Genomic DNA, 118,414 nt, shown 5'->3' with positions numbered 1-118,414 from the left:
CTTCCGCGGGCGCCGGGGCCGGGGCCGTCCGGGGGATGTTTGCGGGATGAGTAACATCCGCCGGCGGGGCGCAGCCGGCGCTGGGAGCGGGCGGCGGGCACCGGGAGGCTCGGCCCCTGCGCCCGCCTCCCCCAGCGGGGGGGCGCCGGGAGGGGGGCGCGGCGGGGCCCGGGGCGCCCCGGGGCAGGCGGGGCCCGGCGGGCGAGCGGGGTCCGCCGGTGCCAGGGCGAGGGGCGGCGGATGCTGCGTGGCAGGGCGGGAGCAGCCGGGAGGCACGGGGCGGGGGGGGGCGGCCCGGGGCCCCCTCCGGAGCGGGGCTGGCAGCCAGCGCCGGGCCGAGCGGTGCCAGAAGCAGCTTGTTTTGGCCAGGAGGCGGCTTGGCTGAGCGCTGGGTGCGTGGGGCTGCTGAGGCCGGGGAACAGGACGGCTCTTGGAGAGCAGGTCCCAGCCACACGGGCCAGCGCTGCTTGGCTGCGGCAGAATCTGCCCCAGCACGGCCGGGAGTGGATCCCTAACCCCTGAGTCACCCACCGCGAAGGGGCTCGGGCACCGCCGGCACAAGCTGGCACAAAAAGGCCCAAGGGCACAACTCACCCCGAGCGCCTGGGATCCACCCAGCCGGATGCACATAGCTCTCCCCCTGGGATCCACCAAGCGGGATGCACGTGAGCACCTGGGATCCACCGAGCAGGATGCACTAGCTCGCCCCCTGAGATCCACCAAACAGGATGCACATGAGCACCTGGGATCCACCAAGCAGGATGCACATAGCTCTCCCCCTGAGATCCACCAAACAGGATGCACATGAGCACCTGGGATCCACCAAGCGGGATGCACGTAGCTCTCCCCCTGAGATCCACCAAGAGGGATGCACGCAGCTCTCCCCCTGGGATCCACCAAGCGGGATGCACGCAGCTCTCCCCAGCTCAGACTCGCGGGCTTGGTACAGCCTCAAGCCTCCAATGGGGAAAGCAAGGCACACAAGCTGTGGGGGGCACCTTACCCCCCACTAGACCCTGCCCCACCCCACCCCCCACTCCCCCCACCTCAGCTCCCGAGAGCAGCACCAGCCCAGCCCAGATCCTCCCAGTGCTCAGACCGGGGGACCTGAGGCAGTCCCTCGGAGGCAGCGGGGTCCGGCCTGGAGCTGGAGCAGCACGCCATGGTGTTCAGCCATGACTGAGGCTGGCGAAGGCAGGAGGGATTGCAGACATTGCAGCAGCAACTGGGCCTGCTTCTCTTTCCCCAGTGCCTTGCTGGTGGCCTCAGGGCCAGCATCCCCCATCCTTCCAGCGAGGGGCTGGGGCACAACACATGGGGCAGGGGCTGACAGCGGCTCGTAGCCCCTCGCTGCATCCAGGTTGCCCACAGCTTGGCATGTCAGGAGTTTGGTCAGGTCTCAGCCCCCGTCGGGCACAGGGACACAGCTGGGAAGAGGCAGGCAGCTCAGCCACCCGGGGAAGGAGCAGCCCAGCTCCCGTCGCAAGCCAGGCTGCCCTGCCCTTTGGAGCCGCACACACTGCAGCATTGTCGCCCAGCTGGTTTTTCCAGAGATGCATCCAAGGGGTGAAATCAGATCTCAGGGGAAAGGAGCAGGCACGTTCCTGGCTGTACAGAGGAGCTGTCGAGGCAATGCCAGGAACTGGGGCAGCTGCTGGGCACCGCAGCCCAGCCGGAGGAAAACCAAGCAGATGAGCTCTGGAACCTGGGCTGTGCCTCGCTGCCCCCCACTCCAGGAGCTGCTGCTCCTTTACAGACCTTTGTTTGCAGACCCCGCGGCAGAGATGCCCTGGCGCTTCCCACCAGCTTTGGTTTACACTATCAACCCTCCCTGGAGGGCTGGGACTGGGGGAAGGACCCTGCTGGGGACCAGGGAAGGGCTTGAGCGAGGAAAACTCAACGGAAAACAGAAAACCAGCGTGTGGCGAGGGAGTTGCCTCCACATAGGGAAGGTATTTTTGCTCAGGGCTTGTCTAGACTGGAGTCAGCCACGCTGCATAAGCACATTGACACCACGCAGCAAGCCCAGGGCACGCAGGGTGCCTGCTGCTGCCAGCCCAGACAGACCAGGCTGCGCTGACCGAGGGCAGGCAGGGGGGGTCTGGGGGCAGAGCCCACCCCAGGACTGGCCATCCCAGCCCCGAGGGACCAGGGTGACCATGGGAGCTCCTGTCCCGGAGAACCAGGACGTGCCCAGGTGGAGGGAGCTTACAAGCAGCCAAGACTCCAAGTGCAGCCAGCACTTTCGGTGCCACACTGGCAGCTCTGCCCACCACAGCAAACTTAAGGCAGGAGCCAGTGGTGGTGGCCCTCAGCGCCACTGGCAGAACTGGGATGTCCCCATCTTGACCCAGACCCTAGAACCAGGCAGGGCTGTTGCTGACACCACAGGCAACAACACAGTGGAGCCAACGCAGCCCCAGCTGACCCTTGAGCCCGGCCCTTCCAGGGCACCCCCAGGGTGCCCCCCCCCGTGCCCCCCCCATGGCCACTGCCCCCCCGCCACCTGTCCCCACACAGCCCTGCCCGCAGCGAGAGGGACACCGGGCAGCTGTGCCAAGGCACTCGCACTGCCCTGCCTTCCCTCGGCTCGGGCTGCCAGAGCAGCCAAGGGAGCTGCAGGCACAAAACGTCATTTTTTCCGAGAGCTTCTCTCCGCCTTCCCTTCCCCCTCGCAGAGGCCAGCCACGGTGCTGGGGAACGCAAGAGGCTGCTGGGGTCAGGGCGAAGGCAGTGCCAGGATGGGACCCAGCTGGGAACGGGTCTCTGAGCCCTGCGCCAGTCACGGCTCTTCTCGCCTCTCACAGGGCTGGCCAGTCAAAGAACAACCCTCCCAAAGGTGGCTTCACAGGCAGTGGGAGCAGCCCTGGTCGAGCACAGCTTTCCCAGTGCAAACGGGAGAGGGGCTCGGCCGCCCTAACAGCTCCCCCACCCCCCCAGCAAACCTCCCAGCTAGCGAGGCACTTCAGACCCCTTTACTTGGAAAAGGAAACCCTAAACACTTAAGCCTATCCACTCTGAGGCCAGGAGCATCCACGGAGTAAGAGAACAGGCCTGACACAGACATTCTTTAAGGATGATCTAATTTAAAAAACACATTTTTATAAAAACACATCATAACGAAAATGCATGTAGTTTAAGAAGAGGCCCACAGTGCTCCAGCGCTGGAGTTAGCTGCGCGTCGGCAATGGGACTGCTCCGTGGCCCATTCCCCAGTTTCCCAGGGCATCTGGAGTCCCATGTCCAGCTCCACATCCCCATTTATTTTCCTTTACCACAGAAAGCTTCTCCCCTTCCCCCTACACCCCACACCCCCTTAAAGCATCAGCTGAAGCTGCAGGAGAGACAAAGGCATGAGCATCCCCCAAGCCGGGTGCAAAGCAGGCAGGGTGCAAGAAGCCCTTGCTTCCAGCACTGCGGCGTCGGGCACCACCAGAGCAAAGCCTGGCAGCCAGGATTGCTTTTAAAGGTAATCAGGGAACAGAGAAGAACTCTGGATCGTTTTAATCCTTTCCAGAAGAGTATTGCTAGCCCAGCAGCTGTCCTCCTCCCCCTGTGCTAGTGAGGATTTGTATTCATAAGGCTGGATAATTTGACAGGGATAACACACACCCAGCACAGGCAACCTCAGGCTTCCCAACGAGTTTACTCTTCGCTCGACACAGTTTGCCAGCCCGATAAATCCACCCCCACGTGCCACCCTCCCTTCACGCAGAGGGCTGGGACAGCAGCCTTGGAGCATGACTCAGACCCACAGGGGACCAAGAACCTCCCCTTCCCACAGGCAGGGTGCTGGGATCGCTGGGCACCAGCAAGCACAGAGGTACTGCAGGCACAGGGAGCCAGGAGCTGCGGTGCTGAGGGAGCAGAGATGGGCAGGATCATCCCGCAGGTACCTGCGGCAGCGAGAGGCACCGGAGCCATGGAGCCAACGGTTAATACAGAGCCAGGGTCCTTGTCCCCTGCGCCAGGAGCAGTGCGGAGCGCAGCGAGGGGCAGGTCTGCAGTCCGGTATGCGTGGCCCACGTGTGGCTCACGGGGCACCCCGGTAGCTGTAGTGATTGCGGTCGGGGTCGCTCATGGTGAGCGGCAGGCTGGGCTTGCGCTCTGGGTCCTTTTCATCGCACTGCCGTGGGGGACGGTGCTTGAAGAAGTCAGAGACGTAGCGGACCTGGAAAAGACCGACAGGGAAGACGGTTTGGGGACCCCTGTGGCAGGCTGAGCTGCTGCCAGCAGCGACCTGGCACAGCATCAGGTCACGCATGGGGCACTCACGATGAGGACGGCAATGAGAGCCCCTTGGAGCAGCCCCGCCAGCACATCACTCCAGTGGTGCTTGTAGTCGGACACCCTGGTGTAGCCCACGTAGATGGCAAAGGCGATGAGGAAGAACTGGATGGTGGGGCGCAGCAGCCGGGCCCACTTCCCCACCAGCCGGGCTTGCACATAGAGCTGGGCAAGGAAGGGGGGGAGCAATCACCCAGTGCAGGGGGCACCAACCAGTCTGAAGACAAGGGTGCTCGGAGCACTGGTCCACCTGAGGGGACAGGACCTGGGGGGGGGTGGGCTCGCTGCCTTCCCACAGCATGGTGTGCCCACCGCATGGCACTTACCGCCAGGAACATCATGCAGTACATCCCAAAGGAGGAGTGCCCAGAATAGAAGGACAGTCTGCAGGGCAAAAGGGAAGGTCAGGCCATGACAGCGAGCCCCCAGTGCCCAGCTGGCCCCCCGCAAGCCCCCACGTACCCGGTGGGCTCTACCCTGCAGCAGGAGAGCATCAATATCCCTCTGGGGCTGCCACAGACCGTAGGAGCCCAGAAGGGATGTGTCCTGGGGCCCCACGGCTCACCTGGACTCGGTGACGTTCCTGCTCTCCCCCTGGCAAACATTCTCCAGCTGCACGTAGATGGAGCAGTTCACCTTGGACCAGTCAGGATTGCAGACGGCCAGGAAGTTTGGCCTGAGACGGCCGATCATGTACTTGGCCAGGTCAGTCAGGGACTGGCTGATGGCCCCCCCAAAGAGGAAGGTCCCCACCACCTTGTAGAGGGCGGCCAGGTAGTTGTTGAACTCTGACTTGGAGTAGAGGCGCTCTGTGTAGACCAGGTATGCCTCCCCCGATGAGATCTGCAAACGCCAAAGGGTGAGGGGCTACTGAGCAGCTCCCCAGCACCGGGATGCTCGGGGGTCTGTGGCACAGGAGACCCTGGCACCTGCCAGCCACAGGAGCTCATAGGGCTTCTCTCAACCCCCCTGCAAGGAACCAGCCCCATAGGATGTGGGTCTCACCACCCCAGAGGGAGCTCCTGACTCCCAGCAGGGCAGGGTTCGACCCCAGGGTCCTGTTGCCCTGCCAGCACCCTGGGGGTGGGCTGTGGCAGGACCCCTGCGTACAATGTGCCAGGATGTCCCTGCCCCAGAGGGAAGGGGATGGCGCTTCCTTACAATGACAACAGTGCAGGTGATGGTGACACCAGCCATGAGGCCATGGGTGATGGTGTCTGCCTTGTAGGGGTAGCGGATGGAATCATCGTTGCAGTAGAAGCCACGCTTGTACGGGGAGTTCACCAGCGTCAGGATGACGAAGGGCAGAGACGCTGCAAGGCAGAGAGAAGGTGAGGACTGGGGACACCCACCCGCAGGCTCCACACAGGCACCCAGCACCGCGCAGTCTCCCCATCCCTCCTCCTTGGGTCTCTGCTTCCCGATGCTGGGGAGGGACCCCCTCGGGGGACGCAGCCCCGAGCCACCTGCACCCCCAGGGCAGGAGGACTTGCACCCGCCAGCGCACTGGCCCCACTGCTGATAGGGCCCTATCGGGGCTCACAGCTGCCTGCGGCGCCCCGATACCACACGAGAGGGCTGCGACCGACCGGGCACCCGCCGAGCCCCCACGGCTGCCCCACTCCTCCCCAGGCACAGCAGCCCTGGGGCCTGATCTTGCACCCTCTCCTCACACTCCCCAGGGTCTTTCGGGCTAGAAGGATGGAGCTCATTAAAATTAATGAGCACGGGCATCTCACAAACCTGTTTTACAGCAGGGAAGGGCCCTAGGTCCCAGCAGGACCCTCACACTGGCTCCAGGAGAGGCAGTGCCTGGTGATGCTGGTGGGCGATCCAGCCCAGGTGGACCCCAGCCTCACCCTCCCGCAGCCGGTGCCCCTGCCAGCCCCTTGTCCCCCCTGGCTCCTGGCAGGGCTCTGGAGAGATGCTGCAGCTGCCTGGTCCAGGCCAGCCCCAGAGGCTTTTCCACCCCAGCTCTGGCCACAAGCATCTCGGAGCTCACCCCTGGATGGGATCACCCCCGAGACCAAAAGGGCTTTTTGGTGGGGGGTCTCTGCCCCGTGCAGCAGCCATGGAGCCCCCCTGCTGAAAGAGGACCCCCAGCCCCTGCAGCCGCCCAGCCCCTGCCCAAGGAAGAAGCCAGGGCAGGGTCTAGTCCGAAGGACGGGGGGCACCGGCCCCGGGGTGCTCCCCGCGGGGCGGGAGGGGGAGTCCGAAAGCGCGGTGCTCCCAAGGCCCACGGTCCACCTTAAGCCCGGGCTCCTCTCCCGGTTCCGCCTTTCCCGGCGGTTTCCGCCCCCCCCCCCCCCTCCCAGTTCCACCGTCTCCCGGGAACACGCACCTTTGTCCCCCCCCGCCCCCTCCCCGGGCCGCAGCCGGGGGGTCCCGCCGCTCCTGCGCCCACCGAGCGAGCGGGGAAGACGATAATAAAACGGGGGGGTGTTGCCCCCCTGCCCCCCCCCCCTCCCCCCGGGCGGAGGCAGCAGCAGCCAGAAGCGCTGCCGGGGGGCTGGGAACAAGCCCCCCGCCCTTCCCCAGCCGCCCCCCACCCCCCCCGGTCGCCCGGCGCAGGGCGTCTGCAGCCGCCTCCCTGTGCACCTAAAACGTTAATTTGCAGCTCAAATTAGACACCCTTTTTTTTTTTTTCCGGGATAATTTCATCTTTCAAAAAAGCTCCCCCTAAAAATAAAAGGCACCGGACCACGAGGGACCCAAACCCATCGGGAGCCCGCCCCGGCCCACCGGTGCCCGGAGCCCACGCCAGCAGCTCCCGGCCGGGAGGTGCAGCCCCAAATTACGACCTAGGCCTTTATTTTTAGTCCGTCTTAATTAGGTGCTTGTCCGCGTCAGTTTTGGAAACTGGCGTCTCCCTGCCCCGGGGGCGGGGGGGGGCACGGGAAAGGCCCCCCCCCCCCCGCCCGAGGCCGCGGAGCCCCCCCCGGACCCTCTCGGGCGGGCGGGGGGCAGCCAGGGCGGCGGCAGAGGGAAAGTCCCGACCGGCGGGGGGGGGGCCCGGCCCGGGACCGACGACAGTCCCCGCCCCCCCCCCGGGGAGGCCAACGCACCCGCCCCGAGGCCCCCCGGCTCCCGCTCGGCAACGCGCCGGGCGCGACCCCAGCACAGCCCCCCCCCCCCCCCGCCCGCACGTCCCCACGCCTCACATCCCCCCTCCGGGGGAACCGGGACCCCCGACAGGACCTGGTAGCTCCGGAGCGGGAGCCCGGCCCCGAGGGCGAAGCAGCCCCGGTGGGGTCCCCGCGGGGGCCCGGGGCAGGGGCGAGCAGGTGCCTCTCGGGCCGGCCCCGCAGCACCGGCAACGGGTGGACCCCGGAGCCCCGGTACCTGCCGCGGAGCCGGCCCCGGCACACGGCACAGCCCCACCGGGGGTCGGGGGCCGCTCCGGAGCCGCCCGGGCCGGAGGCTCCGCGGCCGCGTCGGTACCGAGCCCTCACCGACCGCCAAGCAGAGCACGTCGAGCACCACGAAGACCTTCCTGCGCTCCATCCCGCTGCCGGTGGCGGCCCCGCGGCCCGGCCCCGCGGCTCACATGGCCCGGAACGGCGCGGGCCCGGCCGGGAGGTAAAGTCCGGGCGGACGGGACGGGGCGGGGCGGGACGGGGCGGCTCCGGCAGCCGGTGCCCCCGCCCGCGGGCGGGGCGGGAGCGGGCCGGGGGCGGGCCGGGGGCCGGGGCAGGTGTGGGGCGCGGCGGGGGGCAGCGGGTCCCCGGAGCCCCCCCGGCCCCGGCCGTTGCCCTGGGCCCTGCTCCGGATCCCCGCTCCGCCTGGCCGGGCTCCCCGCGCCGGCTTGGCTCCCCCCCGTCGATGCCGCAAGGGGGAGAGGGAGAGAGGAGCATGGCTGCTGTGCCCTGCCACCGGGGGCTGCTTCCCCCCCCAAAAAAAGGGCAAAAAGCAGAACCCCAGAGTGGGAGAGTACGGCCACAGCCGTGCGCTGGCTGCAGCGGCTGCTCGGTGCTGCGCAGATACGGGGCTGACTCGGTGCTGGTGCCCGGTGTTGGGGTCACCGGGGGTTCCCCGGGAGCCCTGGCACACGGCGGGGAGCAGTAGTGTGTTCCCTGGTCTCAGGCGCTGCCGGAGGAGGACAGGCCCCGGTGGTGCCCGCTGAGGCTGAGGACCTGCTGAGCCGGTGGCACCCAGAGCAGGGACGGGAGCGAAGGGTCGAGCACGGGGCCCTGCAGCAGGTCGGTGGGAACGGGGCCGACCGCAGCCCAGCTCCTTGCTCCAGGCCCGACTCTTGGTCAGGAGTGGAAGGAAATAAATATAAATAATACAGAAACCACCCAAATGATGGTTACTGGGCTGGTTTATTGAAGTGCAGCATGAGCAGCTGGTGGAAAACGTCAAGGCTGTTGTGGGAAGCCAGTGGAGCTGGAATCACTCTCAGGATGCCCTGGGATTTAAGGAGAGGGACAGAGCCACGTGCCGGCTTTCCTCTGCTCCGATCCGCCCCGATCTGCCCTGGTGCCTCCTGCCCTCGCTGCCACGGGGCCTGGGCACTGCTGCTGGGGCAGGATTTGCCCCCACGTGCTGCCTGCAGGCCCCGAATCTTGGTGGTGGGTGGGTGAAAGCCCCGAGGCTGGGGTGCTGGGGGGATGCTGGAGGTTGGCCAGCACCTGCAGGATGCCCAGACCAGCACCCATGGGATGCCCAAACTGGTACCTGTGGTATGCCCAGACCAGCACCCGTGGGATGCCCAGACCGTCGAGGATGGGATGCAGGGTTTACCACCATCTCTCCCACCGCTGATCAATCTCCCCTTCCCATCACTGCAGCCCTTGGCTGTGCTGAGCCACCCTCGCAGCTGGCACAGAAGCACTCCAGGCTGGGCCATCGTGGGGGCACAGATGTGGCATGTGGGGCTCAGCAGGGACAGGATAGAGCCCGGTGGGGACACACTGACCCACGCTGTGGGCGTGCGGCTCTGCGCTGGAGCAGGGCAGAGGGGTGTGAGCTGAGGCAGTGCCACCTCGCAGAGCAGGTGCCAGGCAGGACTTTGCCCCACATGGTGCTGGGGCTGTCTGACGGTGCCAGGCAGGGCCCAGCCCAGGCGGACCCTCGGGCTGGTGCTCGGGGGTGTCGTGGGGATGGGGAAGCTGCCCCTGCGCTCGGCTCAGCCCACGGTTCACCCAGCCTGCACGGTGCTGGGCAGGGGGCTCAGCCTGCACGGTGCTGGGTGGGGGCCTTGGCCCATGGTTCGTCCAGCCTGTGTGGTGCTGGGAGGGGGGCTTAGCCTGTGTGGTGCTGGGAGGGGGGCTTAGCCTCCCTGGCTCGATGTAAGGCCCCGGGTGACAAAGGGCCTTGCAGGGCTGTGTGGGGCCAGTGATGGGGGGTCATGGGGGGTCCTGGGCGCATTCGGGCCCTGTTAGGTTTCCTCTCTTCACTTGGGCTTTCCGTGGAGTCCTGCGGGACACTGGTCCCGGCCCCTCCCAGCCCCAGGGTGAGCGCTGGGACCCCCCCCGGGGCTCTGCTGATGCTCCACTCCCCGGGGGGGGACAACGGGACCCCCTCCCCGCGGCCGCTGTTCTGGCCCGTCTCTGCTGCACGAAGGCTGGGGGGAGGGAGGCAGCGGGGGGGGGGGGGGGGGGGGGCCGATCCCCCTCCCCGGGTGGCCGCAGCTGCAGGGGGCTGAGATCCGGCACCCCTGAGCGCTGGGATCCCGTGGCGCAGGGGGGGGTGGGGGGTGGGGGTGGGGAGCGGGTCCCTGGCGCGGGGCTGCGGCCCCCTCTGCCGTCGATGCGCCGCGGCTGCAGCGGCCCCGGGGCCGGGGGGGGGGGGCGGGGGGAGGGGGGCGAGCCGGAGGGCCGTCGGGGGGCGAGGGGTTGGCCCTGCTGGTTTTACACCCCTCGACGGCAGCCCCACGGGCGGCCAAGCCACAGGGCCAGCGGGCAGGGAGCATCGCGCCGGGCGAAGAGCCCCGTTGTGGGGACAGCGCAGTCACACGGGGCCCAAAATAGCATTTGAAAGGATGCGAAGAGCCGAGGGACAGCAATCCCACCCGGGGGCTTCGAGCGCACCCACCCTTCCCTCGCTCCTCAGGGCCTCGCAGGACGCAGGAATCCGCTGCCGTCCCTTGTCCCTCACCCGCTGTTGGACCTGGCTGCCACATGGCTGGAGCCCCACGTGGCGGCAGCTGATGGCCACCCTCTCCTGAGGATGCCGGAGCCAAGCCCGGCCCCGCTCCAGGCCCAGCAGCCAGAGGACTCATCCTGCTCCCACCCGCACCACAGCACCGCAGCCAGACCCTCTGCCCGCTCCCGGCTGAGCGGGGCCTCCGCAGTGCGGCCAAGCTGCTAGGAGAAGTGCAGAGCTCCCGGAGGGGTGGGTTGTCCCTTTCCTGCTGCTTTTCCTGGTGGCGTTTTCCAGCTGGGAGCAAGGGAGATGGGAGCCCCCGTCCCCCCCCAAGGCCGTGGGACAGAAGGCAAGAGCCGGAGAACAGAATTTACGGAGCATCTGACAAAACAGAGGGGCTTTGTGGTGAGGAACGAGCCTTCTCATGGAAACACGCAGCGCAGTTGCAGCAGGAACGTTGCTCTCGCCTCCAGGATGTTATTTCTGGCTGCAGCCAGTGAGACATGGAGTGCCCCCCCCCCCCCAGTCACCACCGGCTCTCTGGAGGCTGCCAGGGTTTCAGAGGACTTGGGGCACCTGTGGGAGCGATGAAGGTGGTGTGGGAGGGAAAATGCAGCCAAAGAAGCTGGGCATCCTCCCAGGTGGTGATGGCAGCCCCGGTGCAGGGCACGGGAAGGCGGGCAGGGGCCAGGAGGGACCAAACCGGCCCCAGACCCCTGGGTCAGGAGGTGCAGCCCCAGGCGCGGCTCACGCAGTTTCGGGCCATGGGGAACACCAGCACGGCTCTGGCGGGAGGCAGGAGCTTGTCATGATCCCGGGATGAAGCTCCTCATCGAGCAGAAGCAGCAGCAGGTCAGGTTCAGCTCCTGCACCAGGCTCTCAGCACCATTCCGACAGGCACACGTAGCACCTGAGGTGGGAGGACACAATCCTGCAGGGGTGCAGGGTCAGCATCCGGCTCAGCACCTCCTTAAGGATGAACCCCAGGCTGGCGTCAGCCACACACCCTGCCCTGGACGTCCTCCCTCTCCGGGACCACGAATGCTCCTGGGCATCGCGCCCCTGCCCCCCGCTAGTGATGCAGAAGGCTCACTGGGGGGGACAGAGTCAGACAGGAGGGGCGAGGACCCCTTTCCTTGCTTCTCCAAAACCAAGACAGGCTTCTGGCTCACTTTCAAATTAGGTTTTTAATTAAATAAATAACGGTGAGGGGTCTTCAAGGCAGTATCACTTCACAGTGTAGGGCTTGGGGGAGGGGAAGGGGGAGGGGGGAAAAAAAAAATCCAGCATTGGGAGCGGCTCAAAGTGAATGTGCTTTGTAAGAAGGAAAAAGAAAACCCCAGCAAAAAACCAAAAACCAAGCCTCCTCCCCAAGTGACTCCCCCTCCCTGTCCCAGCCCTTTTCATCCCTCTCCCGTAAAGTTACATGGAAAAAGCGCCGCGCTCATGTTGAAAGACCCCATGCGAATCTGTAAACAACACTGAAGAACATAAATAAGAGAGATTTCTGCCTCCCCCGGCCTCCCCTCTCCTTTCGTTAGGGCTTGAAACAAACCAAAGGGGGGAAAAAAAAAAGAAAAAAAAAAAAAGATGGTTTCAGGAAAACTAAGAATGTTCTTGGCTGATGGAAAGGAGATGCCAAGGCCTGGCCCTCCCTGGGAGGGCTGCCTGTGCTCTCACCCTGCCTCCTCTTCCCCTTTCAGCCAAGGAGCTTCCTCTCCCCCAGAAAAGGGGAATCACAGCCTGGGCAGTTCCACTATGGACCAGGCACTCATATTTGCTTTCCGTTTCCAGCACCTGGGAGCAACTGGAGGGGAGATCTCCGGCTACCGCGTCTGGATGCCAAAGCAATGCCTGGCCAAGGCAGCCGCGCGTGGCTGGAGCTCAGCACCTCTCAGCAGAGCTGGCCAGGGACCGAAACAACCCCCTGCTAATGCATGCAAAAGCCAGGTCTGGGGCTTTGAAGATGAGAGACGAGGTCTGATCCTGTCATCCCGTGAAGCTGCCCGACGCTGTCTCTGTGCTCCTGCTGCAGGGCTGAGCACAACTTCATAGGGCTGGGGAAAGAGGAGGACGCGGGCTAATGGTTTTATTTCCAAATCCACTGGCAGCAGAACCAACTGCAGGATCACAGCCCGGAGGCCTCTACCAAAACAAGCAAAATACCTCAACCCAAACCCCTTCCCAAATGCAGAAAATGGCTGGAGGAAGGGAACATCTGCATCAGAGCCTTGCCCAGCAAGTCAGCAGACAGCATGCCCTGCACGGAAAAAAGGGGAATGAGAACATGCGGATTTAAGCCAGTGGCAAACCCCAGACCTGGAACACACCCGGGAAGCGAAGCAGCTCCGGACTCCAGCACACCCACACACATGCCACTGTGGCGCTCTGCAGAGCAGCTGGCCACCTCGCTGCCATGGAAGCCACCCTTGTCACCTCCTTGAACGTTGCTAATGGCAGTAAAGACACATTTTCCTCTCAGAAAACAGAGAGCTTTTTCTGTGATGCAGAAAGGGGCAGGGATGCCCAGGGACTGGCGTGCTCCCCTGCCTGGGGCTCCATGCTAGCCCTGGTGTCCTGGCCTTGGTGCCCTGGCAGCCGAGCAACCTCCTCCCACAGCTGACAAATTGTCTGAACAAGCTGTGGAGCGGCAGACATTTTCATCTGCGTTTTACCCTCCTGTACTGCTGCAGTCAGCAAGGCTCAAGTCGTTCACTGCCAGCAACAGAAGCGGCAGCACTGCACCACTGGGGCCAACATCACCGTGGGTCTAGAAACTCCCTTTCCTCCCCATGCTCCACAGCCCAGCACTACAAGGGAAGGCGAGGAGGACCTGAGTGCACCCAGTGCCGCTGCACCACGCAGAATCCCTTCCCCAAGACCTGCCTCTTCTGCCAAAGGGCTGGACCAGGCCACATCCCACCTGCAGCTGGTGGGAGAGCAGGCAGGTAGACATGTAGAGCAGCAAGAGGTTTGAAAACCGCAGTGTGCGTGCCTGTCACGGCCCACACCTCAGGAGTGCCCGGTAGCTGTTGGGAGGGGAACGGGGAGAACCACCTCTGTTGCAACACACTATCTGTGGGTGAAGTGCCAAGACTCCTCATCTTCCTTTGGCATCACCATGCCCATCTCTGCAGTTCAACTGCCCCTCAGCCTCCATGGACGGTGCTCCCTGTGGGTTTCCTAAGCTCTTGGACCTCCAGACTGCATCCTCAGTCCCAGCCCCCAAAGCGCCAGTGATACATCCCTGCTGTTCTCCAAGCATCTCTGCACTCAGACTGTCCCACTGGGGCCAAGGGATGTCTCTCCCGTCCTGAGGCAGGGACTATTTAAACAGCCTGGCATTACCTGGGGTGACATGTGGTCAACAAAACAGGGGGTGATGAACCGCTCCCCCCCCCCCCCCCCCCCCCCACTAAAGCCAGCCACCAGCTTTGCGTGATTGTGTCAGAACACACTGGAGCAGAAAGGTGTTTGGTTTCACTGCAGCCTTGGATCAAGGAGGATGGAAAGACAGATTCTGACCAACAGCTCCAAACTGTCCCTACGGAACAGCGGAAGTTCCAGGATTTGACTCAGTCAGGTCAAAGTCCTTGCTGGGTCTGTGACAAGTTTGTGACTGGAAATTCTCACTGTGACAAAGGCTCTGACCGAGCCACAGGTGCTGGGCAAGCCTGATGAGCAGTCAGAAAACTATTTACATCTCCAATGCCAATGAGGCCAAAATCTGTGACCGATAAGGACACTTGCGCAGGGGCCACCACTGCCTCTGGGTCTCTGTCCAAATCCACAGGGCCAGCAATTAAAGGCAAACCCTCATTAATGTCTGCAGGGAGAGTGAAGTCCATGGTTATCGTCTCACCAGAGCTCTGCAACGTCTCCTGCTTCTCTGCTAGTGCTGGTCCTGCCAGCGGCAAAGCGTAGAGCCCCGACTCCGAGGGGTTGACAGCATGTTGCGTGCAGGAAGCTGAGATGGCGCCTGAGGACGTCTCCTCCGTGGGGTCGAAGGAGCAATTTGTCTCGGAAGGAGTACTGCACTCATAGCCCTGCCCCGATTCACTCATGCTGCCCAGGCTGCAGACTGTGCTCTCCACGCTCAGGGGCTCTGCACACCGCGAAGGAGGGAAAGGTGGGAGATGGACAGACAGGGAAGAAGAAAGGGTAGGGGACAGCAAAGGAAAGAAAGCTCGAGTGAGTCCGTTGTGTACAAAACCAACCCAGCAGCCAGTTCAGTCTCACCCGATTACAACAGCATTTGTTTGATGGCACAAATGTTTCTTTATTATAGCAACCAAGATCCCTGCCAGCATGTACCAAAGAAAGGCAAGATGCAGACAGCAGATGGAAGGCCATCAGTGTTTCTATGGAAATCCAAGGAAATCTCACAGAGACACTCCAGGATAAGCCAAATCCCAAAACCTACCCCCTCATGCCAACAGCCCCTGGGAGATGCCTACACAAAGCCCTCATCTGCCGTAGGATGGTGAGGGAATGGAACCATTTCAGGCTCCCTGGGAGCCTTCTCACAGCCAGCTCTCTGCAGGCAGTTGGCAGGTACGGCCTGACTTCTGATGCCTTAAACCAGCCTCCAGAGGAGCTGCCTGTGTCTGCTGTGTCTGTGTGCGTTAGCGCATCGGAAGTGCCTAACTCAGGTGCCCGAAGTTAGCGCAAATCCTTTTGCTTTGGGAATGACTTAGGCCACCCCTCCAAACCCGAAGCAGGAACAACTGGTTTTAAGTCACTACTGGTCAATGTAAAGACAGACAAATCTCCTTTACTCACACCAAAATCTGCCCAGGGCTGGTTATTTGTCACAGGGCAGAGTGAGCACACTGGCAAGGTGCGGGGAGAAGAGCAACAGCAGGATAATGCCAACAGGAGAGAGGCAAAGGAGGGTCTGTGCCGCTGAGTAAGGGAGACCAGTTACCCCTGGGGCAAACAGAAGAAAGGCAGTTACCTGTGCTCTCTATTGCTATCTGATCTTGACCAAAGCGAGGATCCAGGCAGCCAGTTGCCGAGGGAATTGGCGGGGAGCTCCGAGAACGACTGGTGTTTTCTACTTCACCCCCATCCAAGTCATTGTCGGTGTAATCCCTGTGGGAAAAGACAGATAACACTGCCACCACCTGTTAAGCAGAGAGATGCAGGCAGAGAAAACTGACTGGGATTAAAACCCAGCAACAAATAAAGCAACAGGACTGTAGAGACCTCACTAGCACGAGCATCCATCCCTTCTCGCTCTGCAGAGCGCAATCTGGAGTCTGCTCGGAGGCGATCGCGGTTAACTCAGCGTGGCTAAAACCAGCCCATGATAAACCAGAATGGGCTCTGCAGCTTTCCAAAACAAAGAGCTCTAGCCCCCAGCTCTCTATGAGCCTCAGCCCCTTCCAAAGTGAAATAAATGGTCAAATGTTCTCCCCAGGGAACAGCCAGCTTCACAGAACGACTGCAGTGGGCTGTGGCAATGTTAGTATGCCAGCACAGAGCAAGCGATGAAGAAAAATATCTTCCTGCCCTGGGGGGATTGGAGATTTCAGGTATTTCCCTGTCTTGCAAAAAAAAAAATCTAAGATTCCATCTAATGTTTTTAATTGATTCAACTTAAATAATTCATTTTGACCTTTTAAAACATTCCAGTTTCAGCCTTTTCGAAAAGTATTTTCTGTAATTAGCACACATTTCAAGATGAAGAATTTGCCTCAAAGGGTGGCAGCAGGGCAATCAATTAATTCAGGTTCCAAACCACCAGAAATAAGTGTATTTTTGAACTTAAAAAGCTCCCTTCCCAAAACCTCCTTGAACTGAGTTACTTCTCCAGGTCAGCCCTGAATCCCTGAGAATGCATTTGTCTGAAACAAAACCGTATTTTCTGACACAAGGTAGTCCACATACGAGCAAATAATTGCTTTATCTTCCCTCCCCACACCGACAGTGTTTATGTTCTCAGAATATCCAGTGCACCCCTCCACGCTCCCACCCAAGAAACCTTCTAGAGCAGCAAGTGCAGTCTTTTAAGCGGAGGTGCTCTGCAGCAGGAATCTTCACTGGGAGGTTAATATTACTAATTTTAGTGTGAGAATATTCCACGCACGTGGCTCCAGGGTGGAGGACGTACTTCTTCCTTCCTAAACGAGTCTGCTGAGTGAAGTAGTCATAGCGCTCTGATTTTTTCCACATGTAGTAATACTCCACACACTCGCCCACTGACCGGGTACGGACCTGAGGAGAAACATCAGTCAGAATGCCACGCGCCCAGGATGGAGCTCACGGAGCAAGGACTATTCTCCCATTTAATCAGCACAGAAAATTAAGTGCATTACAGAAATTTACATTGCTATGGACACATCTACACTGCGGAACAGAAGCACATACTGAGATTTCCAAGGTGGTAATCGGCCAGAGAAAGAACTCCCCATAGTGCACAGCTGTTCTTGCAGACCCCAGTGCAGGTTCACACACGGTGCGTTCGTGCAGGACCTTCCTGCGCTTCCAGTAGCACACTTAACATCAAGAGAGCAAACCTGCATCGGTTTTCACTGGCCAGCATCAACATGCCCACAATTAATCAGCGGTAGAACTGGACTCTCTGGTTCGGACAACTCCCAGCACAGCAGCATATGTCCTGGGGCTCAGCTCTCCCTACAACAGCACCTTTCACTCTAGAGGACCCCAGGGGACTTTACAAAACATCCACATGCTCAACTCACTCATTCACAGAAGTACTGCAAGGGCTGAGAGTTTGGAAAGAACTTTTGAGACTCCAGAAAGGGCTAATCAGTAATTAACTGACATCACTCATGCAGGTCAGTGTTGTTTGTGACTTCTCTCACCTGGAAAATAAGGCAGAGCAGGGCAGTGAACAGCCCATCACCTGCGAGCATGAGTCAACACAAAGCCTGGGATTGGAACTCAACAGTCCTGAACTTCCTGCATTAGCCGAGGCTCAAAACATACCTCCAGTGCAAATGCACGTGCCTCCTTCCCCTTCTCTTAGTGGGATGCAGGGGTGAGTGTTCTTACCTTGTTTGCTTGGATAAGATGAAAGTTTTTCCCATGGACCCTGAAGCCATGTTCAAAATTTCTACATTCTTCCTCACTCCAGGCACAAAGCTCATCTATAGCAGAAAGAAACAAGAGTTGTAGGAGACGTACAGCATCGAAAAAGAGTTACGTGTGCCTTAATGTTTGGGGGAGAACCCAAATAAGGGGGAGGGGGTGTGTGTCTCACCTCTGATGACCTTCACATTGAACCGTAACCTCCGCAGTGCCTCTTCTGCATTGAAGTTGCATTTAACCAGTTCATACAAAGCCTAGGAAGCAGAAGAAAATTACTCACAGCACGTATCTGAGCGACACACCGCCAACCAACCCGCTCATGACTCATGTTTGTCTCTTAAAACTTATTTTTCCCAGGAGCCACTCCGCCACTAACCCCAGCTTGACTACGGGCATAGATTATTCCACTTTTCAAGGCACTGGGGATTACAAACCCTGGCCGTGAGAAGACGCAGCTCTACCAGCAGCTCTGCAGATTACAGGCGCGCCTCTGCGTTCCTGCAGACTTACTGCGAGAATCTCGCCTGGCTAGCTCAAAGGAAACATGACTGCTCTGAAGTTCCTTAGCCAAATGTCTGATCTCTGCTGGCTTCGGAGAGGAATTAAGACAACGCTACAGAGGACAGATCCAAAAGGATGGTCCTGCTGCAAGCTCTGGCTCAGAGTCTGGGATATAGTACCTGTTCTCCACTTACCCACTCTGTTACACGCTTTCTGCAAACATCTGTTACCGTGTTGGAAGAAGCTAGACAGGCCTATGGTCCGATCCACCACAGCCTTTTCCAGTCTTCCCAACAGGAAAGAAGCCTCCCCTGCCTACCTGCTCGTTGTCCTTCACCACCTCTCCTTCTGGCAGGCTGCTGCTAGACAGCTCATCCCATCGCCGCTTCACTGCGCGGTAGAGGAACTCTTCAACCTCTCTTTCGGGGAGTATGTTTGGGTCCCAAAGCAGCTGATCTTCATTCTCATAGGCTAACAGAAAAAGCACTGAAATAAGATAATCAAACAGAGAATTCTGCTGCTTTTGAGAAATGGTCTGCGTATACGGTGCATGGGAGAGACAGGAGGAGGGAGGGAATCTTTGCTTGGTACTCCAGCCTGGCACTAGAGATGATGCTGTGAAGGTACTGCGTTTTCCCTCTTCGTTTTACAAGCAGATAAGCTTAATACTCTTTATATCTCTTAGAGCCCTAAGCACAGGCTCAGCTTGCTTCCACTTCTTCAGAAGGGTTGGTTGACAACATTTTTGTTACCACGTTCTCTAAGATTGTTGCTTCGATTCATTAATCCTGGCAACTAAAAAGCCCTTGGTTCTGCGGTGTCTTTTCTAGCACACAGTAAATAAAAAGAAGGGGGAGGCGAAGACAGCTTTGAGCTACAACCCCCACCGAGGCTCAAGACCCTCTTCCTCCCTATTCTAGACACAAAACTAAGCAGCAGCAAGGCTGTCCCTCCCCTGTAATGCTCCTCCACGAGCTGCTCCACCCACCAGAACAGTAGGAGCACACTACATCACTAAGTGATTTTTGTCCCTTTCAGCTTTCAGGGCTCTTACTCCGGCACACAACAATGCAGGGAGATGTTTAATAACAACACAGAAGAAAGCAAGATGACTCCACAGTAGAGAATAATCAGAAACGTTGATATGTCTCTATTTGGATAAAAATGTTGGCACCCTCTGTAGTTAACTTGTTTCTACAGGCAAGGGAACCAACTCTTCTGCCCTGTAGAATCACTAAAATCAGGTCAGAGGCACTACAGACATGGCATGAAAGACCCCCACCGGGATCTGCTGTCACTTTCCTCTCATTTCACGTTGATGCAAACATACAGGTTATCGAAATCGTGCGCTAAATCTGTGGCCTTCAGTACAGAAAGCTGACAGCACTGACGAAAGGTTGACAGCGAAAAGTTCTGAGAACTATATTGGGTAAACCTGAAACAGCACCTGCAAAACTAGTCACTTTTATCTCCTTTAACTAATTTGTTCAGTCTGTTAGGATAGAAGAACTAGGGAGGAAGCAAGTAATTTCTAAAGAAGGGGCTTTCTGTTAGCCACCTTCTTCAGAAACTCAACAAGCCGGTGTAGTCTTGCACTAGTTATTAGATGCAATCTGCAATCTCCATCTACTCTGCAGACATCCCATCAAATTGGAAACTGATCCGCTCCAGGGAGTACCGAATGAAAATAACTCCGGCTACTTCAGGGAGATGTCAGAGAAAAATAAATCAGAGTATCTCCAGAAGGTTATTCCTTCTCTCTGGCTCCAGTTGAGACCCTCTCCTCCAAACCTGTCACGCCAACCCAGTTTCCACGAAGTTTCTTAGCTTCGGTGGCTGCATTACTAGCCCTTTTCAAACAGGCTACTTGAAAGCTAGCTCAGGTGTAGCGGTAAATCTTGGTGTTGGCACTGAGAGGTGCCGATCCTTAAGATACAGAGCAGAACTGATGAACCAGGGCTCCATCAAATGCCCAGGCTAGCAGCCTTACATCCAAACAAGATGGGTAAACCAGGTTGCCTTACCTTTTTCACCGTGCCTGTTTAAGTGGAGGATGGGAACAGTGGCTTGGTACTGAGGTCCAACCATGATCTCCTGAAATATCACCACAGAGAAGTGGGTAAATTGAAATGGAAAATGCTCCACGCAGGCACTGCGGTGTACTTCGTGATTTACTGACTACAACACCACGAGGCTGATTTATGTAGCGATAGTCCCCACCGTCACTATTGCTTCTAGGGAGCCCTGACTATTTTATAGGGTAACTAAGAAGATTTACTACCAACCAGATGATACTTCGGGGACCTTAGGCATTTACATAGTTTTAATGTTAAAGATATACGGCAAGCAGCTAAGGCTGGAGATAAAGAAATGCAGAAGCTCTCCAGCAACCTTCACAACCAGGATGAATTCGGAAGTCTGCTCCTCTCTTTTCTAAGATGGTTCGCCCTCAGTAAATCCTGCTGGGAATATTGCACAGCATTTCACCTTTACAGGGCTACAGGCTGCAGTTTTAATTTACCAAGGTACAACAGCATTTTCCATATCTGAAGCAGAAAATACTTTCAGACACAGATTTCAAGATCGTATTAAAAAAACCCCTTTTTTAACCCACATCTGCCACCACCTTCCACAAAACACAAGGCGCTGAGCAAAAGAAAATAAAGAAAATTTCTTAGGGAAATATCACAGTGCTTTGGTGTTATGCTTTCCTCAGACTCGGGCACATTGCATTAGCTGCCCTTCCCAACACACTCAGATCATTTACCTTCTTACACTCGTTAGACGGGATGGAATCCTCCTCTGAATCCTCAGCCATGGAGGAAGCACATGGAGATGAACAGGGCTCTTTGTCTTCATCGGCAAGGAAGTTGTTTGCTTTGTGGGAAAGGAAGAGATATGGAGTTATGATATGGGGTTTTTTCTATTGCTCCATGTTCCCTCTCCTTCCCTTCCTTTTCTCTCCTAAAGTTACTTTCAGCATGGTCCGTAGTGACAACTTACCCATATTTTAATTCTCTCCTTTTGCACAAAAGGATTTGCACACTTGCCACACAGGTGGTGTGGTCCAGCCTGGGGAGTTCAGGCTCCTTCATTTTGCAGGACAACAGAAGGAATAAGATCACTTCGTGCCAAGTCTTTCTCACGCACTTTGGCTTCCCGCATACCCCAGTATTTAGAAACTGCCACAATATCTCACACCACTAGTACTACTCAATTTATTCACTTCTAGAGATATCAGATCAGGTACTGATCTTTCTGGCTGCAATTATAGCAGGTAGCAAAACAATTCTTGCTTTCTCAACGTTATGAGTTACAGCTACAGACAACTCTCCCCCCATCCCACTGCTCATCTATGCTCTATCATGTCCAACCAACGCTTGTTAACACCACTGGTACCCAGGCTTCTTTGCAGCCCCCAGAAGGAAAGTGGCAAACCTGATGTCAGGAAACTAAGTGACAAAATGAAGAAAAACATTCTTGCCCTATCCTGCATACCGCATCTAAGTAAAAACCAGTTACTTAGAAATTAGTGACACATACAGCCAGGCTGGTTTGGGAAGAGGTCCGATGCATCGTGGGATGTGACGGATGGAGTCAGATCATCAGCTGAGGACTGTGTCTCCTCCTCTTCTTCCCCTGAAAGCAAATCCTTCGCTATTTGTTCCTTTTAACAACAACAAGAAAGTGAAAAATATTTTTAAATTAAAAAAAAAATATGAGGGGGGTGAGGCCTAGAGTAAAACATTTCTGGCCAAGGATGGTCACATCCACAGATCTCCTCACCCTCCCATAGTTTGTCCAAAGACAGATTCTCTCTTACATTCCCCACCACCCCTACATTATTTTCCCTAGAAGCCCTTCTACAAGTGTCAAAAGCAGCTTCTTATGGAAGCCAGAGAGAGGACAGGCAAGTGGCTGTTTCTGCAAAGCTCCACGTAGAGCAAGTATCTCAGAGATCCTGGAAGAAAAAAAAAAAAAGCTTTCTAGACTTCAGCTAGAACAGGAGGAGCCATAGCTTCACCTGGGAAGATACAAACCCTCCCTGACTCTCCAAAGATCCACACCTACGTGCAAAGACTTGTAACCCAAGTTCCAGAAAGAGTTTTTACAGTGCTCTTTTTAAAGCAGTTACCCTTTCTCCAGTCTCCTCTAAACTCTCTCCATTCACATTTCTGCACCTGGTGTTCCTCCCCTGGACACCAGAACTAGGCAAGCCCCTTCCCTAGTCAGAACTAGTCAAACCCCACCTGAAAAGAGCTACTAGATGCCTTGAGCTCTAAGACAGCACAGTAACCTACAGCGCAGGCTAAGAGCGTACACCCAAGCAGACAGCTGCTCTTACCTTGTCCAGAGTCATATCTGGGAGATTTGGAGCAATATCATTGCTCTCGCTGTCCTGTTCCGAGATGGGATCAGATGCCTCATAGCCATAAAGTGCAAGCAGCTCCTCAAATGGCATTTCACTGCTCTGAGCGAGAGGAGGACAAAGCTTCATCAGGAACAGAACAGTCACCAAGTACAGCGAACACAGAGGTATGCAGGGGCAGTCAAGGCATCTCTGCTCTTCTGGGGGCTCTGAACTGCCTCGGGTAATGCTGCATCATGAAGGAGGCATGGTCTGTCAGGACCTACCATAACCTGTTCTTCTCAAAGGTATGGAGAAGCCAGGAACTTTCACTCCAAAGCAATACAGTCAAGGGAATTTAAAAAATACATTTATTTTTTTACACTAGATTTCATGCTGGTGAAGAGACGCCAGACACAGACAAAGAAGCAAATCCCTACGTTAGTCTTGTGCCTGACCTGAAGAGACAGTCTCTGTCACCAAGAACACGCTTTGTGTTCCACCAAGGTCTCCATGGGACCACGCACGAGAGGACCCTATCACCTCATCTTTGCGGTTCCTCCAACTGTGAAACAGAGGCTGAACATACACCCAACAGCTGCTGGCTCTGCAGCAAGGTGAGTGAAGACCACCTCGTTAGAGTGGCTACTTGGCAGAGGAAGACTCCAAAATCTACTGCTGTCACCTGCTGTCAAAACCATTCCTTCCTACCCAAATGCAAACCTAAGGCTCGTCACCAGCTCAGCAAGTCGGAGCTGCTCACAAAGATCTTTGGTACCAGTACTGTAAAAGCAAACAAGAAAATCCAGCAGGTCATTTCCCTTCCCCTCCCTCGCTGCCTTTACCTGAGAGGCACTGAGACTCTTCTCCAGCTCTTCTAAAGACTTCTGCTTCTCCTGAGTATCATCATCTTCTTCCCTTTCTTCCCGCACACCATAGTTCTGTGAAAGGATCTCTGCTAGGTTCAGTCGGTGATCAGCTGAGCCCATTGACACAACTGCAGGGATTAGAAGAAGTTGCATACTAGCACCACGCCAGACGAAATCTTCAGCTGCAACAAAGCTTGGGACGATCCCTTCTTGTGTGTGTGCAGTCACGATAAGCCAGAGGAAGAGATTAGGTGGGAAAGGAGTGAGAGGGGCTGGGGAACACAACTGAAAGAAGTCACTCAGTGAGCGCTAAATTGCAAAGCCTGGTTCTCTGCACATTCGAGTCCCACAGCTGACTGAAAGCTGAATCTGGAGGTTTTCTGAGCATTTGTGTGTCATAACACGTGAATGCACACTGCAGCCTTTCCTTCACCCGAGGCGTTTTTAGGATAATTACCCCTTGTTGCAAGAATGGGCAAACGGACACTTGTAGGAGCTTTGGCATCCTTAAGACTTTCCTCCTCTATCAAATGGCATGGGAATCCACCAACAGGTTTGGCAGATGTCAGAAGGAGAAGGGAACAGACAGGCTGATCCCAGGAGCCTTGTTTCCTCTGGAAACCAGACCAAGAAACGGAGGCATACTTAAACTGTGGCTACCTGCTGCACTCTGAAGGCCAGGCTCTCCGGGACATAGACTGCGGGCTGGGTATGGCACCACCCTCGGACTCTGCCTGCCAACCGAGGCCTTCAAGAAAAGAGAAAAATATGGCTGAGACAACTCTTCTTAAAAATGTAACATGCCTCCAGCCGCTTAACCCCACCAGCAAATGCAGTTAACTTCATTTCAAAGCAAAAGTTAACAAAACCCACAGAAGGCAGCATGAGAAAGTGTGCTGTGCAAAACCAGCTCTAGTCAAGCGTCTTTAACAACTCCTTCCTCCGGATTCATCGCCTTCCTCTCAGTCTCTAACTGCACACGGCGGCGTGTCCATTGTATCTATTTGATCTTCAAACACTCCACTAATTATTTATCCTCTCACCAGTTTAAGACCTCAGATTTTTACAGCTTACACCTTCACTTAAAAGAAGGACCTTGACCCTAAGCCATTACTCTAAATACACACATCACGCTCGCTGGAGGACAGCATTTTTATGAACTGACCCACCCTCTGGAGAGGCAATCAGAAGAAGCTGGCTTCTCCCAGGCTCAGAGGGTGAAACAAAGAAATTCAGAGCCGAGCAGGCAGTGAAGGAGGCTGGTAGGACTGCGAGCGGTACAGGCGAGGTGGGGAAGGGTGAGACAGGTAGACACTGAGAACAGGCACCTGCTTTCTGGCATTCAGTGCTTGGTCAGAAGTTCAGGCAGCAGTATGGGCTGAGGCTTGGAAAATAACCCAGAACATCTGCTGCTCCTTGGGCTGCTGTACATGGAAATGCTGTTCATCAAGTTCAGTCTAGGTAGGGAGCAAGCAGGTAATTAATGATTGCCTTTGGGTGACTGAAAGCATCCAACTGCAGAAGAAAATCATACTGTCAGTCCCCCTGTCACCAACAACGTCTTTTTACGATCCTCAGCCATGCACCATCACTCCTCACCCGCTCAGCGGGAGCCAGGACATCTACAGTGCCTCAGTATGAGGCTCTTACAACTTCTTTAAGAAAACAGCTTCACATCACGATTTATCCTCTTAACAATAAAGCCAGCCCAGATTTTGGGTTCTAAGTTAGCACCTTCAGGTATTAACACATATATTGCAAAATCTGTAACGACTAGGGAGGCGGCTATTTTCTAGGTATAATTACCACAAAGATAATGGCTGGCCTGGAAGGCAGCAGAAGGTATTGCCATACAACAGAAGGACTGACAGGGAAGAAGGGGAAGGATCTGTGCAACAGCTGTGGAATTCTTGCTGCTTCCTCTACCAGGACCAGTGAAAAGAGGATGCCTCTAGTCCAACCAGCACACACGCTGCAATTCACCATCCCCGAGCGTCTGTTTATTAGCAGCAAGATAACCCCACTAGAGACCACTTTGTCTGGCTGCAGACAGAGCCCAGTGACCGTGCACATTAAAAGAAAAGGGAGGAGTTTACGGGACAACGAAAGAAGGGGATGAAAAGGATTTGGACAGCCTCCATTTTGAGGATGGTCATACTGGGAAACGGCTTCACAGCCTGGGGAAGTGTCAGTGCCCTTTTGCTGGGCTTTGCTGGAATGTGACCAAGTATAAAACTCTCTTGGGTAAATCCTTCCAAGCAAACAATCCCGGTTTCATGAAAAAAATACAGGTGTGGTCTACACTCACTCCCTCCAGTCTTGAGTGACCTGCAGAACTCTCTTTCCCAAGACAATGATCTATAAAGTGATTGTGCCTCCTTCACACAGGGATCAATAAGGAGCTGCACGTAAAAGATTTTGAAAACGAAGACTGAAACTGTTAGCAGTGGATGGGCTGGCTTGAAAAGATGTCAAGAATACTTCAGGAATGATGAGATCTTATATTAATGACCAGGTGCTAAAATGAAGAGTAATAGTCAGCACAACAGGGTGACAATTCAGTAACTAAAGCACGAGTTTTATTTCCCTGAAGCAGTAATATAGCACTAGAGCAAGTGGGAACTGTTGTGAGCTGGAGTCACCACAAAATAACTAGCGCCCAGAAAGCTGGGCTGAGAAAAGAAGAAACAAGTGACTGACAAAGCAAACGGCTCATTTCACACCCAGATTTAAACATGTGTGAAACTAAACAATCCATCAAATTATTTACAAAGCCAGACAACCACAGGAACAAGAGTCGAAGTCAAAGGAGCAGGGGAGTAAGGCAGGTCTAGCTTAAAAATGTAAATGATGACAGAGAGAATATTCCTGATTACACTGCCTGCTGATGCCACATGATGTGAAGTTATTTGTTTGAAGGTGAGGTAGCTGCAGTCTGCCACTTCAAATCCAAATATCACACAGGACGCGGAAAATGCAACAGCATCACATGCCTCAGGACGCTTAAGGCACTACCAGACACCTCCAGATCAAGAATGGTTCCTGGCCAAGGTGTAGATGCTCTTATTGCTGGTGACAGTTTTGATCACCATGAAAGGTCACAGTGGTGAACTCCATTTATTTTGACAGTGCACCACAATGCTGGAAAATGGCTCCTATATCCATGGGCCATCTGAGCTTAATCTTGGGGTGCTGGGCATGGGGAACAGATTAAATTCCCAACAGTTTCCCAACAGCTGCTTTCCTTCCATTAGTCTCTGCTTCTCAGGGAAACGAGAATGAGCTATCTCTGAAAGATGAGAACAACCTTCCTCTCAAAAGTCACACAGAGGTTGACCAATTACTTTCACATTTGGATTTCTGGATGACTCCAGCACTCCCTCAAGTCAAGTTTTTGAGCACGTGGAACAAAGCAACGGCCACGTTTTAGAAAACACAGGCAGAGGAGGAGCCTGAGCCTCCTGTACCGACAAAGCTGTTTGCCAGCGCAAGGCAGACTGTGCTTGTCCAGAGAAAACCCTTCAGGCTGAAACCACTCTGGCAAGAAAGCAAGGAAAAAGAGAGGTTTCCCTTTCCACTGTTACTGCTTTGATAACTAACGTGGTTTCCTGAGCTAGTTTAACACGTATTTCAGACTCGGCAAGAGAAGCGCTCCTTTGCCTTGTCCATATTACTTGACGTGGGTCTGTTTTCTACGAACTCCAGCTGTAGCCAGAGGGAAGTGGTATGGATGGGAGCAGGATGACAAGACACACAGGTCATCTCCCGCACTGCTCAGGAAAATCAGGGCCCCAATCACACGCTGTTGCAATGTCACAGCGGAGATACTTCCCATCTGCAAGGCAGTGATGGCTCCCAGATCCCCCCAGGATGAAGAGACCTGTGTAAGCAATGGCAACATGGTGCAGCGTGCCACAGCAGCACCTCAGTGCCTCATGTCAGCCCAACAACGTGCTGAGATAACGCTTCTTTACCGCGGCACAGACAAATGCAGCGTCCTCAGTGCTCCAGCAAAGGTAGAAGCAAAGACCAAATCTTTCTGCATGGGAGGACAGGCAGCTGGATGGCATTCTTCTCATGTAAAATGCTTAAGTACCCGGTGAAATACCCTGAAAACAAAGCTGTGACCTCAAACAAGTTGTCTCAGCTAGCGGTATTCCAAGGTCCTGCCTCTGTCAATGTCTTCCCAGTGTCCTTTTTCCGCATCGTGGTCATCACAAGGATATCGTGATAGAAACAAACCTCCGATGTGCCACGACAACCGTTACGGCAGGACGGGGATATTTTGAAGATGCGGCAAGACATGATAGGGAATGGCATCACCAACCATAAGTGTGGTGGAGCAACGGCAGCAACATTTGGGCACAATACGCCAGGACAAACACAGCGTTGCAATGGGAGAGGCGGCACCAGAGCGCGACCCCCCTTGCCCGCCTTCCCCCTCAGCGAGGGGGTTCTCCCCATCCCAGCCATCCAGATAAACTGTTCCCGCTCCCTTCCCAGCCTGCTGCCATTCCCATGTTCCCAGTTTCTGTGCTCCCCGGCTGCCCAGGCCCTGTCACTTACCTCCAGCCCTCGCGGGCCCCTCTCCAGCGGCCACTCTCCCCTCCGACCCCGGCCCCAGCGACTCCTCCGGAGTCTGTCGGACTCTGCTGTGCTGCAGCCCCAGGGGGTCCCGCTTGGCCCCCGGCTGCCGGCAGCCCCCCCAGTCCCGCCGTGCCCCCCGCCCAGCCCCCTGCCCAAAGCCCCTTCAAGCGCTTCCCCCGGCCGCGGCCCCTCCGCTGCCTGCTCCGGCGGGAGGGCAGAGCCGGTGCCGCTCCCCGGGCTCGGCCGCTGCCCCGCCAGCCCGCCCCAACTCTCCCGTCGGGTCCCGCCCAGGCTCCCCTTCCCCGGGCCGCCCGGCGCCCCTCGGGCCGCCCGGCGCCCCTCGGCCCAAGCGCCCCCGCCCCGGTGGGCCCCGCTCAGGCGGCCCGCGCCGCCCCATTCACCCCGCGGCCGTAGGACCCCGGCCTTGGGCGGCCCCGGGCTGCCGGAGCCCGGCGGGCCCCCGGTGCGCCCGCCCGGCCGGGGGAAGGCGGGAGGGGAGGCCCGGCCCGGCCCGGCGCGACCCCAGCGGCGGCTCACTCACCTCCGCCATGGCCGAGCGCGAGCGGCGGAGGGGAGGGGGCGCGGGCCCCGGATGTGGCGGCAGCCCCTCATTGGCTGCGGCGCCGCGGGGGCGGGGCAGCGCCGGGGCGGGGCCGGGTCAGGGGGCGGGGGGCGGGGGTCAGGGGGCGCCGGCGGGGCCCGGGGCGGGGGCCGGAGGCCGGGCCGGGGCTCTTCCACCCCCCCGCCGGAGCCGCCGCCAAGGGCCGCTCCCGGGAGCTCGGGCGCAGCTGCCGTCGCCTCCCGGAGCCGCCCCGTGGAGCAGCGTGGAGACGGAGGGGAGGCCGCCGCCGGCTCGCTCGGGCCCGGCGTGGCTGCGAAGGGCCGCAGAGCCCGAGCAAGTCAATACCCGGGCCCCGGGCCCGCCTTGCTGCGGAAAGGCTGTTACGGCTGAGATGGCGGGTGCCAGGCACCGGTGCCCTGGGAGCCCCCGGCGGGGACCCCTGTCCCCAGCCGCGGCACAGCCTACAGGAAAGCTGCCGTGCCAGGTCACGCCACAGAAACACGGCCACATGTGTCAGAGGCCAAAATAACGCTCACGACCACAACCAGCACTTTCTTAACCCCCAAAGTTAATTGATCACAAAGCAAGAAACAAACCTCCAGCGACCCTTGATGAGCAACTTGTTGATAAGTCACCACATCTCACTTAGTGGTCACAGATGAGGGAGCCTGGAGGTGGTCCCTGCCTTGCAAGAACCACCATGTAAACGCTCTTTCATGGTTCCTTGCTGTGGCTGCGCTCGGCGAACACCAGAGATGCACTCCTGGAAAGTTGCTTGATGTGTCTTTTCAGCCCCATTGAACTGATGATAAGCCACGTGCTTCCAGCCCGTGGTTCTCCAGCACGCTTTGTGCTTTGATGCCACACATCTCCAGGGACTCCTGTCCCTCAGGCACCTGCAGCCAGCGGGCCAGCACTTTCTTCAAGGTGTGTGTTCCTCAAGGTGTCCATTAACGAGCTGCCCATGTGAGAGCAGCAGGACATTTGCCACCAAATCTCACCATTTGATCAAATCCGATAGATCATCGTTTAACTCAAGCTGTTGCCTCTCTGGTGGCAACAAGATCTGCCTCTTGACAGCAGCGATCCGGCTGTGGAGCTGTGCCTGTGGAGGTTTTCTGAGTGCTCAGTTGCTGGGAGCAGCCTCTGCACCCCATGCCCTGGCAATTTGCTCTGTGTTGGGTTTCGCTCGCGCTTTTGAGCTCAGGAAGCAAAGTGTTATCAAGTGCTTCTGAAGTGGTGGTGGCCCTTGAGCTGAGAACCATAGCACTTCAACAGGCCTTTATTCCCTTGCACAGATCTGCCTCGTGCTTCTCAAAGGACTAACAAATTGCCCATGCTGTTTATTCAATTTAAAAAGTAACCTTGTCTCCAGCTTTCAGAGAAAGTTCGGCAAAACCTGCTGCTTTCTGCCTTGCTCCCAACAGTGCATCCAGATGTTTTGTCACCACAGAAAGCAGAAAGGCCTGGATTTGGGGTCAAGACCTGCAGGGAGTGAACCACTCCGTGGCATGAATTTTCGGGCCCTCTGCCTGTTTGCAGTTTGCTCCAGGAGCTGTCTTGCTGGTCTGCTGCATACCCAGCGTGATTGGGGAAGTGGTTCAGGTATAACTAGGGGGCTGGTTATCCACAGATCGCTGTGCCCGTCCCACGCACGCTCGGTACCCGAACCTGCGGGGACCACAGGCTGGCTGCGCAGGGTGGGCTCTTGCATGAATTCACGTTCCCACTTTGGTATTAGCTTTCCCTTGGTCTTGCAAAGCTCGCTTTGCTCTCCCCAACACTTGGAGGGAAGGATTCATTGCAGCAAATTTAATTCTTCATGACAATTGCCCGGCTCTACTCATTATGTGAGTGCTGTGCCAGGAGCTCGGCTCTACTGACCCGGAGCAGTGTCCATGCCAACTTCTGCTACTCTGTTTAGTGATTGCAGTGACAACTGCCAGGCTGAGTCTCTTCAAGCGGCTGTGCTTCCCTAAAGGAGTGGTGAAACGCTTTTCAGTCAACACTTCCATTGCCCGGTATGTTAATTTCTGTCCTCGGAGTTATCAGGCGCAGTGATTCTCCATCCTGCAGCCACCACCAGACTCTGAAGACAGCACGCAGCTTGTTCCTGGTGCTGGGCTGCAGAGCAGCTGGTGTGTAAGCAAAGGCAGCGCCACATCAGCACAGTAAATCAGACTTCTAACACCTGACATTCAGTATTTTGAAATTTTTGAAGGCCCTTAAAAGGCCTGAAGGGCATTGGAATACAGGGTAGCTTACACTCTCCGGGTTTGCAAGTGATTAGTCATGATGCTCCCACAGCATGACAAAACGTAGAAGGGTGGAGCGGCTTTGGCTGAATCCAGGGTCGATTTGCCTGCAAAATGAGGTGGACCTAGGTCTTGCCCTCCTTTCTCTCCTCTACCAGTGCTCTACCTGGTAAGCAATGCTGCTTCTAGGCAAAGCTTTACAGCCCTGAGACAAACAGCAAATACTTTTTCACCTGATATAGTTCAGCAAGGGGGTGTTTAGCCACAGGGGGTTGTAGATATAAAAAACTTTTACCTGGGTTCGAAAAGAAGTTTTGATAGGAAAAAAAAAAAAAGTTTATCAGTACTGGGGGGAAAGAACTGACCCTTGCCTAGTTTATGTCTGAATGTGTCCTGCCACAAGGCAGGCATCTGCAGAGTGAAGGGTGGTCTAAATGCAGAGGAGGTGACAGGGGTACGTATGAGCTTTGGCTCTGAAGAAATACTTGGTTTCCCGTTGGCTGTGGCTGTTAACAAACAGAAGAGCAGCCTTTAACACTTAACAAAATACTTATGAATTAAGCTTCAGAGAAGCATCAGTTTTCATGAATGCTAGATGGAGCTGTGCTACTCGCAAATAACATACTAGTTTATGTTTTCAGACAAGTGTTTATACTTGTAAACCGTGCTAGCTCCTCAGGATCCACCAGTGAACTATTTATTGCACACATACACTTTACATGGTCCTTTTCCCAGTTAGTTAAGGCAGCCCATCCACCTGAGTAAAGCCAGCTGATAGGATGGGTGGGTTAGGGTGCCACGGCACGACTACAGAGTTCCCTTCTTGTACCTATTAGCCTTCCTCCCTCCCTTCCACTTCCAGTCACCACAACCCACAAATACAATTTATTTACAGTCAAAATACTTGTTATATAATAACCTCTGCAGCGCTCACACAAATACATGCAATAGCTACAGACGTAAGCAGGTACTTTTGTGCCTGATGGTTCTATCGACCACCGGTGCCTGAGAACCCTTTACAGACGTTAGGCTGGGCTCACGGACCCCATCTCGGTGGTCCCACCGGAGCAGCTCAGGAAGCACAGACCATTTCCCTTCCGAGCTTTCTTGGCCCGTGGATTGCACAGTTGATATCTTTTGATCCTGGCATCCTGCACATCAGGGCAGTACCCAGTAACAAGCGAGCAAGTCTCACTCTTGGCTTAACACCGACAGGTCTTAACTTGGGATTCCTGCTGACCCTGTGCTAACGATTCTCCTGTGGGGTAGGCATTTGCTCTTAATTGCAATGCAGTGATGAGCTTCCTGTGGGGAATGCCCCTGTGATGTTCAATACAATTATTACTGATCTTATCCCTCTCAGGGTTGACGATACCAGAGCCCAGATACAGCAACCTGGTCCAGTCCAAAAATTCATCTTTCCGACAGTGACAAGGTCTTGGAAAGACCTTGGAGCTGAGACCTCCTGTGTGAGGCTGAGGCCTCACTGTCCACAGCATCCAGAATTACCTGCATTTACATCCCAAATGGATCGTATTTTCTCTTCCCTCCTTCTTGCATCTATAACTTTCTAAATTCACCTTCAATACCCTCTTGACCAAGTATTGATTCTGTGACGTTGCCGTGGGAGCGGGAAATTTGGTGCAGCTGCCAGGCTTGCACACTAGGGATTAGTCCTGCAAGTCAGATAACACCCAGGCTCCCATCCCATGTGCTGGAACGTAGGATGGCATCACAGGTACAGGCAGGAAGATGTAACCTGACAGCAGTTCCAATAGCCAAGTCAAGGGTTTGCAGTTACGCAGTCTTCCCGTCAGCACGGTATGCCAAATAAACCGCCGGGGGATGGTAAATCCTTTAGACGTGTCAACTTTCTGAAAAGGCCAGCGACAGGAGAACAGACAAGACATGTTTTCTTTTTCCTAGCACACTCTGCTGGTGCGATAACGGCCAGAGCTAGAGCCAAGGGGAACGGCAGAGCCATACAAAGCACCAGAGGGACCCACAGTCAGCTCGCCAGCATGTCATGCAATGTCCTCTTGCCCTTCCCAGACCACAACCTCCCTGACAGACCCTTTGCTTCGGTGATGGTGGGACCGATCCTGCACCCACTGAAGTTCCTGTAATTGAAATATATGTTGAGGGCAAGTTCCTGTCCCATGATTTCCCTACCTGACTGCTTGCATCGAAATGCTGCGTAAGTAACTATAGCCGCTGGTGGCAAAGAAATACAGAGGAGAAACATGCTAGTGCATACACAGATGGATGCAGAGGCATCCAGATCTGTCTAAATCCCTGCTCTGATTTCACTCGTACTAGCATCACTTCCCTACAGCCCAAGGCATGGCCCTGGGTGGGCTCTGGTGAGCAGAATCTGACCCCAAACTTTTCCGAGGAATGGAAATATGGGACAAGCCGGGTAAGAAATACAAGCCATGTCAACAAGGGCAAGACAGTACAAAACCCTCCAGGTTTACCCCTCCTGCCTTGCAGCGTTTCATCCTACCTTTGCACAGCGCAGATGAAGCCACAGGGACAGGGTTGCCTGTGCCCCTCTGATCCCATCGCCCAGCTCCAGCCAGTACGTGGCCACGGCAGAGAGGTCAGACCCTTGTGTAAAACAGCTCTGCAGGTGCCCCCGTCCCGGACTGCCCAACCCCAAGCGCTCTCTGGAGCAGCCCCTTGGTGCTGGGGGCTAATCAAGGAATTAAAAAGCTGGAATCAGCGGAGGGTTCTCTCCCTTCCCTGTTCCCTCGCTAGCACTGCCCACAAATGTTTCTTTCTGGTGGCGAGTAATTAAAAGCAGGTGCTTGACAAGTGTTGCGTGGAGGCCTGTCTTGCCTGGGCTTGGGTCCCTGTGCCCCCTGTGCCATGGGGCAGTGTGTCCGCAGGAACCCCCTGCCCACCCCGCTGCGGGGCTCAACCCCTGCCAAGCCTTGGGCCCATCTCTGTCAGCTCTTGGCCCACGCACACACGCGTATACCTGTGCATGCACATGCACGTGTTCTCAGGTACCCCCCTGCACGCTCACCCCTGCGAGCACCCCCCCTTGCCCCACTGCCAAGGGCGCAGCCTCAGATGCTGCCTGGGGGACTGTGCCTGCCACCCCAAGCTGGCGACTCCGGGAGGGAGCTAAATGAAGCAGCACTGATGAGGAGCTCATTAATTCTGGTGCCTGTCAGCCACACAGGATGATAAATGCTGCATCCTTCTGGAGCAGCGGGATGCAGCCGCAGGGCTGGAAGGGAGCAGTCTGGCTGTCCTGCACCTCCACCCCTGACCATACACCTTGCATCCAGCCCCCATCTGCCCCTGGCACATCAGGGGAGCACGAGGGCCCTGGGGATGTGTGTGGGTGGGGGCTGTGGGGTGGACGAGGGCCCCTGCATGTGTTGGGTATCTGCTGGTTTTTTGCAGGTGCTGCATTCACGGTGGCTGCGTTGCCCATAAGGGCTCTGCTGCAGTTTGGTGGGGCCAGCCGGCGTGTGACTGCCCACCTCTCAGGCCACGTGTGCCCACCTGTGCCTTGGTGTGACCGCCATGCCTACGGGTGCCCCCAGCACACGGGGTGACATGCCTGGGGGGTGCCAGCATGGTGTTGCTCCAACCACCCGGGCACCAGCTGAGGCGCCGGTGGCAGAGCGCGCCTGGCAGCACTCCTAATGAATTCAGCGCTGCCCTTCACATCAAACAGCCACATGAGAAGGTGTTTTTCAGCCCCATCTTTATTCAACGTGCCAAACACTCCGCTCCTGCACCTCACCCTTGCAAACATCTTGTTCACAGCTGCAGCTTCAAAAGGACCAAGGGAGAAGGAAAGGGAGGGGGGGCTGCGAGGTGCAGCACAAAGCCAGGGAGTGCGCTGGGGCTGCCTGACATCATGACAGAGGAGCTGAGACCCCCCTGGACACACGCCCAGCTCTGCTCCCCTGGGATGCCCACGGCTCACTGTGCTGCTGGGACCCACCTGTCCCAACTGCCTGGCCAGGCGATGTGAAATGCTTCTGACAAGGTCTGGGGCTGGTGGCATCCCACAGCCGAGCAGAGGGGTGGGAGGTAGATGGAGGACAAGGGGGATCTGTCCTACTCAGAGCTGCCTATGCTCCCTCCTCTTCCTCCCTGCTCTGCTCTCAGCCCAGCCCCATCCGTCTTGCAGGGCTGAAACCCAATTACCCTCCGAGGGGGGATGGTGCAGCCGGCAGAGATGCCCATTAGCTCCAGGGAATGGAGATGAAGCAACAGCAACTCTAATGGCTTCTCCACGGAGCCCTGATATCAGGCTGGCCACCCCGGCTGCATGGCGGCTGCAGGCCTGGCAGGCTGCTACGAGCATGGGGGGGCACATCCAGCCCCTCAGCTGCCCCCAGCCCCCTGCCCTGCTCAGCAGCAGCTCTCCACCGCGCTGCCGTCTGCCTGCCTTGGTGTGCTGGGTGATGGACGGGCAGCACGCTGCGTGGTGGAGAGCCCCACAGGACGAGCTAGAAAAGGGTCCTGTGGAGGGTGGGATGGGAGTGGGACCCTCCTGCACTGGGGTGACACCTGTAGCAGTTAAGCTCTGGCTTGCACCCCTCCTCGGCAGGGATCTCGATGCAGATTTTGAGCCATGCATGTGCAAATATGTGCATGCGTGCTTGTGTGTGCTTGCACGACTTAAAGCCACTCCAGCACACGGGAGGCTCAGCCACCCCGACTGTAAAGCAGCCCAGAGCTGTTCCCTCCCACCCTCCGCTGGTCCCACTGGCAAGAAGGACATTTGGCAGTGGAGCCTGCTGATCTCTGAAGTTTAATTAACCTCCTCTCCCTCCTGCACAGCCTTCCCTTTCTCTGCTCAAATGCCACAAATAATCCTATGCAGATGCTAATCTGCAGAAGGAAAAAAAAAAAAAAAAAAGATTCCACATTTAATTGCAGAACATAAAGATATTACAGGGTCATTAAAACACCATGAATATGGAAATGAAATCCACAGGCATCCATGCAGATAATGGCAGGGAAAAGGGAGCCCCAGGTGAAGCTGAAAGGTGGAAAGGTGGAAAGGTTGGCTCTGTCTGGATGCATCATTAAGCCCCTGCTCCAGGCAATCTCCAAGGGCTGGGGAGGGGGGATTTTGGGGGTCTCAGGTGTCCTGGCCTCATCCTGTGGGGCCTGCAGCAGGTAGAGGACGGTGCTGCCCAGGCAGGAGCAAGAGGCAAGAGCTGGTCCTTGCTGGAGGTCTGGGGTCCCGACTGCCTGCAGCTGCCGGAGTCCCCAAGGGCAGCTTGAGCCCCCGCCGAGCCCAGCCTGTGACTGGGCACCCTGTCCCCAGGGCTGTGCTGGTGGCACTGGCAGCTCCCCGCGCTCGGTCGTGCCCACTCTGCCCGTGCCCTCGCCCCACGGCGCACGCCAGGACCCAGCCCAGGCGTGGGGCTGAGACAGGCTCCCCAGTCCGCCCCAAATGCCCAGGGACGAATGCTGCCGGAGGGGAGAGAACTGGGGAGCTGGGACCCACCTGTGACGTGGAGGGACCTGCTGGCCAAGGTCGAGATGGCAGGGTGGTGGAGCCAGATGGGAGCTTTCGCCCTCCAGGGGCTCGTTCCCAGCCTGGGGGGCTGTGGGGCCAGGGCTTGGCCCCCTGTGCACCGGGGGGGCTCATTAGCAGGGGGCTCATTAGCAAGCTGATCCCAGCACCTCCCCTCCACCACTCCTGGCAGCTCGGGCTCCCTCCTGCACCACACGCTGCCGGTTTGACACTGATGGGAGCTGCTGAGCGGAAAAAATTAATAGGGGCCTCGCTAATTGGAGCTGAGCCACCAAGAAAGGGAGATGGGGCTGGATGAAGCCCCCCCATCCGGAGGGCAGGGTGACTCCGACACCCCGTGGCTGCAGCCAGGAAAGGGGCTGCGGTGCCGTGGGGCTAGTAAGCAAGGTGGCAGGTAGCCATGGCTATCTGGACTCGGGCACTATGGGCTGTACCTGCTGTGCCTCTGTCCTTGCAGCCTTCCGGACATCCCTGCGGAGCTGCAGCCCCCCAGGGAAGGACAGGGCACCAGGGCTTGGCTGCCCCCGTGGTGCCCATGCTGTTGGTGGCACAGCTCGGAGGTGTCCTGGTGCCAGCAGAAGTCCCTTTGCTGGTGCCCTCACTGCCACCAGCCTGCACATCCTGGGCGCAGCCAGAGCTGGGAAAGCAGAGGGAGGAGGAGGAAGGAGAGCTCTGGACGTGCTGAAACCACTCTGAATTTCTGCCGCTGCTGGCATCCAGACCCTGCCAGCCAGCTGCTGCTTGATGGGAGGGCACGGTATGGAGGGCACAGTGCTGCCCGAACACTCTGGACCCTGTGGACCCCCAGCACGGTGCTGCTAGCGCTCTCCTTGCCGGGCTGCCGGAGCCCCCCTGCTCGCCCAGCAGCAGCCTTCGCCTCTGGGGAGAGCACGAGGAGGAGAAAAGCAGATTAGAGCTATCACTGCATCTCCATGAGCTGAGCTGCAGAGCTAAATGTCAGATGGTGTCTGACACAGCACCGGCAAGGGAGACGAGGAGCCCTGGCGCACCCCTCACTGGGGTGGGCACCTCTCGGGCTGCAGGTGGTGGGGCTGGTGGCCGGGCACCAGCCTCCCCCCAGGAGCAGAGAGGGGGGGACAGCTAGCTCCGGGGTCCCGCTGCCTCATCCAGCTGGCACAATCCCAGCCACAGCCCCAGAAACTTTCCTCCTCCGGTTCCCATGGAAACGAGGAATTTTCTTCTCCCCAAAGTTGAGCCGGTTGCGGGGTGGCAGTGGGCAGGGACAGGCAGGGACAGGCAGCAGGTGATGCCTGCGCTCGCCAGCCCAAGTTGAGCCCCTGATGCCGGAGCCCCATGGGATGACGACCTGTTTGGTGGGAGCTGCTGGTTGGGCTGGCACCGGTACGTTTGTGCCACTGGTGCTGCCAGTGCCGGGGGTCTGCGAACGAGAGCCCAGCTGCAGAGCTGGAAGCGTGGCACATTGCAGTGGCTCTCTCCCCTTGGCAAACTGGGATGGCCTGATGTGTGGAGAGGGGCCGAGGAGGAGGAACATCTGCTGAGCGTGCCCTGCCATCCTCCACAGCTCGGCTGGAGCAATCAAGCAGCCTACTGGGAAAATTACCTGGCAGAGGGACCAGAGAGCCCTCACTCCTGCCCCAGTCATCGCTGTTGTGTGACCCTCTGTGGGAGGCAGCCGCGCAGGGGGAGCCAGCTCTGTTTCTGACTCAGGCTGGGAAGGATGCTCGGGGAGCGATGTGAGACCCATCCATCAGCAGTCGGCGGGTTTCAGCGCTCTGCTCATCTCCCGCAGGAAGATGACAGCCCGATGCCTGAGCTTTCGCCATCCACCAGCCCAAGGAAGCGCCACAGCAGTGGCCGTGGGGGCTGTGTTCCCCGTGCAGGCGTGGGGCCACTCTCCCTACAGCCGGGGGTCTCTGCCACCAACAGCCCCCACCTTCCTGCAGGCTGGCAGGAGCGGGCACCGGGCACCAGGTACCGGTTATCAGCCCTGGGGCCACTGAAATCCTGGGGGCTGAGCTCCAGGAGCTTTTCCATGGAATAAACACGGAGGAGACAGGTTTAGACAACAATGACTAAAACCAAGCTTTAGCAAAAATTAACTCCAAGCAGGGGAATGTTCCAGGCGCTGCTGTTCACCGTCAGTAAAAATAAACCTGCAGGTTAAACACAGCCTTTTTCTCCTGGGTGCTCACGTGCCAGATCAGAGAGCTTCCTTATGGCAAAATTGTTAAAAATCAAAAAGCAAGCACAAACCCCGAGGTGTGTGGCACAGGGCAGAGAGCAGCCCTGCTCTTGGGCATCCCACACGGCCCAGGAGCACCATCCCCGTGGCCCCAGCCCAGGAGCTGTGTGTGGGGATGCCTGTGCTGCCCCCGCCACGCTCCAGCCACGCTTGGGGCGGAGGAGTGGGGATGCAGGAGCTGCCTGGCCAGTGCCAGGGTCGGCAGAGACCAGGCAGCTGCCAGGGCCATGCAGGCAGTGCTGCTGGCAGCGCTGGCACCGGTGCTGGTGAAGGGAGGCAGCTGGTGGCACAGGCTGGCAGCCTCCCTGCAGCCTTCGTCCTCCCCGTGGGAGGTGCGAGATCTCACACTTCGCTTCGCCCCCACGCTGCCGCCCGCTGCTCTCCCACCCCCGGCCATGGCGGGACCGGGCACGAAACAGCCTGCCACTGCTGCTGGGAGGGGGGTGACAGGGCTCCTGGTGCCTGCCCAGGGTTGTCCCATGGGATGGGGACGGGAGCAGGTGCCACTGAAGATGCTCCCACTCTGCCAGTCCTGTGCCCCGGCAGGACGCAGCACCGCGGTGCAGGAGTGTGACGCCTCCTGGCACAGAGCAAAGATCCCGACCCACCAGCTCCATGACCCGGCTCTTCCCTGCCCTGTTGGGATCGTCCCCAGGGCTGGGCTGGGGTCCCCAGGGTCCCTTGGCACCAAGGGCTGCAGCGGGGCTGGGGCCACCTTGTTGGTGCTGCAACGGGCAGCCGGTGAGCGCCCACTCCTCACCCAGGAGCTGGATCCTCACCCAGGAGCTGGAGGTGGCGTTTGGGGCTTGCTGGAGACCTGGCGGGGCCTGTCCCGGCACCCCCCGGCGCTGATGTGCCCCCAAACCACACACCCCTTCTCCCGGGGCCAGCTCCTTCCCCCTGCCTGCTGCTTGCGCTGGGTTTTTAATTAGCGCTCCTCTGTATATTCAGATAGCGGGAGCCCAGAATGGAAATGTACAGGTGTCCCCTTGATCCAGTTTCCATGGTTGCCGCATCGAGGTGGGGGCTACAGCTTTTTTTTTTATTTATTTAATAATTTTATTATAGTGGCTTCAATCCATTGGCAAAGGAGGGAAGGGGGAGAACGTGGGGGAATAAAAAATGCTGGATGAGAAGGCCACGTTCCTACGGCTGGGCTTATTTGCTGTCATTCTTTTTGTTTTATTAGCCAGCGCTGGTTTCCAAGATGCTCAAAGTCAAAGAGCTCGGTAATGAGATCCCAGCCCTCGCCGGTGTGGGGAGAACAGCCTGGGCAGCTGCGCCGGAGCCGCACAAATGCCCATGGGACCACTTCGATGGCCCCTGCAGCAGAGGGAGAGGAGCAGGATGGTGCTGAGCAGGACGGGGGACAGGGATGGTGCTGAGCTGGGTGGCACGTCCCCATCCCTGTCCCCATCCTCACTCCCCTGCCCCCGGGCTTGTCCCCAGCATCCCTTGTTGGGACAGCCAAGCTTCCCCAGCCCACACAGGGACCCCTGAGCGGTGGCTGCTGGGGACACTGGGCCCCCCACCGCCAGGCCCTGTGGCACAGATGAGGACCGGAGAGCCGAGGACGTCCGGAGGAGAGGTCCCACAGCTTCTCCAGGGGATCCAGCTCATGTTCGGGGATCCCCAGCACCGTGCTGGCTCTGACCTGCCCCATCCCTACCCGGCATGTCGCACTGGCTCAGGGCTGCCCCAGGGCTCTGGGTACCAGTGCCAGAAACTCTCCTTCTTTCCTCTGCACTGAATTAGTCTCAATTTCCTCTGGTGACACCAGCACGGTGTGTAGATGGGCCCATCTGTTACCATTAGCTGATTTCGCCCCGACCTTGCCTGTGCAAGACGACAAAATCCATTCTGTTTACTGGGGGGCGGGGGGTGGGGGGGAGCTTTTGTGCAACAGGGGTTAAAAATAACGTGGAAACAGCATGGGCCCAGGAAAAATCTGCTCTCCTCACTCCGTACCGCGCAGTTTGGCTTGCCAAGTGCGTGGAAGAAATCCCCTCTCCTCCTTGCGCTGGCAACGTCCCGCGCCGTGGCAGGCAAACACACACGCACCGAGCCACGGACCTATTAGTCACCAGTAAATGTTCTTTTCTCTCCTGGTTTGTTTCCCTTAAGCTTGATGTTTTCCTCTCCTGCTGCCCCAGCCTCGTTAGGCTGCAATTAAACCCAGGAATCAAAGCTACACAGTGCAATGAAAACTACGTGCAGGATGTGGGATGCCACCGGGAGGCAGGTGGCCACCACCAGGCTGTGCTCTGCACCCAGGTGTCCCCATCCCTGGTGCACTGGGTGCGACGAGGGTACGAGGCAGCAGGATGGGTGCGCGCTGAGCCCAGCCGAGCTCTGCCATAAAGGTCTTTCTGTCGCTCGCAGCGTCACCAGAGCCGGCGCCTGGAGGATGCGCTGAGACGCATCCATTCCTGAAGCAAGATGAATTTTCCCCGCTGAGAGGATCATTAAACATACAGAGCAGCTCCACGGGGAGGGAAGAGACCGGCTTTGCTCAGCACCTTTACACTGAGATTCAATCTCCCTCCTCTGGGGCAGGGCAGTGACTATCCCTGCACGGGACCCTCCAGCCCCCACGGCCAGGGGGACATGCTGATAGCCACTCACTGTACCCTGACCCATGGTTTTCCTTTGGGACAGTCCTGGGGATGTGGCTCCCACCAGCAGAGCCTGCAGCAGTCATGCTGGCTCACGTCCCCATCCCAGCGAAGGACTTGGGGGACAGCCCTACTCCCAGCCACTCCAGGTACCGCATCCTGCTCTGGCGCAGGATGACGCTGGCCAGGGCCATGGGACAACAGCTCAGTGGCACTTCCCCAGGCAGGCACATTGTTGGTGCCCCACGAGGCACAACGGCAGGCGCTGAGCCAGCCACGCAGCGCCTGGGGCAGAGCACGAAGGGGCCGCATCCTGCTGTCAGGGAGGGGCGGCACCACCAGTGTGCTGAGCTCCTTTGCAGGGCAGGACCAGCTGGGCCCACCAGCACCCAAACCACCGGCACAGCAGCTGCAGCCAGCTGTGCCCTGGACAAGCACTGGTGCCATGTGGGAAGCACTGGGGAGTGGGGGTTCCCCATGGGGCAGGGCCGACCCTGTTGAGGGGCAGAGACCCGCTGTGCTCATCTGCCCCAGGGATGCCAAAAATTCTGGTGTCCCCGTGATGCCACCCTGCAGCCCACCTCCCAGGCACGGCCCGCCAGCCGCCCCGCGCGGAGACTTTGGAAATATATAGTAACAAGTGAGCGCAGGCAGCAGAAGTAGCAAAGCATATGGTAGGTGTTGGAGTTTATTCCTGTCGGTGAGTGTCAGCAGCGACAGACGGCTGGGGGTGGCGAAGCGAGAGATTTTGGTAGGTGCCCGTGCAACACCACCCTACGGACGCTACAGCTGTGGCGAGGGTGGGGACCCCGATGCCCCCCCGCTGCGTGCCATCGGGGGGGCACTCGCATGCGCAGGGCAATGCTCTCCTGGCACCAGTAAGGCACAGCTGGGGGCTGCACCCCAGGGACATTTGGCATCAGTGGCACCCCCAGCCTCGCTACGCTGGGCAAAAGCCGCAAACAATTTGGCCGCTCCCAAAAGAGCGGAGCCCTGTGAGCCCCATCCATCCCAGCTGAGGATCACCCACCGGATCCGGAGGGGGATCCAAGGTGGGCTGGGGGCTGCTCCCTGGGTCTGCCAGCACAGCCAGTGACCCCGCTGCCACCGGGGGCTGGCAGGGAGCTGCCTGCTCAGCCCTGCCTGGCTCCTGGACCTTTCGGCAAACTGGCCCAGTAGCCAGACCCGCTCCCACCACCTCTGCCAGGAGCTGTGGCGGGCAGGCGGCCAGCACCAGTGGGAGGGGAACAGATTGTCCGCAAAAAAGCACGTCAGTCCCCGAGCAGCAGCTCGGAGCAGGATCTCCTGTGGGTTTATACCCCAGTTTGCTTCAGCCCGTTGGGAGGGCTTGGGGGACGTGGTGTCCCCTGCACAGGTCCCCTGGGGTCTGGTAACGCGGGTGCTCACATGGGGTGGGATGCGTGGCTGGCATCCCGCCAGCAGGTCCCTCCTCCGCTGCCCATCCCAGGGCAGGGAGCAGGACCTGCCTCCCCCATGACCATGTGGAGCAAGAGCTGCCAAGAGGAGGGTGATGCTATACTGGTGGTCGGGCTACCGGTGGCTTCCCCCAGCGCCTCCGTCTCAAGTCCCCACTGCTCCAGTGAGGGACACCCAAGCAGGGCTGGGATGGAGCTGGGCTGCGGCATCGGGAGCGATGGCAAGATGAGCCAGGAAACCCAGAATTAAGCTGATGCTTCACCTCTAGCTCCTGCTGCCGTGACAAGCGGAGGTGCCAGCAGCGCTGTTTAAGGACCCTTCACCAACACCCTCTCCAGGTTTCTCAGCTCCCCTGGCCCCACCCTGGGGATGAGGGGGGCAGAAGAGGTGAGCCCCCACCCCAGCAGAAGAAGCTGGTGGGCTGCCAGAGCAACCATGCTGCCTTTGGAGCTTCCAACAGCTGCCGGTGCTTGGCAGCTCTGGCATCTCTCCAGCATCGCAATGGTCTCACCTGGCCCCCTCCCCAAGCATCCCACCCTGCCAAGGGACAGCCCCGAGAAGCACTCAACTGAGCACACATCCTCCCCCTGGCACAGGTGAAATGAATACTCGGCGAGCAGCAGCTCACCTGCTGCTCCTGTTCCTGCTAATTGCAGTGTTCTCACTTCACACTGATGTGCTTGATAAGATTAGTGATTACGGAAATCTCATATGGCAATTGGATCGAATCGGGAGCTGTGTGAGGGAAATTGGACTGAGCTGCAAATAGGGATTAATTATAACCTGGCAGCGGTGTGGTCTGACGGTTTGGATATATATTTTTATGTATTGCCCAGTGTGACCTCTGGCTTCATCACAGGTGTGAGGGCTTCACCTGCAGCAAGGCTGCACTTGCTGCCCACCGGGCTGTCGCAGGCTGGGGCAGGGGATATGGGCATGACAGACCCCAGGCTGGCACTCCTGGTGCTGTGCTGGCACAGATGAGCACGGCCAGCGGCATCTCCCCAGCAAGCTCAGCCTGTCGGAGCTCCCTGCCCTCCCTGCTCTCTGCCGTTATCTCCATTACCATGGCAATGCCAGCCGAGCTCCCTGCAGCATGTCCAGCCGATCTCTGGGCACTGCCTCTGCCATGCAGTCTGGGTGGCGATGGCAGACATGGTCCCATGCCTGGCGTGCACCCCGCTCCCATTATGCCCCGCCAAGCCCAATGGCTCTGGAGCAGGCAGGGGCATCAGCACAGCCTGGACAGGCCATGGAGCTGCCACTGCCCTGGGAGAGCGGAGGGAGGGCAGTGAAGATGTGTCCCTTTGCCAGCACCCAGAGCATCTCCCAGCCCTCCCCCACCCCGGCACTCCAGGTTGGGCCGGGTGCCCCTGGCCGCAGGGGGACCCCTGGGCTCAGCCAGAGCCCCCTGCGTGGGAGCCAACGTGTGGGTGCAGAGCACAGACCAGCCCGTGGCCCTAAATGCTGTATCGATTGGCGCCCGTCTGCACTGATATTAAAGGGTTTGCCAGCAGCTGCTGGCGTTTAACAAATCCTCCTGTCTGCTTTGTTTATGCCGGTTTTTTCCTTCCCACCTGGGCCTGTTTGATGCTTTGAGCATTTTGCAAACATTGTGAAGGCAGCATTTAAAACTCCAGCAGGCAGCTAACAAACAGCAGGTCACTGGAGACAGAGCAAAGAGGCAGGGAGAGATCCCTCACCCTGCAAAGCAGCATCTGCCCTCGTCCTCATCCATCCTCACAGCCATGCGCTCCCCCGATGTGGTCCTGCATGCTCCGTACACCCACCCTGGTCCCAAGCCTGTGCTGGCTCCAGGGACTTGCATTAATTTCTCCTCTGCCAGAGGAGATGTGGAGGGAGAGTCCGAGGTGATGTTTCCTGTCTGCTCGCTGCCTTTCCCTGGCTGGGGAGGCAGGATCTGCCCCCAGGTCCTTGTTGGATTGCCAGCCTCAAAGTAGCAGAGCAAAGCTCAAATGAAACAGCAAAATACACAGGGAGCGTGCGCCCTGGGGCTGGCAGTGACAGCAGCACTACCTGCCCTGGGGACACCCCGGCAGCTGCTGCCACTGCCCTGCCTTATAGCGAGCTGCCAAGCGCCACAGGGCTGACAAGGAGCTGCAGGTCATCCCTGCTTGCAGCGGACCCCCGGGTCTCCCAGCCCGGGGGTCCTGCGTGCCCTGGAGGAGCAGGGACCGCTGGCTGGCAGGATGCAGCCCGTGCCTGGCCCACGATCCTGGGGTGCAGGAGCCCAGGAGGACTGCAAGGGGGGGTGGCTCTGCTCCGGCTTTCTCTCTCACCCGATGTGACTAGAAGGGATTGTGGGATTCAGTTCAGTTCTGTTTTCCTCGCAGTAACAGTGGGAGTCTCTTCTCTTTGCTTTAAACCAGACACGCTGCCATGGAAGACAAATGCTTGCAATAAAGCAAAAGACCGTGCACGCCGGGGAGGCCGATGCTCGCGTGCAGCCGGCACTGCCTGGGGCACGCTCGCCACTTCCCTGCCGCACACTCATGCCCACCCCACGCCCCTGCACACCCGGTCCCACACCCGGCACATCCCGCTGGCCAGTCCCAAGTGCCCAGAGCCCCATGGCCCAGTCGCTGTGGGCACCTGGCTGGCCCCAGAGCAGGACCCTGGTGCAGGACCCCCTGTGCAGCCCCCACCCCCTCCTGACAGTCGACGGTGGGCACGGGGCTGTTTCCCTGCTCCCACAGCTGCAGCCTCCACGTCTGCCCCAGGAGGTGGGGGGCTCGTAGGGGCGGCTGCCACCAAGGTGGGGGGCACACGGGCGCTTGGCAGAGCCGTGGCCCTGCTGCAGGGCCCTGATGGGCTGGGGGGTTTCACCCTGGGTGGGAGCTGGGTCGTAGTGGCCCCAGAGGTTTTTCTCACCCTGGATGGTTTTCTGTGCCGTCTGATGGCCAGATGCAGTTGCCTGTTTGCCGGCCTGGTGAGTCACATCCTGGGGGAACTGTCGCACTCGAAGGTGGACGGTTGCGCTCGCCGGTAGCCTGCCCATGGCGTGCAGCCAGCCCATGGCACGCAGTGGTTTCACACCTTGGCCACAGCAGGCATCACTCCCCACTGCAGCCCCCCAGCACGGCAGGTGCTGCGGTGGCTTCGATGCCCACCTCCGGCACTGAGCAACCCCCCAGCCTCTTGCCCCTGGCCCCAGCACGGAGGGAGAGAGACACTCCCCCCCCCTCGGCGCTGGACCGGGCAGCCAAGGGTTGCCAGGCAACGGGAAGATGCTTTTTCTGACCAAACCGGTAAATCGGCAGCTGAGTCGGAGCAGAGCAGGATAGGGGAGTGACATGGCCGGGCTGGGGCTGCACGGGGGGCACTCGGGGCTCCCCCAGCCCAAAGAGCATGCAAAAATCTGGGGAGGAGAAGCAGCCATTGCAGCCCCACTCAGCCAAAAGCTGCTCCGGCCCCAGCCACTGCTAAGGACCCCTGAGCATCAGCTGAGGACAACACTCAGCCCCAGGACCCCCTGCTGGGTTGGGGGACAGGGCAGGGACAGGGTGTCCTCCTGCAGGGACACCCTCGCTGGCCTCCTCCCTGTGGAGCCCTGGCCCCACCACATGGCCCGTATGAGACTGAACCCCTAATATGCCCTCTCCCTCCCTCGCCAGCCATCACTTACGCAGCTAAATGAGCTCCAGGCAATTTTCTCAGAAGTTGAGCCCCTGCATCGTGGGAACACAGGACTAAAAATAGCTGAGGTCTGTGTGCGTGTCTCACCCAGGTGATTCTTGCTCAGGAGATAAGGGTAAAGGAGGCAGCAGCTGCCACTGGCTCCTCCACATCCAGCCATCTCCCTGCCTCTGCCTCAGCTTCCAGCATGGATCATGCTGCCCAAATGTGTACTGTGCCACCCCCGGCACAATCCACGGATGGCTGCAGCCTGGGGACCCCTGGCCAGAGAACCCCCCGGGCAGGGGAGAGCTCCCAGGGCTCGAGCATCCCTCAGTGTGGGCAATGCCGGCGCTGGGCAGAGCCACTCTCGCTCTCTCGCCTTCAGCCTCCAAGGGCTGTGCTTCACTTGGGCATCCTCTGTCCCGAGGGGCTGTGTTGTGCAGGGGGGTTGTCTCCCCCTGCTCCCCACCCCCAGCCACCATCAGCATCTTCCAGTTCAGAGGCTCATCTCGGCCCACCCCAGGCCTCCCAGGTCCAGCCCAGGCTGCAGAGAAGAAACCGCATTTCCTTCCCACAATGAGTTGATTACAAATTCAGAGTTAAATCTTCCCCCACAAGATGCCCCTCTCCACCCCAGTGCTTTGAATGTTGAACACTTTCCAGGGATTTTTCGTGTGTTCAGGCTGACCCCATCCACTCTAGCTCAGACTAACTTAATCAGCCTCATTTTATTACTAACTGCTGTAGCTTTACACCTCTAGAAAAAGCACTACTTAAATTATTGGCACCTGCCAAGCTCTCGCCACGCTGCTTTCTCTGCCCCTGTGGGGGCAGGAGGAGAGAGGGCGGATCTGTTTAGTGCTCCCAGCCTTTATTTCTACCAAAAATGACAAATTATTAGAACAGTGGAAATTAGAAAAATGGCATTTGGGTAACAGACAAACCTCCCTCTCTTTTTTTTCCAGCAGCGTCTGGTTAAAAGCAGATCTGGAAATGGAAGGAGGGGGGAAACCAGGGTAATCATCTGCTGAATGCCAACAGCCAGGCAGGGGGTGTCCCTGGAGGGGCAGGGGAGGGAAATGGTCCAGGGGATGCCCCGAGAGCAGCTCATCCAACACCCACATCACCCATGCTGTGGAACACTTGGGAGACACGTCCTGGCAGAAACCATCGGGTTTATTTTCACACCAAAACACTGCTGGAGCAGATCGCCGCCACCACACAGGAGCTGGCTGGAGGTGCCGGGGTTCTGAGGGGAAAAGGGCTGTGAAGCTCAAAGAGCAGCAGGGAGGGCTTCCACCCCGCACTGCCAGGGGGTCAGAGCTCAGCTGTGCCCCAAAGAGCCACCCAAGGGCAGCCCTGGGGCAGGGGGGTGTTGGGTGCCCAGGGAGTGCAGAAACATCCCCGCATCCTTAACCACCAGCATGGCCAAGGAGGAGCACTGGGGCCAGGCAAGGAGGAGGAAGGTCTCCTGTGGGGTGTGGGAAGGGGCTCTCCCTCACTGCAGCCCCAGCCCCACACAGGAGATGCTCTGGCTCAGCTCTGCCCCAGCCACCACAACCCTGGGTACCCCCCCAAGCAGGAACAGACCTTTCCCCACATCCCCACCTCTCCCCAGGAGATTTGCTCCCACCTCACCCCACAGCTGGTCGGCAGCACCAGGAAAGAGCTGCTGAAGCGCTCTGAGCCCCTGCAAGGCTGTTGGAAAAGGGCAGCACCCTCAGGAGAGCAGCTGCTGCCCTGTGGTTGGGCAGTCGGGGTGGGGGGTGTCCCACCTCTGCTCCCCCACCCCTCTACCGCACAGGGAGCCAGCAGGGAAGGTAACAGGGCTCGGGGATGCCACAGCCACGGCAGTGAAAAACAAAGGGAACACCTCAGGGGAAACCAGGAGCCAGGGCACCACTTGCATCTGTTTTAGAAATTACTTTATTGCACTAAAAAGGGGAAGTAATCTGTAAATAAACATTCCATTCATGTATTAATATATTATTTTTTTTTCCACTCCAAAAATGCATCATTAAATCCAGCCACAGAAATATCAAAGCAGGAACAGTAGAAAAGAGCTACAGGGGAGGAAAGACGCAGCCAGGCCACAATCCTGGCTCCCACATCACCCACCCACTCAGCACAGGAGCAGGGCTCACAGCAGCATGTCCCAGGGCTCAGCAGGTGGCCACATGCCACTTGGCTCCAGCAAGGCAGCCCTAGGACAGGCCAGGGTGGGGGGGACAGACAGCACAAGCCCCCAGGCCCTTGGGTCTCCCCCCACCCACCCACCCCCCGGGGCCAGCCCCAAGCCAAGGAGCAGCCTGGGACCCTGCTCTCAGTATCCCCCTTCCGCAAAGGCACACAGCTTTGCCATGGGGGATGTGTCACCCCCCAACCCTCTCACAGAGCACCAAAATCTTTGCCCAGCTCCTGTTCCCCCTCCCCTTGGCAGCCTGCTGGGTCCCCCTCACCCCAGCAGTGCTGGGGTCCCAGTGGTCCCTTGCAGGCAGAGCACCCCAGCGAGCAGGGGGTGCTGGCAAGGGGCACACAGGGCTGTGGGGCAGCAGCCAGCTGTGTAGTGTCCCCTTCCTGCCCCAGGTCTGCTCAGGGGCAGGATGTTTGCCCCCAGCCCAGGGATGTGACCCATCTCCCCCTCTGCAGAGCCCCCATCTGCCCCCCCTCACCCCAAGCGAGCCTGGGCACTCGGGGGCTGGGGAGCGCCCCTCATGTTGGCTCCTGGGGGAGCGGTGGGAAGCCTCAGGTGGGACACCCCCCCACCCCACCCCCCAGAAGGAGGGACGTGTCTGCTCCTTTACATCCTGCACAGTTTGGTTTCAGCCACAAGCTCAAACAAACAGCCACGATCACCCCAAATCCCCCCGACATGCAAACACCACACTATCAGAACCATGCCTCGTGTACCTGAAACATATTTACAGACAGAAGTAAAACACGCTGGGAAAGATCAGCCTCAGATATAAATAGCCAACACTGAAATGTGCCATCTGTTGCAAAGGACAAGGAAGGAACATCAACTGCCACCGACAGAGGTTAACACAGAGGGACACGTGTGTGCGTGTGTGTCCACGCGTGCTGCAACAGGCAGGGACAGGAGCGCTGCGAATTCTGCTCCCTTCCATGGAAACATGCAGAGCCCGATGCAATGGGTAACACCACACCGAACAACAACAAGGTTTATCCACCCGCAGAAGTGCCCTGGCCGGCATCTCTCCCCCGCTCCCAGTGCCTCCGGCCGGTCAGCCAGGATGGCAGGGAGGGATGGGAAGGGGTAAGAGCATCTCGCTCCCTGGCAAAGGGAAACTGCTGAGCCAGGGACTGGGGGAGCTGGGTCTCGCTGGGCACAGGGGCTTCGTAGCCCCACAGGAGATGTCCCTCCTGCCTGGCGGGAGCAGCCGCTCACAATCCCGAGGCCCCACAGGTGAGGGAGGGCAGAGGGTAGGGGAGCCTCAGGCTTCCCCCCTGCCCAGGGACACCCGGGGATGTCCCCAGTACCAGCCAGACTGCCAGCACTCAGGGAGAGCTACTCCTGCCACCTTGGCTTTTGTCAGCAAGCACGGCTGCTGGGACACTGCCCAGGGCCACCTATGTGCCCAGGGCGAGGGGTGCCAGGCCCCGTCCCCCCCCATGGCAGTGCCAGCCCCCAGCATCTCTGTCCTGCAGGCAGGGGACAGGCAGTCTCCTGGATTTGGTCAAACCCAAAGCCCCTGAAGCTCCATGAGCTGTTTCCCTCTGGGGATCAGCAACAGGGGACACTGCTGGTGGGAGCAGCAAGGGTGCCCTGGGAGGCTGTGGGTGTCAGACCAAGCATCTGTGCACATCTGCACAGTTCCACAGAGCTGGGAAGAGTCCAGGAAAGGTACAAAACCCACAAACCTGACTCATCCCTGACGGTGACCTCCCTTGGCCCCCTCTCGGGTCACCTCTGCAGTATTTTCTCTGCGGTTTCCAAGACTAGAAACTTGTCTTTTAAGTTAAAGCTCAAATAGATGCTATCACCTGACTCCAGGAGCTGGGGCTTTGAGAGAGGTGGCAGTAAGTATGCTACAGAGATCTACCCACCTCCAACCTTCATGCTGGCCAGCTGGAGACCATGGGCACCAGGGAGGGAAGAGCCCAGCAGGTGACACACATCCTTCCCAGCAGAGATGGGGCTGGTGGCTCCCTGCTTCCTGATGGGCTCCAGGAGACCCAGCCCCAGGAGGAAGCAGAGGGGAAAGGCTGTGGCTGCCGGCCCTGCTGTGGGAGGGCTGCTGGCAGCACCGCTCCTGGGGACCGCCACACTGCGCCACAGCCCCATCCCTCCTCCAAGGGGCCCTTCCAAACCCTCCTCCAGTGGGGCTGGGGGACAGGGCCAGCCTCCCTGCCTCGCCCCAGCCCCACAGGCAGGCAGGCTCCCTCGGGGGCTGGCAGCAAGCACCTACAGGCAGGACAGGAGGGTGGTGAGTGGCAGCTCCTTCTCCCCCAGCAGCACGTCCCGCTTAAGGCTGCTGCCCTTGTTGACCACCTTGAGCTTCAGGGACATCTTCCTGGCATGGCCGGGGCCCAGCCCGTCAAAGAAGAAGTCCTCGTTGAAGATGGGGTTGCGGCTGTTCTTGACGATGGTGCTGCGCTGCTTCTGCAGCTTCCCGGGGTTGAGGCACAGCGAGACACAGCAGTTGATGCTGCGCACGTCGAAGAGGGCATCGTAGAGGTCCTCAGCAGAGACAAGCCGCACACGCAGCCGGGCGTTGGAGGGGTCGTACTCAGCAGCCAGGCGCAGGCTCCCACCCCGGCTGAGCCGCAGGCTGTGCTCCCGGTCACGGCCGGGCGGCAGGTCCAGGGGCAGCAGGGCAGTGGGCGGCTGCCCCCCAGCCGGGGCACTCCTGGCGCGGCGCTGGGCGCTGGGGCTGGTGTCAGCTGAGCTGTCATCAGTGGACAGGGAGCTGTTACGGGCCACCGAGTGCTTCAGCTTGATGACCTTGGACTGGCTTTCCTGGCTGAAGATCTTCAGCAGGGAGACCGAGCGGGAGAGCAGCGGGGAGCCGAAGGGCGAGGACTCGGCCGAGGAGCACGTGTCGCTCTCGCCACCGCTGAAGTAGCGACTGGGGTGCATGAGGGCTGCGCCCAGGTCGGTGGGTGCCCGAGGGCCACTCTCACCATTGAGCTTGGCTCTACGCTGGGTGCTGGGCGAGGTGGCCGGCGAGGGGCAGAGGCTGCTGTGCTCACTGTGGAAGAGTGACTCTTTGCGCCGCGTGTGGGGGCTCTCCACCAGCGTGGCGAAGCCGTAGGAGGTCTGTGCCTTGGGCACGTAGGGCAGTGACATGGCCGTCTGCGCCTGCGGGTCCACGTTGGTGCCGAAGGCCCCCTCGGCCGTCCAGTCCTCGGCACTCTCGATCTGGATGATGTGCCGGCCGGCGGCCCGGGACCGTGACCGGCTGGATGGCCGGGGGCTGCGCGGGGACTTGCGTCTGGCCAGGTCCTGCTCCGAGGCAGAGGGGCCCAGGGTGGGCGCTGGGGGGGTCTCAGAGCCCTCGGCCTCAGCAGGTGCCGCGCTCAGCTTGGGCGGGATGAAGAAGTCAGGGATCTTGTCGGGGGTGAGGACGTTACTGTAGCGGGACCCCCGCGGGGAGTCCTCAGAGCCCCGGGACCCGCCGTTCTCCGCCACGCCGCGCAGCCGCTCCAGGAGCCACATCTTGCCGCCGGGTGTGGGGCTGGAAAAGACCCGAGGGGCAACGCTGTCACCGGGGCCGGGTACCAGCAGCCCGGAGCCGTTAGCCTGGGGGGCGACCGGCAGCACCGAGAGACCGGGACCCGCCAGCCCAGGGGGAATGTGGACAAGGATGGGAGGGACCCGGCCGCGCCGAGGGGCACCGGGACCCGCCAGCCCAGGGGAGCGGAGGGGGGGGGGGGGGGACCGGCCGCGCCGAAGGGCACCGGGACCCACCAGCCCGGGGGACGGTGGACATGGCGGGGACCGGCCGCGCCGAGTGGCACCGGGACCCGAGGGACACGGCACCGCCGGCCCCAGCGATGGGACGGGGCGGCCGCGGCTCACGGGGAGCCGCTGCCAGACGCGACGCGACGCCCGGACCGACCGAGGGAGGGACCGACCGGCGCCGCCGCGAGCGGGAAGTTGCCGAGAGCCGCCGCACCTGAAGCGGAGCCGCCGCCGCCGCCGCAGCCCGGGCGGGGCGGGCGCGGACGCGCTTTTATACGGCGGCGGCGGCGGCGGCGGCCCCGCTCCTTCCCCGCGCCGCCGCCGTAATCCTCCGAGCGCGGCGCCCCCGCATTTCCCCGCGCCGCGCCCACCGGGACCGGGATCGGGACCGGGATCGGGACCGGGATCGGGACCGGGATCGGGACCGGGATCGGGATCGGGACCGGGACCGGGACCGGGACGCTGATGCTCGGGGGGTGCGGGGCCGCGGGACGCCCGGCCGGCCTGCCCACGGGAGCGCCGGGGCTGGGCTGGGACTGGGGACAGGGGGCCGGGGGCTGGGGTGCAGCAGCCCCGTGTCCCCCCCTCCGGAGTCCTCCCGCCCTAAGCGCTACCGGGGGTCGATGCCGGCGGGGCCGAGCCGCCCCCCCCGCCCCGGCGGGGCTCATCGAAGCGCTGGACAAAGCCAGCAGCTCTCAGGGCGGCTCGGGGCTCAAGGGCTCGCTGAGCGCCTGGAGTGGTTTAACACCGAGCCTGGAGGAGTCGGGGGAGGCAGTGCCACATGGCATGCATCTCGCCAGCACCCGCTGGGGCAGGATACGGCCCGGGTGGTGCTGGGGACACCGGTGGAAAACCATCAGGAACATCCATGGGGCATCACTGCGGGCCCCCAGTGTGGCAGGGGAGGGACAGGAGGCTCAAATCCAGGTGATCGACCTCAGCCCAGGTACCGGGTGCGTTTATAGCCTCGGGGACAGGGATGCACCGTGGCACGGACCGGGGCCTGGCTGCTGCCCTGTGGATGCCGGCCGGCTGCAGGGATGGCATCGTCATCCCACAGCGGTGCGCGGCTGTGAAGAATGGCTGGGAAGGAGAGCCTGGCGTGGTGGGCTCCTGCTGCGGGGGCTGCTGCAGCCAGGCAGCGACTGCCAGAGGTGGGAGGTCTCGCCTCCCTCCGCATCCTGACTCCGAGCTGATAAAAAACCGAGATAGCCAGCCCTGCCGAGCCCGAGTGAGGGCCAGCAGCCAGCTCTGCCTGCACCTGGGAAAGCTGGCAGGGGCGAAGGTCCCCAGGGCCTGGGGGAACAACCCCCCTCCCTCTCTGGAAGTGAATTGCCCTCCCCTCTCCCTGCACCCGCTGGTTTCACCACATGCCCTCCACCTCCCGTGCCCAGGCCTCCCCCAGCAGCGAGTGGGTGGCCCTGGCAGGGTGAGCGCTCTGGGTTATGGACTTGCTTGGGGTGTTGCTCTGCCTGGGAGCAGTGGCTCAGCCCAACTGCAGACCCTTAGCAAGAGTGAGCCCCTTGCACAGTTGCCCCTCACTGGCACGGGACCAGACCTGGGGGAAGGTGCTGGGACCCTCTGAATGGGGCATGTGGGGAGCAGGAACCAGCCAGGACCTGGAGGGGTCTGGGCAGGAATGTCTGGGGCTGTGGCGGGGAATGGGGATGGTGGTGGCCCGGCTGGACCCTGGGCTCTGCACTGCAGTCCTCAGTCCCACCAGGAAGAAGAGGGCAGATGGAGCCCAGGAGAGGAGGATGAGGCTGACAGGAAGGGGAGGCTGGTGAACAAAAGCTTGGTGTTTGCTTTTCCTCCACCCTGCACAACGGTGAGTAAACAAGGTGCAGCAATGGTTGCCGTTCTCTCGAGATAACAAAGGGAGCTGGAGCTGGGCCAGCCCTGCCTGCTCAGCTCGGGGCCAGGTCTCGGGGCAGAGGGAGCAGGGTGCTCGGAGCTGGCAGCTGCCTGCATCGAGCTTCTCTGGGTTCAGCTTGGGGCAGGACGTCCAGGTTTGAGGCAGGAGAGGAGCTACAGCGGTTGGGAGGAGAGACGGAGATCCTGGATGCCCCATTTCCCAGTGAAGGGATGGGATGGCAGGGGAAGACCCCGTGCTCATGGCCGGCGCTGGCACAGGTGCTCACATCTCAGGCACCTTGGGGACATGGGCTGTGCCGGGAGCATCCCTTCCCGGCCGTGCAGGCAGGGCCTGGCTCCAGCCCCACTGCTGGCACTGCGCTGCCACAGCCACGGTGTGCGGTGGGAGCTGCCAGACCCCAAGCAGAAATGGGCAGGGCCAGCAGAAAACCAGGTTTCCAGGGCCTCCAAAATGGGCTGTGGACCCTCGCTCAGTGCCCAGCAGTGTGGAGCCAGGAAGGGTGTCTTTGCTGGCCTCCCCCTTGTCCAGGGCTCTCTGTGGATCTGGGCAGCGTGCAATGCCGGGAGGGGACAGCTCTCAGGGCTCCAGGCAGAGTGACAGGGAGCGGGACAAGGGGTAGGCAAGATGGAGAGGGGTCCTTTGTGCTGGGCTGGAGGCTGCTGGAGGCTGCCGGAGGCGTGTGGTGCCTGGCATGGCCTGGGCATGGCACCGTGGGTGAGTGATGCCTGGCTGGGGACACTTGGCAGGGCTGGGGACACTTGGCAGGGCTGGGGATGCTGGCAGGGCTGGGGACACTTGGCAGGGCTGGGGATGGTGGCAGGGCTGGGGACGCTGGCAGGGCTGGGGACGCTGGCAGGGCTGGGGATGCTGGCAGGGCCGGGGACATTGGCAGGGCTGGGGACGGTGGCAGGGCTGGGCAGGGCTGGGGATGGTGGCAGGGTTGGGGATGGTGGCAGGGCTGGGGATGCTGGCAGGGTTGGGGACGTGGCTGGTGGAGCTGGCAGCGTGCTACCACCTGCTGGAAGCTGAGAAGGAGAGAACCCTGCGAGGGGAAGGGGCTGGTGCCAGGACCCCCGGGCTGGAACAGCCACCAGCAACACACGTGTCACTGCCCAGGTCACTCCACCATCGCCCAGCCTCGGGTGGCCCCCTCCTCCCTGCCCCCGCCCAGCAAGGACCAGTCCAGAGTCGAGTCGTGCTGGGGTGCAGAGCATATGGAAAGAAATCCAATTTCAGACAGGAGCACTCCCTGGTGCTCTGACTGCATTATTCATGTCCATGCTTAACTCAATCAAGGCCTCATATTTGTTTGAATTTTATTTTTTTTTTAAGAACACTGCTGTGCTGCTCCCAGCCCACCTCCCCCTTCGGGGTCCTGCCTTCATGCCAGGCGGCCATGGGGTGCTGCCCCACAGCGGGACCTTCTCAAGAAGGGTCACCAAGCCCCTGCAACACAACCCTACGACCTGGGGCTGGGGGGCCAGAGCCCCCTGCACCCCGTGGCCATTGGCACCGCACACCAGCCTCAACCAAAGTGGTTAAAGCCCTAAAATAAACACCCCGCCAGCCCTTCAGGCACCTCCTGGCAGAATCCCCGAGGCCGAGGGGCCACGCAAAGCCAGCAGCAGCCGGTGGAAGGCGTGGGTGTCGAAAGTCTGGGCTCTCACTGCCTTTTACTGCCTCTGCCATTGAGGGAACGGCGCAATTATCTTTGCAGATGCATTACTATATGACAAAAAATAGCAGCTGAGATGGAAGCGCCACGTCCCTGTAGGCATTCAACTATCAATGGAAAATTACACATTCATTACCGGGCTTTATTTAGGGGCTTATTTTATTCATTGACTCAGCCAGCACCCAGCCATCCCAGCAGCTCTGTCCCAGGAGGGGCCATCCCCAGTGAGGGCTGAGGGTGTCAGGGTGGTCCTGCTCTCCGAGGTGGGCGCTGGCGACAGCATCGGGACAGGCTGCCAGCACCCAGCTGGGGCAGGACCCCAGAGCCGGCCGCTGCCAGGGTCGGTGCTGGACCCACAGGGGGGCTGCTGCCCACCCAGTGCATGTGCCCGGCACTCGCAGCCCAGCCATGCTGCTGGGTTGGAAAGCCTCCCACCGCCGGGTGCCAGCAGCACCGGGCAGCCTTCTCCCACCTCTGCCAACTCCAGCCAAGCGCCTTTTCTACCTGCTGGCCGTGCAGCAGGGAGCCGTGGCCAGGTCCACCGTGGGGGTCTCACTCCGCTGGCTCTGGGCTGCTCAGTGCCCACCTGGCTGTGGCAGCAGCTGGCTCAGAGGTGGGTGGCTACATCCCACCCTGGGCAGCAGTGGGAGGTGAGCCTGCAGGCAGCTGGAGCAGGCAGGGCAGGGAGATGCTGGGTGTGAGGAGGGGATGCCGTGCAGGACCAGTGCTCTGGGGCCAAGCCCCGGGTGCTGCAGCCCCTGCGGAACGGGGCGGGGCGGGGAGGGGGGAGGGGGGAGATCCACGTGCAGAAGGGGGATAGGGTGACACAGTGGAGCAGAGACAAGCATGACCATTCAGGACAGGGCATGCTGCCACCACTAACATGGGACCAGCCAAGAACTGGTGGTGATGGAGATGCTGTCCCAGTCTCCTCTGCATCCCTGGCCCCCTCGAGCCCCTGGGCACAGGAGGCGGCAGCAGCCATGTCCCAGCACCGTGCTCAGGGGCAGCATGAACAACCCGGGCACCTTGTTCATTTCCAGGTTTAATTAGAAATGTATTCCAAACCACAAACCCACGCTGAGCGCTGGACACACTGGAGAAGGGGCCGTGTATGCCATAAAAACCTGGCAAAGCCCCAAGCCAGCCAAGGGGGTCACCAGGGACCGTGGGATGCCTCTCCTCCTGCATCCCCAGCCTTGAAAGCCAGTGCCGGTAGCTCGTCCCTGCCCTGCGCCTTCCCTGCAGCAGCTTCTTCATAGCCCCAGCCTGGGGAGGGCTGTGGGGGCTCGGGGCCGCCGGGAGCCTCAAGTGGCAGCCGCTCCTGGGGAGAATCCAGCTGGAAGTGCGGAATCAACAAGGACATCCAGCAGCACCGGCCTCCAGGAGCCATTTGTGCCCAGCCCCATCGGCAGAACCAAGCCACCACTGACGGGGCGCCCCCATGGATAGGGGCACCCCCCAAACGTAGACAGGAGAGAGTGAGGCAGGGAGTTGGGTCCTGAGTAGCAGCTCTGGGCAAGAGGCACAGCTCTGTGGGCAAGGGGCTGGTCCCCTCACTGCCCCTCATATACCTGTGCACGCACGCAGACATGCACACACACACACACACGCACATGGATACACACATATGCACACGGATACACACACACGCCAAGCCTGCTTGCCCCATCTCACTCTGAGAGCCCTGGGACAAGGCTCCTGGCACTGGTCCCAACCCCCTTTGCTCCACCATCATCCAGAGACCAATTCTTGGCATCAGGATGGAGCTGGAACCAGCACCGGGGGCAGCAGCACCAGGTGGACAGTGCTGGCAGGGGGGCTGGCAGTACCAGTGGCTGGGTGCACACAGCCCCATGCAGGCAGGGCCCCCAGGCAGGAGGGGGACAGTGCAGCCCCACAGGGATGCCCACCAAGGCCCCCTCCATCACTGGGGTGAGCTGGGGGCAGCCCCGGGCAGGAGCAGGCACTGCTGCCCGAGCTGGGTTTGGGCTCCATCCCTCTTGGCGAGGCTGCCCACCAGCTCCCACTCTGGCAGCACTTCACCTGCACGCGTGGAATAAACGTCTGTGTCCAGCTGGGCAAGGGGCCCCACGTGGACGATGGAGGGGAGGCAGCGGTGGAGAGGGGGGGCCTTCGGGGCCAGGGACCTGACACCCTGTTGGGGAGGGGGACAGGGAGCCTGACCCTGGGGTGTGGGGGGGGCTTTGCCTCCCCCAAAGGCCAGGCACAACTGCAAGAGGGCAGTGCAGATGGGCCCCAGCTTTGCCCCAGGGCTGGGGTGAGTGCGGTGCCAGGGGAGTGGGTTGGGGGCTCACGTACCCCCAGGCATCACTGCTTCCTCCGGACAACCTGGCGGAGGTGCAGCTCGCTCTCCGCGGCCACGATCGGCTGCTCATTCTGCCGGTGGTGGCTGATGAGGTGGCTGATGCTCTCAAACAGCACATCCTTGGTCCTCACCTGGGGGCCGGGGGGCACAGCGGTCCTGAGCCCAGGAGAGCTGCCTCCCGCACAGGATCCCCAGGCAGCCTCTGGTGCCTGCCCAGCCCGTCTCCTCCAGCACCCCTCTCCGCCTTGCCTTACCCCCGTCCCCCATCACCCAGCCTGCGCCCTGCCCTTACCACTCCCTCGGGATCCACCAGCAGCAGGTGCTTCGGCTGCCCGCTGTGCATGCCGGTCAGCACGTACTGCCCCGGGTTGGTGAGGCTGTCCCGCACCAGGAAGTCTCCATCCATCTGCAGGAGCCTCTCGGCATCCCGCCGGCTCATCTTCCCGTGGTACCACGGCTCCCGCCTGAGCTGCTCCTCCGTGGGGGCGATGGGGGCCTTCCGCGTGGGGGGGCTCGGCCACTGGTCCTCGATGGGGGGGCTGCTGCCGCCCCCTGCAATGCACTCGTGGAGCCTCAGGGCATCCTCGAAGGGCCCTGCAGGAGCCAGGGAGTGCAGAGCATCACCCCCCCGAGGCATGAAGCAGGGCTGGGGGGCAGCAGAGATGGGGCCAGGCCAAGCAGCGGCAGCAGGACCCAGGGTTACAGCCAGACCCAGCTCCGGGCTGGATCCCGCTGTGCCACAGCTGCCCTGGGCACCACACTGCCCCTGCGCCCAGGCATAGAGGGGACGGCGACCCCCTGTCTGGCACAGCTGCCCCCTCCACAGGGCCAGGCAGGTGGGATGTCCACCTGCAGCCCTGCCCTGAGCAAAGCCCCGCTGTCCCAGGAAGGTCCTGGCTCACAGCCCCCAGCGCTGGGGGCACGGCTCTGGGCTCAGCCAGCACAGGCACTGCCGGGGCTGCGGCACGCAGCTGGGCAGCCCACTGGCACAGCTTGGCCCCTCTGCAGCAGGCAGGTTCTGCGACAGACACCCCCCAGCACGGTGGCTTACTCATATCAAAGAGGTCCTTTTTGGGGCTCTCCTCCGGCACCCCGCGAGCTGCCGCCTCCGGCTCCCAGGCATCTAGGCTCTGCGTGTTCACATACATGTGCTCCTCGTAGTCCCGTGGCCCCAGGGGGTGGCCGTCCGCCTGCAGGTACCCATCGCAGGGCTGGCCTGCGAGGACCGGGCATCACTGCCGGCCCGGGCAGGGTAAAGCCACAGAGACCCCTGCCCACGGGTCCCGGGGTCCCCCCGACAGCAGTACCCACCCTGGCTCTCCAGCTCCCAGGGTGGCCCCGGCTGGCTGCTCTGGTCCCGCCTGGCTGCAAACCCACCCTGGGGAGATGAGACAGCGGAGGGTGTCAGGGGGGACCTGCCTGAGACCCCCAGAGCAGGGCCGGCAGCAGCCCCAGGGGCTCACCTGGCTGGGGGGGATGGAGCCGGATGGCTGAGTGCGGATGTGGCCCAGGACTGCGCCGTGCCGGAGCCGGGAATCGATTAGTCCCCCTGGGGGTGGCTCCTTCCCCGGGATGCTGTTGTAGTAATCGTGCTCAGATGCTTCTTCATCCTCCCCCCAGGCTGACTCCTCCGCACCCAGCGCCCTGCAGCAGGGACCGACGAGCTGGGGACACCCTGCCCAGCTCAGACCCCTCCCCATACCCGGTGGGGACGGGGGCTGCCAGACCTACCCCCAGCCAAGGGAGGTGCCCAGGACAGGGGGTGCAGGGCTACCATGGGGGCCCCCCCGCTCCCCTACCTGTCTGGGGGTACCACCGCTTTGGGGGGGCTGTGCAGGTACTGCTTGAAGCGCAGCTCGAAGGCCTGTCCCACCGTGCTGATGACGCTCTGCGCCAGCCCCTCGCAGCACTCCAGGATGTGGCAGGCTGCAGACAGACGGCTCGAGCGTTTCCCCACTGCCACCACCCTGCCAGGACCACCCCGAGCCGCCCCTTGTGCCCCCCACGAGGGACCCCTCCTCCAGCCCACCCCTCCTCTGCCACAGAGCTCCAAGGGCTAGATCACCTCTCTGGTTGATGGGGTCCTTGGCGACGTAGGCGACGTAGTCCGTGGTGTCCTGGGGGCACAGGGGGAGCTCAGGACCCGTATCCCGCTGCCGTGCGGGGAGCAGGGCTGGGAGCACGAGGGCGAGGGGACGGACTCGACCCCAGCCCCCCGTCCTGCCCCGGGACCAGGCTGCCCCACAGTTTGGCTCGGCCATAGGATGGGCAGCCCCTGTCCCCCCATCCCCTGAGGGACCACAGCCAGGGGAGGGCCAAGGTGCGTGTGCCTCACCGTGTCCCCACCAGAGGCAAAGGAGATGGATTGCATGTGGTGGTTGGCGATGATCTGTGGAGGGGACACGGCCCGTGGCAGGGGTTAGCGTGGGGGCCGACAGACCCCCTGTTCGCAGCAGGAGGTGGCAGGGCCACGTCCCTGGGGACAGCTCTCACCTGGCGTGTGGTGGGGATCATGAGGTTCAGCCCATCAACGGAGATGTTGACAGCGATGCTCATGCCAGCGAAGCGGAGGTTGCTCTTGCCCAGGATGGAGAAGAGGGCTTTGTTGGGAGCCTGACAGGGGGAGAGGACTGTGGGGCGATGCAACCCACCAGGACCAGGCTTCCTGGGGTGAAGGAGGGAAAGAGGGGTGCCCAAGACCCCAGGCTCTGCCCCATGAACCAGGCAGGGGCCCCCAGCACCCTGTCCCATGGCCCCAGCTCACCCCAGGAAGGAGACCTGGGAGGGCTGGGCTGGGTGGAAACTCACCTTCTTCTTCCAGATGCCCTTCACGCCCGGCACCGCCTCGTACAGTCTGTTGATGGCTTCCCTGCAAGCCACAGCCCCCAGCTGGCTTACTGCTGCAGACCCCCAGCCCCTTCCCAGCTGCTTTCCCCACCCATGGCTCTGCAGGGTCTGGGGGCATCAGCCCCCGCAGCCCGGGGTGCCGCAGCCTCCCCGCAGCGCTGCCCCACATCATGGCCCGTGGTACATAATCCTGGCCGGGGCCACCTCCCTTCTCCTCTTTCCACCCATCGATCTGCAGCAGTGCCCTTCGTCCGCGTCCCTGCGTGCAGGCTGGCTCCCGTGGGGCAGGGACCCCCAGAGCTTGGCGCCTTGCCCCCCCCTCTCGCAGGGACCCAGGGAGGGGGAGCACCCAGGGCCACTGGGAGCTCTGGGTGGCATTGGGGTGCGGGAGAGCAGGACCACAGGGCCGTACCTGGTGACCTGTGTCCGCGTGTTGAAGTCGAGGGACCTCATGGAGCGCAGCACCTCGATGCATCCCATGTACTGCGGGGGGGGGGTGGGGGGTGGGGGGTGTAGGGGGGACACACACGGTCAGAGCAGCCTCCCCCAGCCGCTGCCACCAGCGACGGAGAGGGGCCGGGGGGAGCCGGGTGTCAGGGTGAAGGGCCCCTTTCACGTCAGCTCCAGGGGTCACACAGCACCCTTTCGCCCCGCACCCCAAAATGCCCCATCGCACGCCCAGACCCCAGGCTGAGACCTGACAAACTCATCAGTGCACTGTGGGGGATGCCCCGGCCGCTGCTGGCTCCCGGGGCCAGACACCCCCCCCCCCCCCCCCCCCCAACCCTGCCCCATCCCGCTTCGGGGGACCGGACCGACCCCCCAGGACGTGCCGGGGCCGGACCACCGCACCGGGGCGAAGGGGTCACGGGTGCACCGGCCACCCCGGACCCCCCGCCCGGTTCCTCCGCCCGCCCCGCGGCAGAGCCTGCCCCGTAGGGGGGGACGGGACGCACACGCCACCCGCGGCGGGTCCCGCCGCGCCCCGGCCACGCGTGGGGCCGTGGGCTCCGCGCCCCCCGCGCCGGGCTCGGGACTTACCCGGACGATGTAGGAGACGCCGGGCCCCAGCACCCGCTCGTCGGGGTGCAGCCAGCCCTGCGCCGGTTTGCGGATGAAGCTGCCCTTGCGGCTCCACTCCTCCGCGCCGGGCCGCGCCGCCCCCCCCCGCGCCGCGCGCCCCGCCGCCCCCCGCGCGCGCCCGCCCGCCGGCCCCGAGCAGGGCGCGGCGCAGAGCGGCTCGCAGGCGCCCAGCACGGCGGCCAGCGCCGAGGGGGCCCCCGCGCCCCCCCCTCCCCCCCCCCGCCCCCCGGGCCCCCGCCAGCTCCCGGCCGGGGCCGCGGCCGAGGAAGCCGCCGGGGCCGGGGAACTTCCACTGCGGCATCCGCGGCAGCAGCGCGCAGAAGGTGGTCCCGGGCTCCGGCTCCTCGCCCGCCGCGGGGCACGGCCCGGGGGCTCCGCCGGTGGGCGCGGGGGCCGGCGACGGCATGGGGGCGGTCAGCGGCTCGTCGCGGAAGCGGTCATACTTGGGCTCCGGGAGCATGCCCGGGGCCGCTCCGCTCCGCTCCGCCGCTCCGCCGGCTCCCGCCCCCCGCCCGCTCCCCCGGGGCCGCGCCGCGCTGATGTCATGGTGCGAGCGCTCCGCCGCCCGCCCCGGCCCCCCCCCCCCCCGCGGCCGCCAGCGCATCTCCCGCCCCCCTCGGCCACCCCCCCCGCCGTTCTGGACCCGAGGCCGCCCCAGCATCCCCCGGCCGTCAGCACATCCCCCGGCTGCCCGGACCCCCCCGGCCGCTCCAGCGTCGCCCCAGCATCCCCCGGCTGCTCCAGCGTCCCCTCAGCATCCCCCCACTGCCCCAGCATCCCCCAGCCACCCCAGCATCCCCCACCTGCTGGACCCCCCTAGCTGCTCCAGCATCCCCCCAGCATCCCCCGGCCACTCCAGCATCCCCTGGCTGCCCCAGTATCACCCCAGCATCCCCGGCTGCCCCAGCGCCCCCTCAGCATCCCCCCGGCTGCCCCAGCATCCCCCAGCCACCCAGCATCCTCCACCTGCTGGAGTGCCCCTGGCTGCTCCAGCGTCCCCCCAGCACCCCCTGGCTGCTCCAGCATCTCCCCAGCATCCCCCAGCTGCTCCAGCATCCCCCCAGCACCCCCTGGCTGCTCCAGCATCCCCCCAGCATCCCCCAGCTGCTCCAGCATGCCCCCAGCATCCCCCAGCTGCTCCAGCATCCCCCCAGCATCCTCCAGCTGCCAGCACGTCCCCCAGCTCCCCAGGCTCCCCCTGCCACCCCAGCATTCCCCAGCTGCCCCAGCATCCCCCCCAGCATTCTCCAGCCACCTCAGTATCCCCTTGCTGCCTGAGCCGCCCGGCTGCCTCAGCATCACTCCAGCATCCCCCCAGCATCTCCTGGATGGCAGCACATCCCCTCAGCATCCCCCAACCGCCCCAGCATCCCCCAGCTGCCCAGGCCCCCCCCGGCCATCCCAGCATCCCCTCTCACCTCATCCCCCCAGCATCCCTCAGCTGCCTCAGCATCCCCCGGTTGCTCTGGCCCCTTAGCATCCCCTGGCTGCCTGGGCCCCTCCAGCTGCCCCAGCATCTCCCCACACCCACCAGCTACCTGCCCCCCCTGGCTGCCCCAGCATCCTCAGACCATCCGACACACACCCAGCAACCCCCAGCCACCCTGTGTGCCCCCCCAGGCTGTGCTGCTCCCCCCAAGTCACCAATAGGAGCTGCAGGGAGGTGGCAGTGGAAGCCTCAAAAAGGATTTGGGGACAGCAGGGGACGAGGCTGGCTGGACCCTCCCTTGCACAGCTCAGGGTGCCTGTGCTGGCCAACAGCCCCCTGGGCACGGCCCTGCGGGCCCCCCCCCCCCCATCCATGTGCCCCCACAAACATGGCCCGTGGGGATGGAGCCACTTGCGCCTGCCCTGCGCCCTGACCCAAAGCCACTCGCTGTGGCCCCCAGCTGAGCCAGAGCCCCCCAGGGTTGCACCCACCCTGTGGGCTCCCTCCTTCACCACAGGTGTTGCAGGGTTCAGGGGCTTGGGGGGGCAGAGGAGCAGGGGAGGGCGATGGCCTTCCCCCAGGAGCCATGCGGCTGATGCACAGGCTGCTCCCCGCTCATGCTTTGCAATTAGCTGGAGTGGCTTCTGGAAAGGGCCAGCAGCCCCTGGCTGCTGCCCTCGCCCGCAGCGGGGACATTTTCTGCTCTTCCCACGTCTTCATCACTGGGAAGCGCTTGCAGAGAGCAGGGGACTGGCAGGGAGGTGGGGGGGTGGGAGGCTCTGCCAGGCTTCGCTGCGCAACAGGGCTGCCCTGGTCCTGTGCCTCCCAGCCCAGCGGTCTCGTTTGCTCTGATTTCATCTGCCTCCAAAGCCAGGCCTGGCTCCTGGTTGTTTATATCTGTCTGGAGAGCTCAGGCAGTAAAAAGCACAATCATTTTCTTGCTTCTCTGCCAGTATCTGCAGCAAGCAGGGGGAAAAAAAAAACCAGCCTTAAAGGGACTTTCTGACCTCAATCAAGCAACTCACCCTTCCTCCAGCCCTGGGGCTGCTGCTTTTTTTCCAGCAGCTCAAAGGAATCAGAGCTCCTGGTGAGCCTGGCACTGACCCACAGCATCCTGCTCACCCCAGGGCTCAGCAGGGCTGGGCTGTCGCGTCCCCCCGGTGCCAGGTGGGCACTGGGCTGACCTGGGCAGAGCTGGGGACTCCTACCGGGGTTTCCTGCTGGTGTGCCCGGATCGAGCGCAGGCGGAGGGTACAAGCCCCATCCTGGTGAGGTGGTGGGGCGATGCTCCAGCATGGCTCACACCAGCTGCCCTGCATGGCCCTGGCCCACCTGGGGACCAAGCCTGGAGCTGCCTCTGCCTTTCAAGCTCACTCTCTGCTCTGGCATTTCCAGGGCTTTCCACAGATGCTGATCCCCAACACCCCCCCCCCCCCCCCAACCCTGCAGCCTGGCTTGGCGCAGAGGGGTGAGGGGGCCCACCACCAAAACCCACCCCTGCCCCATGGTGGGCCCTACAGCTGCTCTGCCGTGCCGGTACCCTGGGGACCCTCGCCTTTCCCCAGCCCACCCCAGCCCTGCACCCCTCCAGCGCCAAAGTGGCCGTAATGCCGGGGCTCCGTCCCTGCGGTGCCGGCATCACGGGCTCCATGCAGAGCAAACGCGCCTGGCTCCAGCTTCCCGAGGAGCCTCCTTGACCGGGTGGAAACGGCCCTGTGCTCCGTGCTCCTGCCTGTGGAGGCCATGCTGCCGGCCAGGAGCTCTCCCCCCACGCGAATCGGCACAAACAAAACCGGAGCCTCCCCAGAGGTCAGCCGTGCCCTGGGCAACGTGTGGCCGCCTTTGTCTTGCCTTCTCCTCGCTGTCTCCTGCTCCCTGGCAGGTGATGGGGTGAAAGCCAGTAATTGCTCTAAGTGCAATCAATAAATCAAGGTAATAGAATTACATTTGCTGTTGCCATATTGGGAACCACTTCTCTGCTCTCTCCTCTCTCCACCCTCTTTGCTTTTGTTTTTACACTGCTGCAGAGCACTGGAATGAGCCAGGCTCCTCTCCATGCTCTCAAGGCGGCTCCAGCAAGTCCCTGCCTGGCATGGGCAGCTCTGGGTGCACATTCCCGGGGTCTGGGGGTCTGGGCACCGGATCCCCATGGAGGTCATGGGCATTTTACCCAGTGCCATGGGCAGAGGGCTCCAGGGACCATGGGCATCCTGCCGCATGGGAACAGGACTGGGCACCCCATGGCATGGGGATGGGACCTGGCCCTCTATGGCGTGGGGATGGGACCGGGCATCCCGCAGCATATGGATGAGACCCAGCACCCTGCAGCATCAGGATGGGACCTGGCACCTCGCAGCATGGGGACGGGAGGGAAGCCAGGCACAGAGCAGCAGCCCCCACCGGCACTACACCCACCGCAGCAGCGTGTTTGCCAGCAGCCCTGGGGAGATGGAGCCACTTTCCTCTCCTGCACAAGTCTCTGGTGGCTGGGGGATTATTTTCATCTCATTTGCAGCCTGTCTCAGGCTCTGGAGAGTTAGCTTCATGTCAAGGGCTTTCCCCCGGCTGCTTTTAATCATTACTTAAAGGAAAGCCTCCATGAACAAAGGCTGGATTGCAGCCTCGGGCGTTCCACGGGCAGGGGGGACCCTCACAGCATCTCATTGCCGCACTGCTCTGCAGGGCAGCATCCTGCCCCACTGTGAGATCCCTCCAGGCCCTCCTGGTCACCCCACCAGTCACCGTGGGCTGTGCACACTGCTTGGTGCCCCCACAAACCCATAGACTGAGCGATGCTGCTGGTGATGGCCAACTTGAGAGGGACAGGGCATGAGCAGGGCTGGCCCCTGCCCTGCCACTCCCCAGCAGCACCCGATTTACATAACTTTTCTAAACTGTGCCTAATTAATCACCTTACACCTCTGGCACTGCACTAGGGGAATCAAGTGCTCTCCAATCCGTGAAGGATTAATTAGGAGAGGAGAACACGTGCACACACAACCAAGCACACGAGCGACTTGCCGGCAGCGCCGAGGCAGCTGCTGCTCTCCCACTGCAGCACCAGCAGCTGCACCGCAGCGCTGAGCCCCTCCAGCCCCAGGCCCAGCTGCCCCCTCCCCATCTCCCCTTGGCATCAGGGCTGGGGAAAGGGCTGGGATCATCCCAGGAAGGTGCTTGTCTGCAGCTCCCCTGCCTGAAGCCGGCCGAGACGCCAGCCCAGAGAGGGCAGAGCCACTGGCCCAGCACTGAGCAGGATTGCAGCAGTGCGGGGACAGCCCTGCAGCAGTCTCCCGTGCCAAGAGCCTGGGATGGCCGCTGGTCCCTGTCCAACCTTCTTGCCCCCAGCCCAGCTCCTCTCCAGGCTGGAGGTGCCTCTGGCATGCCAGTGCTGTGGCTGGGAGAGCCAGCGGCACAGCAGACCTGACCTTCGCCATCCATCTGCCGGAGCGTCTGCGGCCATCGCCAGCCTGGCAAAAACAAGGGTCATGGGAAGGGGGAAGACAGCATTAATTACGGAAACCAAATGAAACGTTAAGCTGTTGAAAGCCAAACAGGAGGGCTCAGTCAGGTTGTAGCAAGAGGCAAACTTCGGGCAGGAAGGTGGGGGTGGGCGGTGGTGACATGTCTTAGCCAGGCCCCGGCAGCTGTGATTCACCGCAGGCCGCAGAGGCCAGGCAGGAAAAACCTGGACCTTGTTAGTGCTGATTTAGTTGTAAACGGCAGGGAGCAGGACCCTGGCCCGGGCACCAAATAACCCCCGCGCCACGATGGGCCGGAGCTCCAGGGCAGTGATGAGGAGGCCCTCTGGTGCGTGGCCTCCCCCATCCCGGGGAGACCGAAGCAGGGGTGCTTTGGTGGAGCGGGCTGCTCCCACAGCCCCTCTGGCTCGCCCTCCACTGCCATCGCCGAGCGGCCGAGGCGGGGGCTCCGCGGGATGGCAAAGCTGCCGCGGGGGTGCCCGGCCGAGTGCAGCCCTCAGCGAAAGCTCGGTCCCCAGGGCTGACTGCTCCGTGATGGCGGCGCTGAAACCGGAGGGGCACGGGGTGGCCGGTGGCCTGGAGGGCTGCGGACCCGCGACCCGGGACCCCGCCAGCTCTGCCGGCCCACAGCCAGCCCGGTGCGGGGCCGGGGGCCCAAAGCCAGACACCCTCCTAGGCCGCGCCCTACGTACCCCCGATGGGGCAGCGCCGCGCCGCTTCCCCCGGTGCCAGCCCTCGGCCGGCGCTGCCCCGGGCCGGCCAGGTGTCGGCAACGCGGGGATGGGGCAGCCCCCGCTCCCCGCCATGTCCCCCAGCGACCGGGCCGCTACCGGAGCCGGTGCCAGTGCCGCTGCCACGGCCACGGGGGAGGACCATGGCATCCCGGCATGCCCCGCGCCGCGGCGGCCCTGACGGCGAGCTGCCCCGCCTGCCACGTCCCATCGTGCCTTACGCCGCGCCCGCCAGCGGCCGTGACGTTCGCGACACGGCGCGGCCTCTTCCGCCCCGCCTCTCCTAGCCAATAGACGGCCGGCTCGGCCCACGGGGACGAGGAGGAGCAGCCAATGGGGCGCGAGGGGGCGAGGCGAGGCGGCGAGGAGCCGGAAGTGCCCGTCAGCGCCGTCGTCGGGGCGCCGGGGGCGGAGCGGGTCGCGGGGCGGGGCTCGGGGCGGGACCTGGGGGCGGGGCCTGGGGCGGGCCGCCCTCCGCCGCCGCCAGCCGGGCCGCCGCCCTCGCCCCGCGGCGCCGCCCCCGCGGCCGGCAGCCCCGGGCCCGGCGCTCCCCCGCCCGGTGCGGGTCTGGGTCCGGGCCCGGGCTCGGGCTCGGGCTCGGCGCGGCGCGGCCCGCCGCAGGGAGGATGGGGCAGCCGTGGAGGCCGGCGAACGGCAGCGGCCCGGCGGCGCCATGACCGGCGAGAAGAAGAAGAAGAAGCGGCTCAACCGCAGCGTCCTGCTGGCCAAGAAGATCGTCATCCGGGACGGGGCCGGCGTGAGCGCGGGGGACCGGGGGGGCCCCCGGGGCCTGGGGGGGCCGGGGAGGCCTGGAGGGGCGCCGGGCCCACCGGAGTGAGGCGCAGTGTGAGGGCCCGGCGGCGGGGTGCGGGCGGGGGCTCCGGGCCGAGGCCCCCCGGGGGCAGGAGCCGGGGCCGGGCCTGGGCGGCAGCGTGCGGGGCAGCCTGCGGCTGCCGGGAGCGGGGGCGCGGCCGGGCGAGGCCTAGTGCCGGCCTGGCGGCTGCCACCCCCCCGTACCCCCACCGGGGGCGCCGCGCGGCGGGCAGGGGCCCGGCCACCGGGGCAGCCCCGGGTGTGCCGGCAGCTCGGGTGCCCGCCGCGGGGCTGGCCGGCTCGGGGGGCGGCCCTGGGCGGCCCCGGGGCCGCCGTCCTCCGTCGGGATCGCTCTCCGTTTACCCGGGCGCAGGGGCCGTGAGGCGCCGGTAGAGGCACACGGTGGCCGTGGGGAGGCAGACGGTGGCCGTGCAGATGGCCACTTGCCTTCGGGCCTGCGGGCAGCCCGGTGCTGCGGGAGGCTCCGCACAGCACCGGCCCCGCATGGGCAGCTTTGGAGCGGGCGCCTGAGCTCAAGATGGTCACAAGCCCTTTCCCTCTGGCCTTGCTCCCTGGGGAGCAGGTAGCTCTGGTCCCGAGGCCCTGGCCTCTCCGCCAGCCTTTAACATCTTTTTACATCTTTTTCCCTTTTTTTTTTCCTGTTGCATCTTTGTATTTTCCAGCAGCAGCCGTGCATCCTCTAGAGCGGTGGTTCGGTGGGGTGGCCGCTCGCTCCGGAGGAGATAACTATCCTAAATTGTTTAAGGACCCTCACGCAATAAGATGGTTGATAAGTGGAAGGAGTGAAGGGGTTAGATCTGGAGCCGATCCGTAAAGAGGAATCTGTTAATTTTGTTGCGGTCTTGTGGTAGAAATGTTTAACTGCTTGAGAGGGTAAGGAGGGATGATGGAAGAGGAGGGGGCTGCTCTGTGGAGCAAGGTGGGTCATGATACCAATACTCTTACATTACTGGCTTCGTGCCACCTTGCGGCTTCTCCCTCGGATGCAAAATGTTCTCTCATTTGTGTGCAATAAAACTGATTTCTTTTAATGGCCGTGTCCCCCTCAGGTAGGGTACCTCTTGCGTGGATGCTGTCGATTTTATTGTGAAGCAGGCTTAGCCTGTCGGCGGGAGACAGTTTTTAATAGAATCTGTGAACATAAACGAGGTTTCAGCAGAGTAATGTCTCTTGCTGCCTTCTCTTGTGTCTCAAGTAACTTAACTGCTGTGTTATCTGAAATGCAGTATTACTTTGTCAAAACCTGGCAGGGTGTGACTGGGGAGAAGATTGCTCTTCGTGTGCCAGGTTTCTTGGAATTCCTGTCCCTGAGAATCTGTCGGGAGGGAATGCTGGAGGCAGGATACTGGTACAGATACGTCTTTGGTCTAGTCCATTAAATAATTTGTATCTCAGGCACAGAGTTGAAATGTTAGTCAGCTGGGAGGAAATTAATGCAGAAGTCCATTCCCTTAGCCTAGAAGAAATGCCCGTGATTTTGAGGTTTCCCATACCAAATCCAATATCCCTTTGGATGTGAGATTTGTGCAACTGATGGAAGTTTTTTTAACTTCTGAATACTCTTCAAGCGGCTGGAAGCTTGCAGGGATTGCAGACATTCCAGGTGGTTTTATTAATAATGTATCAGGGTTGAACTACGCTTCTTGGTGAGTTGAGATCATGTGGTTTGCTAATATAAGAAATGGGTTCCTGTGGAACAGCGCAGTGTGCTACGAAATGTTTGGCCTGTGCGGTTCCCTGATGAAATTCAGCTGAAACCTGTGTGCTTTCCTCCCGTCCCTTGCAATTTGTTTTCCTTGTCAGCTCGTGACTTTGCAGGTGTGTCCTGCGTGGCAGGAGAAAACCTCCTGGACTAGCCACTGAGATTTGGCACTTGGAAAAGTGACAGAACAAACGCTGCCCTGAAAGCGCCATGAGAAATGTTTATGGAAAGAAAGATAAGCAAGGCCTCGAGGTGTGGGTTGTTTTTTAACTGTGCCTTTCCCCCCATGCTGGGTGGATGGAGTTGGTGCTGAGGAGTAAAATTGCCTTCCCAAACTCCCAGCATGTGCACATACTGCTGTCAAAATATGTAGAGAATTTAGGTGTTTCATTTCCAAGTCCTTATGGCGAAGATTGAAAGGATGATAAATTTGGTCATGTTTAGAGAAAGAATAATGGTGTCAAAGATACTAGTTCGTTGATAAAAAATTTGAAAACAATCAGCTTTGTAGGAGAGGCGTGTGTTGGTAGACCCCGGATGGAGAGATGCTGCAGCATGAGCTCACCTGTGCTAGACAGCGTGGAATCACCTTGGGAATGGCTTAGGTCAGAGTTGACATTTCAGCCTCCAACCACGTCTCAGATCTCTCACAGATCAGGATCCTGTGGTTTTGTTTTTTTTTACTTACGGAGCTCTGTTTTGCAGCGACAGGGGATTGGAGAGCCCAGCGTGTACCACGCCGTGGTGGTTATTTTCCTGGAATTCTTTGCCTGGGGGCTGCTGACCACGCCGATGCTGACGGTGAGTAGGTGTCCCTGGAAATAACGCTGGCTCTTGCAGACTGGAATTCACCTGGGGTTGGCGAGCGTAAAGATCTTAACAGAGGCCTTGGGAGCAGAAGAAGCAGAAACCAAGATGCAGTGGTTTGTACCTGCAGAACCTGGAGCTATAGTAATTTTTTATGGAGTTGGGCAGTTATTTTCTTAATTATTGTAGCTTAACTTGGAGAAAACATGATTTAGATTTTTGAAAGCTTTTGGAGAATTTCAAGGGAGAGGTGAAAGACCTGACCTGAATTTACTAGAATTTACTTGTAGTTTGCTGTCATTTATTGTTGGCTTTTTTCTACATATTTATAAAAGAAGTGCACTTGGGAGCTCGATGAAAGCAAGTTGAGCAAAGCTTTGACTTTTTATCTGAAGACTGCACCTTTTACCTTACGCTGACTTATTTAGGGATAAAAGAGGGTTTTGTTGAACTACTACCATTGTTGTCTGGTGTGTCAAAGCACAGAGACAATTTTCCTGGCAACTACTTGTTCTAGGCTTGTTCTAGGAGAGCCCACCAGTAACTCGTTCAGCACTTGGCTGAGTTAGATGTAACGTAGTTACATGGGCAGCAGAGACAACTTCACCATAAAGCTGGGTACAGAGGGATAGCTTTATCAAAGAAACTTAAAATCTCATCTTGGGTATTCGCCTTTAATTAAGGAGCCGTAAGCTTCTGATTTGGCAACTTCAGGAAGAGTTCTCAGCTTTTGAAATTCATTTTCTGGTGGTGGTATGCCAGCTCACATTGGTGTCTAAAGTGCCATGCATATTTTTGACCTGATCTCTAGGTAACTATGCAGGAGTCTTTGTTTATGCAAAGGCATTTAGAAATAGTATTAGCGTAGCAGTATAAAATGCAAATCCAATGTGTAGACAGTACAAAAGGGGGGAGAGAGCAACAGAAAAGTTATGTGGTTGCATGAAGTAAAACCAGAGGGAAATCAGATGGTGCAGGAGTGGAGGAAGGCATGTTTCAGATGATCTTAGCCTTGCCCAAGCATGCTGGAATAATTTGTAGACCTGGGAAGCATTAAAGAAAGTGGCTGCCTGTGTTGGAGAGGGGAGGTAGAGCTCTTCATGTAGGTACGAGGTGGCGTTGGTAGTGTATTTCCCATTTTCCCTGTTTTCCGCTCTTCCAGGCATCGAGCTGGCAGGTGCTTATGGAAGTTCTGCAGGAGTTGCTAGCTCTGGGGTTTTGTTCTGTTTCTTTTTTTCCACAGGTGTTACACCAGACTTTTCCTCAGCATACATTTCTGATGAACGGCCTGATTCATGGAGTCAAGGTAAGGAATATTCCTTCCAGGCTTTCATTTGAATCTGCCATCAGTGCAAAAAGTGTTAAGCCATTATAGTCTGTGACATTTGTTGAGGTTAACCAGTATTTCACAGATAAATGTTTTTATTTCAATTTGGGGTGCTACTGGCAAACCTGACGCAAAATGAAGAATTGACAGAGCACAGACATTGGGTGGCGTGTGTTGATTTTACTGAGCAGTGTTAACAACATGCTGCTTGTTGTCGTGAGTTTGGGGTTGTAACAGCTGTGTGTTTCAGCTGAAAATATTCTAATCAGCATGAGATCAGCCCTGTATCCATATTCAGGAACATAACAAAACGAAAAATCAATGACATCTGAACTTGTCAGTAATAGAAGTTGAAATGAAGCAGACAGAAGGTGAGGAGTACACTGTGGTGCAGTGAATTTGGACTAGACCAGCATTCCCAGAGCAGAATTGGAGGCAACTGTAGCAAACAAGCCATGTGTTCTGACTGGGGAGTGTGGCAAAAGGGATCATTAGGCCCTGGCTCTGGCAAGAGGATCTCAGAAAGGGTCCCAGAGAGGTTTGCTTCAACGTGAGCTGGGCACTCCTGTACACACTGAAGGGCTTTTCCCTGCCTGTCTCAGGTTCGAAAGACATTGAAAGGCATTGAACAAGGTTTGTGCTTAATGGTATTTCGTTGTGTCTGTTTTGCCTCCATCTAAAAGAGAAAGCTTTCCCTAGAACTGCAGCAGATGTTAATGTGATGGAGCTGTGCCAACATCTTTTTAGGCACTGGCAGGGCAGCTCCCTGCTGCACAGGGTCTGGGGAGACTACAGCTGCAGGCTGAGCAGTTGCAGAGAATGGCGAGTAATTGGAGCATTTAGCAGCACCTAGCTGGTGGAGGGTTTTTTCTTTTTTTCCTTCTCCCTGTCCCTAAAAGGATGTGAGCAGTTTAATGAACTGTTCTGTTCTGGTAACGTTGCCTGCTTGTAGAAAACAGGAATGGATTGTCTCCTCACATTTTTATCTTGTGATGATGTTGTCAAAAGCTCTTGCTGTCGACAATTGGCATTTGACTGAGGGATCTCTCTCTGCCACCCTGTCTTTTGTAGGGTCTGCTTTCTTTTCTAAGTGCCCCACTGATTGGTGCTCTCTCCGATGTCTGGGGCAGGAAATCCTTCCTCCTCCTCACTGTCTTCTTCACCTGTGCGCCAATTCCCCTTATGAAGATCAGTCCATGGTGAGTTTATCCTTGTGATAACCAAGGGGTTCTGAGGAGAGGAACGAGTGCAGGGCTGAGCGATGGGGGGATTTGCAGGTGTTGCCTTTGAGGATGAGGTGGAAGAACCCGTCTGGTGGAGAAGGATGCTCAGCCTAGAGACTGATTTACCTACCTGGTTCTACCAGAGCATCAGTGTCAGGAAGAAAGAGCCTCTCTTTCCTCTCCGAGAGCCTGTTCTCCTGATGGGTGTGTTACCACTACTAGGGGCACATTGGTGTTTCTTTCCTGTGCGGGGAAAATGAGTGATAAAACTGTGTGAGCCACCAGAGTGAAGCTTGGTGTTCCTGAGCGCTTTCTGGTGCAATGAAGTAGGGTGGACTGAAGGAAGAATAAGGGAGAGGTTCTAATCCAGGAGCTGTGGACTATCGTGTGGTTGCCCTCTGACTCTGCCTTTGGCAATGCCTGTTTCAGGTGGTATTTTGCTGTCATTTCCATGTCTGGAGTCTTTGCTGTCACCTTTTCTGTGATTTTTGCCTACGTTGCCGATATCACACAGGAGCATGAACGCAGCACGGCGTATGGCTTGGTAAGGAGCTGAATGTCTGTCTTGTCTCTTGAAAGAAATACTCGGGGCTTTGCAGGTAGGAGAGGTATGAAATTAGGATGAAAATTTATTGAACAGTCTGGGGACAGTATCAGTGAAAAGATGGTATGTGTTTCACCAATAATACAGCCTCCCTTTTTTCTTTTTTTCTTCTCCCTTTGTTCTTCTGTTTGTGGTTTAGCAAAAGATGTGGTTTAGTGAAAAGATGATATGTGTTTCCCCAATAATACAGTCTCCCTTTTTTCTTTTTTTCTTCTCCCTTTGTTCTTCTGTTTGTGGTTTAGCACAGAGGGAGAGGGCTAATTTCTATCTGAATACCGGCTGTATTGTTGCTTAGTCTTTAAACCGGCCTAGTCTGTGAGCTTCTTTGCGCTGGGAAAGGGGCCAGGCTGTGATGCTGGCATGTACACGAGTAGCCTGTGAACGTGCCCTTTCTGCAGGGCTACTGACAGTATCGCGTGTGAATTGTTCGGATAGCTTTAATTTCCCTTTGCTAGAACTTAGCCTAGATCGCACCAAGAGAACATGTCATCTTTCTGGCTGAAGAAGTCCCTGTTCACCTGGATTATCTCCATCAAAAGTGGCAAAACTAGTACCCTTGGGTTTCTCTGGAGGAGAAGACAGGCTGTATTCATGTTTTATGCTTTCAGGTGTCAGCCACGTTTGCTGCTAGTCTGGTCACAAGCCCAGCAATTGGGGCGTACCTTTCCCAAGCCTATGGCGATACGCTGGTGGTTGTGCTAGCTTCAGGTGTTGCTTTGCTGGATATTGGTTTCATCCTGCTGGCTGTGCCGGAGTCTCTGCCAGAAGAGATGCGCCCGGTCTCTTGGGGAGCTCCAATCTCTTGGGAACAAGCAGACCCGTTTGCTGTAAGTAATCTTGCTGTTCTTCTTCTGCGTGCTGGGAAGCGCTTGTATTTGCTTGAGTTCTGCTAATTTCTCTCAAAAGGCAGATGCATTCCACAAAAGGTGAAGGAGGCAAGGCTTAGATTAACCCCATAGAAGGTACAGCATTCAGCTGATGGTGGACTGCACGTACCTAAAGCTGTCTAGAAGCTTCTAACCACCATCATGTAGCTGCGAACCATCTAAAAGCAGTTCAAGATGTCCTGAAGCAAGAGCATCTCTCAGTGGAAATCTGCCAGTTGTTTGAATATAATTTCCATTACTTGGCAATAAGACTGTGTCAGGAGAAGTCTCTTGTGTTCCTGGCTTCCCAGGACCTTTGCTAATGATTATGAGCTTTGCAAAGTTTTGCCTCTTTTTTTTTTTTCTTTTTTTTTTTTACCTTTGCTTGCTAGGAAGATTATTTTGGCTGTCTGAGGAAAAAACAGTTCTTGACTATAAACCTGAGAAACTGAAAGGTAAAAATTCCTCATTCTAGGGTGTAAGTTGGTGCATCTGTACCCTGGTCTGGTGTCTTGTGGCAGCGTTTGCATCTTCCTCTGAAAGTGCTGGTCTGGTTTCATTCAAGCATTTACTTCTTAGATATAAGATGGTGACTTAAGCACTTGGGTTTGCTGTCTCTGTACCTGGAGAATATTTACTGTTAACTCCTTTCCCCCCGCCCCTGCATTCTCCTCCCTCTTCCTCCTTCCACAGTCCTTGCGGAAGGTGGGTCAGGATTCTACAGTGCTGCTCATCTGTATCACAGTCTTTCTCTCCTACCTTCCTGAAGCCGGACAGTACTCCAGCTTTTTCCTGTACCTGCGACAGGTCAGTCTCTTGCGATGAGGTAAGGCTCTGAACGCAGGAAATTCCAGCCTACATCTACAAATACCATCTTAGCCGCATGTCCTGAGGAAGCTACTCTTGGCCAATAGCTTAGTACAGTGAAGCTGTAAGAAACAGTGACTTGTTCGAGCTTTCCTAAAAAACGTGGGAGCCTGGTGACCACTCTGTAGGCATTGCCAGGACCCTTGCTTGGCTTCTTGCTTGTGGTCTGCCTGTCTATCCCACCCCTGCCACCTTCAGGTGGTTAAGTTGAGCCCAGTCATTTAAAGCTGTTTTGCCAGCCAGAGGAAAATCTTCCATTTTATTCCTGTGGCAGCAGGGAGGTTGTGGAAGGTACGGTTGATTAAAGTTTAAATACCTGATAAGCAACGTCGGTAACAGTCAGCGACACTGATGGAGTGGCTTTTCTCCTACGGTAGAAAGCTCTTGCCTGAAAAGTCCCTCCGTGGTGTTTTCACAGGTCATTGGTTTTTCCTCGGAGACTGTGGCAGCCTTTATTGGTGTAGTTGGAATTCTCTCTATACTGGCTCAGGTGAGAAGCAATTTCTGCCTTGGCTCTAGCAGTCTGGTTATAAGAACATCCAAAATTTCTGAGAACTGGGGCTGGTGAGTTGTCAGAGTCGCTGTGGCCACACAGATGCCATCGGACCCATGCACGGCTACCTGCGGTCCCTCGCTCTTATTCTTTGAATGTAGCTGTTTGTGGAACAACAACAAACTGTGGTAAACTGCGGGGTGGCCCTATGTTACTCTGTAAAAGTCCATGGGTTGTGCCCTGCCGTGAACAGGGGTGGGCTGGTCTCTAACACGAAGTTAGAGTGGAGGAGTGCGTGTGCATGACAGCCGCTCTCACGGCAGCATGAGTTCTCTCATCCTCTTGTCTTCCAGTGTTGTCATGTTTCTTTGCACTTTGAAAGCACCTATTTTTCATTCCAGACAGTAGTGTTGGGAATTCTCATGCGTTCGATAGGAAATAAAAACACCATCCTGTTGGGACTAGGCTTCCAGATCCTGCAGCTTGCCTGGTACGGGTTTGGATCGCAGCCTTGGTAAGAGTGTGCCCATGTTTGTCTCGTGGCATTGGCAGGCTTCTCTCTCCGTGGCACCTCTGCCTGGCTGAGATAGATGCTGCCATGCTGCGATACTTGTCCGTGGCTGGCCCTCCGCAGCCTGCCTCCTAACTGCTGCCTTGTTCCCCAAGGATGATGTGGGCAGCAGGAGCTGTGGCTGCAATGTCTAGCATCACCTTCCCAGCCATCAGTGCCATGGTGTCTAGGAACGCGGACCCCGACCAACAGGGTGAGTCGCTTAGGGATCTGTCTGACGAGTGAGTTTGTCCCAGCAGGCGCTTGAGCCAGCGCATGTTTGAATTCTGAGCATTGGTGGGACCAGCAGGAACATCTTGTGCCACCTGTGGAGTGTCGCTTTCTTCTTAGCAGTATTTGACCACAGCTGATGCTTTGGGAGGGAGTTCTTAAAATTATGCACGTAGGTGTTTAGTGTTGCCTGCCTGAGGTGGAGAGGAGACTGATGCTTCATCGTTTGCCAGCTTCATGGTTTGTCCCCGAGTCCTCAGACTTGGCTGCCTTAAATTCCAGTTCCGTTGGAAGTTGTTGCTTGATGTGCCCGTGCTCATTTTATTCCCCAACGCAGCAAGCCCAGCATTACTGATTTTTGTAAAACCTGATACTGAGTGAAGCTAGTCACCAGCTAACCATTTCGTCTGCAGGGTGTGTGTCAACCCAGACCTGAATGTTTCATCCTGTCTTGAAATACGTAAGCATCCTTGAATAAAACCACTTTCTTCAGAAAGCTGGAGGCATACCTGCCTTTCCTTGCTCTGTCCCCAGGTGTGGTGCAGGGGATGATCACTGGAATTCGGGGTCTGTGTAACGGCCTGGGGCCGGCGCTCTATGGCTTTGTCTTCTATCTTTTCCACGTGGAGTTGAATGAAATGGCTGAGGTGGAGACTTTGGGTAAGGCCTCCAGACCCAACATGGCCAACCCTACCGATGAGGTAACCTCTTCAGCTTTCTTGTTCCCTTTGCTGGGCTGCTTCTGTCCTTGCACTCGAGCGTTAAGCGTTCCTCTGTTTCTCCTTACAGAGCAGCATTATCCCGGGGCCTCCGTTCCTGTTTGGGGCTTGTTCTGTCCTGCTGTCGCTCCTGGTCGCCTTGTTCATTCCAGAACACAATCTTGCACTGAGATCAGGCAGCCACAAGAAGCACAGTAACGGAGCCCAGACCCACCCCCACAGCCCGCAGGCCGGCGGATCAGACGGCAAGGAGCCCCTGCTTGAGGACAGCAGTGTATGAGGTTGGGAGAGAAGGAACGTGGCTTGCGTCTCAGCTCCAGATCAAGGATGGACTTAGCCAGTGGGAGTTTGGGGAGAGAGGGTGGGGGGAGAGAAGAAATGAGGTAACAGACTGTGCCGCTAAGCTAATGAGAAGGAACAGGGTTTCCCTTCAAGACAAATATACCCAGCTGGTACAAAAGTGGAATTGTATCATCTGGTGCTGATGGAAAGGGGAGAGATGGAGCTGCTCCACGGGAAGGGAGAGTTCCTCAAAGCAAACCCGCCCTTGTACGTGAATACTGAACTTCACGGTGTGACCTGCCAAATCCTCACCTCGCCAGCGAAAAATCAAGGAGCTAGCGTTGTCTTTGTTCTAACGTGAGCTAACTGGCTTGCCAGCCAGAATAAAACCAGGCATCTGTTACCTGCCCCATCCCCTTATGTAGCTGGTAGTTGCTGCCGATCCCGTCACAGCTCAGTTGACCAACCTGGGCCTGGGGAGAGGCTTTGACAGCCGTCCCACGCGCCTGTGCTGTGGTCACACACAGAGGGTTTCCTTTCCAAAAGACACCCAGCGCCGGTGCGTGTGGAGGGTGGGCAGTGCAGTCGGCTGTGAGCAGGTCCTCGCTGCCTGAGGATCTGATGAATTTGCCTATTCTGGCCCAACTGAAAGAAACAAAAAAACATTCTACTGACTTCACGTTCTGATGAAGCCAAGAAAAATTTAGAAGTGAAGTTGCAGCTGATACGGGGGAGAATGGGCAGATGAGAGCAGGGCAACCACATGAATCCCAAATGCTTAGATGGTCAACAACGTTTGTATTTCTGTTTGGCTTTTCTTTTTTTGTTACACTGATGTAACATTTGTCTGTTGCTACCTCCACAGGTAGTAGGTAGAAGGATTTTTCAGAAATCTTTTTCTGGAACTGTAAGGGTTGTTGAGAAAATACAGTTCTCTGAGAGGTTGGAGAAACAACTAAACTCTGTGAAGCACTTTGATAAAGCATGGTTTCCTGAGAGAAAGGTCAAAGAAATAGCTGTTTATCTTGAGCACTTTTATGAAGCATGTTGATTTTTCCCCAGGCTCTTGCCATCTGATATTAAAACCAGATAATGACTGTAGCTTGGTTTTTCTCAGTGCGAAAGATGCTGATGGTGATGATTGCAATTGATTTGAATGTACAGGTTTGGATTCCACGTAGTGTTTCTGAGCCCATTGTGAAGGTTTTCCTGTTGTTGGAAAATGGTATCGCAGCCCCTGCCGCAGCGTTCAGCTCTGTTTAGAGAGAGCAGCAGATACTTGAACTTGAGTGTTGTGGAAGAAGCCGAGGCAAAACGTATAGGGAACACTTGGTCGTTCATAGGTACATGGAGATCTGGCAGAGGGCAGGGAACAATTGTTCTCAGTTGAGTAAGACCAAAAGTAACGGCACTGAGGAGTCACTAGGGAAGTAAAGACCAAACTGGGAAAACTTAAGAAATCAGTTATTAAGGAAATTGAGGAGACAGTGGTCAAAAATAGTCCTGTCTCGGAGCAGGGTATGTGCAACAGCCATCATTCTCTGGCTGGGATCCCTTCTCTGCATGTTTGGGAGAGGGGGAGAAGGGCCCCAAGGGAGGGAGCGCTATCCCTTTGTCTCGGGTCTTTGCAGGCGGGTAATCGTGGTTGATGCGCTGCCTGTGCAGCAGTGACCGCAGATGCCGTTTGCTTCTGGGTTTATTGGAAAACACCCAACTGGACAACCCTGGAGAGCTCAGTCCCTGACCCACAAGCAGGGGAGAGCCCTGTTCGTCCCCTGCTCTGCCCTGGCAGTACAGCTCACCCCGCTCCGGCGGCGTGAGGGGACGTGAGCTCCCGGCGTATTCAGCGTCCGACCTCTTCTGTGCACTTGTCAGCATGAGGGCTGGTTAATGTTGGCTTTGGACACATTGAGAGTTGCAATTTCATGTAGGTCTCTTAAAACACCTGGCAGATATTCACAGCTTGGAACCATTGCCTGCCTAGACTGGGCTGAACTAATAATATGTCTGCTTACCAATTTTCTGGACCAGTTAGTTATTGGAGGTGGATGTTTAAGTGAAATAATTCAGTTTCTTTGGCATTAATCTAGCCTGATACCCTGAGCCTGTAATCAGAACCGTAAGAGCAGCTTGTTGTCCGTGCAGAGGGCAGCCACCCCGGCTACTGAGAGTTTGCTGATGCGGATCTGATCGCAGGACTGGAGAAGAGAGATAGCGGAGAGTCTGGGTGACCTGCGGCGACTCCAGTTTTCCCAAGCTCATTGTGGTGATGCTCCGAATTTCCATACGTTATCGGGCTGCTGTGTACTGTGTGTGCACAGCAAGCTTCTTTCCTGAAGGAAATCCAGTTGCTTAAATTTCCAGGCAGCAATCCCGACTCTGTATTGCTCACAAAAATGCCTTTTTTTAAGACTGGAGCTTTACCGAGTACACCTGGTGATTCGTTTATTTACACTGTATTAAAGTGAACTGAAATAGGTTTTTCCCTCACACACAAATGAAGTGAAACGGAACACCGAATCGTTACCTCATTCATGCTGAGGCGCTCGGAGCTTCACAGGTAGAATATAGCAGAACGTTACAAAAAGATGAGCATAATTTATATGATATAAAGTATAGAGAGATATATTTTTTAAAGTCCTTTCCTTTATTGAATACTTTATCGAAACCAATGTGTTTCTAGTCCTGTTCCCTCCCACCACCGCTGCTGCCTGCAGCATCTCAGCCTTTCCTTCCCTTCAGACAGAACTATCCAGGCGAGCTTCCCTCCTTGGTCCTTGTCCATCGTGATGCGATACCTGAGTTTCCAGCAATGCCAACGTCCCCTGGCTCGTGAGTCGTGGACCTGGAGCATTTTGGTCACACTGTCAGCCCCCGAGCTCAGGGCCAGGTGATGCCGCGGGTTCCTGCCGCACTGGTGGGCTGCAGCGGGGGTTTCTCCGGCTGCCCATGGGGTGGGTACAGCATTGGGCAGCTCCAGCCATAGCAGGTCTGCTGTGGGCACTGTTCCCACCATACAGGTGGCTTCTACATCGCTCCCTGGCTCTGCTGGGCACCTGTGGTGTGTGGACCCCGCGGGAAAGGGGGGCTCTCTGTGGCACAGGGCTGCTCGCCCTCCCCAGAGGTGTTGCTTGTGTCTGGTGCTGGGAGCAGGCAGGGATTCCTTTCCACGGTTTTGAAGCTCCTCTCACCTGGTTCGGTGGGGGCTCAGCCCCTCGTAACTCCCCTCCCCATCAGCGTAGGGATGTGACCCACCCACCATTCTGCCTTTAAGTGACAGAGGAGGACCTGGGCCAAGCGGTGACGGAGCTGAAATTACCAGACCTGCATGAAGAATGTCTCATTCTGAAGGGCTGGTAATTCTGCAGCATCCCACGTGGAGACTGGAAAATCTGTATGGAGCATTCAGCTAGTTTTGCCAATTTTTGTTACTTTCAATGAAAACGCAACTTTTTTAAAGAGAGCCTTTTCTTAAAATCCCCTTGATCTGCTGTGTAGTGCCTGAGCCTGGCTGTTTAACATCAGTATGCCCAGGACTGGTCTGCAGTGACTTACAATTCAGGTTGGTAACAGCAATGTCACAAACAGAAGGCAAAAATTGGCTTAATTGCCAATTCTTCTGCAGTTTCAGTACTAACAGCCGCAGTTCAAGTGAGTATAAACTGATCTTGTCGCGTTAAACCCCCTGTGTTAAACCATTGCTTTCTCTTTTGCCGTTAACTTTGCAAAATAGTAACTTTTTACTTCACTGGTTTTTATTTTCTCTGCATTTGAATGGCTGCTAACATCTTCGATTATCTCTAAAAAGCATTCACTGAAGAACAGCAGTACCTCTGCGCTCTCAGAGTTCACTGTTGCGTGCGTTTCTGTATATCTTTTGGGGTTTTTTAAGCTAACGGTGCAATGTATTTATTTCAGTTCAGGTTGTGTTTAGAACTGGCTAATCTCTCCCTCTGATGGATTATTAAACTGCTGCTTTCCTGTTGTGTTGAAGTTCTCTGTCCTCGTCCTTTTCCCTTGCCTGGGTAACAAGGCAGCTTTCTGTCGAGGAATTGTAGAGGAATGAAGGCAGGTTAATTAACGTTGATAATATACGGCGGTGGGCTGGCTGATGGGGATAATGTGCAGCTGTGGCTGGTTCCTGCTGAGTAGTTAAATAGCTCTGAGGGAGGTGGAAGAGGAGCTCTGGATGGAGAGGAGCGCTGGATGAAGAGAGACCTAGAGGGAGCAGAGAGAGCGCCCTGGATGTAGGAGAGACAAGGAGAGGCCCCAGGAGAAGCTGGGAGAAGAAGGGGGCTGGGATGAGGAGGGGCTGGCTGGAAGAGGAGCCTGAAGGAAGAATCCGGACAGTAGATGAACTTTTGAAACCTTGTGAGGGTAAAAGCCTTGTTGCAGCTGGCTGGTTTTGATATTGCAGCGACAGTGTTCCAGCCTGCCCTGTGCTTGCCTCGACCCTTGTAAATTGTGCCAAAGAGGTTGTTCCAGGGTACTGCACATCAGGCCTTGTATATCGACCTCCTGTCTCGAACGGGCATGAGTTGCTGAGCTATTTCTACTGATGCCTTAAAACTGAAGTATTCTCAAGTAAGAAGTACTTGGAACCAATTCGTGTTCACGGTTGATCCTGAAATAGCTCTCCAGGTTCCCACCTGAGTGGGAGAATAGCGGTACCGTAGCAGCTCTAGCTTTGGTGCTTGAGCATAAAACATCCTGAGCCCTGACCCCGCTGCTCATCATGCTGGAAGGGGCCACGTGCTGGTGCGAGAGGTGGCTGTTTTGGGGCGGTTCGTGCAGGGGCAGTGTTGATGCTGTCGGGCCAGGTAGGGAGCCAGTGGTCTGCCCTGCACAGACCCTGCCACCATGGGCGAGCAGGTCTCTGGGCCAGTCCCCCAGCTCCCAGCGCCCCACACCAGCCCCTGCCCTGCTGGAGCCTCTGGAGCTTCTTCCCAGTGCTGGTTTTGAGCAGCCCAGGCTTTATTGTCTTCATTTCCAGCCAGGCTTAATTTAGATCTTATCTTACTCATTTAAACGCTACTATGGGTGTTTGAGGATGGTACTAAGTGAACAATATAATCACAAGTAGTATAAACAAATCGGCTCTTGGATGGGATCTGGTGTTTGATGGACGGTATCCTGTAATGAGCTGGAGACATAAGCCACCTATTGCACAATATGTTGCCTTTTGTATTTATTTCCTCTGTACTCGGGCTTTTTTTTTTTTTTTTTTCCATTTTCAGTTGGGAAAGAATCCTCAGCTTGTCTCACTTTGCATCACTGGAGGACAAAGGGAAGGTATTTTGTTGTTGGCCATCCTCTCCTTGGCACCGTGGGCAGCTGCAGGGGGGCTGCTGCTGGGCGAGGGCAGAGCTGGGACCTTCCCCAGGGTGAGATTCCCATGTTTTGCACCAGGCAGAAAACCTTAATGTTGTTCCAGTCATCCTCATCACCTCCTCCAGCCCTGTCACATCAGATGTCAGGCGTTGGCCAGTGCAGGTGATGACAGCCCAGGGTTACACCCCAGCCCAGGCGGCGGCAGCGCGGGCAGCATCCTGTGCAGGGGGCCAGGGCTCGTCTCTCTGTGCTTTGTCTCTGTTTTGCTTCCTGAGAGACGCCTCTGGACTGAGCATTACCCGGCAAGAGCCCCCTACTCCTGCCCCTCAGGAGGAAGCATGATCAGCTTCCAGGAAAAAACGTTCAAGCTTCTGATTCTTGAAAGCCGTCGTTCCCTTTGCTCTGACCCAAAAGGTTTCCTGTTGGGTGGAAAACTGTACCGGTGCCTGAGCTGGCTCTTTCCGCTCTGTGTCTGCAAACTGTTGGTCTCTCTTTGCCGTGTTCGGGGCAGGGGGAGCTGCCCGTGCGTGTCTCCAGGATGGAGCGGGGGGGTCCCCCAAGTCTGTTAAAGGAGAGACCCCAAGCAGGTGGTGGAGGGGGAGCTGGGGGCCAAACATGTGAGAGCCACCTTGGGGACCCACCATCACAGTGCTCTGAGCTTGGATGAGTTCCCTGACCTCTCCCTGGCTTGATAACCGTGTCGGTAGAGCTGGTCCTCATGGAGTTGGGGGTTTATCAGGTTCCCGGAGCTCTGATTTCCTTTGTGATCCGTGATGCCCATCTGATGGCACGGCAGGGGCCAGGGCAGCCCCCAGGTGCTCACGGAATCAAGTGCTCTGCAAGCCCCAAACCGGAGGAAGTGCGTCACAAGGTGCTGGACCTCCTGGTAGCTATTCATCTCCTGATGTCGGGTCCGGGAAAGCTGCTTTGAAAAAGGTCTGCTCCGTAAGTGCTCAGCTCTGGTTCAGATGCTGATTTATGGGTGGATTTTTTTTCTTTTCTCACCTGAAGTGTAATATTGAGTGGCACCTGGGGGCTTGGGGCACGATGCTGAGGGCTCACAGAGAGCTGCCTCTCGTGAGAACATTGGAGTCGGTTCCCGATGGTCGTAGCCGCTCTGCCCCCGGCTCGAAGGGGGAGGCTGCCGCAGCTCCGCAGGCCCCAGCACTAGGAGATGTGGCGGCTGGTGTGGCTGGCAGACCCCCAAAGCCAGGATCGATCCTCCCAGGACCTGTCAGCATTGATCCATCATTGCAGGAGCCCCCCATGGAAAGCTGCACCAGATCCTGGCAAAGGGTGGCTTCCAGGGCTTGGATAATTCATCTTTTTTAACTGTGTTTTGCCCCTCCTGCCCCAAAGTCCTGCAGCAGTGAGCCTGGATGGTATTTCCCTACTTTAACCCCTTGGTGCCATTACACAGCACTCCTTCCCCTAATGAGGTAACTCATTGCTTGGTGCTTAGCGATCTGCAAACTGCCATGGGCGTGCAGCCTGTGCAGCCCCCGGGGGCCTTCGCTCGCCCATCGCCCACCAAGGGACCAGGGACTGGCAAGGCGGCGGTGAGCATCAAGCAGGTGCCGTGGATCTGGGCTGCGGGAGCGGAAGGTGAAATCCTGGCACTGTGTCCATGTCCTCAGGCATCCTGAGCTCGCTGCTGGGAAGAGCTCGGCCGATGCAACTCATCCCTGGGCCAGGGGCTCCAGCAGCTGCTGGGAACTCCGGGAAGCGGCTCTGTTAACACAGGATGGAAGGAACAAAAACCCCAGAACCATTAATCACCTGCCTTCAGCTGAATGTGCATATTTGATGGTGGCTGTTTACAGAGCACTTCCCTTGCCTGGAGGCCCCCCAGACTGTCAGAGGATTAATTATTTTGCCTCCCGAAAGGATGCTTGACACGCCAAGTGCCCGGAGATGCCTCTCTGGAGAGTTCCTGGATGGGAAATGGCCTGGTCCAGCACTGACTTCCCACCTTCTGTGACAGGAGGGGCAGGACCCCTCCCTTGGTCCCTCAGCACCTTCCCCAGCCTTGGCCGCAGCCTGGCAGCTGGGATGGGGTAGAACCGGGCCCGTCTCTTCCCGGGGAGCTGGGTAGGAGCAAGGAAGTGATGCCAGACCTGCTGTAAAGCAGAGGACGGGCGCTGAGGCTGTGCCAGGGCCTTGGGGCTAGATAACGTGGGGTAATCAACATCCTCCGCGTGGTAACTTTCTCCATCTGCACCATAAAACCGACCCTCCCAGGAACACTTACTTTCATCCTTGAAAACGCCCTGTCCTGGGAATAAATAATGCTTGCAGCACCGGAGCCTGGGCTGGATGCCTCCTCCCTCTGCCCTGGGATGTGCCTCTCCAAAGCCCATGTCCTGGGGCAGGCTGCGATGGGGGCTGCCAGCTCCTGAGGCCACATTCCCACAGGGATTCCGGTGGGATGTACCCTGGGCAGCTGCTGCAGCCGTGGGCTCCCCTCCCTCTGCCCCACGTGCCAGCCGCAGCTGGCCATGCTCACTGGTGGTGCCAAACACTTTTGGGACAGGGGGTCTGAGAAAAATGTCCCCAGCCAGCCCCATGATGGGTCCTATCAGCTGTTGGTGCTGGGGGCGTGAAAAGGGCTGGTTTGCCAGGGGCTCGGTGAGGGAACGGTGGAGCCCAGTGAGACCCCGGGAAGGAACTGGATCTCGGCTGCATCTTGGGGTGCAGGTGCCTGTGCAGGGCTGCCCGGCGGGGGTGATGGGGGTCCCCGCAGCCCCACAGGGACCCTTCGGGCCAAGGGCTCTCCTGGGTTTGGGGCTGCTGGCACAGCCCTTGGCTGCAGAGCTGGGTGTTGTGCAAGAGCCGACCTTGGAAGAAAACTGGAAACCTCCCTCTGGAAATACCCCTCGGGCTGGAAAGTCGTGAAGGCCCCAGGGCTGGTGCTGTGGGGGCGGTTCCTACAGAGCTTAAGAAGGGCTGAGGATGAGGCGGGCGGCCAGAAGGAGACAGCCCTGGACAGCGGCGTTTGCTCCCTGCAGGAGGGAAGGAAGGAAAACCAGCCCTTGCTGCCTCCCTGCCCTGCCACCGCCTCTGCGGGTGATGGAGCCGGCTCCGCTCCTCCTCATCTTCGGCTTGCTGCGGGGCTGCAGCGGTGAGTGCCATGGGGGCTGAGGGCTGTCCTGATCCCTTGACCCACCACGCTGCCCGGCCTTGCCTGCTGCTCTCTTTGCTTTGCTACGTGGCATAACAGGCCAACGCGACCCCAGGGTCTCCCATTGCCAAGCCCCGACAGCCACTGCGCCCCACGCGTGTCATTGCTACAGCGCTCCTCATCCCGGCACTGCAGCTCGGCACTCAGCGCCGTGAAGCGTGCCGCCGTGTGAGCAACAGCATGCACCTGGCCTGGGTCCGCGGTGCCGCTGCCAAAGCAGCTGTGATGCTGGTGAAGGATGAGAACTGGGGGGAGGAGGCGTTTGGGCTCGTTTTCCCAAGAAATGTCTGGAAAATCTGAGTGGTAAGCTAGGGTGGATCAAGCGGCCATGCCTGCAACGGGGCTGACCAGGGCTGGCAATTGCCACTGGCATGTGGGTTCTGGGGCACTCCTGGTGTCTGGTGGCAGTGAGCGGCTGCAGGGGAAAGTTCGGCCACCCCTAACGAGCCATCGCTAATGAGCAGCGCTGCCCCTGTGGTGATGGGAGTGGAGCTTTCACCTGAGCCTGACTATCCACAATGGGGAACCAGCACCCCATTTGCTTGGTAAATAACTGAGCTCTGGTGATTGTCCCTTTCCCTAACCGCCACGGTTTCCTCCGTCCTCTACCCAGGGCGACCTGCTGACAAGCTGGTGGTGATGCCGCGGGAGCCGGTGGTGCAGTACGGGGGCTCGGCACAGCTGAACTGCTCCCTGGCCTGCGCGGGGGGCACGGTGCAGTGGAAGGGGCTGGACACCAACCTGGGGAGCATCACCTCCTTCCCCAGCCACAGCATCCTCCACATCGACAGCGCCGAGGTTGCCGTGGAGGGCACCAAGATCTGCCAGGGGACCTGCCACGGGCAGTACTACCAGCACACTGTCAACCTGAAGGTCTATGGTAAGCATTCCCCACCACCTCCCCAGCAAAGCCCTGGATCCCAGAGGCAGCCTGCTTCCTCCTGGGCTGCAGTGCCAAAAGTCACTGCCTGACTCTACAACTCCTCTCTCAGCCCTGCCAGACTCGCTGCAGCTGGAGGCAGACCCCTGTGCCCTGGAGCCGGGGCAGCCAGCCAGCCTGCGCTGCTCGGCCCGGCAGGTGTACCCGTTCCAGGGGCTGGTCCTCACCTGGTACCGGGGGGACCAGGCACTGGGGGAGGCAAATCTGGATGTTACGGAGACTGACGAGGGGCTGTTTGACATCGTGTCCACACTGCCAGTGGCCGGGAAGGATGTGGGAGAAGGGGTGGAGTTCAGGTGCGAGGTGACGCTCAGCATCCAGCAGGAGACCTTCACCCGGGCGGCATCCCTGGTGGCAAGTGCTGGGGGTGAGTGCTGGGGTGGGAGCTGGGGCCCCGGCCTCGCGTGCTGCCCCGTCTGCTGGAGCCGACCCCCGCTGCCCTGCGCTGCTTGAAACAGTTTTGCTGGAACGGGAGCAGCCTCCATTTCTGCACCGCTCTGCAAATCTCCTGTGCCCTGCTGTGTTCACAGCTGTGACGGAGCAGCCAGTGGCCGTGGCCACCTCCACAGGGAGCCCCCAGAGAATGACAGCTATGACGGGGACCCCCAGCGCAGCCGGGCCCATGACCACCGCAGCGCTGCCCCTAGGGCCGAGTGTCCCCACGCACGATCCCCCCGCAGCCCTGACCAGCACACCGCGGGAGCCTGACACTGAGACCATTCTGGAGCCGACTGCTGCCACAGACCCCCCCTCCGCAGAGGACACTGCTCCCCAGGACCTCATCACAGGCAGTCCCACCGCACGTCTGGCCACCCCCCCCCCCCCCTGGCTCCGGCACCATGACCCCCCCGGCTGAGGCACAGGGGACAGCTGCGGACAGTGTTGGCCAGGGCTCCCCCCTGGCAGAGAAGGGGACAGGGCCATCCGTGGGGACAGCGCCCACTTGCAGCCTGCGGATCTGGTCACTGCCACCCAACGGGACACGGGGCAAGGCCCTGCGCATCGAGTGCTGCGCCCAGTGCGCTGAGAATGCCACTGTCCGCTGGCTGCAGACCCCCGTGGCCCTCTCCCAGTACCGGGAGGAGGCGGTGGGCAGCAGCTCCACGCTGCGGCTGGACCACGCTGAGCTCCAGCACCAGGGCCACTATCAGTGCATCCTGCTCGGCCGCCCCTCCCAGGTGGTCAGTCTGCAGGTGATGGTCTTGGACGGTGAGTGGTGGTCTGCAGCCCCCTCTCCTGTGCCCCCCGTTGCTTGGGCCGGGGTTGCAGTGAGTTGTGTTAGTGCCACATTCGGTGCTGGGGGGTGTTATATTCGCCCCTCTGTATTTGCTGGCGTGGGCAGAGTCTGCCTGCAATTACAGCTCCTTCTCGTGTCTTTGCAGATGTTTTCAGTGTGGGCCCTGCCGCTGCCATGGGGACAACAGTCTCACTGTTGGGACTGATTGTGACCGGCATCGTGTCTCATCGCCTGTGGAAGCACTTCAGGTCTCAGTACGAGCTGCCCTAGGAGCAGGAGCTGCCTACAGATGTCCACAGCCCTCCGGACCTGTCCCTGCTGTCACCCTTCCTGCTGCTGGCCTCACCCAGCCTCCAGGACGACAAGGAACTGGTGGGGCCCGGTTGTCCCCCTCACAGCAAGAACCAGCAGAACTGGTGGGGTGCGGGTGCTGCTGTGAGACCCTAGAGAACAGCCCTCGCCCCAGGACAGGCACTCTGGGACTCGGAGACCTCTGAGCTGCTGCTGCTTTTGAAAGTTTGAAAGTTTCAGCTGTGCCTGAGGCTGCTGCTGCCCCGGACACCGAGGGGCTTGTGAAGGGGAAGGCTGCGCTGCCCTGGGGGCCTCGGGCAAACTGTTTGGCTCTTGGGTGCGTAGCCTGCTGCTCAGAGGAGCTCCTGCGTATGTCCTGCCGATGAGGAGAGCCTTGGGGCTGCCTGCAGGACACCACAAGAGGAGGAGGATGAAAGGGAGATCAGCAGAGATGTCTGGAATGATGGGGAGGACGGGGATGCTCCCAGGGCTGGATCATGTTGGGCTGGTGCTGAGCACTGGGGAGGCTCCTGGCACCCACACGGGTGGGTGGGAGAATGACAACTGATCGTGCCATGGCAGAGGGGTCAGACACAGCCCTGGGGGGGTGTACATCCCCCAGGTTGTGGGCGAAGGAGGGTGTGCTTTGGCAGATGGGATGAGGTACTCCAATAAGGCATCATTTCTCTTTTAACCCTGAGCAAGTGTCCTTTTGGCTGGGGCTGGGGTGGCCCAGCAGCCCTTCACTGGCCCCAGGCCTGGTGGCTCATGACCAGCACCGGACTCTGCAGCCCCCCTGACTAGCACTGGCCCCGCAGCCCCTCACCAGCCCCAGGGCTGGCGGCCACTCACCAGACCCAGCGGCCTGTCACTGACCCCAGGCCCTGCAGCCCCTCACCAGGCCCAGCGGCCTGTCACCGGCCCTGGGCCTTGCAGCCCCCCGAGCAGCACTGGTTCCTGTGGCCTTCCACCAGCACCAGGCCTGTGCCCCCTCACCGACCCCTGACGAGCACCGAGCCCTATCGCTCCCCACCGGCCCCGGGGCACCGGCAGCGTCCGCAGCGATCGACGCGCACCCGGTTGCTAAGGGCGGGGCACCTGCCCGGAGTTGCCATGGCGGCCGGGGCGCCCCGCCGCGTTACAGCTGCCGGGGCGGCTCCTTTGCCCACACTCAAGATGGCGGCGTGCCCGCGCGCCCTCCCGCCCAGCGATCCGCTGCCAGTGTGCAAGATGGCGGCGCGCGAACTTCCCGCCTCGGCGGAACGGCGGTGCAAGATGGCCGGAACCCGCCTTCGCCGCCCGCAGCCAAGATGGCGGCGTACGAGAAGCGGCGGGCGGCCGCCGGCCCGGCCCCGGCCCCCGCCCCGGCGGCGGGCAGCGGGCTGGCGGAGCCGGCTGGGGCGGCGGTGGCGGCCGGCGGGCTGGGGAGCGAGGCGGAGTTCCTGCTGCGGGCCGGCGTCAGCGCCATGGTGCGGGAGGCGCTGCTGAAGGTGCTGGAGGCGCGGCCCGAGGAGCCCGTCGCCTTCCTGGCCGACTACTTCGAGCGGCTGGTGCTGGGCAGCCCCGGCGCGGCGGGAGAGGCCGCCGCGGAGCAGCCGGGGCCGCCGCAGCGCCTGGCCCGGGCGCTGTGGTACGTGCGCCTGGCCCACCACTCCCACAGGTGCGGGCGGCGGCGGGAGGCGCTGGGAGCCGCGGCCGGGGGCGGGCGGGGGTGAGGCTGCCTCTCTGTGTCTGTGCCGTGTCGCGACAGGACGGCCTTCGACAGCAACGCCGGCGCGGCCTACGAGGTGCTGGGGGCTGGCGGGCGACGGCACAAGGCGGGCGTGGACGGGCGGCTGTACAGCGAGCTGCTGCGGCGCATCTGCCAGCACGGGGGAGCGCCGGCGGAGGCGGCAGCGGCGCTGCTGGGGCGGGTCCGCTGCCGCGACCACGAGGCCGTGCCTTTCGACGTCTTCCGCTACGGTGTCCTCACCTGCTTCGTGCTGCTGGAGTTCGCGGCCAAGGCGGATGCGCTCTTCGGTGTCCTAGACGGCGGCTCCGGCGCTGCCGACGGGAGGGTCTGCCAGGCCGTGCTGCGGGCGCTGGAGGATGCGCTGGGTGCCGGCCACTTCTCGCTGCCCGGGCGGTACCTGGAGGCGGGCTCCAAGCTGGGGCCGGATGGCCTGGCCCTGGCCATGGACCGGGCGCTGCAGGAGAGGAAGCTCAGCACCTCCATGAGCAGGGAGGAGTTCCTGAAGAAAGCCACTGCCTTGTTTGTTGCAAAAGTGAAGCCCGTTGAGTAACACCTGGGTGGGTGCGGCGCCAGGTGTGTCCGCTTTGAACCGCTCCAGTGCTCCATGCAGAGCCGTTTGTGCAAAGGAGGCTCCGGACCCTGGTGTGAAGCTGGATGGCGAGCACGGGGCGCTGCCCAGGCGCTGCCTGGAGAGCCTGGGTCTGCCTGACAGGAGATTCCCAGTTTCTGTACTCCCATCCCTGTTCTGAGCATGACAGGTGCCTGGCCTCCTCCAGCACTGGATGTGTCCCTACCCGCTGTGCCTCTCCCAGCCGTGGCTCTTTCAATCCAGCTGGCATTAGTACATCTTTTCTAGGTGTTAAGTGGGGACTTGCAAGAAGGCCTGTAAGCTGTGGGGCAGCGTTAGTCATTAACAATGAGCCAGAATGAAGTAAACTTGGGGCTGGACTTTCAAGTATCCTGCAGTTTCGTCCTAGCCTCGGCAATGTCATGTTTAGCAGCTTCAGTGGGGAACTTTGTTTCTGCTTTTGGGTTTGTTTCACACCTGCCTGTGAAGTGGGGATGACGCTTATCTACCTCACAAACTACTGTGAGGATTTGCAGGTAAATATGGGGCTAATCCAGAGCGTGAGATAAAACATTATTTTATTAAGCAAAATATTTTCAGCGCCTAGCAGATGAGAAATGGCTGGCTGGGAAGCAAACCTCACCAGGAAGGGCTGCAAGCCAGAAGGGTTCTGCCTCTGCCGGCAGCCAAACTGTGAGGCGATGAGGTGTCCTTGCTGTCTGCGCACTCAGTGTTTACCCAACCGCCTCTGGCCACTGTGGTCCAGACTCTGAAGATCAAAGCTCATACCCGAGCAATGACTTCTCACGCAAAGCTGCAGAGTGCTCCAGGTTCAATAATGACTGGGGATGTGGAGCACTGGCTCAAGACAAGACAAACCCCCTTCCCTGAGGTTGTAGTTTGCTTTTGAACAGAGATGCGTGTTGAGCCATGTGTTATTTATTTGAACTTGTCTGTTAATTATTTATACTGTGCAAGTATTGGTTTACTGTAAGACATTAAAGCTTTTTATTATTTTTCTAGTGGCCAATTTCTTTACTGCCTGGCGGCACGTAGTGCCAGGACGAATCTGAGCAGCACTCAGATCCTTGAGGCAGTTTCTGTCTTTAGTGGTTGATGTCGGCAGCCTGTAGCAGCCCACCCGGCTGACAGTACAGGAGTGCAAAGCACTTGTAGTCACTATTAAGAAAAAAAAACACAAACCCAAAAACCCTGGGAGGATGCCCTTCATGCTTAGGGGTGTTTGTTTTGTTTTGTTTTGCTGAGCGGATGTTTTGATCCCCGCAGGCAGCAGCAGGGGCACTACCTGGAGCTGGTCTGGGTGAACTCCTCCACTGCAGGTGACAGGATGTGACACAAGGGGAAGTGGGAGCCAAAGATGCCGGAGAGATCTCTGCTGGGGCCATGCCAAGAGCAGCCTTTGCTTGAATTCCAGATGCTGCCTTGTGAGATGCTGTAAAGAATTACGTAGGTGTAGTAATTGTGCTAAGTGCTTCTTCCTGGCTGATGGATGTAACCATCTGGTGAAGTGTAATCCACTTTACTCATGCTAAATGCTGACCTGAAGCAGCAGGGCCATCATCCAGGGTGGGTTTTAGTGTTGGTCGGTGTGCTGAGGGTGCCCTGGTGCCCACGGGTGGGGGGGATCGGGGAACCCGCGGCGCTGAGGCCCGCAGGGCAGTGAGGCCTGCGCGGCTGCTCAGGCCCAGAGGGGAAGGGGCCGCTCTCTGAGGTGACCCTCGCTTAGGCGATGGGTTTGCTTGGCCGGGGAGCTGGCTACGATACTCGTGGAGGCCAGAAGCACCGACGCTCGCTGTTACAAGCGGGTTGGGCCGGCACTGCCGCCTACACCGGCCCTCCGAACACAGCACAAGCGCGGCCGCAGATACCCAGCACTCGCCACCCCGCAAAGGCTGCCGGGAAGGAGCCCCGCCCCCGCCGGCAGTGCGCTGTAATACGCGGGTATGGCCCGGGGGGAGGGGCCGCCACGTCCCTGCCCCGCAGCCGACGGCGCGCTCTGATAGGCCAGCCGCACTCTACGGGCGGGGCATGCTCCGGCCCCGCCCTGCGCGGGCGGACTACAGCTCCCGTCGTGCCCCGCGCGGCTGCGCTCGCCGCGGCCGCGGAGCAGCAGGAGCTCTTGCCGCCGCCCCCTTCCCCGCAGCGGCAGTTGCGCCTACGCTAGTCCCCGGCTTTGATCGCGGCCTACCTCAGCTCCTCGGTATGGCGCGGCCCCTCGTGCCTAGCTCACAGAAAGCGCTGCTTCTGGAGCTCAAAGGGCTGCAGGAGGAGCCCGTGGAAGGGTTCCGGGTCAACTTGGTGGACGAGGGGGACCTCTACAACTGGGAGGTGGCCATCTTCGGCCCTCCGAACACGTACTACGAAGGCGGGTACTTTAAGGTGAGGGGCTGGGGGCAGCAGGGGGGCATGCGGTGTCAGGAGGACCGGTGTCTCGAGGAGGTGAAGCTCTGGTGGAATGAGGGGCTTGGTGTGTGGGTAGCAGGACGTGGCGGGCAGAGGTGTGTGGTGGGAGATGGGGCTGAGGAGGGGTGAAGGCAGGGTGGGTGGCGTTGAGGAATACATTGGATGCCTTGGGAGGGGATTTAGAAAGGGGGAGAGACCGCAGGAGAGTGGGGAGACCCTGGGAGGGGGCTGTGGGGCAAGAGGGAGGGGGTCTTCGGGGTTGGGTTGAGGTGGGTACAGGGGGAGCTGTGACAGGGGTGATCCTGGGCTTAAGAGGGTGGTGAGGGCCAGGGAGATCTGGGTCTATAGCGGGACACCTTGGGGTCACTGGGGCTTTGGGAGCTGGGTTGTTCCTGGGGTGTTTGCACAGAAGAGGAGCCGGTGTGCCGGTGGCCGCTGCCAAACTAGGCATCTTCTTTGTAAGGTGGATTTGCCCCTCCTGAGGTTCTATCTCTGCGGGCTTTTCCATCTTCCTGCCCCTCCATCCCCTCGTCTGTGGGTGCAGGAGCACGATCTCTGGGTCACTTATGATCCTTCTTCTGGGGGGGGACCTGAGGCATCGCCGTGGAGCCAGAGGGAAGGGACAAAGGGGTTTCTTGTGCAGGCACAAGTGGCCCAGCCCGAGCGAGCAGAAGCTCAAGCTGCGTGGGGAGTGGGTGTTGTGGTTTTGTTTGGGGTTTGAGAGCTGGAGAAGAAAGTGTGTATGGCCTGACTGCACAGTCCCTATCCGGAGGATGTGTATGTGCTCTTCCCAGGTGTTGTGCAACCTGTGTAGCTGTTTTCTTCCTCTTTCTCATCCTCCCTCCTCCACTACGAGCTCTTCTGTCTTCATCTTGTTGCTGGCAGGGTGGGGATGCACCCGGGGTGAGTCAGCCCGAGGGTCAGCTGTGCCCAAGAAGCTGGGTGGTTTGTTTTTCCCGTGGAGCAGAGGCAGGCAAGTCTGATGCTTCAGAGTCAGGTTTTATTTCTTCACTGAAATGGAGTCTTTTTCCACAGCCTCTTTTGGCACTAGGCCCTTTGAACTCTCACCCTTTCAGCAGCTCGTGCTCCTGTTTTGTGCCTGAGAGCTTCCAGGCTGCTGTAGCAGCAGATGAAACTTTCTGCGTAAGAGGAGAATGAAGGGGACAAGTCCTTTTCCAGCTTGTGGTAACATCAGCCTGTTTGTGTACGGCAAAGTGGAGTTGCTTTCTGAGCCCCCTTTCGGATCGCTTTGCCTCTGGCTGGTTTTGTTCTGATCCTCTGTGACACAACAAAGGGGATTATTCTGTGAAGTTCAGCTGTTTGGCCAGAGCCCAGCGCTGGGCTGTGTGTTGCTGTGTGCGTGCTGCCCTGGCCTGCCTGAAGCTCCACGCACACACAAAACACATCCAGCCCCAGCTGCCACTTCACTTTTCCTTCTTTCCACCCCTTGTCCTGTGCCACAGAGCACAGGGTGCTCGGGCAAAGGGCCAGTCTGGAAGGCAAGGCAGTAACGTGCGTAGGGATGGGCCCATTGTGGTCGGGGGCTCCTTGGACTTGCAATAAGATCAACTTGTGCTGGGGCCAGATCCTGGCAGGGCAGGAGGTGAGCAGAGGGGTTGGAACTCAGGATGTAGTTGGGGTTGGTCAGGGCAGCAGGGAGCAGGAAAGATGCCTCTCTGCCTTCTACACTAAGCTTTTAACGGCTGTTAGCTGACGACTGGGTTTGGCAGCATCGCCTATTGTTGAGGCTGTAATTCCAGAAACATCCAAAGCCTCATTTGCAGTTATCCTCCTGAATGGGGACCACACCGGGCTCATTCTGTGGGTCAAGAGCGATCCTAGGTGACTGTCCCCTACTGCTGGGCAGAGCCGGGTGGTTTGCACTGTTGTTTCACAGATCTGATGTCTAAATTCTTGTGTACGTGAACTTGAGAGAGCAAGAAATGTTCAGCAACTTGTTGGTTGTTTTAAATCTTCACCATTTTTTTTTGTTTGTTTCTGGCTGTTGGCTTTTTTGGGAGCAGTGACTGAATCTCGATCTGGATGTTTGCTTCCAGAGCCTGGAAACACCCAAAAGCTGGAACAGTCACCGCAGGTTGTGCAGTGATGTGGGCGAAGCAGCCCCCATTCCCTTGGGATGCCTGGTGCTGGTGGGCTGGGACAGCGGCTCTCTGGGGTGGATGGGGGGGATGTTGCTGTACATCTCTGCGCCGCCTCTTTGTGGCTTTGCCCGCTCACTTGGAGGCTGAAAGTGAGCCTGTCTGTTTGTCCTGCCTTAATACCTCATTTTTGTGGCCGTCACCAGTAGGAGAAGCCAGTGGTGGGCTGGTCGCCTCTGCTGGCGCTGGAGTCATGGACTACAGCATGATCTTCATGTGCTTTTATTTTTAGCACCTAAGCTACGCACTGCGGCCAGTTTTGACTTGGTCTCTTTTTTTTCAGTGGTGACGGGCTATTTTTAGAGATTCGATGTGTTAATTGGAGCACAGAGCACCTGATGCTTCCTCCCCTGTGAGCTCTGAAGGATAAACAGCCTTTTCTCTGGTGGCATGGCCGTGGTGTCCCTGAAAGCAGGACCAGGGACGACCCCAGACTGGCAATCTGACTCAGTGCTGCTCAATTTGTTCAGACACACGGCTTGAGCCCTGTCTGCTGCCTTACAGCCACGAGACCCTTGCCCTGCTGCCCTTTGCCATTCAGAAGCAGCCTGCCTGCCCTCGGTGTCGTCGCCCTGTGCCGTGGGAGCGGGCTGCGAGCATGCAAGGTGTGTGCCAGACCAGCACCGTCAGCTCCTGCTGCGCTCTGCCTGGGGCCTGCTGCCTCCCTCTGTGTTGGAGAGCACCGGGTGGGCTCGAGGTTACAGGGCAGGGTGGTGATGAAGGAGCTGCTGCAGCTTGCAGACCCATCCGCTCGCCTTCCTCTGCACAGCTGTGCTGCCGGTGTCCTGCCTGCAGAGCCGGCAGGCGTGGAGGCTCCGTCTCTGCAGGAGCATGGCTGGACTTGGCAGAGGCTCCTTTTTCCTGATGGTGTCGGAGATCTGTGGTTTCCTTCCCTTCCTTCTCACAAGCTGATGCTTGCTTCTCCTGATTGTTTACTTGCAGGCTCGTCTCCGGTTTCCCATCGACTACCCTTATTCCCCTCCTGCCTTTAGGTTCTTAACCAAAATGTGGCACCCCAATATCTATGAGGTAGGTTGACTGTGACAGCATTGGGGTGTCTTGGACGGGCAGGGGGGGCACGTGTCCATCTGTTGTGATGGCATTGGATAAAAATGCCAGACACTGGAGCATGACATTGGAAACTCGGTGCCTTTGGCATTTAGTGCCTGGCACTGGAAATGCAGCTAACGAGCTTATGACAGCCGGTCTCCTGTCCTGGAGCTGTTTCCAGGTCAGCCAGGCTTTCCAGGTTTGAGGGCTCCCACGCTTGGCTAGCAGGGACATTGTGCTTAATTGCAAGATTGGACACCAAGCGATGTGCGCGGCCCCGGGGCTGTGTGCTTGCGGAGGATTGCTGCCTGGGGGTGAGGGGGTGGGCTGTGTCGGGTGGGCACTGGGAGGGCTCTGCTGGAGGTGTGATGTGTTGGGGCATCAGGCAGCTGTGTCTGTACTGCACTGACAGTCACGGGGTGCTTGCTCAGGGTGCGAGGCTACAGGCAGCAGAGCAGGGACCACCACTTCTGCTGTCCCTTCCTAGGGATGAAAGGACAGGCTGGGATTGCCTCACCTGGGTTAAGCCAAAGTGCAGAGCGAGCAGGCTGCTGGAACAGAGCACCGAGCTGCTGCTGGAGGGTGCTTGGGACAGCAGCAGCTCCTAAGGATCCTGTTTCGCTTGTGCTTTCAGACCGGTGATGTCTGCATCTCCATCCTCCACCCGCCGGTGGACGACCCGCAGAGTGGGGAGCTGCCATCTGAGCGGTGGAACCCCACTCAGAACGTGCGGTAAGGGCTGCGTGGGGAGTGAGCTGCGGGCAGGAGGCCTGTCTGAGGGCAGGGCTGGGGAAGTGGGGAGATGGGGGGGACTGCCTTCCGCTCCCAAAGCCTGCGGGGGATGCCTAGAGGTTGTTGAAAAGCGCTTGGGCTGTGTGCTTTGGTGAAGAACAGTTAGAGCTTGCGTGGGAGCGTGCGTGAACCCAACAGCCCATGCAGTGCTGTCTCCTGCTTGGCCTGCTTCACTTTGCTGAGATGCCCCCTTGCTGGTGGGCCATCACCAGGGTCTCCTCCCGAGCCACAGGACGCAGCAGTGCCATGACACTGAGGCTGCTGGCACTGCTGGGACACGGGCAGTGGCTGACCTGCCTCGGCTCTTACCTGCTCATGTTTATTGATTGCCAGGACCATTCTCCTAAGTGTGATCTCACTGCTGAACGAACCCAACACATTTTCTCCAGCCAATGTGGATGCCTCCGTGATGTACCGCAAGTGGAAGGAGAGCAAAGGGAAGGACCGAGAGTACACAGACATCATCAGGTGCGTGCTGAGCTGAGCCCAGGCCCAGCAGTACTGTTGAGTACTTGCTAAGCTGCAGTCTTGTAGGACATGGAGGATCTTGGAGGCATATCCCTCCCTGCTGAGTCCTGTCTGGGGACTCAAGGCCACGTTGAATGAGGCTTTGAGCATCCTGGTCTAGAGGAAGGTGTCCTTGCCCATGGCAGAGGGGTTGGAACAAGGTGATCTTTAAGGTCCCTTTCCAACCCAAACCATTCTACGATTCTACAGTTTGCAGGCTGGTAGGAGGAAAGGATTCTGGATATCCAAGTGTGGCTTTTGGGAAAAGCTTGGCTGGGGGCCATGCTAGGCTTGCTCTGGTACTCCAAATGGTTTTCTTCCTGCCACCTGTATGTGGGAGCTTCGGAGGACTTGGGTGGAAGCAGCAGAAGTGTCCAAGCAATGAAGCTGGTGAAGGATATGGAGCACAAGTCCTGTGAAGAGCAGCTGAGGGCACTGGGGGTGTTTATCCTGGAGAAAGGAGGCTGAGGGGAGACCTTATCGCTCTCTACAACTTCCTGAAAGGAGGTTGTAGTAAGGTGGAAGTTGGTCGCTTCTCCCCAGTAACAAGCGATAGGATGAGAGTAAACGGTCTCAGGTTGTGCAGGGGAGGTCTGGATTGGATATTAGGAAAACTTTCTTCACAAAAAGGATTGTCAAGCATTGGAACAGGCTTCCCAGGGAAGGGGGTTGAGTCACCGTACCTGGGGGCATTTAAAAGATGTAGACAAGGTGTTTAGGGAACGTGGCTTAATGGTGGGCTTGGCAGTGCTGGGTTAACAGTTGGATTCAATGATCTTAAAGGTCTTTTCCAACTTAAACAACTGCATGATTCTGTGTGCCCAGCTTTTCACTCAGCCTAAGCCCTTTTTGGCTTCAGAGCTGAGGATCTGGGTTCGTAGCAGATGTGGTTCCAGCATGGCCGTGCTGTCAGGGCTGTCTCATGGGACCAGCACATGAAGCTCCTGAGCTGCAGACTGGCCAGCCCTGGTGTGGCAAAGGTGGCCCGCAGAGCAGGGGCAACATTACAGTGTGGCCATGTTTGTTCGTGGGGCTCTCTCCCCTGTCCTCTCACTGGTCTGATGTGAGTGAGTGACCCACGAGTGGGGAAGGGCTGTGTCGCTGGGCATCCCTGTGGGGTGAGCCACACACGGTGACATGGGTGTGCTGTGCAAAGCCCTGTTCCCAGCCCTGCCACTTGCCCTCCAGGAAGCAAGTCTTGGGCACAAAGGTGGATGCTGAGCGGGATGGCGTGAAGGTTCCCACCACGCTGGCGGAGTACTGTGTGAAGACCAAGACTCCAGCCCCAGATGAGGGCTCAGATCTCTTCTATGATGACTATTACGAGGATGATGAGATGGAGGAAGAAGCAGACAGCTGTTACGCTGATGAAGACGACTCTGGCAATGAAGAATCTTGATGGCCTTCTGGCATTGCAAAACTTACTATAAACTACTGAATTTTACCTCAACTAGGACAAACTGGTTTGAATTTAGGATCTGTCAGCCCTGAAATTAACTCTCTACCTCGCAGGGAGACTGTTCTGCTGTTGCAAAAGAAATCCCACCACTGTCTTTGTAGAAAAAGCAAAAAAACAAAACCAAACCCTATTTTATAAACTTCCTGGGTGGGAGGTGGGTGGGGAGGGGGAAGTTGCTTTGGGGCATTCATGAATCCACAGAAACTGGGGAACTGGCAGCTCTGGCTGGTTGAAGAGTGACAGCAGAACCTGGGTGCTGGTTGCCCATCATTTGGGCATGTTCAATGGGCAGCCCCGTGTGGGAGGAACAGCTTGGGGAGGCTGTGGAGCTGGTGAGTGGTTGCTTTGGGTGGGAAGTGTGTGAGCGTTGTGTAGCTTTCTGCAGCCTCTGAGGTGCCCCAGCAGGAAGGGCTGCAGGCTGAGCGCTGCTGCCCTCGGCCCCTGACATGGCTGTCCCTGGTGCAACCCTCCTGCTGCCCCTTTCCGCGATGCTGGAGCGCAGGGAGCAGGGTGGGAAGGGCCAGGATATCGGGCAGGACATGCCTGGCAGCCGCTTGACACCGCAGGGCGTGGGGATGCACTGTTTGTAGTTCTTAACTAGCTAGGAGGGATGGGCTAGTTCTGAGTCTTTCTGCTTCTGTTTTTTTGGAAACTATTTAATAAAGTACTTCAAGGGAGTGGTGTGTGGTGCGTGGGTGAGGCTCTGCCTCGGTCTGTGCGCCGGCTGCGGGGGTTTCCATGTCAGCCATGGACCAGCTCCTGCCCTGCAGCCCTGGCAGGGAAGGGTGGGTGGGCTGGCTGCTCTCCCAGGGCTGTGGCTGGGGGTTGCGGGGTACCCTTGGGTCTCGCAGCACCCCTCTGCCCTCTCTCCTCAAACCTGCAGAGCGGCCAGGAGCGTCTGGGCAAGGTTGCCTTTGGCCTGGAGAGCATCTCTGCCCTTCCCGGGGCGGGGAGGCTGCTGCTTTTACTGCCTCGGCCCTGACGCTGTGGCTGACGCTCGGTCTCTGCCGGGGCAGAAGGGTGAGCGCCACCGAACACCCAAAACCCTCCAGCTCTGTACTGGGAAGGTCTCTCCCTCTTGCTCCTCCCAAGGTGCTGAGCTCCTCGGAGAGCAGCTGTGCGGCACAGGCAGCAGACCTGCCCAGGCAGCACCCAGCGGGGCCTGACGGGTGCCCGGGGCTCTGGTGGGTACTCTGATCCGGGTGCAACTGGGTGGGTCTGAGCCCACGGGCTGGGACTGGCTGGGACGTGCAAGCTCCCGAGGCTGTGGCAAGCTGCCAGCCAGGCAGCCAAGGGGCATCGCCGGTGCCGTGTCCGGCTGGGCTGGGGAGCTCAGCTCTGCTGCCACCTCCTCGGGGCCATAGCAGGGATGAGGTCGTGGCAAACCGCCTGCCCCGGGGTCTCTGTGGCAACATCAGGGCTCCTGCCCCTGCTGAAAGCTTGGCAGCGGGGTAATGAACAAAACTTCCTCCTGCCTGGAGTTATGCCAACGGGATCAGGGTCTGAGCGACACCCGCGCCTGCACGCGGTGAAGGCATGTGCTTTGTTGCCTTAAGAAATGAGGCTAAAAGGTGAATAGGATTATTGTCACTTTATTCAGGCCTGGCAAATGGCTTCCAAGGTCACCAGGTTGGCACGGAGCAGCCCTGGCTGCTGGTTCAAAGCCAGCCCCCACCCCCCTTTTCCCAAGGAGCTGTTCTGTGCACCCCCAGCAGCTCCCCCCACCCAGGGGAGCATGAGGGGCCGTGCCGGTGCACCTTCGCTCCCCTTGCAGCCGGTTACCCCCCCGCCCCGCTGTGCTCGGGATGCTGCTGCAGGTGATGGGGTAGTACTGTGAGATGCCCCCCGGTCTGGGGGTGTCCGGGAGCACCCCAGCCTTGGCTCTGCAAGCTGGGCAGCTTCCCTGCTGCTCCCTGTCCCACGAGCAGGGAGGTGCTGGGCCCTTCTCCCCAGCCTGGGGGGCTGAGGGCTCCCAGCAGTGCCAGCCACAAGATGCAACATGCTGGAGGCTGCCCGGAGCAGGATGGGCTCCTGGGGCCAGGGATGCTGTGGGCTGCCACGCTCTGCCCGATGCCGAATCCCTCCGGCACACGAGGCAGTGTGGCGGCTGCGAGGGGGTGACCAGGAGGGAAGTGCCGGGGGCAGACCTGGTGCTTGGGGGAAGAAATGTTTTGGGAGGACTCAGGAACTTTCACGAGCCAGCAGATCCCTGTGGAGAGTGCGGCGGGACTGGCGCTGCCGGCTCCATTGTTTCAGCTCTTCCTGCCCGGCACCCCCGGCTGTGAGCGTTCCACCTTGCTCCCAGGGCTGGGCTGGCTGAGAGCTGGCTCTCAGGACTGGGAAGAGTTGGGGACCGAGTGGCTGCCCCACAGAGGCCCCTCTGCCCTGGCTGCCGCAGCGCCAAAGCACCGGCTGTGCTTGGTTATCGCCCGCCCCTGCCCCTCGGTGTTATCAGGCAGCTGCAGCTGGGCTGGTGCTGGGGACACAAGGGCCACCATCCCCATCCATGGGCTGGTGCTGGGGACACGAGGGCCACCATCCCCATCCATGGGCTGGTGCTGGGGACGTGAGGGCCAGCATCCTCGTCCACAGGCTGGTGCTGGGGACATGAGGACCAGCATCCTCGTCCACAGGCTGGTGCTGGGGACATGAGGACCAGCATCCCCATCCACAGGCTGGTGCTGGGGACATGAGGACCAGCATTCCCAGCCACGGGCTGTTGCCAGGGACATGAGGGCCAGCATCCCCATCCACGGGCTGGTACTGGGGACACGAGGGCCAGCATTCCTGGCCACAGGCTGGTGCTCAAGACATGAAGGCCAGCATCTGCAGCCTCGTGGAAAGTAATGCCTGGGCTGCGGTCCTGGGACAGGCACCATCCCTGTGCCTCGGGGTGCCCTGGCTGGGGGCTCTGGCTGAGGGCCGGAGCGGGCTGTGGGCCAGGGCCCTGGCGTGCTGGGCTGCCGGTTTGCCTTGGCACAGGCCCCACTGTTGTTGGCGGGAGCAATTGTCTCTGCCTCGCTCCCTGTGCTGGGGAAGCATCACCCGGTTCCCTTCCCATGTGCCCCACTGTGGGGATGTGGCCCCGGCTCACCCCGAGCACTGGCGGCTCTGGCACAGCCATGGCAGTGATGAGGCAGCTCCTGGCCCTTTCTGGGGACACCCGGGAGTGGCCATCCCGCACCCCTGCCGTGCTTGGGGACACCCCAGGGTGGCTGCTTCACGATGTGCCCCGAAGGGACAGCCAGGGAAGGTGTGTGGGTCCCCACCGGTGCTCCCTATGACACACGGTGCTCCCCGGCTTACCGCTCCCCCCTCTCCCCCGCACAGCCGCCTTCCCCCGGGGCTACGCCCCCCCTCCCGTTGCCGCTAGGATGCCAGGGACCCCCGGTTCCACCCAGTGCCGCTCGCCCACCCCTTCCCGCTGCTGCTGTGGTCCCAGGGACCCCCGGGGCCGCCGCTCCCCCAACCGCTCCCGCTGCCGCTGTGGTACCAGGGTCCCCCGGTGCTGCCGCCGCTCCGTCCGTCCACCCCGCTCCCTCCTCCCCCTCCCCCGCCCCGAGACCGGGACCGGCCCCGCGCGCTCACGCGGGCGCTGCAGCCGCGTGGCCCCCGCTGCGCCTCCCCATTGGCTGCGCGCCTGGCTGGTGGGCGTGGCCGCGGCGGGACCGGCCCGAACCGGCTCTCCCCGCAGGGGAGCGGAGGGAGGAGAGATGCACTACGCCAGCGCTCCTTTTGATTGGCCGCGCCGGGCTGGATGGGCGGGACAGCTCTCCGGAGCGCCGCGCGATTGGCCGCTGGGAGGGCCGAGGGGTCGTGTCCCGCCCCGGACCCGCCCCCGCCTCCGTGACACGGCGCGGCGCTTATATCGGGGCGGCGCGGCGCGGCGCGGAGCGCGGGCAGAGATGGCGGCGGGAGCGGCTGGGCCGTGCAGCCTCCTGGCGCTGCTTCTCCTCGGCGGGCTGGCCGCCGGCGTCGCGGGGACAAGTACGGGACGGCGGGGGCTCGGGCTGGGCTGGGGCGGCTTTAGCCGGGGGGGGACGGGGGGTGTCTCTGCGGGGCGGCCCGTGCCGGGGGTCCCGGCTCCGCGGAGCGGCTCTCGCCCCGTGGCGGGGAGCCGGGCTCCGCGGCGGGCTTGAACAGGGGGGGTGGAGCGGCGGAGCGGCGCTGGAGCCGGCCGGGACCCAGCGGGCGCCCTGCGGCGAGGCACGTCGCACGGCGGGTGGGGCCGGGCCTGGGCCCGGCGTTCGGGGGCGGGGAGGGGGGTGACCCTGTGCTGAGGGAGCGGGGGGGGGGGGGGGGGGCTGGGAGAGCGGCGGGGCTGGGGCAGGGTGGAGGGTCCCGGGGGCTGGGGGCGTCCTGGGGTCTGTGGCTGGGCTGGGGGCTGTGAGGAGGGAGCGGGGGGGCCTGGGGACGTCCCACAGCCTGTGACGGGGCTGGGGGCTGTGAGGAGGGAGTGGGGGGGGGGCTGGGGGAGCCTGGGGGGCTGTGAGGAGGGAGCGGGGGGGGGCCTGGGGGGTCCCGCAGCCTGTGGCGGGGCTGGGGGCTGTGAGGGGGGGGGCCTGGGGGGGGTCCCGCGGGCTGTGGCTGCCCCTGGGCCGTGGGCCATGCGAGCTGGCCCTGAGGGGGAAAGGCCCTGCGGGGGTGCCCAGCTGCTTTCCCTGTGGGGAAACCAAGGAAATTTATTCCTCGCAGCCATTTCTCGGGTTTCCAGGGCTTATCCAGGAGCAGCAGGGCGCTCGGTTTTAAATCCCTAAAGATGCTCACGTGGTGCTTAAGTTGATAATCCCCTAATGAGGGAACAACACCTCGGCCCCCCACCCCCTGCTCTGCAGCTGGGGGCTTGCAGCAGCCTGTTGGGTGCCTAGGGGCAGGACCCCAGAGGGGCTGGGACCTGCTGGGTGCTGCTGATGTTCCGTTCCATTCCCTCACTTATTGAGCCAGATCCTGGCCCGTCGGCCAGTTCAGGGCTGCCTGGAGGACTCCGCAGTCTCTGATTCATACCTGGTGCAGGAGGTGCTGATGGTGAAGGCTTTGTTTTGCTGTGAGCACTAGCCTGTTCTTCCTGGCTGTTCTGCGGGTACTAAAAAAGTCACCACCTGTTTGTGGTATCAGACTTAGTGCAGTGCGGTTGAGCCAAACCCAACAATTGAAGGCAAAAGAGTGGCAGGCTTCTGAAAAATCCAGGGGTAGTGATGGAATTGTCTGCTCCATTGTGGCAGAGTTGCATTTTAATACTGGAGAGCAGGGGAGAGCCTTCTGAACTTCACGCTTAGGGGGTAGAACAAGGAGTTTCATGAACTAACCTGAAATGGCCCATGTTGGCTGCTTCCTGCTCCCTCTGCCATGCTGAGCGCTGGTGGGGACCTGCCACATGCTGTCCCCTGCCTAAGGGATCAACACAAATGCCATGTGGAGGAGGCTGTTTCTATCCTTGGTCTGAAAAGCCTCAGAAGGAAAAGCTGCTACACAGGCCCATCGGTTCTGCAGCGTGTGTGTCCTGCCCCGGCTGTGGGGCTCTTGGGCTCGGTGCATTGCACTGCCAATTCTCCACATAAGCAGGGTGGGGAGGCTGGGAAGTGAGGGGGTTTACCTCTCAACGGTATTTAGATTTGGCTGTAGAGCAGACTGAGAGATAGATCTTTTAAACTGCAATATCCCAGCTTTTGGTAGCTCACCACGCAGAACAACTGGCTGAAGCGTAGGTAGGTGTGTGCTTGTACCCTGTGCCCTCAGGAGGAGGTATCCTGATGGAAAGCACTGGTCTTTGACTTGGCTGTGTTGGGACTGCCTGGTTATGCGAAGCCCAAGGAGGCAGTACATTCTATAGTTGTTAATGGAAATGACAAATAGTGTCGGAGGCTCAAACATCCCCTCCCGAGGCCAGGAAACAAAGGTCATGCTGGAGAGGAGAGCATACTCTGTGGGACAGGGCAGTCTCCTGCCAGGCTCGGTTGCCCAAGCATGGTCCCTGACACTGTTTACACCCCATGAACTCCTCCCTCTGCCCCCGGGCGAGAGGTTGTTTTTAGTTTGAAGGTGGCTGGAGAGGAGTTATCTGGTCTTGTCTGCCTTCACCCTGCTGTCCCAGCTTGGTCAGATACCGCACAGTGCCCAAGGGGAGTGTCCAGCTCAGTTCTGAGAAGAATCTCTTGTTTTTGTGAGCTGATTTCAGTGTGCAGCCCATCACCATTTGGGAAATGTTTTGAGTAGCTCTGATCGATTCCACTGGATTGATGCCGGCTGTGCTTGTGTGTCCCTGCACTCAGCAGGCGTGTTCCCCAGCCTTGAGTGCCCAGGATTTTTGATTGCCTGGCTTGCTTTGTGTTGGGAGCAGAGGGGGTTATTAATCCCATGTGAATGCAAATGGTACTTGCTGTTGTTAGGGCTTGCTAAAGCTTTTTAGCCTGTCTGAACTGCATGAAGTGCCCTCTAACTCAAAGCAAATAACCTTGCAACAGCTTATTTTGTTGGTATACAATAATCACCTTGTATCTGTTAAACAAAAAAAAAACAACAAAACAAAAAAACCCCCTCGATGTTTACTAGCTCCCATTTAAAATCAGGCTGTAGTTAAAGTGGGACAGGCTTTTACAAGTGCTGCAGACAGTTCTGTAACTTGTCGGAATTAGGTAGTTGGGAGTGTTTAATCACAGGCTTGTGGTGTAAAAAAGCCCCATCAGGCATACAGGTCACTTCTAGAAGTGAAACTCGGTGTCTGGGGAAGTTGCTTACAGCTGATACCCTCCTATGGTTTTTTGGATCCCTGTCACCTCCTGCTTCTTTGTAATAATCTGCCTTCTCCTAAAAGTGTCTTGGTCTAAGATCAGGGTCAGATCTCTTTCCTTGTCCAGGTCCAGGCATGTCTGTTCTTCCAGCCTTTCAAAGCTTTAGTATGTAAAGCTAATTTTTCCTTTGGGAAATGTGGCATTGTTTTATTTGGGACACTGAAACTTAGCTTGCAGACTTGCTTGTATTTTTCTGAAGTTTGAGCAGACTTGGGTTTTGTAATACTGATTTGTTTCTATGGACACAAAAAATGGGCATAAGATTTCTTGCCAAAACATCTTCAGGTACATATTAAAAAAAAAAAAAATTAGCTCCCAAACTCACCTCCTATGTGTCTGTACATCACAGTGTATATAAGGAGGATTTTGTATAATGAGGAACCTTTAAGTGCTCAATAACAGAGTGAATTAATTTCCTGGAAGCTGTCTCTGCGTGCGGGGTGCCCCATAAGCCTGCCCTTGGCACGTCTGAAGTGTAGTCAGCATGCGGGAAGGATGTGTCGCAAGCTCCACTAGTTCTTCTTAACTCTGAGTCGATTCACGTAAGTGATTTTGATGATGCCTTTTCCAGAAGCGGTGTTGCTGCTAGAGCCTCCCTTCCTGCCCCTCCAGAACAGCTCCCCCGGGGCCTGCCCTTCTGGCTGCCTGGTGATGGTTTGCACCCTGGGGTGGCTGGTCACAGTGCCTGTTGCTGCACCTAAAGGTGTTTAGCAGCTCAGCTTTCCAGTCTGGTGACTCACGGACCTACCTTTGGACTGTGTTTTCAAAAGCTGAGCCCCCTGGCTTCTCGCCGCAAGAGCAGTTTGAAAAATACCGTAGTTGTAGCCTGCAGCTGCTTCTTGCTCTTTTAATCCGTTTATTTCTAATTTAGCCTGGCAAAGTTATCTTGCCTGAGATAAAAAGTCTGATTTCAGTGTTTGTGTGAAAACAAAAGTTCATGTTTCCTCACCTGGCTTGTGACATCTTGCAGGCTGCAAGGCATTCCTCCCCCTAAAAAAAACTTATCTTAAATTGTTTTTAAAAGTATCTGCCATGTATCTTAGTGAGCAGAGGTGTGGAACAAGCGTGTGAGAGCGAGGCAGAGAGCAGCCCTTGCAGCGCAGTGAGGGCTGGCAGATGAGAGGCCAGCGAAGGGAATGGTATGTGTGGCAGTGCACAGTGTCCCCTGGTCACCACGCAGGGTATGTGTGGCAGTGCACAGTGTCCCCTGGTCACCACGCAGGGTATGTGTGGCAGTGCACAGTGTCCCCTAGTCACTGTGCAGCATTGGGAGTGCCTGGGACCCAGCCTGCTCCCAGCTGACCTAAGGCATGGCAGCAAGGGGGAATGGGCACGTTCCTCTCCAGGGTGAGAGGGGAGTAATGAAGCACTTTTCCCGTGGCAGTTGCCTTAAAACTGACTCAGCAGGGCTTGGTCTGCTCTGGGTACTGCCCTCCCCGCGGTGGGACGCATGCTGCCAGCCTTCCATCGCGACCTGCAGCGGGTGCTTTGGCAGACCCGTGCCAGAGTGCAGGGGATGCTTAATTTGTCTGGGGACCATGGAGGCTGGGTAAGCCCTTGCAACAAAACCCTGTTCTTGTCTTCATCCAGAACTGAAATTGCCTGGGGACCGAGTGAGTGTTGGGGAAGCATTGCAGGCACTTGGTCTGCCCCAGCAAGTGTCGTGTTGCAGCGCTGTCCCTCGTGGAAGATGGGCAGTGCCATGACTGCTGTGGGTTTCTTGTTTTTATAGTGGCAAATGCTATATGCTGGTTTGTGTGTTCTGGTTTTGCAGCTGAGTTGCAGGAAGTGTTGACTGGAGGAGCAACAATTAAAAATAACAGCCCTGTCTGAGCTGGGCAGAGTTCAGAGAGCGTGGAGGGGAGGGAGGGAAGACTATGCTGATCTGAAGGTCGTGTGTGTCCTCTTCTCAATGGCTGACTTGTTTTTTTGCTGTAGAGGGTGATTTCTTGCTTTGCACTAACACTTTGCACTAATACCTCTTCAACTCATAGCTGGTTTTATAAAGTCACCACTGTCTCAAAAGAGACTGACTCAGGACAGCGTCGAGTTGTACTGCGAGGCGATTGGCAATCCCATCCCTGAGATCCAGTGGTGGTTTGAGGGAAACGAGCCAAATGAGACCTATGCTCAGCTCTGGGATGGTGCACGGCAGGACCGTGTCAAAATCAACGCCACCTACAACCTGCACTCTACCAGTACCATCTACATCGCAAACCTCACAAGCGACGACTCGGGCATGTATGAGTGCCGGGCTAGCAACGACCCTGACCGCAACCACTTGTCGAAGAGCCCCAAAGTCAAGTGGATCCGTTCCCAGGCGAACGTTTTTGTCATCGAACGTGAGTGGCCACACAGGCCTTGGCACTTGCTCGGACACCAGTGTCTTGAGTCTCCTGCCATGCTCACCCCTGCACCCGTGTCCTGTGGCTCCCGAAAGCTCCCCTCACCCTCCCATCCCAGCTGTAGAACCGAGAGACTCCCACCCTCTGTCATCTCCCTCACCACTTGTGACTTGACCCAAAATGGTCCTGCTCAAAAAGGGTTGTGGCTTCCCAACCAAAACGCCCTTCGGCAATCCCGTGCCTTTTCCGGAGCCAAAGACCTGGAACCTGCCGCTTATTTCCCGAGTGCCTCCAAGTCCCGGTGCTGGCTTGCAGAATTGAGTCTTGATTCTGTGGTAGACTCTGCCCTAACCACCACTGACAAACCGGCCCTTCCCTACAGCTCGTACAGCTTCTGCTCCTCTCAACAGTCCGGCTTTAAGCTCGCTTTCTTGCTAGTGATACAAGCTGTGGGGAACAAAACTTGCTTTGAGTTTCTTGAGATGCAACCGTTTTTGAAATGGCCGTGTCTGTGTGCGACACTGAATGTGTTATAGTTGCTTGTCCTGTGGAAGTGACTGGGTTCCCTCTAGTTACAGAGCTGGCAGTCGAGCTCTGGAGCTCACAGGCAGCTGCTTTGAGTAACAGAAACCTGGGCCAGTGTCAGGGATTTAAAAAATCCTGCTAAGGTCTTACCATGAATCCTGAAGTTAGCAGAGCAGCACAGCAGTCTTCTCAGCATAAATGTGCTAGGGAATACAGAACTCCAGCAGAACCTTCTTCCAGTGGGATTTGGGTAGGAGGAATAGCAAAATGTCTGTCAGCCCTGTGCAAAAATTGTTGCTTCCAAGAGATTGAAAGGAAGGGTAGGAACCATAGTGCTACCAGGGCTGTGCAGCGGTGCTGCTAATGGCAGCAGTTTCCTTGAATTGCCTCCTACAAGTAGAAATGCCTGAGTCATGTTGCATAATTTACTGCTGCTTGGCTCATGGAGGCCCCAAGACCTTTCGGAGTCGTGGTTCTGTGTGTTCTCCCTGGAGTAGATCTAACTCTTAATCTGGGCTGCATCAGGTGATGCTCATACTGCTCACCTATGGTCTTGTTTGCTACCCCTCACAAGAGAGGATCTTGAACTGCCATCCATTTCCTTACCTGAAGGTGTCTAAAGCTGCTCAGATTCTGGAAGGTGTTGACACAGAGTGCTATAGTGGCTCATAAAAGCAGAGCGCCATGCTCTGCCCTTCACAGTATGACCTTTCCTATTGCTTATCGAGCACTTAGCTCTGCTGGAGCTGCACCCATTGTAGGGACAGCAGGAGGCTCAGTGATCCAGCACACATGGCAGTGGTCCTGCTCGTGGTGGGAGCAGCTGCAAGGCCAGCGCTGGTTATCGCTAGGTGCAGTCAGGCCCTCGCTGCCTGGCATTCGAGTCTCTCCTATGCTGGTGTCACCAGTTCTGGTAGGAAACTGTTTGCAGAGGTAAGTGAAAGCTATGATAGAGACCAGAAGGAGCTGTGGGTTTTGCAGTAGAGGTTCTTGGGCAGGCATGTGACCTCTGGGATACTGGTTGTTAACTTCCATTGAATTGTTTACAAATGCAGGTCCAGAAATCAAAGCTCATGTAACTGGTGTCTCTGGCAAGCTGATCCTCAGCTGTAACATCACTGCGCCTTACCCTGCCATCAAGGGGCACGAATGGATGCACGGGGACAAGATACTTCAGACGGACACAGAGTCAAGTGCTTTCACCAGTTACACGTGAGTGTCAGGGGCAAGGTCAGATAAGAATCTGAACACAGGCCTCAGGTTTTTTACCGGAGGCAGTTCATGTTTCCTATCTGCTGAACCCGAAGCGAAATGCTTTCAGTCTTGCTGAAAATGTATGCTTTTAAACTTTAGAACATAAGATGAGCTAAGCAACACTTTGGTAAGGCCCAACATTTCCTCCTTTACGAGGAGGACAGGGCAAAAAGGAGGAGGAAGGGAAAGTTATATGCCGCAAATACCCTCTTAGTAAGAGAAGTTCTGCTGCTTCATGTTTTTACGCAGGTGTTCAGCTGGGCTCTGGTTTGTCAGGTGCAGCATGGCTGGGGCTGTCGTCTGACCTGAGTCCACACTGTCTGTCTGTGCTGACATCAGTGTGCTGGAGCTGTTTTCCCAGGGTTTTGAGGGACCCCTGCTCTGAGCAGGATGTCAGCTCCCTGCTCCCGGAGGCCATGTGTGGAATGAGAGACTCCCGTGTATGCTGTCTGCGCCTCTGGGTTTTATGTACCATTCCAAAGTCCAACCGTTCTTACAGAACAAGCTGGGAAGCTGCCCCTGAGTTCTGGTCAGTGCTCAGAAACTGTTTGCAGGATGTAGCAGAGCAGAAACGGGAATACCAGCCTTATTGTAACAGTGCAGTGAGCTTTCCTTTTTGATTACAGTCAGGCCTGGCTGGCAGTGACCCAGCAGCTGTAGAGGCATCATGTCCTTTTGTATGGCAGTGCCGACGTGCCTGTCTCCCCATAGCAACAGGGAGCTGAACAAGGATTAAAGTATTTATAACCCAGCCTCCCTCGCGTGACCTCAATTCCTCAGCTGAGTGGTTTTTGGAAGTGGGAAGCGCCATGCACAGTAGAACTAACAAAACAGCCTGTTGTCCCAGTGCAGCCACAGGACTGAAACTTTGCCTGCCCCTTCCCTTGAGTGGGCATTACTAAGCTGCAGAATGAGGTGTTTGTTGCAGTGCAGTGTAATCCACTAAATCTCATTGCAGCAGCTTTACAAAAAGGAAAATGGGAGAGTTCTCCCTACGCTTGGGTCAATCCAGAGTAATCCAGCCTGGGTGTTTCTTTGCCACTGCTTTGCCATGTGTTTCAGTTGGCTTTTCTGCAGGGGAAGAGCAGCCTTCCTCTGAACCTGTTGTCCTAAACTCCTTGCTGGCCTCCTTTAGAGGTGAACCGCAGGGCTGATGTCTTAACCTGGGGTGTGTGGCTGTGTCCTGGGTTGTGCTGGCTAGAGGACTCCCTTGCTGCACCTCAGATTCTGTTGGCTTTGCACAGTAGGGTATGGTTGTGGTTTGTTTTTTTTTACATGAGTCTGGAGTCTGTATGGAAGAGGGAAGAGCATGAAGTTGGCTGCTTCTGAATGGTACATACAGCACTGCACCTGGGTATGGTGTAGTGTTGTCCTGGTGCTCCTGGTTTTCTTCATCTGTACTAGCTAACAGTTTTGGTCTTCAATTTTTTTGCCCTTTGTAGAGTCCCTGATAGCAAGAGTGCTTTGGGCTAGGGAGTGAATGCTGCTGGTTTTCAGGATTCAGGACACAGGGTCAGGAGGCCTCAGTGATGACTGACTTGACGGACCTGTGTTAGACTTGGTGTACATGAAACCCTCTTCTGACATCCTCACTCTTTGAGGGGAGAAGGGTGGAGAGTTGGGTTGCTGTAGATACGTGGTGCAGCGCAAGGACTGGTGCTGGAATGGGAGAAATTGCCTGTGGAGGAGATTGATGCCTAGCAGTGTCTCTTTCCATGGGTCTGGAGTTTGGTGTCTGTGGATGAGTCAGTTGTGCTGAATGCTTATCTGACATCCTGTTCTCTGGCAGAATCGAGGGGAAGATGGAAGAGCACTCTGGTGTCTATGATTGCGTCTACAAAACAAACCCAGTGATAAAAGCACAAGTGAATATTTCAGGTAACTTCATATGTTTGCTTCTGGGTCCGAGGAGGGGAGTGGAGAAGCTGCGTTCTCCTGAAGGCTTTGCTTTGGTATCTTTTCAGCTGCTTAAAGCTGCTTCTAGTCCTTACTGATAAGGCTGCAAGACTCTACACGTGTACTACTGGGCTTGCTCTGTGAGGCAGCTCCATTTTATCAGGCAGCTAAAGCGTCTGTAGGGTCAGCTCTTAGACCTTGCATTAAAGCAGCCTTCTGCTGTGGGCATGCTCCCACAAGAATAACGGGAGAGGGATGATACCTGGTGGGCGAATGTGTCTGAGCCTTTCTCGAAGCAGCTTGATGTGCTTTCCTTTCTGAAAATGCTGGACAACGGGCAAGCGAGGAGAACAGACCCACTAAGGCATTTTGGAAACTGAAGTCAGGCTATATGGGTAACGGCATCTGATGCTGGCTGGAGGGGCTGCAGGGAGCACGAATCTACGTGCTTTCTACGGTGAGGTGCCTGAATTTCTTTTTCTCTTGGTTATAGTTCCACCCCAAGTGACGGCGTACAAGAAGTCTGAGCATGGGAATGAAGGGGACACTGGTGTGCTGACCTGCAAGAATCCCTCTTTCCCCCCTGTTTTCTCTTGGCTCTGGTACAAAAGTGGTCAAGAGGTAAGTGCTGTGGTTTGATGCTCTTTCTCCTCTTCTGCCTACTCTGTTTCCCAGCAAAGAGGTGGAGGACCTTGCCCCATCAGAATTAGCTGTTTCAAAGTAGCCCTCGGTGCTGTGGCAAGGAGGATTCCTGTAGTAGTAGAACCATGTGTAGTAAGTGAGCAGCTCCCCTCATCTCAGCACTGCCCTGAGAGCTGTCTCCCTTTCTCCCTCCCTCCAGCCCATCATCAATGGTTCTGGTCGATACATTATCAAGTCCAGTGGCAACAAGACAGAGTTACGTATTCTTAAACTGAATATTGAGGAGGATACGGGTGACTACCACTGCAATGCCACCAACTCTTACGGCTCTGGTGGTGCTACAGTGAACCTGCGCGTACGCAGCCGTCTAGCAGCACTCTGGCCCTTCCTGGGTATTGTGGCAGAAGTCCTCGTTCTTGTCACCATCATCTTCATCTATGAGAAGAGGAGGAAGCCAGATGAAGTTCTTGATGGTAAGAGGTGCCTGGGGTTAAATCTTTCTGGGCAGACCAAGTGACTTGTAGGGTGCAAGCAAAATGTTCTTTTGGAGTTCCCTTTATCGGATGGGCCTTAATTTGAGGGCTGCTTCTTGGGGCACTCCTTGTAAAACGATTGTAGTCTTTGCCAGGCTGCTTTAGGGTGAAGTTGCAAGTACTTGTGCTTTTCGAACAGTCCTTCAGCAAGCTGTGCTTTGGATCTGGAGCGAGATAAGATTCAGTGCTGGTCAGCCTGGCCTTTTGTCTCACCAGTTCCTCTGCACTTTGCTCAAGTGCTTCACGTGAGTGTCTGCAGGACTGAGCTGGCTTTGGCAGCTAATGTTCTGGAGAAGCTGATTTCAGAACAAGTAGTAGAGCTTTTTTGGTGCTGCAGAATCGAGGGACTGCGTTAGTGGCTCTGTAAGACTAGGCTTAGCTTAATTCGCGTTCAGTTCATGGATCTGTTTTGGGTCCTCTGATCCACGCATCCTGACTCCAGGAGACTTCCTCAAGGCCTGGTGCTCTCTTTATTCTGTTCTGGGAATATCAGCTCCTCCCTTTCCTTATCAGTAAGGATCTGCATTGTGTTAGCCCAGCCACCCATCCCTTATCTGATCCAGTTAACAATGAAGTGTAAATGCTTGGTATCCTTCCTGCTTGCTGGGTCAGGCCCCTTAGCCCTGGAACAGCACATCAGGCAGGCTGAGTGGAGTGAGGGTGCAGCAGAGGGACTGAAACTAAATATCCCTCCCCTTGGGGAACTTTACTCGAGGCAGTTTTACAAGCGGAGGCTTTGTCCTCTTGACACTCTTGGCTGGAAGGCAGATGTCTTTCTAAGGCTGTTGTAGCTGCATCTTCCAGCAAAAAAACTATAGCCTGTGAGTGTAGAGTGATCTGGCTTCTGATGGCATCAGCCTGGGCCAGATCATGTCGAGTGCTGACCTGTCAGAGCTGTAGCAGATGCTTTGACAGATGAAGACTGGGCATGTGTCCTGAAGTGTCCTGATGCTCCTTGGCCAGAGCTCTTAAGCTCAGGTTCCCAAGTGCTTGCGGATGAGGGTACAGCACCATATAAAGCTTTAGACTTCCCTAGCGTAAGGTGGTTACCTCTTCCCAAAAGCCTTTGTAGCTTTGCCCCTCTTGAGAGGAGGCAGCAGTAAGGCATGGCTGAGCCAGCTCGGACAAATGCTGCTCCTCACGGTACGTGGTTGTGAGGATGATCCATTACCTGGGATGGGAAGAGTCTGGCTTGTGTGCGGTGTGATATCCTTGCTGGTGTTATCTTTCCACTCTTCCCTTCTCTGCTGCTGGGTGCCACCTCAAATGGTAAGTAGAAGATTTTGTGCCATGTTCCTGCAGCCGTCCTCTCACCAGCTGTATGCACGCACATCTTGGTGCCTGAGGCAGCCCCAATCCTTAGAGCATGGGCCTCACCGCTCGGTGCTGTTTGAGGGAAGCTGGGACTCTGGAAGAGATGATGGGCACCTTCCTGCTGGAAGGTGGCAGACTGCAGGGAGCTGGTGAAAGGCCCCAGGGCTTGGCACATGTCAGCAGCAATGTTTTCTTAGCCGTGCTTCTCAGCGTAGCAAGAATGTGGTGTGCAGTGCGATTATTGATTTCACAAAATGTGTGGGGAAGAAGAGCATACTGCTGCTGATGCTTAAAGCTTCATTCCCAAAACATCTTGTTTGGATTCCCCTTCACTTGCCGTTGAATTCTGCTCAGATCTGGGAGCCATCTGAGTTAGTGGTGCCGCAGGGGTGAGAGCAGCAGTGAGATCTGTGGCAGCTGGGCTGTTTTGCTGGGCGGATCTGTGGCGCTCTTTTTTCCAGTTCTGACTGCTGGTGGTGGGAAAGACTGGCTGGTCTGCTGAGGGTACACAGGGCGCAAGTGTTAAACAGATGTTCCCAGTCAGCAGTGCTGCTTTAGAGACTGGGATGCTTCCCTGTGTGACTGACTCGGTGGTCTCCTGGGGTGGTTAGTCCCAGGTGTGCCTCAGTGAGGTGCCAGACCTGACAGCTGCTGGCTGCCAGGGCGATGGTGACTTATCCTGTGAGCCAAGCCTACCCTGTGCCAACAGGAGCTTATGTCTAAGTTTGTGCCTTGTCTAAGCCTAGACAAGAAGCAGCTTAACTCATGCTGGGGGTGGTAGTCTTCCAGTAAGAAGTAGCCCCCTGCTCTGCCAGGTCCTGGCAAAATGAGCCCTGTGGGGGAGATGACCTTTTGTGTTCAGTGCTGTGCAGGCAGTAGTATCCAGTGTATCCAGTAACCAGTCTGAAATGCAGTGCTCAGAGTTTTAAGAGGTGACAGGGATTACTTCTTACATGCTGTTCCTGACACTACTCATTCTTTCTTTCTATGCTGTTCTGAATGTGAAGATGATGATGGAGGTTCTGCACCGCTGTAAGTACCTTGCTTTTTCCTGGTTAGCCAGACTTGTACTGGCAGATCGCATCCATCCAGGGAATCTGCTCTGAATATAAAAGCTAGCTGGTGTGGGGATGGCACACAAGCTTGCTGGGCAGGAGACTTTCCCCCCCAGGAATCATTTAATGTGACCTGGGTATGAGCCACATAAAATGGGGGATGGCACCAGTGTCTCAAACTGATGCTGTTCTCGTGACTAATGTCATTTTGCTTTACCTTGACCATCTATTTGGACCTGAATTACATTGGGGGGGGGCTTTGTGCTTTTTTTTCTTTCCTCACTGCCCCTTCTCTCTTTCCAGGAAAAGCAACGCCACAAACCACAAGGACAAGAACGTCCGCCAGAGAAATGCTAACTAAGAGAGGGGCCAGGTGAGTGCAACTCCCCAGGGTAGAGCCGCTGCCAAGAACAGTGGCTGTGCCAGGCTCTTTGCCCCCTCACAGCGAGGGGCTCCTACAGCAGCCTGGGTGCCTGTCTCTAGCTGTAACCCAGCTGGAGCTCTATCAGCTGCTCAGAGGTCTGGCCTGGCTGCACTGGCTGCATCTGCAAAGGGTCCCTGGGAGAAGCAGGAGCATCCATGCTGACAGAGGCTTTTCTGGCCCAGCATCATACTGCAGAATCTGGGAAGGCTGGGGGGGACATGTGTTGCCGTGAAGCTCAGGCACAGGCCTGGTAGAAACCTTCCAGAGCTGCTGGGACTGTGTGTGGGATAAGGCAGGGTGTCTGACCTCTGCCCAGGCAGGTGAGGGGAGAGGGAGAAGAATGTGTGGGACTACAATGGGGCTCTAAAGCATGGGAGAGTTAGGACTGCCTGGTAACTCCTGCCCTGGACTTGAGCAGGAGGTAAGTCCTAGCCCACAGCTTTACTGACGGGCTGCCTTTGTCCTGTACTGCTCCATCAGCCCCCTCTAGCACAGTGCAGCCTTACTGGTACAGCTGGGTTATCTAAGTGGCTTTTCTCTCTCTCTCTCTCCCCTGCCAGGTGACATGTAGATGAACAACTCATCTGGACAATTTTGTTTTCTTCTAATATTTTGGTAAAATAGCACCGTGAAATATTCTAGTGCGTCCTTGCGATTCAGTTACTTCACTTTCTAAAGAAACTTAAGTTGTAGAATCTAAAATACACTTTTTTTTATTAAAGAGTTGTGGGAGGGTTTTTCTACCTGTAAATGTAAATTCCTTGTTTCTGGTAGTCTAGGTCACTGGCTGTTTCTGTCCTAGGTTTGTTTGTGTTGGTACCGAGTGGGTGGGTGGGAGTACAGCTTGCTTCTTCCTCACCTCTGGGAAGAACAGGGTGTGTTGGACTGGGCCATTCTGAAATGCCCTCCTGCCCCACCTCAGTGTTTGAAGCCACTCAAAGAGCTGTAGAGAAGACCTGAACGTGCAGCGAGATGTGCGCAGTTCCTCGTGTGCTGCTCCACAGATGCAGGTGGCACAGCCTGGGTTCCCAGTTCTGTTGTCCTGCCCTGTTTGCGTGGGTCAGGAAGAAGCAGCTTTGGTGACAGTGGGAGATGACCCAGCCTGACCCGAGAGTTCCCAGGAAAGTAGTTCTGTGTCTCCCAGCGCATCACCTGGAGCAAGGCCATACCTTTCCCTAGCGTGGAAGCAGCACATGTCCCGTATGCCACTTGGGCAGGGGCACCAGGCACGGCTGCTGTTGCCACTCCTGGGGAGCAGCGGGCAAAGGGCTCATTCCTCGGCACGTCCCGTCAGCCATCGGCTCCTCCAGAGCTGTTCTTAGTTACCCTAAAAATAGACAGACAACCAGGAGGCAGTGTGCTAGAGCTGGACACTGGATAAATGCAATTGCTTTTAACTTATTTCGTGGGTGGTTATATCTCTTCTCAGGTTGCTGCAGTGGGGGATTGGGGCAGAGTGAGCAGGGGCTGTGGTCAGTGCCGGGGGCAGTTTAACAGCGTGTGTTCTTGTGCTTGAGCCATTGTGATGTTTGCATGACATGGGAGCCTGAGAGCAGACAAGTGCTCAGTGGAGTCTAATACCTTTATTGCTGGGTAGCATTGAACTGTTTCATCTGTTAACACACTTCACAAATAAAGATGATTCTTTTTTTTTTTTCTTTCCCCCATCTTTGTTTGGACTCTAGTCTCTTCCCTATGGGCTGGACCCCTGGGTTGCCTGACCTGCTGACTCATTTCTGGCTGTAGAACGCAATGCTGTCTCTCGCAGCTCGGTGCCAGCTCTGACTGTACTCTGATCACCAAGTATTTGCAGCTCGAGAGGTGTTCAAGCCTTTGTGGAGGGAGACAAGTGGTGCTCCCTGCTCTGCAGAGCCTGGAGCATGCTTGCTTGTCTGGGGACAGGCATCACCTCTCCCTGCTGCACGGTTCCTTGTGGCTGTGGGGTCAAGGATCAGCCCTGTCCTACAGGAGCCTTTGCAGGATGTGCTGCTTGTGTGTCCTGTGCTTCTCTTAAGCAGTTATTTTTCTTTCGCCCTGCACTTTCCTGTGGTGGGACAGCAGAGGTGCAATGCCTTCGCTGCCTTTGCGTGCAACCTTGTGCC

The 118,414-nt window shown here is 58.3% G+C and overlaps 9 protein-coding genes across 19 annotated transcripts; 5 read left to right on the top strand and 4 right to left on the bottom strand.

Annotated features, from left to right (window-relative positions):
• Window positions 1-3,066: 3,066 nt before the first annotated feature.
• Window positions 3,067-7,899, bottom strand: PLPP2 (phospholipid phosphatase 2). Of its 2 annotated transcripts, none has more exons than XM_055709772.1 (6): window positions 7,740-7,899; window positions 5,449-5,600; window positions 4,853-5,130; window positions 4,614-4,671; window positions 4,276-4,452; window positions 3,067-4,208 (listed from the first exon to the last, which is right to left on the bottom strand). In XM_055709772.1, exons 1-6 carry the CDS (start codon window positions 7,789-7,791, stop codon window positions 4,155-4,157), a joined length of 771 nt encoding a protein of 256 aa, XP_055565747.1. In that variant the 5' UTR covers window positions 7,792-7,899; the 3' UTR covers window positions 3,067-4,154. The 2 variants fall into 2 exon arrangements, with proteins under 2 accessions (XP_055565747.1, XP_055565746.1); XM_055709771.1 differs by having other exon boundaries at window positions 3,067-4,171.
• Window positions 7,900-11,542: 3,643 nt separating this feature from the next.
• MIER2 (MIER family member 2) lies at window positions 11,543-28,320 on the bottom strand. 7 transcript variants are annotated; one of them, XM_055709064.1, is made up of 14 exons: window positions 28,277-28,319; window positions 24,477-24,605; window positions 23,809-23,896; window positions 23,125-23,276; window positions 22,277-22,402; window positions 21,475-21,598; window positions 20,699-20,808; window positions 19,956-20,025; window positions 18,251-18,417; window positions 17,603-17,684; window positions 17,395-17,489; window positions 16,466-16,593; window positions 15,332-15,468; window positions 11,543-14,479 (listed from the first exon to the last, which is right to left on the bottom strand). In XM_055709064.1, exons 4-14 carry the CDS (start codon window positions 23,266-23,268, stop codon window positions 14,004-14,006), a joined length of 1,659 nt encoding a protein of 552 aa, XP_055565039.1. In that variant the 5' UTR covers window positions 23,269-23,276; window positions 23,809-23,896; window positions 24,477-24,605; window positions 28,277-28,319; the 3' UTR covers window positions 11,543-14,003. The 7 variants fall into 7 exon arrangements, with proteins under 7 accessions (XP_055565039.1, XP_055565036.1, XP_055565038.1 ...); XM_055709061.1 differs by lacking the exon at window positions 24,477-24,605 and having other exon boundaries at window positions 28,277-28,314; XM_055709063.1 differs by lacking the exon at window positions 24,477-24,605 and having other exon boundaries at window positions 16,490-16,593; window positions 28,277-28,314.
• A 21,616-nt stretch (window positions 28,321-49,936) lies between these two features.
• Window positions 49,937-51,676, bottom strand: C2CD4C (C2 calcium dependent domain containing 4C). Its single transcript, XM_005444396.3, has one exon. The coding sequence runs from the start codon at window positions 51,663-51,665 to the stop codon at window positions 50,412-50,414; it is 1,254 nt and encodes a 417-aa protein (XP_005444453.2). The 5' UTR covers window positions 51,666-51,676; the 3' UTR covers window positions 49,937-50,411.
• Window positions 51,677-56,491: 4,815 nt separating this feature from the next.
• Window positions 56,492-62,281, bottom strand: SHC2 (SHC adaptor protein 2). Its single transcript, XM_055709939.1, is given in 13 exon segments — window positions 56,492-57,922; window positions 58,084-58,385; window positions 58,843-59,007; window positions 59,103-59,169; window positions 59,255-59,435; window positions 59,591-59,717; window positions 59,857-59,908; window positions 60,127-60,180; window positions 60,285-60,404; window positions 60,600-60,660; window positions 61,051-61,121; window positions 61,680-61,932; window positions 61,934-62,281. Coding segments are annotated over 13 exon segments (1,830 nt in total). The 5' UTR covers window positions 62,182-62,281; the 3' UTR covers window positions 56,492-57,793.
• Window positions 62,282-67,823: 5,542 nt separating this feature from the next.
• On the top strand, window positions 67,824-78,966 carry LOC102048911 (hippocampus abundant transcript 1 protein-like). 2 transcript variants are annotated; one of them, XM_055709940.1, is made up of 12 exons: window positions 67,824-68,117; window positions 70,602-70,697; window positions 71,947-72,009; window positions 73,102-73,229; window positions 73,683-73,797; window positions 74,466-74,684; window positions 75,417-75,530; window positions 76,009-76,080; window positions 76,485-76,597; window positions 76,750-76,847; window positions 77,399-77,565; window positions 77,654-78,966. In XM_055709940.1, the coding sequence occupies exons 1-12, from the start codon at window positions 68,034-68,036 to the stop codon at window positions 77,861-77,863; spliced, it is 1,479 nt and encodes a 492-aa protein (XP_055565915.1). In that variant the 5' UTR covers window positions 67,824-68,033; the 3' UTR covers window positions 77,864-78,966. The 2 variants fall into 2 exon arrangements, with proteins under 2 accessions (XP_055565915.1, XP_014139766.1); XM_014284291.3 differs by lacking the exon at window positions 67,824-68,117 and adding an exon at window positions 68,269-70,148.
• A 157-nt stretch (window positions 78,967-79,123) lies between these two features.
• Window positions 79,124-89,558, top strand: MADCAM1 (mucosal vascular addressin cell adhesion molecule 1). The gene is made up of 6 exons (XM_055709946.1): window positions 79,124-86,317; window positions 86,991-87,257; window positions 87,370-87,684; window positions 87,848-88,130; window positions 88,219-88,526; window positions 88,700-89,558. The coding sequence occupies exons 1-6, from the start codon at window positions 86,149-86,151 to the stop codon at window positions 88,822-88,824; spliced, it is 1,467 nt and encodes a 488-aa protein (XP_055565921.1). The 5' UTR covers window positions 79,124-86,148; the 3' UTR covers window positions 88,825-89,558.
• Window positions 89,559-90,140: 582 nt separating this feature from the next.
• On the top strand, window positions 90,141-92,163 carry TPGS1 (tubulin polyglutamylase complex subunit 1). Its single transcript, XM_055709944.1, has 2 exons — window positions 90,141-90,505; window positions 90,596-92,163. The coding sequence occupies exons 1-2, from the start codon at window positions 90,156-90,158 to the stop codon at window positions 91,125-91,127; spliced, it is 882 nt and encodes a 293-aa protein (XP_055565919.1). The 5' UTR covers window positions 90,141-90,155; the 3' UTR covers window positions 91,128-92,163.
• Window positions 92,164-93,214: 1,051 nt separating this feature from the next.
• On the top strand, window positions 93,215-100,213 carry CDC34 (cell division cycle 34, ubiqiutin conjugating enzyme). Of its 2 annotated transcripts, none has more exons than XM_055709943.1 (5): window positions 93,215-93,545; window positions 96,671-96,757; window positions 97,413-97,510; window positions 97,904-98,038; window positions 99,234-99,537. In XM_055709943.1, the coding sequence occupies exons 1-5, from the start codon at window positions 93,369-93,371 to the stop codon at window positions 99,310-99,312; spliced, it is 576 nt and encodes a 191-aa protein (XP_055565918.1). In that variant the 5' UTR covers window positions 93,215-93,368; the 3' UTR covers window positions 99,313-99,537. The 2 variants fall into 2 exon arrangements, with proteins under 2 accessions (XP_055565918.1, XP_005444363.1); XM_005444306.4 differs by having other exon boundaries at window positions 93,217-93,545; window positions 99,266-100,213.
• A 3,154-nt stretch (window positions 100,214-103,367) lies between these two features.
• BSG (basigin (Ok blood group)) lies at window positions 103,368-117,979 on the top strand. Of its 2 annotated transcripts, XM_055709941.1 has the most exons (9): window positions 103,392-103,523; window positions 108,319-108,666; window positions 110,250-110,406; window positions 112,238-112,326; window positions 112,838-112,965; window positions 113,186-113,459; window positions 115,841-115,865; window positions 116,192-116,261; window positions 116,873-117,979. In XM_055709941.1, the coding sequence occupies exons 1-8, from the start codon at window positions 103,442-103,444 to the stop codon at window positions 116,247-116,249; spliced, it is 1,161 nt and encodes a 386-aa protein (XP_055565916.1). In that variant the 5' UTR covers window positions 103,392-103,441; the 3' UTR covers window positions 116,250-116,261; window positions 116,873-117,979. The 2 variants fall into 2 exon arrangements, with proteins under 2 accessions (XP_055565917.1, XP_055565916.1); XM_055709942.1 differs by lacking the exon at window positions 108,319-108,666 and having other exon boundaries at window positions 103,368-103,523.
• The last annotated feature ends 435 nt before the right edge of the window (window positions 117,980-118,414 follow it).

This window comes from Falco cherrug, chromosome 4 (genome assembly GCF_023634085.1).
Source record: "Falco cherrug isolate bFalChe1 chromosome 4, bFalChe1.pri, whole genome shotgun sequence".
Taxonomy (NCBI): Eukaryota; Metazoa; Chordata; class Aves; order Falconiformes; family Falconidae; genus Falco; species Falco cherrug.
This window is presented reverse-complemented; position numbering and strand designations above follow the sequence as displayed.

What these genes read in the sequence shown, in the direction of transcription:
- CDC34 (XM_005444306.4), top strand. Translation starts at nt 93,369, where the DNA reads ATGGCGCGGCCCCTCGTGCCTAGCTCACAGAAAGCGCTGCTTCTGGAG. An exon ending in GGCACCCCAATATCTATGAG is followed by an intron (nt 96,758 to 97,412) that starts GTAGGTTGACTG and finishes TTGTGCTTTCAG; the next exon opens with ACCGGTGATGTCTGCATCTC. An exon ending in GAGTACACAGACATCATCAG is followed by an intron (nt 98,039 to 99,265) that starts GTGCGTGCTGAG and finishes CTTGCCCTCCAG; the next exon opens with GAAGCAAGTCTTGGGCACAA.
- BSG (XM_055709941.1), top strand. Translation starts at nt 103,442, where the DNA reads ATGGCGGCGGGAGCGGCTGGGCCGTGCAGCCTCCTGGCGCTGCTTCTC. An exon ending in CGCCGGCGTCGCGGGGACAA is followed by an intron (nt 103,524 to 108,318) that starts GTACGGGACGGC and finishes TTCAACTCATAG; the next exon opens with CTGGTTTTATAAAGTCACCA. An exon ending in GCCAGATGAAGTTCTTGATG is followed by an intron (nt 113,460 to 115,840) that starts GTAAGAGGTGCC and finishes CTGAATGTGAAG; the next exon opens with ATGATGATGGAGGTTCTGCA.
- TPGS1 (XM_055709944.1), top strand. Translation starts at nt 90,156, where the DNA reads ATGGCGGCGTACGAGAAGCGGCGGGCGGCCGCCGGCCCGGCCCCGGCC. An exon ending in CTGGCCCACCACTCCCACAG is followed by an intron (nt 90,506 to 90,595) that starts GTGCGGGCGGCG and finishes GTGTCGCGACAG; the next exon opens with GACGGCCTTCGACAGCAACG.
- LOC102048911 (XM_055709940.1), top strand. Translation starts at nt 68,034, where the DNA reads ATGACCGGCGAGAAGAAGAAGAAGAAGCGGCTCAACCGCAGCGTCCTG. An exon ending in CTTATGAAGATCAGTCCATG is followed by an intron (nt 73,230 to 73,682) that starts GTGAGTTTATCC and finishes TGCCTGTTTCAG; the next exon opens with GTGGTATTTTGCTGTCATTT. An exon ending in TTTTCCTGTACCTGCGACAG is followed by an intron (nt 75,531 to 76,008) that starts GTCAGTCTCTTG and finishes GTGTTTTCACAG; the next exon opens with GTCATTGGTTTTTCCTCGGA.
- C2CD4C (XM_005444396.3), bottom strand. Translation starts at nt 51,665, where the DNA reads ATGTGGCTCCTGGAGCGGCTGCGCGGCGTGGCGGAGAACGGCGGGTCC.
- PLPP2 (XM_055709771.1), bottom strand. Translation starts at nt 7,791, where the DNA reads ATGGAGCGCAGGAAGGTCTTCGTGGTGCTCGACGTGCTCTGCTTGGCG. An exon ending in CGTGCTCTGCTTGGCGGTCG is followed by an intron (nt 5,601 to 7,739) that starts GTGAGGGCTCGG and finishes TCTGCCTTGCAG; the next exon opens with CGTCTCTGCCCTTCGTCATC. An exon ending in ACTGCATGATGTTCCTGGCG is followed by an intron (nt 4,453 to 4,613) that starts GTAAGTGCCATG and finishes TTCCTTGCCCAG; the next exon opens with CTCTATGTGCAAGCCCGGCT.
- MADCAM1 (XM_055709946.1), top strand. Translation starts at nt 86,149, where the DNA reads ATGAGGCGGGCGGCCAGAAGGAGACAGCCCTGGACAGCGGCGTTTGCT. An exon ending in CTTGCTGCGGGGCTGCAGCG is followed by an intron (nt 86,318 to 86,990) that starts GTGAGTGCCATG and finishes TCCTCTACCCAG; the next exon opens with GGCGACCTGCTGACAAGCTG. An exon ending in GCAGGTGATGGTCTTGGACG is followed by an intron (nt 88,527 to 88,699) that starts GTGAGTGGTGGT and finishes GTGTCTTTGCAG; the next exon opens with ATGTTTTCAGTGTGGGCCCT.
- MIER2 (XM_055709061.1), bottom strand. An exon ending in GTCCTCCACCCTGGAGCCAC is followed by an intron (nt 15,469 to 16,465) that starts GTGCGTGGAATA and finishes CTTTTCCCACAG; the next exon opens with GGATTACACCGACAATGACT. An exon ending in GATAGCAATAGAGAGCACAG is followed by an intron (nt 14,480 to 15,331) that starts GTAACTGCCTTT and finishes CGCGGTGTGCAG; the next exon opens with AGCCCCTGAGCGTGGAGAGC.